This window comes from Centroberyx gerrardi, chromosome 2, assembly GCF_048128805.1.
Source record: "Centroberyx gerrardi isolate f3 chromosome 2, fCenGer3.hap1.cur.20231027, whole genome shotgun sequence".
NCBI lineage: Eukaryota > Metazoa > Chordata > Actinopteri > Beryciformes > Berycidae > Centroberyx > Centroberyx gerrardi.
This window is the reverse complement of record NC_135998.1, coordinates 32726834-32871012: the sequence shown is the minus strand read 5'-3', so window position 1 is coordinate 32871012 and position 144179 is coordinate 32726834. Positions and strand designations below refer to the sequence as shown.

The following is a 144179-nucleotide window of genomic DNA, read 5'->3' as shown; positions in this document are numbered from 1 at the left end:
AAATAAAAGAGGGGGGAAATCTAATCTTTGAAATTCAAATGATTGCCAAAACAAATATAGGTTTGCTAAAACAGAATAAAACAAAATGTGTTTGAATAAAACTTGTTTTTTTGCCCGTTTTGGCAAAACAGCAAACATTTGATAACATGATTAAACATTTAGAAAAAAGGAGGGAAAATTGTTGATGAAATGGAGCTTACTGTACAACAGTACCAGACAACAGAGGGGTGATAATGAGGAATATGGGCAGTTCAAAAGTGTCTACAGCTGTCCACAAGCCTCCATTGGAACACATTCCTAATATCACTCTCTGTTAAATTAATTCTATCATATGATGATTTAAAAGCCATGGCAATATGTTGTAAACTTATTTGAGGAGATATGCAGGCTCCTCTCTTGCTAGTTTTCGGACTTCTAGATCCAATGTCTTCTAGTTGATCAGTCTCCATATCGGCGGACCTTGATACCTCGCAGAGGTTAGCTTAGTGGTCTCCATTGCTGATGGCATCAGCCTCAGGACCGGTGGTGGTTGCAGGGATGCGAGGCATCTTTTTGGCCGGGCTGGGGATGTGCTGGAGAAGAAGACATACCAGAAACATCATAAATATCAGCCATCACTGTTACATATAGCTTCAATAATGTCAGAATTATAAACATTTACGTAAAGAATTCAGACTGTATGGCAAATAAACTATTTTTTTCAACTTGGTGCTAACCACCATTGTGTGCCCAGTATTTATTGTGCTACAGTACATAAGTTACAGTCAGTGTGACACAATGGCAATAGTTCATATGGTACCTGTGTAAATTAGGTAAATCTGTACACTGCCCATTTTATGTGCTTGGATAAAGCTAATCACAGTGATGTGGACAGTTACATGCTGACCATGGTAATTGAACGTAAATGAATCAGTTTTATCAACAGATTAGTGACCTTATGGATTTAGGGTAAATGGATTTATGGAGAGATGCAAACATGTTCTGGCACTGCCAGTAACATGTAGCTCTGATGTTACTGTTTTTGTGGGTTTTACTTAATATGTAAAATAGATGTGTTGAAGGTACATTGTGACAGATTAAACATGGGCAATTTGTAAACATTGTTTTTAAGGAATACCAAAAATGCAAAGGATTGCATCGTAAGGTTCTTATAATGCATTCCTTAAAAACAAACAGGGTGGACAGAAGGTTGGGCTAGGAAGGTGGTGATCTCCTCAGACAGGTCATTCCACAGTCTAGGAACTCTGACTGAACAAGCACAGATCCAGACCCACAGCACAGGTGTTCAATTCAAGTCTATGCACTGAAGAATTGCGACACGGTTATCGGTTAAATAACTCCAATGACTTTACTTAAATACCACAAGGCAATAACGATATCTACCGTTTAAGACTGTAGGGCGGCAGAAGACGTGTTATCAGGTTACTGTTTACAAGTCCTGTTACTAACACAGGCGAGTTTGGAGCAAATTGTGGAATGTTAAGTTTCACTTCCGCTTTCACACCTGGAGACTGGAGTACAATGCTGCTGGTCTGTGCATCTCCAAATGACAAACATGAGGTGATATGACACTAGGCGGATTAGAGATCGATTTAGATTAATTTCTCTACATTGACCAACTTTTTATTTTGTGCCAGTGTATGGGAAACACTGCATGTCTCAGTCAAAGACGCCCTCTAGAGGCCATCTCACGAATCGACATCTCACTAAGCGACAGCTGACTGACTTGAATTTGCCTCGTGATGCCCTCGGCTGCGTCGTGGGAAAAAGCCCCGTCACCTTTTTCAGTCATTGCTCCTAGACTGTGGATCGAGCACACCTGAATGCTATTGACTTCTGTCCATATCTGCAGTTGTACCAGTACAGTATCTTAATATCAATCTGGACTATTTGATCTTAAGTTTGTTTATTTATATAGCCCTTTATCACAAGCCTGTCTCAAAAGGACTGTACAGAGAATGAGTCTAACTAGATCTAACTGATCAACAATCAACTATAGAACAGAATGATATAAGACAAAGATCAGGAACAGCAAGACACACAAAAACAGATTATAGCAAGACACAACAGTGACAGTTTTGTCCTAGATTAGCTGTAGAGTACACTCACTTATTATTGGTAATACCAGTCAATTATGATTAATTGTCATTCTCATCAAAAAACCGAGCCATAATCTAAAAGTTGCAAGTGAACTGAAAGTCACAAAACAGCGTAGATAATCAGATTAAGAAGAAGTTTGCAGGTTTGCAACAACTGCAATAATTATCAGCGAACAAGGAATAAGCCTAGTCCTAGACTAAAGACAAAATTCAAAGTAGATATCCATTGAAAAAATCCTTAGTCTGGGACTAGGCTTAATCCCTGTCCGCAAAACCAGCCCAAAGTGTGCCGATATGATAGCACGCATTTTGGTGACCTGTAGCACAGAGGTAAAACGTCATTGCCATATGCCTGTGTAGGTGTTCCTTTAATGTGCATTAGATATAATGGTCAAGGTAGCAGACATCGTGCCACCAGTTGATTATCCTGTACCTCAGTGGCAGTGTTGGAATTAATGAGTCTGGCCTCCGATGGCAGGTCATCATCCTTGGATCGCCGGGCGTACTCCCTACGGTGTTTGTCATCCACCCGGGTCAGGTACCATGTCCCTGGGAATAAATCTCCTACTGAGCCCTGGGGGACGTAGCTGGCTGGAGGGATAGACAAATGACGAAACACAATATCTAAATCACACTGATGGATAAGGTCAGGATTGAGATATGCATAACCCCAAAATACCAAATAATGTGCCATTTTGTGAGATATAACTGAAAATGTGTGCCAAAAAAAAAAATCTAAAAGTGATAGTAGGGCCATACCTAAGTGGTGAGTCTCTTCCCTCAGCTTCATGTTCTCAGCGAAGATGGCAGGAGAAACCTTCCTCCTGGAGTCTAGTCTCGCCTTCAGGTCACTCAGGCTGGACACCAGTTTGTCCAGTTCAGCGCCTGGAGCAAACAATCAACAAAACACATGGCGGGAAGATAACAGTGATCTTATTACTTGTCACAACAGTTTTGTTATAATTATGCATTCTGACTAGGGATGGCAATGGTTAACCGTTAATCGGTTAACCACCGAGAATATTTTTGACCTTACGCATGTCGGTCTATAGGTTAATTTGCATACACCAGTGTTGCCAACTTGGCGACTTTGTCGCTAGACTTAGCGACTTTTCAGACCCCCCTGGCGACTTTATTTCTCAAAAGCGACTAGCAACAAATCTGGCGACTTTTCTGACCATGGGAAGCAATGTTAAAGTGTTGAATCCCAAAGCATTTGGCAATAAATTGGTTCGGCTGATGCCGGTTTTCTCTACTTGCTTGTCTAATCCAGAGAGGTCTGACGATCACAGCGCTTCCCACACACAGCGTAGCTCCCTCCCTCCGCTGAGAGCAGGGACTGTAGGATAGGGTCCACTTGTAATTGCTACTGGCATACGCCGAAATTGGCCCGGGTAGGCGGAGTCAGCACTTAATATTAAAATGGGCTACGCCGCGGCGTGCATAACAAGTGCAGATATTTATATGCAAATTACAGCAAATGGACAGCGCTTCGAAATGCGGCGCCAAAGCTCATCTATCTACTAAAGCAAGGAATCTCTGTCTGTGAGTCTGTCTGTGAGTGAGTGTGTGAGTGTGTGTGTCACATATCTCGAGAACCGTTCGTCCGATCTACTTCACACTTGGCGGGTGTATTGCTGGGGACCAAGGACGTGCAGTGTCGGATTTGGTGCAATTTGGACACGCGACACGTTCATTATTAATAAACTTTGAATAAACAAGCGAACAGCGCTCTGTGCAGCAGCGGGGCGAACGGGCACTGCACTAGTTGAGTCAATGGAGCGCCGGACTAAAAGGAAAGTGCCACTTTCTTTTATTTCACGTCATTTTGCGTTTTTTCTTAAAAATTAACCGGTTAGTTACTGGTTAATGGGTGTCGGCCTATCGAAAGCAAAATTAACCGAAACTGACATCCCCAATTCTGACTTTCACACTGATATTTTAGCATCCCCATAGTACTAAACTGAACCATGTGTGGTTGACTCACCAGGTGTATGGTCCTGTGTTACTCTGAGGGAGTAGAGTGTAGCAGCGAATCCTGAGCCATAAGAGAATACTCCAATCCTCTGACCTGCTAGCTGCTGAGGTGTATGTCTGCAGGATAGGGACAACAAATATTCACTGTATAAATATTCCCCTATCATGCACTCTGGGGACAAGCAAGGCTTCAAGGCAAAATTGATATCACACAAATCTCGAATATCCTCAAATCTACACTATATCATTTAGAATCTGAAAATGGCAAAGCTTAAAATTGGGCCCCATATTGTAGTGGACTGAGAATACTGGCTACCAGTGAGTGTGTGATACATCATTTACTCTGATTCCTGTCTCCTAAGACCCTGAGAACCAATAAGATACTGGCAGATGGACTTCACAGCATAAAAAAAAAACTTTCTGACGTACTGAGCGATGACAGAGGCCAAGCAGCCATAGACGGAGGGGGTGTACATGTTTCCATTCTGGTTGGAGACCAGCAGGGAGGGCTTGGTCTTCTTCTCGAACAGATCTGCACTGGCCTTCATGAAGGCCTTCTCCACATCCCGGTCAAAGTAAGTCTCCTCTGGCTTTACCTCTCTGCCATACAGCCACATGAAAAACATGATTAGCATGTGAATTATGACAATGTCAAAAACAAGTACGTTTATTGGTGCCAACTGAAAATAACTAGTGAGCCTTTGCTTGACATATTCAAAAGAGTACAGCAAGTTTTTGGTAGATTGTCCCGTTGGTCAACTTATCTATTAAGTGATGAGAACACAGACACCTCCCTGGTAGATTGCTAAACGATTGCCAAAGTTCACTCGATGGACTTTAAATGCTCTCATAATGACCTCCTTCCGCTTCTGCAATTGATAGTGGAAGAGCTGTTGCCCAGCTGAAACAGCGACAGCTGATGCAGGATCACATCATCGTGTCTCTGGGTGGAATCCCGAATGGATCAATAGGAAAGCCGCAGGCACGTCATACCATAGGAATATAGTGGATTTCAAGCGGTACACTCCAAATGATGCACCCCTAATGCTAGCAAAGGTGCGTGCGGCAGTTTCGGAGCACCAGAGGGCGGACATTTTAAATCGGCAGCTCAGGCATGGCACCGAAATGAGGCACCGAAATCTGCATTGCTATTCAGTCCAGTAGGTACCGCTTGTATGGGAACCGGTGCCACAGTGGTACCGGGTTTCAGTACCCAACCCTACACACTATGGAGGGTATCCCCTTTTTAGACATTTTTTCTTCATCTTTGTTTTCATTTGGTTGAGATTAGTAGGTGCGCTCGTTTTACTTCACCTTTGTGTCTCCGCCTACATAAACAAACACACATGGTGCTACAGGTAAAACGGTTTTCAACAATTCTGCGACTGAGGTCAAACTGCTGGATGTTCCCCTGTTTGGGAAGTGCCGGGGCCTGTACAGGATCTGTGTTCGTTTATTCTGACTTCATCATTGTTAATCAGGTGCCACAAGTCACCAGGTACCAACTAACAACTTTTCATCACTAAAAGGTCAGTCTTCTTATTGGATAATGCTAGTGGCCTTCCATCACTCAACATACTGTAGTGTATGCTAAAGTGTTAGCATGGAGCACAGGAGCCAACCATCTACTGGGGACACAGGGATGATTTTGCCATTTTTGTTCTCATCACTTAACTGATAAGTTGACCAATGGGACAATCTAACAAGAACACACTAAATTCCTTTAAATGCAAACCCAAGATTTAGTGCTGCTATCATTTATCAGAGATGTTTTTTTGTATTCATCTTTTTTGCATTTTGGTGCACGTGAGTGCTAGCTACTGTCCAGCATGCGGTGTATTTTAACTGTACCTGAAGGCATCGAGGCCAGTGAAGGGTCCGGTCTCGGTATTGGGGTTGGGCTGGCTGAGGAAGTCATTGAGCATCAGTCTAGCCAACGACTTCTGCACCAGCTTGCAGTATGGAGAGTGGAAGACTATGAAGCCAAAGTCCTCCAGGCTGAAACGCTTCTCCAAACCCTCTGTCAGAAGATCAAGAATGTTTAGAACAAATGAACACGGGAAAGACTGATGGTTTCCTATTTTTGCCAATGATTACTCACTTTTTTTTTTTAATTCATAAGGCAGATTATATCAAGCCTAGGCTATATGTTAAAGAAGTTAGTGTTTCCTACACATAGGCTCATCTGTGGTGCAGTACCACAATTTTGGCACGGCCGCCACAAAATAAAAAGTTGGTCAATGTATAGAAATTGATCTAAATCGATCTATACCGCTGCACCTAATATGTGCATCACGTCATGTTTGTCATTTGCTGATGCACAGACCAGTAGACCAGTTGCATTGTACTCAATCCAACGGAGCCTCCCATAGTGAAACGTTTCTACAATTCTACAATTGCTCCAAACTTGCATGTGTTAGCGGTATTTGTAAACAGTAACACTTCTTAATCTGAGATGTGTCAAACTGCTTAACACTTGTCTAGAGAGCTAACATGAGTGCAGAGCAAAGACTGGCATATTGCCCCTGTTTACCACTAGATTCCACTGGCCACACGGCTGTCATTGTAGTTAGGGACAAGTAATTAATCCTATTGAAATGAACGCCCCCCTCCCCCCGTCCGCCCGCCCGCCCTGCCAACAACCACCACGACAAGTAAATTGTCAACCTGTGGGAAACACTATAAGTGAATGTTGTATTGTTTATTACTGGTGTATAATGGGTCTTTAATACACTCACTTTCTCAGCTATTGTAGCTGTTGAACACATCAAGTTAAAGGCTCATTCCACTAAACCTATTTTAGGTGTGTCTTGTGTTAGGTCATGGTCACTGAACTGCAGTAAACTTCTTAGTAGAGCATGCCATATAAATCCTAGGGTAGGTAATGTCCTAAGCCCTCTTAACTACCTAGGGTTTTATCCCTCCAGCCCCTCCATTCCAGAGGCCTCTTCCTCTACATGATCAGTGATTCCGACATAAACATATGTATGGCTATCAGAAGAATCCACCAGTGATACAGTAAAGGCCCATTCACACCTAGAACAATAACTATAAAGGTAACTATAAAAAGATTTAGTAGGTTCTTAGTAAATAGAATGTCTGTGTTCACTATAACTATAATTATAAAAACATCCAAGACTATAACTATAGGTTCCATCTCAGAACGATTTTCTGGATGTATAAAACATTTTCAACGAATCAAAATAAAGTTCTACAAAGGAAGGGTGGGAGAATTCAGTAGCTCTCTGCAGTGATGGCGTTGCTTACTGAGGAACTGACTACAGAAGTCCAGAGGAACCCGGCACTATTTGACAAAGACCATCACCTCTAAAAATGTTGAAAAGAAACATACCGGTCGGGTACTACTCTGAACATTGACAGTGTCAGTCATGTCAGTGTAAATAATGTGACCCTAAATTGTAAAATAAGCTTACCCTGAGAGTAATTGGCATTGTCAAGTTACTGAAGTGGCAAACATCTGGTTAAAACGGAAGTCGAATCAATATCATTGCGGTAGGCAATCAAATTCCACATTCTAGCATTACAATGAATGGACTTAGAAAGATGTGCCTGGACATGTGAAATCCAAATACTACATCTGAATCCATGAAAATAACATGGAGAAAAAAAAAAATAGTAATAAAGAAAATGAAATCTGAGGAAAAATTTAATTTTATAGTATATACTTACCACAAACATCCTAAGAGCATGTGATGAACACTAAAAATAATTTTTGTTTGCATACCTTCATAGTTTTTAAATGGTACCATTCATATTATATGCAACAGTTTTCTCACCTCTTTGCCATTGTGCATGGATCTTGTTGCGATACACAGCATAGCAGCGGTCCAAGGCACTCAAGTAGCACTCAATAGACAGCTTGCCATCCACCACAGGGTACTCTGATACCATGTCTGGCTTGTAGAAGTCATAGGCATGCTGCATGTGGGTTCCCCGTAGTCCTGCACCAGACCAAGACCCACATAAAATATCAATTATCAACCACAAATTCACTGTGCACTGTGAGTCTAACTACATCTGGCTGGATCCAGCAACATCAGTTCCTTGTCCGGGGGTGTCCCTGGTTTTTAGAAAGGCTGAGTTAGATGTTAGATGGCTGAGTAATGTGATGTGTGTAAAGTGAAGTGAGGTTTTAGGTTTGTCAGTTTGAGTTGGCCCCGCTGTCTCCGTTTGTAGTTTATGTGAGGGCACTCTACCAGGTTGTACATTGCACCCTTTGTCATCTTCTAAAACCACTTCAACGTCCAAACCCCCATTAGAATCCGTCAGATCAGGATTTACCTTTCCATAGTTAGTGCCCACAATTATTTATCCCCCCCACTAAATGTTTTATCACCCTTGCTACAATATTCTTCTGACGGTATGTTAGTAAGCATCAAAAAAAAAAAAAAAACTGACAATGACCTATAATTACATCAGTCAAATAATAGTAGTCTTGTTAATAAAACAGCTCTTGGACATAGGTCCCCGTCAGTCAAATCAAGCATTTCCAGTTAAAGAAGTTTTCTGTTGACTGACCTCGGTCGAAGGCCAATGGAGCATTAGGGCCAACCAGCATGGCCACTGCACCAGCACCCCCTGTAGGCCGGGCACTTCCTGTGGCATAGACAGCGATATCTCCTGCTACCACTAAAGCATAACGACCTGAAGAGAGAACAAATAAGAAGACAAACAGAAAGAAAGACATTCTTTAGTAGAAAATATCTCACTTTTACTTTGGCATCATCAGCACAGTGTAATTCAAACCAAAACTGGATTGCACTCCAAAAAAAAAAAAAAAAAAAAAAAAAACACCTTTTCCCTGTACGAGTACACTTACACTTAGTTTAATGATGATGAAATGTTGTGAGATCATCAATATACAATACATATCAATGTGTTCACTCACCATCCCAGGAGCTGGACTCCACCCAGTTGACAGCATTGAAGAGTGCTGCTGTACCGCCATAACAGGCATTGGTGGTGTCGATGCCCTCCACATCTGTGTTGCCGGAGTCCTCAAACAGCTGCATAATGACCGTCTTGACAGACTTGGACTTGTCGATGATGGTCTCAGTCCCGACTTCTAGCCGGCCCACGCTGTCATAGGACAGGCAGTTCCTCTCCATCAGCCTCTGGACCACCGTCAGGCACAGCGAGTTGATATCCTCACGGTCCGAGCAGAAGCCCATACGAGCCTGGCCCAAGCCCACGGTGTATTTACCAGTCGACACACCGTCAAACTGCTCCAGCTCAGCCTGGTCCACATACTGGGAGGGAAAGTACACCTCCATGGCAATGATGCCCACGTCTTTAGGCCATTTTGCCATGCAGCTGGCTGGGACTGATCCAGGCATACTGTAAGAGCTGGGAAGGGTGATAGGAAAGCATTGTAATGATTTGGTGTACATTAGGTATATTAGTCTAGGACTACCTCAGTTTGAATGTCCACAGAATACAGACAGTAGGCTGGAATGCTTCTTAGCTTCTAATGTTACAGACTGCAGTGATGGGTGTGCGTTAAATAACAAAGGTTGTAGTAATCCTGTGGGAAAAAAAGAGATCCAAGACACTCCAAAAAAAACAGTTAAAAGCCTTCTGGATCTATCTATTCAATTACTGAGACAATACAACAGCACCCATCAGGGCTGCCTACTCTGACTGACAAAATGACCTCTCAGACACCTACCAACTGTAACGTTAATGAGATTATTATTAAGTAGGTTCGAGTGCATCCAGCTAACGCTAGACAGAGACTAGGAGCCAACTCGCCCTTTCACCCAGTTAACAGGCCAACATAGAGCACCTCTATAATAAGCAACACGGGTCAATACGCCAGTTGATCATGTCAGGAGTCAGGACACCAAACAGAGATAAACACTATCAGCTTGTTTTCAGTAAACATGATGATGATGAGATAAAAGTTGATAATCTTCTCTTAATCTTCCTGATCTTTCATCAGCCTAGCTACTACCCATTGTAGTGTTCAATATCCAAGAAATAAGTCGTTTTGTTAATCCACTGTTAAGACTATCGTCAACTTCACAACTAGCTAGCTGGCAAACTGACTGACATCATGATACTAGCAGGTTCAGGCTAGCGATAGCTAAATGACAAACGTTAATTAAAAAGTGAGTAAAACGCTGTTATCTGTTACCTTCCTACTACTAGCTAACGTTGTTGGCTTTGACAGTTTGTAACGTTGCATGGTTTAAATTACCTCGGTCAACCAACTTAACGATAGCAAAATTGAATAGCTAACGTTAGCAATATAACGTTACCGTTACAGTAACCCTAAATTCGTAACCTACAACTTCTGCCTTACATTATCGCCAAAAATGACAAACAAGCAATTGTATGTGTAACCCCACCTTACAATCAGAAATGTGTTGATAATATGACAGCTTGTGTGCTAGAGTTGCTAACACTGTCTGCTTCACTGGATTGTAAGGACGGCTGCTAAAACTGGCCCCTTAGTAAAATGTGGTCTCTCAGTAAAACTTCCCAGTTGTATTACATTTGTACAACAAAACACATTACATACATTAACATTTTCAGAACTAACACGAATTTGTGTGTCCTCAGAATTTATTTTGGTGATTGATAAACTTTAAGGAAAAGGGTTAATTAAAAAAAAAAAAATACTCTACAGTGTCCAAGCATCTTTACAATGTGTGTAACGTTACCCTACAGCATGCTATTATGTCGTGCCAAAGGTGTGTGAGAGAGACAGAGCACGCTTCGTTGTGGCTACACATTTTGAAACCTCACAATGAACTTTGAATCAATGCGTTTAAATGATCACTAAATTCTTATATTAGCTGACAGGTTTCATTCAAGGTTGTTTGTTAGTGACCGGTGTTACACCGTATTTGGTGAGCCATCAGATTCTGTGACCTGCCCTGATATTCTTACTCTAACCCCAACCATCTCACTCCTCATGCCTAAACCTAAGAAACCTAACCAACACTGCAGGTCACAGAATCTGATGGGTCACCAAATACGGTAGGACACCGGTCCTACGATTCTACCCGGACCAAATAGCTGACGGACTTGTTTCCGTCCCAACGTAACAACAAAATCAATTTTACTCGCCTACTATTTATTTATAGCCACTTACCTACATTTGGCAGATAACGAAGGTTTATAGTTTCTTATTAAATGTAAATAACGACAAACATATAAAGTCCGACTCAGTGGCTGTGGCCGGAATGGATCACTATCTGCGTTTTAGGGCACTAATACGTACGTCAGACATTTTTTGTTAGTGTCCGAATCGCAAAATGATATTGTGGAATGATTTTGAGGGCAGGAAAAAAAAACGGTTAACTGGCGTGTATTCTAGAATCTTTATTGAGGATGAGAGCGGGGCAATTTAAAAATGACAGAAAATGCTTAGATGATGCCTCTTGCTATTTAGGCTACATGAATATTGCTATCTTCATCTTGTCATGTTAGTTGAAACATTTGTTTATGCGACTGGTGAATGCAGACGCAGGTTGATGATGAATTATTAGTGTCCGAATTCACTCATTAATCATGCGTGATTTACCGCTAATTAGTGCACTAATAGAGCAGCATTATATAGGACAATACAAATGAGGGAATAGTGATCCATTCCGGCCACAGCCAGTGTTTCACTCCGGAAAGTTCAGAGCTGAACATTTATGGCAGGCTACTGTCCCATCTTAACATCCTACAAAAGATACCCCAGATAAACAAGCTTTTTCTGAGTAGCTAATACACCTATTGTCCATTTGAAAATGAAAAATTAAGTATCAAACACGCAAGAGCGAGATAAAGTGTGTCTGTCTTATTATATGCCTTCCTATAAAATAAGTAGGCTAAATGTGAAGCAAATCTACTAACCTTGAAAAATAGTTACAGTGACTTCACGGCTCCGCTGTTACTTTTCTCCAGTTAAGTCCTTCAGTTAATGCTGATCTAGCAGCAGTGTCTTATATGTGTTGAATGACAGTACAGGCACAGCGGACTACACCCCGTTCTCCAGCAGCCGGCTTCCTAGCCAATCACAGCTCACAGCCACACTTCTCAATTTACGGCGCTACCAAGCCTTGCAAGCTTCTGGCCAATCACACATCAGAAAACATAGACCACAGACGGAGCAGTCTGAGCGGCCCAATGGTAAGAGAGTGACGGTGTCTGGTGAGAGAGAACGGACCAATTACATTGTATATGTAATTCCTGGCGCGGTAGGCAGCACTGCGTGTCCGTGGACACCAGCGGACTCAATGGGTGCATGCCATTACATAAAGGGTAACGACTTCTCCTCATCTCCTCGCCTCGCGTCTCCTCCTCGACTCCTCAGTGAAAGATCACGGGGGAAACGCAAGGAGGAGAAGATGCGAGGAGGAAGCGAGGGAACCTGTCTTGTCAATTGGAACGTCTTTGCACGCGCCATATAAAAGTGACGTTTGAAGTCTGGCGTTTGAGGCTCCTCGTGCACAATCTCCTTCCCCTCCAAGAATGACAGCTGTATAAAATAGTCTGCGGCTCGTGTTTTGTCCACAGAGAAACGTTTCACAAAGTTAAGATTAATGTGTAATTCATATAAATTATGTCAACCCATAATGAGCCATGTTTGATGGAGGTAAAAAAAAAAAAAACCCACCTACAATAAATTTCTTAAGGTGGTGTGTTTGTGTATTGGCAAACTATTATCTTGAGACTATGACTTGGGACTTGACTTGTACTTTGATGACTTGAAAAGGTTTCTAAAGTCTTGACTTGTTTGTGTAAAAGCCTTAGATTGAAAGTGATGACATTTGTTCCAGAAGACGACTGAATTTAATTTCTGTTTTATGAATTTGTATGGAATGATTGAATTTATTTAAGTTGAAACTGAATATAGAAATCAAACTCATGATGCTCTTACCAAGTTTTTATCCTATTAAAACCATATTGCATTGAAAAGTCCTAGATATTTAGTTTTCTTTAAGATATTAAATTGATACTGGATTTGTTCTGACTTGACTTGCTATTCTAATGACATGGACTTGACTTGGACTTGACTTGGTAATCTACATTTAGACTTGGGACTTGACTTGAGACTTGAGCAAAGTTGACTTGGTCACACCTCTGCTAGCAATTAACCAAAGTTTTATTGTTTTTATTCCCCTAATATTGCCGTAGATCTAGCAGTAAGAACATAATGTGAGGCTGTTAACAGTTCCCACATGTTTTCACTGATGAAATTCCAAAACTTTTCCATGACTTCTCCATCTCCATCTCAATTTTCCTTGATCAAATTTTAATGAGACTGAATTAAAAAGTAACCATGAACTATACTAAGCATTAGCTTGTTTTCATTTTAAAGTCAAGGTTTATGATATTAAATTTTAACTGTCAACAAAATACAGTCAGCAACCAATAGTTTCTTCCAAGCCAGCCGCAGTTTGTTGTGACATTTGACAGTATTCAAGAAAAAACATTAACTTAAAAACTTACGAGGTCTATTTACAATATGTATTCTGTCATGAAAAGCTTTTGTTGTAGACATATTTTCTAACACTAGACTGACTTGGCTACTATATGGCGTTTGGTATTATTTTGTCTTTGTCGCTGAGGCTAACTTGACCGTTATTTTGCGTTACCGTTACAAGTAACTAATAAGAAACAACGCTTAGTTGCCTTGTAAACAATCTATGTATTTAAAATGTCAAGCAGAGTTCAGTACAACTGTATTTATTGGAAAATTACTCCTAATATTTGACGTTATCAATAAAGTAACACCTCAGCCTTTACCCAACATTACGTTCTCGAAACTATCGTTAGCTAGCTTGCGTTGCTAACCAATACAACCTTTTCCTAGCACTCTAAGTTAGCAAGTATACACAACATACAAAAGCTAGCATTAAATACCACTGCTCATACTACTACTACCTTTTAAAATGTAGCTATTAGCTATTCTTCAATGTATTGATTACTACGATAATGTTGGCTCACAAATAAATTGCTTAATTGCTTCATATGTCCCACAATGCAAGTTTACTACCTCGCTTCATCGATTCCGCCATTACGAGACTTTTTTCAGGAATGGTAGGGGGTGTGGGCCGCTTTTAAACAGCGAGGGAGGTGCCAAGCTTTAAAAAAAAATTATAAGCTACTGAATGTGTGGATCTCCATATAGCATATAGTTAGTTTCAGGATTGGTTATAAGGTCTGATATCACTTATGCAGGTTTAAACTACATCTAGCCAGCCTGTTCATAACTGCTTGCAGTGACTAGTTATATTACAGTTTTTCTCGATCGCTTACACACTGTAACTGAGCCTATTAACTAAACATCCCAAACCATGACGCCATCTACCAAAAGACAGACCCATTTCCCAAAACTATAAACACTATTCCCCTGTTTCCACACATGATTCAGATTTGTTGAACTTTTTGTGCAAAACTCTACACACAAATCCCTTCATATATCACTGGCTGTACCATGTGCTCATTTAGAAAGCACTGGCATTCAATATCATTAACTCAAGTCATCACAGCTCGAACCCAGTTAACACACAATTCCCCAGGTGCAAACTAAGAGTCAAAATTGTTCACACACCAATCAGAACCTCAGGATAGATAGATAAAAGGGCCATGGGTCAGTTCACTTGTTTTGGAACAATGGATCCACAAAGACCTGAAGGTAGAGGAAGAGGACACAGGAGAGGAGGGGGAAGAGGAAGAGCAAGGGCAAGGGCAAGGAGACAAATAGTTTCTGATGAGATTCGTGCAACTGTAGTTGACCATGTCCTTGTCCATGGGATGTCAATGAGGGAAGCTGGGCAAAGAGTGCAGCCGAATCTGAGCCGCTTCACAGTAGGCTCTATAATCCGGACCTTCAGAGAGGAAAATAGGTAATTTACATACTGCTCTCTACTGTAACTTTGGAGTGCTGTACTCTGCGCTGTTACAGCACATACATGTACTGTAGCTGTTTGCTCTATTGTACTGTATGCTGTCTGAAATGCATTGTATTACTGTACCATATCACCTACAGTTACAGTAATTTGGAGTTACTGTATGCTCCTATTTTGTAAAATGGATGGTTTACTTTATCCCATCAGCACTTCTATTTTTGCAGAACTGAGAGACGACCACCTAATGGAGGCAGAAGACGGCTATTTTCAGAAGAGCAAGAGATGGAAATCACCATTATGGTCATAGCCAACAATATAATTCGTTTGCGTGAGATACAAAGGAGAGTTATTGAGGATCAGGGAATATTCCAAGGCATTGATGCAGTCAGCATCTCAACAATTGACCGCGTTCTTCGATGGAACAGGTTGAGGATGAAACAGGCCTATCATGTTCCTTTCGAAAGGAACTCCGATAGAGTCAAAGACCAGCGCTTGGATATGTGCAAGTATGGTTTTTCATACTGTATCAAGTATTTGAATACAGTTATGTATTACAGCAGTATATACTGTAGTACAGGCTATATGATGGCCTACTTTTGTGTACTATAGCAATGTGTTTCAGAGTAGTCATTTACTGTACTGTGTTTCATCTCTTTTGTAGAGAATCTTTGATATTGATGCCAGAGACACTCCTCATGAACTCATCTTTGTTGATGAAGCAGGATTTAATCTTACCAAAAGGAGGAGAAGGGGGAGGACCATAATTGGCCACCGGGCCATTGTGAATGTCTCTGGCCAGCGAGGAGGGAATGTGATCATGTGTGCCGCCATCAGCCACTGAGGGGTCCTCCACCGCCATGCCACCCTTGGTCCATACAACACCATGCATCTGCTGGCTTTCCTCGATGGTCTGCGAGATCATGTATACCGACTAGACCAGAGGGAGCCAGCACAACCAGAGCAGCCATGCTATGTTGTCATTTGGGACAATGTCAGTTTCCACCGGGCTGCTCTAGTTCGTGACTGGTTCACGAACAACCCAAGATTCAGCAACATCTTTCTACCTGCATATTCTCCCTTCCTAAACCCCATAGAGGAGTTTTTTTCAGCATGGCGGTGGAAGGTCTATGACCGAGACCCCTACATCCGTGTTCACCTCCTCCAGGCCATGGAGGAGGCTTGTTTAGATATTACGGCATCAAAGGGTTTTTTCCCCCGCTGCCTGGCTAGGGCAAATATTGCCTGTGATGTTGATGAGAATCTCTGGCCTGACCCAGATCAGAGACAGGATGCTGAGGCAGAATACAGTAAATGTTTTTTTTTTGTTTTTTTTTCTTCATTGGTTTATATTGGTAAATGCATGGAAATAATTTTACTGTATTCTACGTTCTTTATCAGTTGCATATTTTTACAGTACATTTACTTTTTCACTCAATTTCAGTTTATTTTACTACAGTACATTAAGGAATTAAAAATTTTGAAAATGTATACGTGTGTTGTGTCTTTATATTGTGTTCATCACGTAAAGAGGTTGTTCTGGGGGAAAACCACAAGCGCCATTATTCATTGCAGTAACAGGTTTTTACGGTAGTGTTTTGAATTGATCTCACCAGTGTGTAAAGGCTGTTTTGTAGTGTATGTGTATTTGATGGCTTTTGTGTGATGTCTGAAGGCAAAGTTTGGTTTAGATGTAAGATTACATGGTTTTGAGTGGAGCGTTTGGTTTTGACATGGAAGTTTGTGAAGATGAGTGTGCAGTTATGTATTTGTGTTTAGAGTTTTGGGAAATGGAGCATAATTTCAAGAAATGTGTCTTAGCAATAAAAAAAAACTGTATTATTATTACCATTAGTAGTAGTATTATATTATAGGCATCACTAGGCTACCACAAAATGCCATGAGTACGACTAGATAATATACTTAAAAGGACAACTTTGTCAGCCAAAGTGTACTGAAATTGCTCAAGTCTACAGATGCATAATGCCATACATTCATTTTGCATACATGTTTTAATAATACCAAATTAAATCCTGATTCACCTCTGAGTTAACAAGAATGTGTATCTTGTTATGCGCCCTCCTCAGTGGAACTTGGACTGTGTGTTTGTTCTGTGCGTGTGTGTGTTTTCCCACCTCATTCTGCTAGGGTTAGCAACTTAACTTTTTTAGACCCGCGATAGCAGGGGCTCTATGGATCGCGTTATCGGTCGTTCCTCGGTCAGTGGGTCTGTTCACCACTTTATGGTCACATGGGTGAAAGTGTCGGGAGACTTGACTTTGATTCCCGGCAGTGACACTTCCACAAAATTCGACGTCACGGCCCTGATACCAGACACGCGCGACTCCTGTGTTTTGTGTCTGGTACTGTTTTAGTCGTGTTTTGCCATGCATACAAAAGCGTGAACTCAAGCACAAAAACAAGTAGAAATTGAAATACATCATTGATATGGGTGATTATGTCTAGTTTATACATTTTCCTATCAAACATTGAAATATGTAGGCTATATATGATCAACACAAAAGTCATTGAATACTTAATTAAACTTTTTCCAGAATGCAGCAGCAATAGTGCAACAGCTGCATAGCCAAGTATTCATAAAAGTGATTATTTTATTAAAGGAATCACTATTTCAATATTTTATAGTCTAATTAGCTCTTGTAGCCTACGGTAAATAAAAGTTAAAATAGTAAGAAAAATATCAGGTGACCATGGAGAGATGGGATCATTCTCAGCTATAGTCTGGACGATAGGCTTTGCCAGCCAAGTGAAGACACCAACAGACCGCATCAGAATTACAGCTGATGTCAGCTCAGTCCCACTTGCAGCCCTCACATTCGGTGAATTGTGTGTCATTGCAATGCATGCAGTAAGTCTTGACTCAGTAAACATAAAATCACATAATGATTTTCTTTTTTTTTTTTAAGGTAGAAAGTAGAAATATGTTGAAATTATAGAAGTGTGCAGTCCTAAAAATTGGACTTCTGATGGTGTGAGTGCAATACAGTGCAACAAGGAATCATGAGTAGTCAACTGTTTTAAAGATTTTATTGTAAGAAACACACTAATGAACACAGTATTTTAGAAAAATGTCCACAGTTCTCCTAATAGGCATATGGAAAATCGAAGAGCTCATTGTCCATAATGGATGCAGTTGTTTTGTCTCACCACTGCTCACTCCTAATTAAATAAGCTGTAAGCCTATAGAAATATATGGCACACTTTAATATTTTGCTTCTTCTGCGATATTTGAAATATATTCATTGCACACTTGTTATTGTAAACCTTTTCACACACACAATCACTAGCTCTATCTAAGTTGATTGCCATGTAGCCTACTTGTACAGCTTCATTATTCCATATGAAGAGTTAGGCAGAGTAGAACTTTTTTTTTTTACTTTTCCAAGTAAAACTGCTCCTAGAACTTGAGCTCCAGTCTACCGTCATCGCCCCTCCCTGTGCTGCTATTCCTGTTTGGATTTGACACATCTCCCTCTCTCTCTCTTGCTCTCTCTCTGTCTGTTTGGAAAGGATACAGCCAACTCTGATGCCTTTGACCTTCAGTTGTACACAGTGAATCTTTGCAGGCTACATTTGTACACAGTGAAACATTTGGAAAGAACAAAACCTTGTGCTGAACGTTAAGTTTTCGAGACAACAAACCTTTGGCAAGAAATTTGACACAACAAAACCATGTGCTGAACTTTTAGGTTTTGGAGAGAATAAACCTTTGGAAAGAAATTTAGAATATAGAATACAGAATATAGCTTTGTACAGAATTCTACAAAGAAACGTCTTTTCACAAAATACCTTACTTGTTATATTTATATACCTAATTCAGGACTTGGTACAGATATCAGAGAATACAGTTATTATTACTGCCAAAGCTGTTTGTGTATTGTGTATTAGCATCACATATTGGCTTGTTTAGTGACTCTGTATATGTATTATCTACAGCCATTTGCTTTAAGTAGATCCACGTCAATATAGTCTCTGAATAGAAATTGTTTGAAGACTTAGAGCAATCTGCTACATCTGCATTGTTTAAGACATAAATAGATTTGAAAACTAATTGTTGAGACTTGACGTGTTCCTCTGCTATATTAGAAAAGTTTGTGTTATTGATTGTAGCTTTTCATAAAATACATTTGATTAGACATATCACAATTTTGTTTAAAGTTGAAATACTGTAATAAGAGTACACACAGCAAGAAGGACTCATCTTAAGTGGCTTTATCCTTCAGCAGAACAACATACGTGGATCTGGTGAATGGTGAACAATTGGTAGAATACTGATTTTAAAGGTGCTCGTCTTTTGTTAGCCGTTTTCATACAGTAATTGAGTAATGCTAAATACTAAAACGTAAATTTTGACCTTAATTATTACCATTTAAATTGAACTGAGGGAACTGAATTGATGCAGCGCTCCTGGACCTGGAAGGACGCACAAACAACACCTGAATCAACAATGGCCCTGATCTACTTGGGGCCCTCACACACAGGCTACAGCGGTAGGTTATTTTAACTTTCGTTAAAGAATAGTTCACCCAAAAATGAAAATTCAGTCACTATCTCCTCACCCCCATGCCAGCTGAAACTCGGGTGAAGTTTGTTAGTCCATACAACAGTCCCTGAGCTCCACAGTGGAACGGCATAGAAGCTTTCTACAAAACAACTGAAGTTGCTGGGGACCGGACTTGACCTGACTTCACGGTTAAAAAAATAATGAAAAATAACCATAAAATGGCTCCATGCTGCTTGTCCAGCATAATCCAAGTCTCCTGAAGCCAACAGATCCCAAAGTGACTTGAAAAGACTGACATTTACACCATTATTTAGCTGACATCATCACTCTATCTATCTATATGTATATATATATATATATATATATATATATATATATATATATATATATATATATATATATGTATAGCAACATCAGCTTATGTAGAATTTTTTTTAGGCTCCCAGCCTCTGAACTTACTTCAAATACAGCGTCCTTGGCAGGAAGACAAGGTGAGGACGGTAACTGCTGCTTAACTACTGATTAAAAAACAAAACTGATTTAAAAAAATGACTAACACTAACCTACCTAACAGTTATAAAAATTACCAAATGCAAAACACTCTAAGGATATAACTAACACTGTAAGCTAACTTAAACTTAAGAAATAATGAAACGCTTAACACTGTTACGGCCTCCTAAACACTTAAGGCTCAACTGGAGACCGAAACATATAAAAGGACGCCACTACCGCTGAGTAACAGAAACCAGGTTTTATTTAGAAGAAAATAAACCATACTCAAAATGAAAAAGAGAAACAAACCAAAAGGGGTTGGAGATCCCAGCCAAACAGAACAAAAGATGGGGAAAATACTGGGCCAGCCACGCAATGGGCCATGCGAACCCAGCTCTTCCCCCTAAACTACCAAAGGAAAAGGTAAACTAAACTATACCAAAACAAAAACCCGATAACTGAACTACCGGTGATCTCCAGCCCAAACTAAAACAACAAACTAAAATAACAAAACTCAACACACCAAGAACATGCTGAGGAAAAACAATAGGGGGAAAAAAGAATCCCCCAAAACGGCTGTGCTGCAGGCTGTCGGGCGTCGGTCTGTGTCTCTCCCACTGCTCCTCAGGTCCCCTTTTAACTCTGATGGTTAATTGGCTTCAGGTGCTCCAGCTAGAGTAGAAAGCAGGTAGAGGAGAGCGAGAAAACACCAGAGAGAGAGACAAGGAGAGAATAAAACACACCCACAAGCAGTGTGCAATAATGCACATGCAGGGCCACACGTAACAAACACTATATGAACACTAATAACTACACTAATCAAAACTGAAGACAAAGTGTTCATGTTGGAGTGAGAGAAAAAAAGTGAATGAAAAATAGCCTAAATATGTTCACAGAAATTAGACACCACAATGATAAGCTATTTACGTATTTACAAGAACTATATTCAATCGGGCATTTATGGGAGGGAGACAAAAAGGGATACCAAAATTATTAACAAAGAAACTAGCCTACATATTTAAAGAAACATTAACATTTTAATATAACATAGATTATTTTTTGACATATAACTATATTATAACGTTTTTAACCAACATCAACACAACTTTTATATTTTTTCATTCATTGTTTCTTTTATTTATTTTTTGGGTGGAAAGGGGGAGTGAGACAGAGAGAGAAATTAAAGTGTCACCAATGGCAGTTATATAAGACTTGTTCAAATGAGTCAGTAATATAATAATAATAGTTGATTACATTTATATAGCGCTTTTCTAAGTACTCAAAGCGCTTCACATATCGGGGGGGGGGGGGTGTAGCACCCACCTGGGTGATGCACGGCAGCCAGTTTGCGCCAGAACGCTCACCACACATCAGCTATCTCAGTGGAGAGTAGAGGACTGAAAGAGCCAATTAGGTAACGAGGGATGATTAGGTGGCCATGATGGAAGGAAGGCCTGTTTTTTGGGGAATTTTGCCAGGGCACCGGGGTTACACCCCTACTCTTGCGATGAGTGCCGATGGGATCTTTATTGACCACAGAGTCAGGACCTCGGTTTAACGTCTCATCCGAAGGACGGTACTCACAGGACAGAGTCCCTGTCTCTGCCCTGGGGGCTTTGGGGATATTATTCATGAGACCAGAGGGAAGAGCACCTCCTACTGGTCCTCCAACACCACTTCCAGCACCAGGTGGTCTCCCATCCAAGGAGCTATGGTGCTGGCAATATCACAGCTGGCTTCTTTTTTGCCATATAACGTTTTAACCAAAACAACTTTTATTATTTGATATATATATATATATATATATATATATATATGTACACACGTACTGTATATAAGGTCCTGTATGGCAGGTTCAGCTACTGAGGGAACTGACTTAAAGGAGTAAGCAGCTGATGTGCCAAAAAGCTGCAAAACCTTATCAGACAGCTTGTGTTCATAGCAAGCCTCCCCAGACAGCCTCAGACCATATCGAACATACAGGAGAGTATCGGACATACAGTCCTTGCAGAGTTTAGGGTCTGCAAGGACATCTGTTTGTTTCAGTTTGTTCTGGCTGAATAATCTCTGTCAACTTCAGCATTTGAGTGTGGAAATGATAAAACGGACACAGCAGCCTCGGCAAGCTCCTGAAACGGGTCGATGTCAGCCGCATCCCTGAACCTCCATACCTCACTCTAGTAAATGCTTACCAACCACCTAGAAACACCCAAGCAACCACTTGAAATCACCTAGCAACCACCTAGGAACACCCTAGCAACAACTAGGCAATGCTTAGCAACCACCTACAAACACTCTAGCAACCACTTGTAATCGCTTAGCAACCACCAACTAACACCTTAGCAACCACTTGAAATCACTGAGCAACCACCTAGTAACACCCTAGAAATTATTAGTAATTGCTTGGCAACTACCTTGTAACACCTTAGCAACCACTCTTAATCATCTAGCCACCACATAATGACACCGTAGCAGCATCCATCAGCATTGCTGCTCAGCAATCACCCGCATTTCCTTCAGGAAATGCACCTTTCTAGTTCATATTGATTTAAAAAAGAAAATGTACATTTATACAGTTAACACACTTTATTGTGTAAAAACATTACTGGCAAAAGTTAAAATATAGATAACTTCCAAATATACAGAGACAAATTTACTGGAGATAAAGTGTGTAAGAACTTGGCTTTGCAAAGAATAAGAATGCTTAAGGCATTATAAAATGCTGTAGCTAGAGAATCAGGCTGTGGTTTTGTTTTAGTAAATATCTGCTAGTTAGCTGAAAACTGTATCATACACCTAACATGTAAATGAAGCAACATAGCTAAAGTTAACTAGGGCTGTGGCCGGAATGTATCACTGTCTGCGTTTTAGGGCACTAATACGTACGTCAGACATTTTTTGTTAGTGTCCGAATCGTAAAATGATATTGTGGAATGATTTTGAGGGCACTACATATTTCCCACAATGCACTGTAATATCTAGTGAACAAGCCTGGTCACTAAAATGGTGACAGTATACCAAAATGCATTGCGAGTCTGTCATCACCTGGCCGTTACCAAGCAACGAAGTTGTAACCCTTCCGTGGTTTTATAATGACAGCATCCTCTTCTTCACCAAACCTCGTTTACAAATGCAAGTAAATAAACTTTTTTTGGTACCCAAAAGATGTCAAGCTATTTTAAAGATGTTTTCTTTTAACTGCCAATTCATAACTAATTATAAGTGCACGTTTTGTTACGCTAATTTGAGCTCGTTAACGGTAACATTAACATTAAGGTCTGTTGTTCAGGAAGGTATTTATCTCTAGTTGCAAGTTATACGGTACACAGCTTATTGTAACGTGTTTTTTGTTAATGTCGGCTAGTGAGAAGTCCAAAACGTGAAGGAAACCACACACCTGGATTGGCGAAGTGCTGGCTGTGTAAAAATATACAGAAAAAAGTAGCCGCACACACCTCCGATGCATAGAATATTTATTCACCGACATATGGTCGGAAAACGCCTAGATGGGAATGTCGGTGAATATTTTTTTCTGTTTAATGTCAGCTACTGACACATATGTGGTTGGCTTTGAAGGAATATTGGTAACTTGTCAAATGTTAGTTGAAACATTTGTTTATGCGACTGGTGAATGCAGACGCAGGTTGATGATGAATGATGATGAATTAAGTGTCCGAATTCACTCATTAATCATGTGTGATTTACCGCTAATTAGTGCGCTAATAGAGCAGCACTATATAGGGAAATACAAATAAGGGAATAGCGATTCATTCCGGCCACAGCCTAGGTAAGTGGCACATAGCCACACATGGGTAAACTACAGCTTTAAAAAACAAGCCATCTAGCAAGCCAGGAGCAAAGCAAGCTAATATTAACGTGACATTGAGCTTGTTAGCTATATAATTAAATATTTGGGGTTCATACGTTAATGTGCCAATCTAGTTAGCTTTGCCAGAAAACAATTGCCTAAGTTTGCATGATTCAGTGGAATCACTGAACCTCCACCGAGCCTCCACCAAGAATGGCTCAGCTCTCACACACTGCAGTGCGCATTTGTGACATAGACTGTAAAAAAAAGATGGACGTAGTGAGTGTGACGTCACCCATAGGTTTCTGAAGGGCCGTTTTGAAGCCAAAAGATTGGGTTTACTTTCGCCACCATGTTGAAGTCGAGGGTCGTCTGCAGAGCCACTGCTCCGCCGGCTATTGGCCCATAATTGGCAACCTGTCAATCACTAGGAAAACAATTGTGTCGTTAACGTTATATCCCATTAAAGTCGAGATGAAATGAAAAATGCCTTTTTAACCCTTTTAGATCACATCCCCGGTCATATTGTGCAGCTATTTAACAATATACGCCAAAAAAAATACAAAAAATCAATTTCTTTGTATTCTTATATCAAAATTCAATCATGTTTTCTTCCTGTAAAACAAAATATGCCGTGTGCTTACGTAAGCATGCCCATAACCAATTTCAACCAATAATATCATGACATCCACCCATCAATCAATCTTCAACTTTTAGCGCACAGAGCTAAGATTCATTAGTTAGCTAGCTAGCAGCAGCACGGTACTTCGGTGTGTCTTCGGGTGTTATGACACGCCCACTTTTCAACGTTCCTCCCAACTCCCTCCCTCCCAACGTTACGTCCCGCCTGTCTTTCCTGTTTCACTCGGAAATACGTCACGATACGGAAGTTAGATACTCTCGAAATGCCGTTTCATCTCGACTTTAATGACACGATTTTTTTTTAAATTGGCATGAGAACACACATTACAAGAAGTGAAAATGCAAGGTATCCACTGTCATGGACATACAAGGAGCATTATCAAGTGGGCAGTTGGGAGTGGTTGGAGAAGGCGATTCTGGCCCAACATAAGGGCATAACCCTGGCATCACTATGGTACCATCCCAGACCACCTGTTGCCTTGGATAATATTATTATTAGATTGTCATGCTCCATTGCTAGAATTTTACATAAGAGGTTCAATATTATTAATGGGCTCTGTCTTCCATCTTGTCCCATTTGTCATAATCCAACTCTTACCGCTGGGAGAGGCACGCTCAGTAATAGACAATGGCAGCATCATAACATTAAGACAATCAGTCAAATTTTTGACGGTAAGATTTTACCTTATGAACTTCTTAAGGACAAATTTGGCCTAACAGATTCTTTCTTTCGAACATATGCACAACTGTCTGCCATCATTAGTAGAAACCACAAAGAGGGTGCTGTGCCTGCCTCTTGCCATGAGCAGGATCAGATCTTTTTTAATTCGACCTCGTCACGAGGCACTGTTTCTTGTATTTATAGATCTATGTTTCTGGATGCACACAAGGCTTATACTTCCATCCAGGTGGCTTGGGAACACGACCTTAATACATCACTTAAAGTCGAGATGAAACGGCATTTCGAGAGTATCTAACTTCCGTATCGTGACGTATTTCCGAGTGAAACAGGAAAGACAGGCGGGACATAACGTTGGGAGGAATTTGATTTGAACGTTGAAAAGTGGGCGTGTCATAACACCCGAAGACACACCGAAGTACCGTGCTGTTGCTAGCTAGCTAACTAATGAATCTTAGCTCTGTGCGCTAAAAGTTGAAGATTGATTGATGGGTGGATGTCATGATATTATTGGTTGAAATTAGTTACGGGCATGCTTACGTAAGCACACGGCATATTTTGTTTTACAGGAAGAGACATGATTGAATTTTGATATAAGAATACAAAGAAATTGATTTTTTGTAATTTTTTTGGCATATATTGTTAAATAGGTGCACAATATGACCGGGGATGTGATCTAAAAGGGTTAAAAAGGCATTTTTCATTTCATCTCGACTTTAACACTTCTCAGCGGACCTCTATATGGAGGTCAGGCTTTTGTTCATCCAAATGTATTCGATACAAGATCATTCAATATAAGATTTTATGTAGAGCATATATTACTCCTGTCAGACTAGCAAAGATGACTGAAGATGTTTCTGATTTGTGTTGGCATAATTGTGGAAGTCATGGTTCATTAATTCATTTGTTATGGGACTGCCCAGCTGTGAAATCTTTATGGTTAGAAGTGCATGCCATGATGTCAGAGATTATAGATGTTGATCTTCCCCTATGCCCTACTGTATGTATTTTGGGTAAAAAAGCTGACAATATAGATAGCCCCATGATTATGCGCCTATGGGCACTAGGTGGCCTCTCAGTCAAGAGATTGATCCTTCTCAACTGGAAGGTACAAAAGCCAGCATGCTTCTTAAGGGACTGGATTATCTGGACTTGTTAAACATGGAGAGAGCAGCCTGCTTACTGAGTGGTTACTGGGACATTGTAAGGAGAACCTTGAGCTGAGTCTATTTAATACCTCACTTGGTTCATTTGGGCCTATTGGGTTGCATGCACGTATGTATGTGCATGAATGTGTAGGTGTATGTGCATATACATATGTCTGTGTATGTGTGCATATACAGTATGTGGCTGTCATATTATATACACACACATGCCTCTGATCTGGTGACAAGGACAGAAAATATGTCATGTAACCCCGCACACCCCCCACACTGCTTTGTGTATACGTATTTGAGTTAATGTTGTGTTGTACGCTTTTCCATCCTATTTGTTTTGTTTTTATTTTTCTCTTCTTTTTTCATTTTACTTCTTGCCTTGTTTAAAATGCTAAAATATAAATAACAATTCTAACTATATATATATATATTTAAAAAAAAGAAGACGTGAAATTAGCTACTGAGACCATAACCTCTTAAAAAAAATGATTGACTTTATATTTTGAGTGAGAAGTTTAGTTGTGGTCCCATTGAGTTGCATGGAGTTGGGCCAGGTTTGGAGTCTTTTTGGAGCCGGTCTGTATGGACGTTAGAGGAATAGCCGTCTGCCGCTACTTCCTTATTGGCTTCAAAATTCACCTGTGGTTTTGGCTGCTTGGTTCATGAGCAGCTGCTACAATATCATGTCATGTGACAAGGGAGCACCTGTCCTGTTGTTGTTCCCCAATCACCTGACATTTTAGTTTTATAATATTGCCAATTTAATATGGTCCAATAACAATAATCAGAATTATAACAATTATAGCAGCAGCGACAACAACAATACTAATAATTATAATAATTATTATTATTTATTTGGTCCAGAAGGGCACTTAAGGTAAAGAACATGGTAGAGTTTTTCTTTTTTGTCGGAGAGTATGTTTATTTAATTTTGCAAATTTATGTAATCTGTTAGAACTATTTGGAGACTAAACATCAGTTATTGTTTCATGTACCATGTTGGCTTAGCTTTGGTGTTATCCTAGGTCAAATATATAGATCATATATAGATTAGGTACATTTTCTGAAGACAGAAGTGTAGACTAGACATTACAAGCAACACATACCAAATTTATATTTGAAACATTTGTTTGGGTCGGCCGTTAAATGTAGTATAAAATATTGATTAACCAGTAAAATAGACGCAATGTTTAATTTTATGTATTTGTAACATATAATGTAATAAATTGTATTACATCACGTCAGCATTTGCTTGGATGATCAATTGATGAATTAATAAGTATATGCCAGAAAGATATACGTTTTCATATGTGCTTTTCCTACTTCTTATATGATGTGTTTTAAGATGTGCAAACCTTAGATCTGGGCCCAATGAGCTATCAGTATTTTTTCATCTTACCCTTGTAGCCCATGATGTATCAGTATAATATTGAAGTATTTGTGAATATCTGCTGTAGGCAATATTGCCATTGTCCTTTGCCCAGCAATGTTGCCTATGTATATGTACCTTAGTGGCTGAGCACATAAAATATCATAAATATCCTTGCAAATAGTTGTTAAATTAATCCTTTTTTTGATGGTTGGGCACAAAAGTTTTGAACCACATTTTTTTTTCTTTACCCTATGCTTATCTTTTCATAATGGATCTCTAGCTGTAAAATATTGACATCAAGTTATTCATACAAAGAGAAATTCAACCGTGAAATTGAAAGCATGACAACACCTCTTGCCGCCTTTAGTCTTTTATTTGTCTTAAACAAAGAGCTTCCACTGTTGATTTTGCATAAGTACATGGGTAATAAAGTGAAAAATAATCAACTGCAAATACCTTCCTTAAAACTTTTAAAGGAACCAAAATTGTAATCATCATTAGCACAACTGCATTTGGAGAAATCACACCAGCAATCAATCACCCTCTGGAATTAATACAGATATCTATCTATCAACTATCAATCAATCAAAGACAAATGGATGTTTCAGACTCAGACAAGTATGAGTATTTTCAACCTCATTGTAAAACATACATACATATCTTGCAATCATTCAATTTAATTATTTCAATGTATTTTATTCTATATTAAGGCCATTATTCAAAATCCAAAGGACGTCACCACAACAGCTCCCAAAAGTACATTCATTTTCAACTTCAAAACAATGTAACACAAATCCTATTTTTATTGGTGTAGTGGTATAAAATCTGTTGTATTATTGGTAAATGATTTATATTACTAATCTATACTAACTTGAACTAATAAAACTTTTATTCAATTCAGAATGTTGAGGTATCATATTGTTATTATTTTTTTAAACAAAGCTAAATAGCAGCCCCTTTCCAAGTTTGAGTAGGCTATATACTTATTGCCTCATAATTGACTTCTGACAAAAAATTTGCTTTTCCACTGAACCAGCAAACACATGTAGATATTCTGTCGCTCAAGTTAATACATTAACAATAACAACTGCTATTGTAGAATGGTCTGCAATTGTGCATCTGGGAGCTTTGGGCACTTTAAGCTTTTTTGTTTGGTCGTCGTCTCTGTTTGGTCTTGCTCTCTGTTGTTCACCAGGCTCTCTTTATAGATTGTTGAGCTCCAGGAGGGTTTGGTCCAACACTTGGTGCATGTCTAGGTTTTCTTCTTTAGCTTGGGCCAGTTTCTCTGGTGGACGGGACAAAGCAAACAGTTGAGCACTCAAATATATCAACAGCCTATTACCTGGAACTAATAATACTGAAAATGAATGCAATGTGTTTTTCTACACATTACTATATCCAGTGTTTTTGAGCACTTTATGAGTGTAAAATGTTGCAGGACGGCATTTCAAACCTGCATGAGCACTAAATTAAATGACTGCGGTGAGTGTCCATCCATTCTAGTGATTGGTGATCTGCCATGGTGATAGGAGATTCCCTGTGCATAGACTGTCAGCGGAGGTTTTACATTTCAGGATGGAGCTCTTACACAGGACAGCTGTTGTACCATGAAGTGTCTCTGGATGTTACACTGAAACTGAAACTGTGTGACAACAAAGGCAGTGCCTGGAGGCCTATGCCAATGGTCAGCCAATGGTCTAGATGTAGATATCAGCTGCACAGAATTCAGCAACCTAGTTAGGCATGAATGTGAGTTGATATCTGCCCCTATTCAGTAAAACTATTACAAAATGTAACATAATACCAAAAGCCTCCGTGTTGAGTGGTAGTCACATTTGTGAATGTCATTCTCCACTAACTTATCAAATAAATAAAAAAAAAAAAACTTAACCCCTTTTCATCAACTCATCATCAAGGGCAATGAAAATGTATAGACTGCATTTACATGCACACTAATATTCCCTTAATATTTGGGATATTCAAGTATTCAGTTTATGAGCTGGTGCATATTAACATCATATTCTGTCATGGGTCATGCTACAGCCCATTGAGCCACCTTCAAAATCAATCATTGTGCTTTATTACATTTTTCTATCAATATTGTGGTTTAATAGATGCGCACTGTGTCTTGAGGCTCAGTATGGCATGTAGTTAGGAAGTTGATGCTGATTGCTGGCATGTGTTACACGGCATACTGGCTAAGCAAACAAAGGTCAAATTGTAGTGGTAACTAAACTAAAAATTGTTTATGTGCAGGATTTTGAGTTCTAGGGGTCACATTTTTCTAAAGGCTGGAACAGATGAATTTGAATCTTAAATAATACTAAAAAAAAAAGAAGAAATGGGGTTAAACCAAAGATTTCCAATAAATCCATAACTGAGTCTGGTTCAGTAGTCTGCTCTGAGATATCAGAGTCCGAAATATAGAATTCCAGAAATTAGATGACTTGGGACACAACCAAAACCTGTGTCCTGGCGAGGCAGGAGACATTTTGCATCTGTCACATAACGGGTCAGTGAAAGTTTAGAGAGTCTGACTTTAGAAAAATGTAGTCAATGCAACACCTTAAACTGTATCAAACTGTGCCTGGCACAAATAGATGTGCATCCATCCATTGCTCCTCAGTTATGTCAACCCCCCAAATCCTCCTCCCAGGCTAACATAACATATTCCATAGAAACATCTGTTAATGTACATAAGTAATCATAAAAATAAGACACTGCCCCTCTGGTTGGAAGACTAAGAGAGCATGGATTCCATGCTGTTGTGGAACTGTAGGAGGTAAATACAAGCCACTATACACCGGGCTGTAGCTGTACTTTTTGGACTAAAATGTGGAATTGGGCAGCTGTGGAAATAAGAGGGATTCAAACTGCAGTGACTCCGGCGGGGGGCATGTCTTGTGCGAACAACAGAAACTGCTACCTTTACCGGAAAAATTCAAATTTTACGGGTTTCATGTGTGAAAGGGGCTATGTAGTTACAAATTTGCGAGACTGTGGCAGATTAAATTTAGTACATAACATTTCAAAGGAAGGAAAGATTCCATCAATATATAAAGCTTTCATTTGGTTTAACCCCATGAGAGCCAACTTAATCCAGGGATAAGGGGCATTTAACCCTGGGTTAAGTGTAAAAACGTGCAGTTTGAAAGGCTCTAGAGATGCAACACAAATATTGCATTACAAATATAATTTTTTTTTTTTAACAAGATAAGCAATCTCCACAATACTGTGGCTGTACTCCATGTGTGCCATCTTAAATTCAAAAAGAACTCTATACTAGTAATAATACATAGTAATAATAACAATAACTAAAAAAAAGCAATAATAATAAAATAATAAAATTAAATAACATATATAATTAATAATAATAATAATAGTTTCAGTTTTCAAGCTCAAATTTCATAATTTTCCATGCCCCAATGCCCCAATTAACATTGAATGCTCATTCAAATCAAGCAAGTAGAGTGCAATAATATTCAGCTGCAATATATATACACGTTTTCACAAATCTGAACCAAATGTCATATAGGCAGACTATGAGTAAGAGTGGCAAGATTCACAAAGTTGACAGTTCAGTCTGTTTTCTGTACAGCAGGGAAAAATAGTTCCTTGGTAATAGCTGCCTACTGCTTGCATTTATTCCTGACAAAATCCCCATTTGTTTCCCATTGAAAAATACAAAATGCATTACCTTGGAATAATTAAATGCATGATGTTTACTAGGACAGTAGTGTTTGGATAGAAAACAATTAACAACAGTTGAATTTTTTTTTACCATCTATAAGGGGATTGTTTTGTGTGAAAATTTTGTATGAAAAATGTTTCATTTAATGTACTGTTTCATTTAGTGTACTTTCCATCATTATTCCAAAGAGGATAAAGTCCACACCAGGATTTAATACAGATATCAGTATCTTACTTCCTGTTTGCACCTGTGACCCAATAGTTAATGTCACTTAATGTGTAAATATGGAGGGTATTTAGTGACCACCCTTTCAATATGTGATGTGTGAATACTTCCAACTGACAGCAGTCTCTGCAAGAGGAATAAAAAGTTGGTTCTGAGTCCGCAGGAACAAGAGCATAAATCCACTTCCATTGTATGGTGTGGAAAGGTGGGAGCAAGCCAGCGTAAAGATGCAGGGAGAGAGAGAAAAGGGAAATGGGGTAGGGTTAGAGCAATGAAGGTCACGGTGCAATGGCAGACTACAGAAACAGAATATATAGACATTCAGAATAAGGAGAATAAGATAATCATTAGATAGACCAGTGGTACAAAAGAGACTGATTGACTTTAACCCTTTTTGTTCAGACAATTACGTAGCAATAAACAGCAATTTGAAATTATTGGTGTGAACATATTAAGTAATATATTGAGGATCTTGAAAAATATCTTTGTAGGTTAATCATTTAACAATAACACTGTCAAAAGAGGCTTGGCAGAAGCATTATCAAACTAGTGGCCATGTTGGGAGACCATTATGTAATTCCAGCACAACTGCCTAGTCTGAAGTAAGAGTCAACAAGAAATTTTCGTCAACTTTAGAGAGAGAAATGTCTTAATGATTGCTAGCGTACACAAAATCATCTACTGCTTTCATTGTGTAGCAATACAAAAGAAACATCACAGATTTGTTTAGACAGCTGTGGATTTACCTAGTGTTACCTAGCCTAGCTACCAGGACTGGTAGCTAAATCTAAGGCATTAGCATGACTATAACATTACTTCCCTACTGACTACAATTGCTATTTTTTCTTAATACTAATCAGATAACACTTTCTTATTTTAAAGAATGTGAAGGCAAACTGAAACTGGTGTTATAAGATCACTGTAATTGACTTTTAGGCTGCGTTCACACGTAGCGTTTTTTTCCCCAACTGCCAGCACCATTTTTTCTTGAAAGCAACGGGAAGCGGCCGCAAGGTGCACAAAAGGCAGCCGCTCCCCAAAAAGTGATCCGAGCGCTTTCAGAAGATGAAAAATGTTCCAACTTTTCAGAAAAGCGGCGGGTGACGTGAACCACTTTTTTCTCAGCCAACCAATCGCGATGAAGGAGAGGCTGGCCGTTCCCCATAACAACAACCGAGATGGAGAAAGTCAAAGTGCCGGTGGAGAAATTGGTTGTTGTGATAAGTGAAGTTCCGTTACCACAGCACCAATCATAAAGGCAGTATGGGATCATACTGGACTTGTATTGGGAATATCTGGTAAGCCTTTGCTTGTTGCTCAATGCTGTACTGTCTGATAGAAGTGCTAACCAGCTGGTTAGCTAGCTAGCCAGCTACTCAGCTAACGTCAGATGATGTTATTGTGATCCGCTTTTTATTTCTCCTCACAAAAAGCGCTCCAGCCACACAAAAAAAACACTATGTGTGAACACAGCCTTACAGAGTAAAGTTTGTCACGTGTTCATAGGTTCACTAGCGGGCCTCTATAACAAGCCGGTGCTGGTTTTCCACTAACTTTTATAAAATTTTCCACTGTCAAATAATGAAGATGGTATCGTGGTTATGCTGAAACTGCGATATTGAGAAGGTAGACACACAAAGAAGAAAAAACAGGCAAGACGTGACTGAAAGGAGCCAGAAATGCCAAGAAAGAGTTTCATAGATTTATTACAGAAGGGAAGAAGGGAAAGATCTGAGGAGAAGTTTTACATCAATATGTAAATACAGAAGACATTGACTGAGGCTACGAAGATCTCAGTAGAAGAAACAATGTCGGCACCTGACACAGATAAAGGTGAGTAGGACAATGTTCCTGAGGGGTGGGGGGAATCCAGCTCTAACTTATAATATATTATAAATTATATATATTATATTATAATTCTACACTGTCCTATGCAAACGGGTACCACTGTGGAATGGAACAAAACGACAAAACGAAAGCAGAGAAGTAGTTCAGAAAAGGAGGAGGAGGAGGAGCAGAATGGAAGCGAGGGAGCGTCTAGAGTGTGGTCATGTCGTTGAGGGCCAGGTCCAGCTCCTCGCTGAGAGCCTTGCCCTTCAGCTTCTGAGCATACACTTCGTCTGGAGGGGGGGGGGGGGGGGGGGGGGCGGACAGGTGGACAGACGGAAAGACGGAAAGACAAGGGATGTGCCAGACAGACACAGGGAATGGAAATGGAACATGGGCGATGGGACAAAAAAAAAAAGCAAAGTACAACAAAAGAAAAGTGAAAATGAGATATACACTGATGTAATACGATATAAACGTCCGGCTGAATCACCAAAACACAGTGATGTCATCAGAGTCAGGCGGTTACCACAGCACACCAACCACAAGTAACAGCTTCAGTAAGCATCTTTCAGCAAAGAGGTAATTCAGCCATGACCCCTACAGAATGGGCGCAAATACACTAGGGGTGAAACGGTTCCGGAAAGAAAAATAGTGCCGTATGTTTCTAATTCCTTTTTTTATAGCTGGATGACTGCAGTGAATCTACACAGATATACTTTGTAGTGACACTAGCCTACAACGCAGGGGTATTTGATGTTATAATTAAGTGGCGTATTTACTTTTGAAAGAAGTCGGTTGATTTACTTATACTGGACTTGAATTTTTAGTGAAAGATTTTGAAATAAATATATTGAGTAAATTGGATATATACACGGAACCGAACCAAAACCGCGATCCCAAAACCGAAACCGTGAGTTTTCTGAACCGTTACACCCCTAAAATGCACTCCAAGTTATCAGGTCATGCAGCCTTTGTCCCCACATATTCCACTTCAAACTCCTAAGTGCAACACGTCAGGAAAAATAGCTTCAGTTTCATGCCATGCCTAGTATTAGTCTAGCAAACACCACAATCCATCTATCTGTCTGAGCAAAATGTTTTATAGAGATTTTCATACCAGCTATCTCAATGACCTACATTCTACCAAAGTATAAATCTACTTAATATAGAAGGCTTTCAGGTGACGTAACACCCTCTGGCAGCAATGTTGGAGGTCCGACAATATCTGTGAACAGCTTGTTTTTCTGTTTTTCTACCTGAACAAACTGTTAGCTAGCTAACTAGCCAGCAGGATAATTTAGCAAAGCAACCAATGTTAATTTTAACATGTAACTACTAGTCATTAACACTAGCTTCTACTAGATACGGTAGCTAGTGCAACGTGATTATGTGAGCTAGATGTGTTAACAAGACAGCGGTACTGGTGAAATGATCAGATCCCTGTCAAAAACAGCACAGAAATTAACCATGTCTATTCAATTTTGACTGCATAACTAGTCAGGCAACACGCGCTGTAATAACTGATCAGGGTTGGACCAGCAGAGCAGCAATTACAGATGATAAGTTCCCTCCAAAAGCCAATCTTCACTTCAATGTCAACAATGGAACTAGGATTATAGCGAAGGTGTTTATTAATGTCATCTTTTTCATGCAAGAATAGAAAGCAGATGTGTTATTAAGAGAACATCTACTGGTGTCAGTATGAGATGAAGTCTAGATGAATAGATGGCCGAGAAACAACAGTTAGGTGTTAAATACCTTCCAAATCGTCAATGGTCTTCTCCAGCTTGGCCACAGACCTCTCTGCGAACTCAGCACGGGTCTCAGCCTGGGAAAACACACCTCAGTACATGAGGCACACGTGTGGAAAAATGCAGTCTGCCACAAAGTAGTCATTTGCTCTATTACATTTGGTTAATATTGGGTAAGACAAGTGGAGAAAGCCTGAGAAAGACTATTGCAAAGTGTAATTGCATAAAAAAAACAATAAACAATTTCTATGATGGACTAAAGAGTATAGAAAGTAATTCAGGAGACCTCACCTCTTTAAGTTTGTCAGTAAGAACTTTAATTTCCTCTTCATATTTGTCCTCCTTTTGTGAGTACTGCAATCAAAATATGGACGGTATTAACAAGCAATTAAAGTAATTACTGTTTGATTGTATTAATTTGATGCATTAATTGAATAGCAGTTTGGGAAACTATAAATAGGGTAATTTTGCATAATTGGGATTGAAACACAAAATTAAACAACTCAAGGGAATCTGAAACTTGTCATAATATCATAATACCGTTAATATCATCATAATGTACAATCATATGAAGAAACCTTCCATCTTGAGAAATGCAAAGAACTTTAGTGACGCAAAGCAAAGCCTTCCCTCCCTTCAGGACTGTTCTGGTAGTAAGACCTGTTACACTAGGCCAGGGGAATTGCCACATTCATATAATGACTTTTGCTTTTGAAAATAGTCACTACAGTACATCTCATACAACCAGGGTGCATAAGATATACGTGGTCTGGTTGGCCAATCCTGAGGCTGAACAGACAAGGCCTGCTCTACGGCTCCTACTGTACCTTGTCAGACTGGGCCTCCAGAGACTTCAAGTTGTTGGTGACATTTTTCAACTCTTCCTCAAGGTCACCTGATTTACTGAGCGACGGCAGAAAGAAGAAAAGCAAGAGAAGAAAAAAAGGAGCAATTTGAGAGAGAGGACAGCAGAGGAGAGCGATCCCCGACTGGTGCTTAAAGGAAAGGATGCAGGCGGAAGGGTAAACGGATAATAGCCCAAATAAAATAGGATCCTTGATAGTCTTTGACTGAAAGCAAAAGTCGTATCAAGGATCCCAAACACACAGGGTAACCATTGCTTGAAGCACATGGTCCATGTCGCAGAGTGAAAGTGCAGGTCGTAAAGGAAAATTGAGGGAGGAGTGAAGAGGCTACAGGCCAGAGGATGGAAAGGCAGCAGGTCAGCTCATCAACAAGGTTTAGAACTGGACCCTGGTGCGGTCCGAAAGTACCTCATCCTCTCCGGACATCATGGACTTCAAATTCTGGTCCATAAGTCTAAGCTCCTCCTCCAGCTCCCTGACGCGACTGGGTTAGTCCACAGGCGGGAGGGCGGGGGTGAGGGGGGGGGGGACGGGGAGGTGGAGGCGGCGGTGTTGGTGTATTCAGGCATGCATTGCATAAAACACAAAAAAGGGAGAGAACACAAAACACACACACATCCAGGTGTCTCTTTGTGGTTAGTGTATCCGATGTCGATGTGTGTCACACATGGGTTTTCCGCACATGGGGCTGTAACAGAAGTGAGTTGAGCAGCAGGTGGGAAACACACAGGACAGAGAGGATACCTTTGATCCTCTTGCTAGTTACTGCTGTCGTGTGTTACGACCTGATGAGACTACGTTGGACTAGTCTCATTATTTATAGTCGGGGAAGGAATCCGTATACCTGCTGCTCCACAGCTCATTCCAGTTACTGAACTTACCATGCGCAATTTTATAATGTCATGTTGTTTCCATGCAACATTTACAACACCCATTATCCTCTACATTAACAAAACTTACTGGACTATTTTGCCTTATTATTGTGAATTATTAAATGCACAGACAACAACTGCATGTGTTATGATCACTGATGTACCGTTACAAACATATAGTACTACTATGAAATATAAAAATGATTTACAGTGGGTTTTATGTAGGCTTGGGCGATATCCAAAATGTAATATTGCGATACTGTTTTTTTTTCGGGGGTTTTTTCGTTTTTTTTTGTTCAGTTACATCAAATTTCTAGGCTATAATAATAATAATTGTTATTAACAGCCTAGAAATGTTATCTTACTATTCAAGCATTGGAGGAAACAATGGCCATTTGATCAAATTTGCTCATTCCTGCTATTTCCAGAAAAACGGGCTGATTGTGGAAAAGGGAACCCACTTAAATTAAAAAGACACATTTTTCACTTCAAGTATGATTATTTAAAATTTTACTATCCTACCACTAGTAGATTATAGATTTAAGTTTAAAAGCTTGTACAATTGTGATCTAAGCAACACATTGTGCCATGGCCGGGAGGGGTGGGGAACTTTTTTTTTTCCCTTTTCGGTGGGGGGTATCGTGGTAAATATCGCGACTTGGTCACAAAATATCACGATATTCAATAACATCGAATATCAGCCCAAGCTTAATTATGATCGCTGATGCACCATTACAAACAGTGAAATATAAAAATAATGCACAGCGGGTTTTATGTGGGTGTAAGTTAGCATGGCACAGGGGTTAACTTACGCCTCGGCCACCTCGGCACGCTCCTCTGAACGCTCCAGATCGCCCTCCAGGATCACCAGCTTACGGGCGACCTGCACACACACAACACACACTTAATCTGGAGGGCGGACTAAAAGAAGTCACAGGACCTACAGGATCCAGTCGATGTAACGTCTAGCATAGAGACAGACGCACCTCTTCATATTTGCGGTCAGCCTCCTCCGCGATGTGTTTGGCCTCCTTCAGCTGCATCTCCTGGATCTCCATCTTCTCCTCGTCTTTTGTGGCTCTGTTCTCTATGACCTTCATTCCTCTAGTTGACAGGGGGAACAGACAGCAATAAGCGGTCGCTTACAAACTAAATGGGCATCTGTGAAAATATATACTAGCTCTGGAGGCATGTAACTGCACCTCAAACCCTCAAACCTCCTGACTCATGCAGTACATTCAATAGTCCAGTAGAGGGCATATATGTTCCCTCATTCTCTTTTACAGTGGCAGAAATGTTGTTCATTTATAGCTTACTGAAATACTGTGCAATAATATTCTGCAGTAATAATATCAAAATGTTTGTAGATTGTTGCAGCAATGGGTTTTAGACTGGACCCACATTAGTTCTTATTGATGTGAATAAAGCTATTAAATGATGTGAACTTGTGGACTATATGTGATTCAAAGTGCGATCATGAAAATGAAATTTAGATGATTGATCAGATTCCACAATCAGTACACACATAGTGTAAAAAGCATTGACTGTAGGTATGCTTAGTACAATTATACTTATATATACTATACACTTTATATATAATATATACTGTAATTTCCATTCGATTAACCAATTAATCATTTAGTCTATGAAAAGTAATGACAAACGTCATGACAAATGCCCATCACAAGGTATCAGAGCCCAAAGTGATGCTTTAAAATTGCTTACTTAAGTCTCAGTAGCAGTCAAAGCATTCATTTTATAGTGATATGAAATGGAGAAAAGCAAGCAAATTTTAGCATTTGTGAAGCTGTAACCAACAAATTGATAAATGACTAAAACGATTAATCAATTATCAAAATTATAATCGATCCATTTTCGGATTAACTGATTCTTCGACTCATGTTTTCAGCACTAGTAACAAGGATATGCTGCTGCTTGGCTTGACTGAGAACACGGCTGGAAGTATTTTGTCTGTTCACTGCTATTGTTTTGTTCTCAACATATGAACCAATCAGCATAGAGCAGAAAGTGATGCTTTTTCCTCCATAATCTGATTTGTAATAAATGATATGATAATGAGAAATGTTTGAATATTCATTTTGACCAGACACTGAATAGTCAACCATGTGAAAGATAGAAGAGCATTTGAGGAAACGACTGATTCCCCTGCTTGATTCCAGGTAAATGGAGGTGAAGAGTCTACGCTCCTCACCTCTCGCTCTCGTCTGCGGCTTTCTCCGCCTCCTCCAGCTTTTGCAGAGCGGTGGCCAGTCTCTCCTGAGCTCGGTCCAACTCCTCCTCCACCAGCTGGATGCGCCTGTTTAGAGAAGCCACCTCCGCCTCAGCCTGCAAGGACACAGACAGACGTTTATGCATGTTGTGCCTCAGCTTGAACTATGAAACTCAAATAAGATTCCCTTTGTTCTTAAAGGTCCCACATTCTTCACTTTCCAGTGTTTTATTTTGTGTCTTGAGGTCCATTCAAAGCTGTTTGTGTGGTGTCATGTACCAAAAACACTCTCAATCCATTTTTACACGTTCATTTTCCAGCATCTCTCTGAGCCTTACCAAGAACAGGCTGTTTCTGTTGCCGTGTCTTTAAGGCTCATTAATATTAACGACCCCTCTGTTCTGATTGGCTAACCGTTCCAAGAGTGAAACATGAGACACCGCAGCCCGGCAGCTACAGGTAGGGAAAATTCTCTGGTAATAAACGATGACAACCGCTCAACTGCTTTGAAAAAAACACTTTGTTAGTCTATTATTTCTTACAGAAATGATAATGAGCGAACCTTTGTGACGCCACAAAGTTACGGAAGTCCAAACGGCTCGTTTAGAGGCTCGCTTTTCTAATATGGATTGTGTGGATTTAGTTGGCGACCGTGCGTTTTGATACTTTCACCATGTTTAGATAGACCATCCAACTCCTTTATCATCACAGAGGCAAGGGGAGTCCTGTTTTACACCATATGGGACCTTTAAGAAACATGCCTATGAAAAAACAACGTGGGATTCATGAAACACGCGCAGACTCTCGGTTGTTTGAGCACCCTTGGTGTATCCGATGATGAACACCACTTTTTGCACACACGTTTTCAAATGGAAAACGCTACTGGATAGGTGGAGAATGGCAAAGAGATGGATCCAAGAAGAGAAACTCAAACTCTGAAATTGAAATAGAAGTGTTGGAGCGAGAGAAAAAGAAAACTTTTTTAAAAGTGTGAGCGGTGGGGTGACAGCAACCGAGAAAAAAATCGCATGGCAAGAAATAACTGATGCTGCAACATCAGAAACACACACCTTGGATGAAATTAAAAAGAAACTTAAGTTTGACTTAAAGTTAGAATCCAATATAAAGTTGAGCTAGCGTGGCAGCGGTCAAAAAACCTTAAAAGCAATTCCCCCTTATAAATCCCAATAATCGTGAAATGGTACGGACATGCAGGAGCCTCATATTTCGCCCCCCCCCGCCCCTTAACTCCCACAATTAACTATAAGTGGTTAATGAAACACCCTTCATTAATATTGATGTGCACGCGTATGTGCTTGGCATTCCTTTCTTTGTGTAAGAAAATGGCAAAGCTGGAGTAAGACGGAAAAGAGAAAGAGACACTGGAGCTCTCTCCTCTTCACTGACGTTTCACCTCGATACCGGGGGAAACCCTACTTAGTGGCATTGTGCTAGAAAAGAGGGAGACACCGACATGGCATTAGAGGAAGATGAGACGGCTGCAGCTGCCATTATTTATAACCTTGTGACATCCAGTCCAATTGCTTAACACCTTGGATTTGTTGCAATTATTTGGGACAAATTGGGGTTCTGCTAAATGACTGTAACGCACTTACTTGAGACTAATTCACACCATATAAGCCTATAATGAAATGTAGGCCTATATGCTTTTTGGACAATTGATAGGCTTTCAAACTGAAGCCACAAAGACACTATAGTTGTAGACATTTTTATGACAGAGAATATTATTATTAGAGGGCTTTCTAAGTTGATATGGAGTAGGCCTGGAAATGAACAGGCATTTTTGCTTTATTTCACTATTTTTGGCATTGAATTCCTCATGTGGACTCTATGTCTGATTTTACATGTCATAGCTGAAGTGTTAAAAATAGCTCTATAGCACTATTGAATGTTTATGGTGTGTTATTGTTCACGATTTAAATAGGGAAATGCGTTTGGAGATGGTGCTTTGATGCGCACAGGCTATTGCTCTTATGATTGAATATAATATACAATATATAATATACAACATAATATAATTCAATCTGACAGAAGTGACGTATGGAGATTAAATGAAAGATGTTTGCTAAAAATCCTTATTCTCTTAATTAGCTTGTGGTGTTATGGTTGTTACATTTTTCTATTGTTTTAAAAAAAGACATTAAAAGATGCTTTGCTTGCTGACCATTTTGTTTTATGAATCATGTATCATGTAACAAACTAAAATTGAATAAGTCTCCAGGTAAAGATGGCCTTAGTAGTGAATTTTATAAACTATTTCAAGAAGATATGACTGGTTTTCTTTTACATGTGTTCAGAGAAGCGATAGATTTTGTAACACCTACACCTTCTATGACACAAGGCCGTATTACATTAATATTAAAACCAAATAAAGATCACATGCTAATAGAAAATTGGAGACCAGTTACTTATGATTAATGACGGAAAACTAGTGAACTACCACTTCCTGTGAATTTTTTCAAAGTAAAAGCCGCATTGACGACCATAGTGCTGTCATGTTTACATCTATCGCTCTGTATTGAATTCAGTGATTCCACTTAGAGTATTGTACGATGCTCGCTGTTCTGTATACCGCTATATTTAATTATTATTTGTCATTTTTCATAAAAAGACACATTTGACGCACTTATATGAAAGGTAAAATTCCTTATTTCCGGTCTTCTTCTGTGTACGCGTGCTAACTTGACGCAGTGCTGAGTACAGTATGCGAGTGAGTATAGTGTTTAATATCGTGTTACCCTCTCTCTGGCCTGTGTCTCCGTGTCCGCCTCCCTCTGCAGCAGCTCGGCGCGGTCCTCCGCCTCGTACGCCGCTTGCTGCAGCGTCTGAATTTTCCTTCTCACCGCTTCTATGGATGTTACCGCCGCCATGTTGCCAGAGACTCAACAGGTTCTCCTTCTCCGAGACGCGGCCACCGCGTTTCCAGAGCAACGGGGTCAAGCCCGTCAGAATCAAAACACTTCCGGTCTGAACTTCCGAAATAAAACATACAGCGCAACAATAGGGGGGTCGTTCCATTTGGTAACGATGTCTCCTCCTCGACTCCTCGGTGAAAGGCCACGGAGGAAACGAGGAGGAGAAACCGCTCTTATCTTTAAATTTTGTTTTGTGTTTTCTCAATCATGGTGTGCATAAAACACTGCTGTTATGGGGCATGTAATAGTGACAGTGGCTCTATGGACCAACAGTATGGCGGGTGTTCGCTTTAGAAATTTGCTGAAACCCAGGATGGAGCTGGACAAGTGTGTACAATGGATACATCATCATACACATGAGGAATTCAATGCCGGAAGCGACTTAGATGGCAAAGTAGTGAAATAAAGCAAAAATGCCTTTACACTCAGTTAATTTCCAGGCCTACTCCACATCAAATAATAATATCCTGTGTCATAAAAACATCTACAACCACAGTGGCTTTAGATAAAGCTGCTCGTTTGTCCACTATCTACATTTCATTATAGGCTTATATGGTGTGAATTTGTCTCAATTAAGTGCATTACAGTCTTTTAGCAGAACCCCAATTTGTCCCAAATAATTGCGACAAATTCATTCATTCTATTGGCTGGTCTCTGTGCCCTGTGATGTCACCCTCTATAGAGTACAACAGGTGGTGACATCACCTGGCTTTGGGCCTTTGGGTTTGGGGTTTAGTTGCTCTTTAAAGAGTAACTAAACCGAAAACCCAAATTTGTGGTGAAGCCTGACATCTAATGGTGAATGGTGCTATTGGCTGATCTTTGGTGCCAGGTGATGTCACCACCTGTTGTACTCTATAGAAGGTGACATCACCTGGCACCAAAGACCAGCCAATAGCAGATTGCCAGTGCAGTACCCTACTTTTCACCATTAGATGTCAGGCTTCACCACAAATTTGGGTTTGGGGTTTAGTTACTCTTTAAATTCTGTGTCAACCTCTACCTTCAGTAGTCTGACACATGTACTCAGTGGATGGGTATTAATCAAAATCCAAAATTTGGTCGAAATTACTTCAGGTGGGCGTGGCCAATGACATTTTAGCTTACAACTTGGCTCGTGATTGGAGGATTGCTATGAAACTTGCTTGGTAAATCTATTTGGAACATCTCTACCAAGTTTCGTTATTATATAATCATTGATATCAATGAGCCGTATCCACTTCCTTGTATACGTAGGCATTATCTAGGCCTACTTCTTCTTTCAACTTTACAAGTGCTAACTATGAGATAAGTGTTTCTTTTCTTCTTCATCTTCCTCTTCTTCAAAAAGACATCTTCAGTCATATCAACGTGTTGTGCTTGAAACCTTACAATCGCTGCTTGCGGCTATATGTATTATCATTATTATAAATATCATGATCTACACTTGCTGGTGCTCATCACTCAAACAAGCATTATTTTACTATTGCCAGCAAGTATTTTCTTTAACAGGAATAAATGCTCCTTTTTCTGTCTGGGTAGGCATACGGGTCTCCATGATGTGGCTTTTGGGTTGGTGCACTTGTACTGTGCTACAGCCTCCATCAGGCTGTTTGAGCTAGTAGCCTTCATGTGTTTTACTAATTATATATGGTAAAACGTTCTGAACAAAGCCTGATTTGACTCAGTGTGGTGTATCAGTTCTGTTTATATCAAATACTCCATGCCTTTAATTGATAAGCGGCCATTTGAAGACTTAGTTGATTTGGGCTTGGAAGTTTTGTAAAATTCATATAATAATGTTTTTAGCCTTCGACTAGATTTGGGGTATAACTCTGAGAATATCACAGTTTTGGAGGTCTGATGTGAGGTCTAGACTCTAAACTGGAACTATAATTTTGGAATTATGCACAAGCTTGTGAGTTGTGGTGACCAATTGCATAATATGCTTATGTTAAAGCTACTTAATTGCTCAAAACATGTTGTCCTTTATTTGTATCTGACTTATCCAGTTGCTTCTTTTTCATATATCCTGTTGCATGTATAAATCAGTGAACAAAGCACAACTTTATTTCCCATGGTGGAGATATTTATCTGGGAGCTGAATAACACCTAACAGAGGTCTCTGTGAAGAGAACTGGAAAGCATGACTATAAACAAGCGAATGCATTCCTTCAATTCTTTTCCCTCTTTGGTAACATCTTAGTAACATTACACACAGGAAGAGGAAAATAAAGTGAGTCCTCACTCTGTCCTGAGTCAGTCTAGCCAGAAATATTTTGTACAAGACGTTTATTTTAGACTGTTGACTGTTTCATAATGAATAAGACTATCCAAACGGCTTAAATCAAAGCTAAACTAGTTATTACAGTGCAAATGAAAAAAATATTTAGATTATAATTTTAAAGCAATATTCCACTTAGTTTTAACATGGGGGTTATTTGGCACTTGACCGTCATGAAAACCAGAATATAAAGTATTCACCAAGATCGGATGCAGCTGGACGAGTCTGTAGTGTTTGTAGCATATGAACGAGGCCAGAAAACAGCCGTAACATGTTTGTGACCAGATTCAACAACATATCCCGCTTTTAAGACAATAACGCAGTAATTGGTCTGTTGTCATTTTGCATTTCTATTCTTGGTTTACACTAAATTTAGTATTTAAAAATAAAAGTAGATCCGGTCTCCTAAACAGGAACTATCTCTCCTAAATGGTATCCCCCCGCTATGTTCTCGTCTATCAATAAAAATGCTATTTGGCAAAATTCTAAAACGTTGGACCAAAAGTCAATTGAAAATCACAGCAGCAGGATCTGTCGTTGAATCTGTTCACCAACGTGTTAAATGTCAGTTTTCAGTCTATTTTCTCGGCCTCATTCAAATGAATGGGAAGTAAAAATCTGAACGCTGCAAACTCGTCCAGCTGCATCCGATCTTGGTGATTAGTTTATATTCTGGTTTTCATGGCGGTCAAGTGCCGAATAACCCCCATGTTAAAACTAAGTGGAATATTGCTTTAAATGGAGTCTACGCCAAAGTCTGATTAAATAAAGCTTTTGAATTCGTAAACCTTTCCTGATTGAAAAGCATTTAAACATGACACTGTGCTGTAAATGGTGCTCGACCGAGCCCAGGAATGTGCCAAACGAGGAAACCAAAGCTGTCCAACCAAGAATCTGTCCGGATCCATTAGAATATATGGCATTTGCTTGGAGGTGCTGACAAGCTTTATGATATGTTTGTAGAATCTGATACTGTACATGTCAGATTTAATATGGCCTCTGCTGCAGCTGTCAGTGCTAGGATCGCCGCTCAGCACCATTTCTCCACTGGGACTGATGGCGGCCGTTTGGAGGAGGGGAGGCTTGGCTTAAAATGGATATGACAATTTCATATTTGTCAGATCTTAGAGGAAAACTCCCTACAACCGGTTTGAAGCGGGAGGGTAGAGGGTGAAGTGTGACAGCAACAAAGTGTGCAGTGCATATTTAAACCACAGGAGGACACTGCGAAACCAAACCCCAAAATGTTTAGAAGTGATTTATTCATGGGTTGATTCACAGAGACACTAGAAATTAAGGGATTTCTTTTGCCTTTTGCGCATGGTTTACAGGGTTATTAATGAGTTATAAATGGAAAGTTCCTGCCTCCCTGAATTTTACATTAAATTACAAAGTAAGCAGTCAAACATTAAGGGGTGTTTAAGGAGGTTTTAATGGGGTCTCCTCCATTAATAACTCCCTTAACTCATTTTAAGGGGATTTTGCATTAATTAAGGCATGTCAGTGTATGGTTATTTTAAGGGATTACTGGTTCGTAGAGTATAGCAGACCTAGGACTGACAGTACCAGTTTGTAAAAATGTAATTAATGGTCTAAAGCGGTGATGAATTGATGTAGACATATGGTCAAACAGCATTGGTATTGATTTCAAAAAGGCCTGAAAGAATATATAATTATTTATATAGAGTGTAAAGACCATACATCCACAATTTCGACGCACCATACTATCAATGTTGTTTAGTCGCCTACTTTTGGTCTACTTAGGGGTCCTTGAGGGGATTCCAGGGGGTCCCCAGCAAATTGATCAATTGGTAAACTTCAACATTACTTCATTTACAAGAAGTTAATTAGAAAATGTAGAAAAATGACTATTTTGATCATAGTTTCACTGTTATCTCTCTTCCTACAATACAGATAGTCATGGAATTCTGGACAAAATCATATCTGACAATAAAAATATTCTCAGATTTGGGTCAGAGAGACAAAATCTCATCAAATGGGGGTCTGTGGATAAAGGGTCCTTCATATGAAAAATGTTGAGAATCGTGGATTTAGACAATGTGGTGTGACGTTTGTGGTGGAGGAATATGAATTCAAGCACATCCACTCCACAACACATATCATATGGTTGTTCCCATGTTTGTGAAACTCCCATCACTCACGTCTGCTGCCTTCTTCTCCGCCTGCTCCAGCTTCTCCTGGGCATCCTTCAGCGACTCCGAGTATTTGTCCAACTCGTCCTCCACGCCCTTCAGCTTCTTCTGCAGGCCCAGCAGCTCCTCTTCCAGCTTTCACATAAATATACAATACAAAATACACACAGACAAGAAAGACGAAGCATGCTGTCAGACGATTGTACAGCTTGTCGGCCACACAACGAACCATGGTCACAGATCATAGATCACTACAAAGTCAGACCTAGTTGCGTAACTGAAGAGGATCTTTCGGAGGGTGTAAAGGAAACACTGAACATCTTTCAGCAGAAGAATCGCTTGAAGACTTTTTTTGAATATAATTTCCTTTTCTCTACAAAAAGTGTCCAGAGTCTAGAGGGGATGCTGTTAAAGAATTTCACTTCATAACTCTGTCCATTTGTGATCCAATGACTCATTTTGAAAGATTGTCATCATTAGCCTTCAAGGCCTATAAAAAGCCAACGGTGAATGACAGTGATGTGGCCCGAACACAATGTCCCTACCCTACGACAAATGTCCTTTCTATATTACATCTAACGGACTCTACCGGTCTGCAGCTATGTAAGGCTTCTGGGTCACAAATAGCCTTGGACAGTTCTGATCCCGGAGCTGGCATTGTGGCAACCCCCAACCCACCCTGAACCCTCTCTCTCTCTCTCTCTCTCTGTGGAACAACAATTCAAAGAAGGTGAGGGTCTTTAACGGGAACACTAAAATAGACATGCCACCATTTGAGGCGCCTGGGCCGAGAGAAATGATTGTGCTGGAATTGTCGTAGCGATGAGGTGGGATCTTCCGGGAACAAAGACTGGGGTAGGCAGTTGGACTATTCATAGGTCGCAACCTGACCGTGTCAATTAAACGACGGAGCTGGGCAGGGTGTAAAAATAGTCGTCCATAGGCGTACATCTCTTTGGTCTTCAGAAACAAAAGCTTAAATGATTCCATTCCCCAACTTGGAAACTGAGGTTTCCTGTGGTTTCGCAAACACACAGCAGGGATCGGCGAATGGTGACAGGCCGAGGGAGTTTCTGATTTCCATACCTCTGGGAACTTTTGTTACTTAGGGGGCTTAAGCGGAGAGAGGACTCATGTAACATCACTAGCGGTGACTAAAAGCTAATAATAACTATGATGTGTGCAGAGTAAATCCACAGTCTGCTGTATATATGATATATGAATGGGACACCGAATTTTTTGAGATTTTTGGAACATGAAAGAGATTATTCCGTTATACAGTATGTTAAGATTGTACCTCACTCGTCCATCTGTTGGAGCTTGACTTTAGCCATGATTCAATACATCTCCTGACTAGTGAAAGGCTGAAGGAGCAGTACTTTGCAGCCTTCCGTAGTAAACACATTCACTCAAGGATGCCATTCGATTTTTTTTCCCATGGGTGAGGATAGGGAGTCCCCAGTCAGTGCCCATGGAAGGACATATGAGGAGACGATGAGGTTGATAAAGAGGGTGACCAAGAAGGACACCGTGCCAAGATGGCTTTCGGATTCTGAGGATGAAATTAAGATCAAAGCGAGCCAGCGATGTGACTCCCTCACCAGCACTTTTAGATCCTTGGGTGAAAATAAGCAGAGGGAGAACCACCTTGGGAGATTAATAAAAAGTCAAATAAAAAACTTCACACTGGGCCTCATAAGCATGTATTCCATTAGAAATCCGTAGAACACCTGAACCCGATGTCCATCACTGGTCCTCTCAAGAAATTCTCAAATCCATAACCAATGGCAAAATATGCCTGTATATTGAATCTATTACCAAAAAATACTATGTGGTCCCAATTTAATCTGTTGTCCTCCTTATAGAATGTTTGTCCCTTATGATCACTTCTAATATTAGGCAACAGAATTGTCAGTGACTGTGGTCTACTTACAGAATCCCACACAAAATATTGATATTGTATTTATTTCAGGTGACAAAATGATTAAGCTGCTTTCCTTTTAAGAAAAGGCGAAGTGCGGTGTAGTCCTATACTCTGACAGTTGTCCCATACCTGTTTACATTTGTCCTCTGCCCCCTTTTTGTCCCCCTCAGCCTGCTCTGCCCGGTCAATAGCATTCTCCTTATCCAGCTTCAGCATCTGCATTTTCTTCTTGATGGCCTCCATGTTTCCTTTGGATGCTTGTTCTCAGCGCAAGAAGGAGAAGGGCAGTGAGTGCTCTCGGCAGATGTAACGATCTCTGCACAGACAGAAGCGGACAGGAGCGCACAGGAGAGCTTGACTGAGCGGCAGGGAGAGAGCTCAAGGATGGAACTCACGAGCCCCAGAGTTTTTTTTTGACGTCACGCGGATCCGTGGGGGATGTTGCCTATGTTTGGTCAGGTGGAGTTTATTTTCTAATCTTTGAGGTGTGGCGTTTCTCTCCTAAATATATCTGAATATATCATGTGATACAATGAAAAGATCGTCAATGTTTTATCACGTTTACAGGTGTGTTTACATGTGTCCATTTACCACATGGACAAAAGTCACCACTAGCTTTAAAGTTGATTTCTACAACTAGATAAGTACACCTAGCCCCGATATGCGCCGTTCTCTCTTGGATAGTGAGACCGTGAAGCCAAACTCCATTTAAAAATGTGGGAGTTTAACCCTGCGTTGCTGTTTGGCAAACATTACGCACGCTATAAAATAAGACTCGGGTCTATTCTGAATCGTCAGGAAGCATTCATCAATTCGGCATACATCCAATATACCATGTAACATTTATTTAAATAATTTTCAACTTTTGCAATCGGTTTGCTTGCTATTTCCACGTGTGCGTTTGCCGTCAAGCAAGGCAACATGACACCAGATTTTTGAATGCATTTGGTGCAACATTGTTTCCATTCAAGAGAGAACGACAGATACTGGCGCCGAACTAGGCTACAAACTTATGGGTTCATTTTTGTAAGACAGTGCGCCTTGTAGTTGCCAGTAGAGTTACCATAGAAAGGAGAAGCCAACTAGTTCTGAGGTATAATATGACTTCAAATGAACTAGCCTATAGGCGTACGGTTACATTTGACTGAGATATTCGGATTAAATTTGATTTTTTTGCCAAAAAGTATTCCTAGCATAATTAGTTAGGCTATACTTTACTGAGAACATGAAATTAGACTTTTGCATTGGAGACAGTGCATATTAAGCATCAATAGGCTACAAAAAATTATCTATTAATGAATAAATCCAGTTGTAATTTCTATTACTATAGTAGCCTACAGTGTGACAGGCTATGCATTAGGAAGTAGCAAACGTTTGGCTATGGAGTTAATGCTCAGTTCAGAAGTGTAGTTACTGAGTGGGGATAAAATGTGTAGTGAAGATTTGATTAATTTATGTGCTTTCTCATTTATCTGTTCATGATTATACACACAGAAATTATATTCTTTTAAAGCTTAACCTTAAACTTACCCTTGTCTCATCAATCGGTTGAGGAATAGGGAAAATCAAATTGTTAGAAATTGGATGAGGCAGCGTTGTCAAGGAAAACCAGCTTTATTGACCATAAATCTCTTTTACAGTGCCCATGAGGTGGTACTACCATAGCAATAAATTTAAACCATATTGAAGTCAAAATGTGACAAAATAATAAAAAAAGGAAACATATCTTGAAACTTTGTGTGATTACACAAACTCAGTCACTTTTATATTAGGAGTACTGGTTCAGCTCTGCCATTTCTTGTTAAGATAAGAAAAGAAAAAGAACGTGTATAAAAGTGGATTTATATGAAGTTCTGTTACACTAAACAAATGATTAAGTGCACTTAAAATGGGTAAATGTTAACAGTTACGTACACTTGGAAAATACATTACATAGGCACTTTTTATGCATTGATATGTTGAAAAAACAGGCTTAAAATGAGGCCTCTGACATAATACGATTGTACTGGGACAACAGGAATTACCCAAGAAATAGAGATCTATTGCTTCAGAAAAAACATTGGATACTGCCAATGACTAGAAAGCATATTACAGTCTATATCTTTAAGAACTTAACCAATAAACAGCCCCCCAAAAAAGCTATTCATGATTCAAATTGCAACGTCCTGAAGTAAAAAAAATATATGGCTTGATGATCTTTATAGAAATAAGATAATTAATCCAATCTAGTCCTAAATAACTGCTTAAGTCTAAATGTTGACACAAACATAGAGCTTTTATTAATATAGAAATTTCATCAAAGATACCATTTTAACTCATTTCATAGCTCAATCTATAAAAAAAATGATATGTTTTCCCCCTCAGATTTGTTGTGTTGCAAAGGAAATCATCGCAACTCTGGTCCAAATTGCAACGCAATGCAGTTCAATGTCCTTAGTTCAGATAAAAACACAATCTTGACAAACATAACTGATATAACAGTCACACACTTACTCTCTGTTCGCCCATAAACATTTCCAAAAGTTCTCGTGCTCACAAAAAAAAAAAAAAAAAAAAAAAAAAAGTATCTATATGTATAATGGTAGAGGCACGCATCATTTATTGATGGACTTCACCAGTGAGTCAATATGGTCTTTGATTGATAAATCTTGTGAATTAAGCAAGTAACACAGTGTGTACACAGTGAAGACATGCAATCCAGATAAAAAAAGGGCTAAAGGACCCAGACATTATATTAAAATATATATGATCAAAAGCACAGTTACCTTAAAGACTTGCATAATTGCTTTGCATTATCAAAATGAATGATCAGTGGCACTATTATGCTCATGAATGTATGAAAATGAAACAAGCAAAACACATTAAAAATAAACATCCTGATACATCTTTTCAATCTTATACCCCCGATAATTTCTTTTAGTCGATTTGCCCAATGTTAGTCCTATACGAAAGCATCGTTCCTTAAAGATTCCCCCCTCCTTTCTAGCTAGGGTAAGGCCCTGAGCGTCTGATTTGTCACCGCTGTGTTAGAGAAATGCTTATGTAGGCGCGTCATCTCACTGCTCCTGCCCGTCCTCCCGCAGCTCGGAAGGCAGGAACTTGTACTGCTGCTGCCTGATCATGGCCAGCTTCTTCCTGGCCTCGTCCAGTTCCCTTTCTTTCCGGAGCATCTCCTCCTGCGCGGCGATGATCTGCGAAACGCAAACGGAGCGGGGTCAGTGCGCTGAGGAAACATCTGAACTTGAAATACAGATCCAGACGGCGGCGCACGGGCTTTGACGGGAAGTACAACAGACACTTCCGGTCCAAAGCCGCCCATGCTGCTTTTCGCGACTCCTACTCACCTGAGCGATACCGCCAACCATCTTACTCTTGACCACCACGGCCTGGTCGTCTTGAGCGTCGAAGGCCGCTTTCTGCGCCGCCTTCACCAGGTTATCGGAGGCTCTCTTGACGGCGTTTCCTGCGGCCTGTGGAATGGTAGAATCGACCGTGATTCAAGATGACAAATTCACGTCCTCAGACGCTAAACAAGTGCTTGTATGGACTATCCTAGGAGATTAGGGGAAGGCAAGTTAAAGTTATGAAAAGCAAATCCTCTGTCCACTTAGTAGATACCTAACATTTCTAATAGCTTGGACCATGATTTTGGCTTTCAGGGAACTTGGACTCAGACCCATGCAGAGTTCTAGAACCAGACTTATCAACCCTACTGATCATGAACAGCAACTCCTGGAAAGGGAATGTTAGCCCCCACCAGTGCTCAGGCAGAGAACCATAACAGTGTGTGTTTTTTTTTTTTTTGCTCAGCAGCTGGGAATAGCTTTAAAAGGCAACGAGGAGCTGCTTGCTGTGCTTCGTTCGAAGCAAAACATTTGTCTCATTTGGCAGCGCCTTTCAAACAAAGAGTAGTCCTTTTTTTTTCCTTTTGAGGCTCTACGGGAAGAAATCAGACACTGTGCTGGCAAGGGCAAAGCTAGGCAGCCACCACTGAATCTGCCTCTACTGATATATCTCTGGTTGGAATGTTACTGTTAGTCTGGCCCTGACATAAAACAAAACGCTATCCAGCCCCCCCCTCAGGAGGTGCAACAGCTGCTCGCTAATGCAAGACACCAAATTGGTACTATGACGATCTTTATGCCGGGAGTCACTACTAGGAGGGCAAGTTTCTCACACTGCTGATGAGATCTTTTTGCTTGGTGGGAGCTTCCTCCAACCTCCCCTGACCTGTCTTACTACACCCTCACTGGCTGCTTTTGCTCCCGTTCAGAGAAGTGGTGGATTTGTCATTTGGGATTCAGTTAATGCCATGTTAAACCAGATATCAAACAGTTAAGACCAGCAATTTAAATGGATCCATAGGCCCACTACTAACCAAGTGCTCAGGTGGGCTGAATTACAACAACTCACCAGTTTCTATACAGTCCAGTACAAAGAAATCTTTACAATAGTTATTTGATTTCACAATACTTTGTACTAATAAAAGGACTTATGTTGAACTAGGGGTGGAACAGTGCGATGGTATTTCTGAATTAGGGGTTAGAGTGTGGTGCAAAAGAAGTTATGTCATGCAAAAGACTTTGCTTAGCCTATAAATAGAATTATAATTCAACTTTATACAATTCACTTGCTAGCTAATTAGCTAAAACACAGTGTTACTACAATAGCTAGTCAAGTGCAATGGACCACATGATTCAGAGGATTTAATCATCATTCAAGGACTTCAAGAACTTCACCAGTGAGTCAATATGGTCTTTGATTATTCCATTATTGGTTGATGCATTGACTGATATGTCACTCACAAATGCGTCATATACATATTATATGTCATAACACCTTTCTCCAAGCTGTTTGAAAAGTGAATAAACTAAATCAGGATAGTACACACATTTATTAAAATGAGTGATACTTTTCTCTGCTGCATTGAAAACGTACTGAACCATGATCCCAAAGCCAAAGTAGGTAGCGAACTGTTCCACAACTAGTACAGAGGATACTGTCCTGAAGTAAGAGCCTAATGGCACTCAGAGGATGGGGATCAATGGTTGGCCCTCTCATTTGTGAAGTATGTGAGGGATGTGCAGTATACGCCATTGCTGTCACACAACCACCTGCTCCTCCTCCTCCAAACGGCCACATTTCCCCAGGTATTCACACATCAAACAAAGAATGAGGGGGAATCTGAATGGACGTTAATTACTCAGCACATTGAGTAATTACACAGCCTGGTAAAAGGGACAGTGCCAGAGACTGAAGAGTGCAATTTCTTGTAGTAGTAATCATAGAACAAGGCTAATGTTTCCAGTGATGGATGCAACATTTCCAAGCTAAGTTGTTTCCAGAGATACTGTAGACACAAATATATGGGAATTAACCAAGTGGCAGCTGCAAGCCCAGAACAGGAGGAGATAAGTCACTGCTGATTGGATCACAGAATATGAGATGGCCTGGTCTGGTTGGTGTGCAAACAGCTAGCATACACACAGCCTTAAATATATTATTTCTGGGTGTGGGGTGGGAAGGGACACGTTTTTATGTCATGTCTGTAGGGACTAACCACATTAGATACATACTGTGGAAAGAATAAAGATCAAAATTACTCTAATGGGTTATTTGGTAGACTTATTCCAAGAAGGAATCGGTCTTTTCAGTGCAATTCGTTAAGAATAAGAGCCTCCTCCACCTTCAGTTAGTTGGCTGAGGTTTGACTCCACACTAAGTTGGCTTCTAATGTAGTATACAGTGAAAACCAACCAAAGACTACCACAGAATTAGAAACTTTCACACTTAAAAAAATGCCTTAAATCTGGACGTCAAACTACATGATCTAAATGAGTTCTCAAGCTAGTGCCCCAACTCCAAGGGCTGCTTTCTCTGTAAAAACTAGAATTGCAGCCATAGATGAAGGGCTGCTCTAACCTGTGTTAAATATAGACCAGCCTAATCCTGATGTGGCAGCTGTACAGATATGGGGACTCACCTAGAAACTGAGACTCCCAACCTATTTATGGACCCCGGCTTACTGCCTGCCCTCCAGTACGCATAATTGTTCAGGAGGCATGAGACAAAGACTTGTGCTTCTCTGTTGTGGGATATGTTTAAACCAAGGGCCATAGCGACTGCACACTAGAATGACTGAGAACGTAGCATCAACCAAAACGTGGTTCCCACATAGACAAAGTTTAAACTCTCATCTTGGGCGTGACTCAGTATCGTCGTTTCAGCAAATAGTAGGGGGTGACAACAGTCGGGTTTGGACTGTTTTTGGATTTTGTTTTAATTTTTTAAACAGCTTTTAGGTAGGCTACTAGATTTTGGATCAGACAGCTAAAATGTAAAATAAGTAAATAAGGGCAACCCTCCGGATGTCATTTCTGTGTTTTGCAGACACTGAGAAAGAAGTTAAATAATGTGTCAGAGGCGGTTGCTGAATAAGCAAATTGCCAAGGGCCACATGAATATGATATCTCCACAATTGGGCCATCATAAAAGGTACTCTACCACCATTTCAGCTCTGGCCACTAGGGGGCGCAGTGCATCCCCTGCTCCCCCCCAAAACTTTGCCAGTGGGTTCCCACAACAGGCATATCACTAAGAGAGATTAGGTCCCAACTGCCCCAACCCTTCCTCTCTTAGTTCACACCTAGCATGTTTGGAGTGGTTGATTTTAACTCCTTTAATCCCGGTACAATTTGAACTCAGGCGGCAACCAATAACTGCACTGAGACGCTGAGAATGTGGGTCTCAGTCCTCTTCCAAGAGAATTGCAGTGCGGTTTGTTAGAAGTGAGAAAGCAATCCAAACTACAGGAAACGGCCCCAAAATGCAAAATGCTGATGGCCAGCAGTTCCTCATGCTTGGAAAGACTAGCATAACAAAATGAACTGAGGGCAAGCCACAGTCTGGACTATTTCTTCATGTGTTATTAACTGGTGTGAACACCAGAGAAGGTAAATTACAGCAAAGAGCACAGACAGAAGTTCATCATGCTAAGCTGAAGTTACAAGGACAGGAATCAGTATCCGATTGTTTGCAAAAGAGTTACTTATATGTCTCCTTAGATAATGAATTTAGCAGCATACCAAACAAGGTGTTCTGTCATGCTACAGTAATGGCATATGCAACACAAACAAAAGTAGGAGTGAGTGTGTAAAGCAGCATGGAGCACTGACCTGTAGCCTCTTCATGGTTTGGGAGTCCTGGTCAGCCTTGACCTTGCAGGCCACCAGGAGCTGAGCGGTGGAAGCCGCCACCTGCTTGGCTGAGGATATCAGCTTCTCCTCACTGGCGTGACCCTGTACCGCAGAGTTGGCCGCCTCGCACAAGTTGTTAGTTGCCGCTGCGACCATTCGGGCCTGGGAATCGAAGGAGACAGATCGTGAGCGAATGTTTCATCGCCAATTTGGAAGATGTAATAATAAAGCTTCCGGGAGGACACTTACAGCCGAAATGAGCCCCTGAGACCATTGTCCGTCATCTACTGCATTGGCTGGTATAGCGCCAACCTGTTGGGCAGATTAAGAATCAGAATGGCTTTATCATCATCAAAGTAACAGCAAGATTACATATATATATAATATATATATATATATAATATAATATATATAATATATATATATTATATAATATTTACAGATGGACGTTAAGAAAATGAATCAAAAACAACCACACACAACCAATGAATCCACATTTTTCAGGGATTACAGGAGGAATTTTTTCATCACTATTCTGTCACTTCATTTTGACTACCTTAGTTACTCTTAGTCCACAAATGACATAAATACTTACCTTGATGGAAAGACAAAGGCTTTGGAAAGAAATTCATACATAGGATCAACTTCACTGTTTATATTTGTCTAAAAAACAAATTTCAAGCATTTAAGCATAAGCCTTTAGATCAAAATGGCTTTAAGATAGTGAAAAACATAGTGCATTCAATCAGGTGTCCCCAAACTGCAAGTTGTTCTAGAGGGTCAGTACCTAGTACCTTACTGGTAGTGTCTAGTTTGAATGCTCCCAGAAGCACCCTGAATCTGAGGCAATCAGATTTCACCAAAGTGTACTTATGCGACCAGTACGGTTCACACGTACCTTCCCTTGAGCAACCAATTCCCTCTGAGCTGCTGAGGCTGCTTTGACCAAAGCGCTGGTGGCGGCTGCGATGGACTTGGCTGCCTCCAGAATCTGCTCCTCAAAGTTCAGGCTCTCGTCCGCTTCCTGTTTACAAGGACAAGCAAGCAAACGTTCTAGCCCGTAAACACGATGTATTCACCTTACAGGGGCATGATGATGATCTGTGGATGATTTGTACATGCAAAACTGCACATACTTGCAAATGTTAAGAGGGCTTGTTCGGATCTAGATTTAGTGTTCTTCTGACTGATTTAAATGGATATCAGCATATTTTATGTGCATGCGGTACGAACCAGTAATCCCTTAAAATAACATACATTTTCATTAATTTACATTAATTCGCGCAAAAATACCCTTAAAATGAATTAAGGGAGTTATTAATGGAGGAGATCCCATCAAAACGTCCTTAAACACCCCCTTAATCTTGACTTCTTCTTACTTTATAATTTAATGAAAAATTAAGGGAGACAAGAACTTTTCCATTAATTTCCACTTAATAACCCTGTAAACCATGCACAAAAGGCATGAAAAATCCCTTAATTACTAGTAATTACAAACCCATGATACTAACCTTACTTTTTTAAAGCTGTTATTTTTAATGGATAATGAATGTTTATGTAATGTAGAAATTAAAGACATTTCAGGGATAAAATTCCTCCTCACCCCATGTTATCCATGGGGTGAGGAGTTGATAATATGTTGACACTGAGGCTGAGGTAACAGGTTAAGTGTGTATGGTAGGGAGTTCTGATGCTGGTGGAAAAAGCCCTTTCACCTTGGGTTTGGTCCTCGGTCTCAGCTGCTCCAGTTTCTTGGCGGCTGCTTCAATGGCCGCCGCCGCTCCCAGCAGCTCGTTCTCCGCAATGACGGTGGGATCCTCGGGGTCCACCCATTCTGTACCTGCAACACAAAAACACAACAGTGACATAACATAAAATAACCATAAAACCACAAAATAAACTAGGTGAACAAAACTGGTTGAATCTTCCACTAAGAATACCTACTATATTTGAAGGGGCACATTTACACGGTTCCTTAGGTTTTGCATTACCTGAATATGTAAACATAGTTGAGGTGGATAGTAGGTAATGATATGTGCAGATTTGAAATATTAATACTGGCAATATAACTCCCATCTTGTGGGGAGTGGCTTTTAACACTTCCTGCAAGCCACATCAATCACATACTCTTTCATCTCTCTCTCCCTTTTGCATCATCTGTTAAATCAGGACATGGACATGGCAACAGGGATTCAGCTGCAGCTCATGTCTCTTAAATAAGACTTGAGGAAGATTACTCTTTTTGGGTGGATGATGTGTTCATGGTATTGCCTTGAGCACAATGCAGGTTGAACTTGACATTTATGAGATGGATCCCCGAAGATAGCCGTGTGAAACAGTAGAACCCTAAGGCAGCAGCTGAGAGCCAGTACTGAAAACAAGGCTGCCATTAGAAAGAAACACGAGGCCATCTTCTCCTTTCTAATTCTCAGCTCCACAGATATTCCCAGCAGCTGAAATTATTGGCCAGTATTGGCTTTTTTTGCCAGTATGTCATTATTAGAAATTATGATTGACCTTCACTTTTATTTTTCCCTGTCAAAAATAAATGTCTCAGAATATAACCATTCTGACAAAATGTGGCAAAACTAATTTTGAATAGGTACTAAAACTGTACTTTCAGCTATACACTGCTTACAACTATTCAGCCATGTCATTAAGACAAATGAATAATGACATTGGCACCATTCTGAGTGTAAATAAAGACATGAACTACCCCCCAGAGAGGCGGGGAGGACCACAAGTTGGGCACGTGGTTCTGTCGTTGAAGAGGTCAAAGGTCAAAGTACCTTTCATGGCCTCGGCAGCCTGGATGAGCTCAGTGACGGAGCCGGCCACACGCTTGGAGTAGTTGGCCAACTGCTGCTTCAGGTCATGGGTGGGCTTCTGGATGATCTGTTGGTGGAGGCAAAACAAAGTGTCATACATCTTGCCTCAGATTTATTCAAATTGGCCTTCTGAGCCACTGTACTGCACTGCATCAATGACGCTTAATATATTACCCTGTGTTACTCAAATCTCAGACTTGCTCAAGAGTGCCTGTCCTCTTAAAATGCCTTCACATGCTAAGCTAGACGACACCTATCTTTCATCAGCTGTGAACACTGATCACTTTGCCAACTAATAGATACCTTTACAGAAGAATATATTAACTTGTATAATTTCAGGCTCTCACATCAAAGGTACAATTTTTGGACAAAATGAGACAGTACATTCATACCAATAATATGCCCAACAATGTGTAGTCATTACAAGCTTGAAATCTTTGCATCCAACCAATGAGGACATTCTCTGTAAAAAATAATGGTAATTTATGTTTGAATTGTTGGTGCCCATATACTGTATGTGTTTGGGTTTGGGTTTCAGCTGCAGCTCTAGTTTACGTCAGTGTCCTCAGAGTGTCCTGTCCCGCTGGCCATATCCAGGTTGGAGCAGTGCAGGACAGGTGCAGGGCATTAACAGGGCTCAGTCAATGCCCAGCTCAAGTTCATTCAGATGTGTTGCCGTGAAAAGACGGGGGGGGCATGAATGCAGCTGCACAGGAATGCATGCAATGGGCCAAACTAATGCTACGGCCAAACGCAAATACATACTGTGCATGCGAATGCTCACAGACAGACCACATGTACAGACACATTGACACAGACACACGTTAAGACGACACATTCACACATGCTGTGACCAACCCATTACCTGAACTCCCCACGAATCACCTCCATTGCTAAAACAGTATTGGGCACAGGGAAATAGGACATATGGCATGTTCGGTGTCACACGACAAGATACATGAAACTCCATGCGACAACTCCAGATAAAGTTAGTTGACCTGTGATATGAGGTTTTGAGAAGACTTAGTGTGCCATGTACTAATCTGATGGCAAGACATGCAACAAAAATGTAACTAACTGTGTGTTCACATTGTGAGCAACACAATAAACAAGTCACTGGAAGTCCAATCATTTCCTATTGAACTGAGCGACCAGGGAAACTCGGCCGATGTGTGGACAGGTCACCAAGCTTGTCAGCTGAGAACAGTTGGCCATGGCTGAACTTGTTATGGTCACGGCCCATCAACAGCCAACCAGATTTCTGCGCCTCTTTGTTTCTCTACCAATCTGATTTAGGGAAGAACAAGAATAACCGTCTCAAAAACGATGCTTGGAGAATAGTTTCATCCATCATCAGGTTGATGGTAAGCTCTGAAGTCAAGTATTTTAGTAGTTTTTATTTTCGATTAATGCTACCTAATTAGCGCTTGCTAGCTAACTATGTTAACTCATCAAACCAATGTAATGTTATGAAAGGCAAAAAAAACATGATTCGTCTGCTCAAAACTTTGTAGCTGCATACGACTACATAGATGTAATTTGAGCCTCTGGCACCGCCCACAATCGGTCGGAATAGAGTGACCAAGTTGCTCACAGTGTGAACACACAGTCTTTCTAATGTGAACATATACTATGTTGACTGATTCAGCTCTATCAAGCTGCATCTTGACGTGGCCAGTAAAGTTAGATTCCCTCAATGTAAATGTAAACCAATGTAAACTAAGGTGCGGACCACCAGAGGTTATGTTAACATTTTCTTCCATGCTGTGAGCTGAGCTGGTCTGGGATCTGCTAATATGCTGCTGACGCTGTATTCTGTAGGCTTGCTGGGGTGTAAAGTATGTCCTGGGGCATTCAACAAATGCAGCTCCACACTTGTGCAGGTCAATCATGTGGCCTACTCACCGGCTAGCACAGTCACCAGTGAGCCACAACAGTGAAGGAATATTGACAGAGCATTGGGAAGAGGAAAGAAAATGGTGGATCAAACACATGACTGCCTTTACATTTGACATGCAAAGGTATTTGCCTTTGTAACCATGCAGCCATCGCTCTGTGAGATATTGCTTTGGTGATATTAGTGGAAGTTTGTACTTTATCTGAGACAAAACCGTTATTCGCAACTATAAAGGAAATGACAGCCACAGTATACTTGCTGTGTAAACTAATTTTAGCAGGTTTGTACGGACAAAAGGCATCATATGTGAGAAGTGGCTCGATGATAGGAGACATGGTTGGACTGCAAGGGCCCTGAGGTTTCTGATGAAGTCTCTGCTGACAGCGTTTATGGTGTTGGTTGAAACTGAGCTTGCAGTCCAATGTGATGCCAAAGTACCTTAAAGCCTCAACCTGTTCTTCTTCATCTGCATTTATGGCGGCTGGGCAGTGTGTACTGTCTGTGGATGAGTTAATGAGTTCTTTAGTTTTTTGGGACATTGAGATGTTTGTATTGCACAGAGCGGTGAAGTGGGTGATGGACATCTGTTATTTTGTCAGGGAGTTGTCACTGAGGAGTGTCATCAGAGAACTTCAGATATGTGGTGATAGGAGTTGGGCTGTGACTGCCATTGGTGTAGAGCGTACAGGAAGGGGCTCAGGACACGGCCTTGGCGGACACCCGTATTAGTAATGATGATGGGAGATGAACTGTTGCCTACCCTTCCTCTTGTTACACAATTTAGAGTCCACTTTGGACACAAAAAACCACTACCTTCAAGCCCTATTCTAGCTAACCCCTACTTTCCTCCCTCTCTCATGGATTCAGCGTTTAAGTTGTGGACTAGTAGAGGACTTAAATGTGTAAGGGATCTTTTCAAAGATGATTCTTTTGTCTCCTTTGAATATTTAAGGACCCAACATAATATTCCAAATTGTCATTTTTTTTAGGTACTTACAAATTTGCAATTTCATCAAGAAATACTTCTCGCCTTCCCTAACACCTATAGAGACAAATTGGATTGATGATTGCATCAACCGAGACCCACTATCAAAAGGCTGTGTCATTCATATATGACACCATTCAAAGCATATCCTCCCCCTCCCTTCAACATATAAAGGAAAAATGGGAAGAAGATCTGAACTTGCAGATACCAGATGTGACATGGCAATGGGCAATGTCACATCTGGTAGGAGTGAACTCATCCTCTATTTGTATTAGACATGGTTTGATTCAGTTTAAAGTATTTCATAGACTCCATCTCTGCCGGAGTAGACTCGCTAAGCTCTATCCAGATGTGGATCCAACCTGCCAAAGATGTCACCAGACTGAGGCCACCCTCTGTCATATGTTTTGGTCATGTTCAAAGCTGAGCTCCTTCTGGTTGTCCATCTTTGATGCCATTTCTTATGTTTGTAACAAAGGGATTAGCCCTAACCCTATAATGGCAATATTCTGTACCACACCCGAGGAGATCACACTTTCAGCAAATCAGGCAGATACAGTTGCGTTTACCACCCTCCTAGCCAGACGATTGATCCTTGCCAATTGGAAGGCAGCTAAAGCTCCAACACACAAACGATGGATGGAGGAAGTAATGGCTCACCTGAAGTTAGAAAAATTGAGGTATTCCCCCTAAATTTTTTTTACAATGTTTGGCAGCCATTCATGAATTATTTCGATAAGGAATTTCCTGTCCAAGCACAAGATAACCCCTAACCCCCCCACCCCTAACTCTCACTCCCATCCCATGTTATTATGTTCAGTTACAGTACTGGTTGCTGGTCTGACTGTCCTGTCCTGTTTTGTTTTGTGTTTTTTTTGTAATGAAGTTGATACTATTAAAATACTATTCAAAATGCAATAAAAATATTTGAAAATTAAAGTTTGACATTGTTGTTAGTATACCGCTGCCCTAAGTGACATATGACCACCAGCCAGCCACCTAATTCAACTCTTAAGTGGTCCATGTCTGAGGAGATCAATGGTGGATTCCCTATACACTGGTCAACAGAGAAACCCAATCCCAATAAAGATGTTACCCAATACCACCCGTCCCTCCCCTCCCATTAATCAGACCACTTTGTGATACTGCACCCCTGTTAAATAAGAAAGACAAGTGTGGAAATTTCATGTGATCTGTGACCCTGTGGTGTTTTAGCACAGCATTTCCCTGAGATCACTTGTCAATCAGTGTGTCCAGTACTGTGACGTCTTTTTCCTTGGATTTTCTGTTGATGCAGTTTGACTTTCTGTAGGTGGCGCTCTTTTCTTTGTCTGTTCAGCCATGCTGGCTATCACTGCTCATGCTAATTACCCAGTTCTTCTTATTCCAAATGAACAGGAAACATAAAATTTGTCACTTCCTCTGTGCCGGAGGGGAGCTTTCATGACTATTGCGAAATGGACATTTATTTCGATGACGATGACGTGGATTATTACTTGTCAAGATAGAGTACATTTTCCTCTTCCTTTTAATAACACAAACTTACTAATCTTACTTTTTCTTAAAAAATGATGAAGTGCACACACGTAAGTGGTTAAGGCAGCTATCTGTTTTCATTGGCAGGGCATAAAGCTTAAAATAACACAGGGGCTCGAGGCCAGGTTGTTAAGGCAGTATTTCACTCCTGGCTGTCTTCCAAATGAAGTGACATGGGGGAAGGGGTGAAGGACAGGAAGCTTGTTGGTCTTCAGATGCCCTCCGTGTAACTGGATCTTTTCACAGGTCACACTGGTCACCAGTACAGGTCTTGGAAACCCACTGCCACGGTCCATTGGATTGTTCGGGTCAACCATAACACAGCTGATGTTTACACGGTCACTTAGTTGTCATGACCTTTTCTTGGCTGAGCTAGTGGTTGAGGTATGGCTGGTATCATGGAGGGTTGCAGAATTCTTAACAGATTTCTACTTCTCTTTAGTTGTGTATCATAATATGCTTTTTGGGGAAGGATATAATAGGAAGAATGGGTAGCGCTGTAAGGAGGTGAATGCATGTGTGAGAGTGTGTGTGTGCCTCTTACCACCAACACATGCTCCAGTAGTCCTAGGTATCCAGCAGCACATTCATTGCCATAACGTAGTGCCCTCATCTGGACCTCCTTGCTGACCTCTGGGTGATAGGCAGCTTGCTGAAGGGACAACAAGGAAAGATATCAACCTATGAACTTAATATGGAAAAAGTAAGCATCCAAAATGACTATTTGGTACCATACTGAATAATTAAAGCTTTGTCAGGCAACCTTGCACATCAATGGCTCCAAATGGCAGCAAGACATGTGACCTCCGAACGCGAAAACCAAGCGTCAGTTTGCAGTACTGCAGTTTTGCAGATGTATTTGCAGATGTATTGCACCATACTGACTTTCTAAAATGTCTTTGTTACACATAAACTCCCAGAGCAGTGATCTTTTCTTTTGAAATCCCTCGATACCCGTGTGGAGAGAGGAAAATGATTTGCGTTTTGCTATTGTTGACCATTACAGCCAAAGCAAATGCATGCGCATCACACACTTTAAGGCAGGGGATACAAACTTTGGCACAACACCCTGGTCTATGTTTGGAGCCACCAATGTAGTCCTGCCCAACTTGTGAACCGGATGAGGATGGTTCTCCTGTGAGTGTCAGGTATGGTCATTCAGCTCATAGTGTTAACTGGAGATTCAGTCCGGTAGGATAAATGAGTAGATAGGAAATCTGGCACCACCTCCCTGCCATGAGGGTTAGGGTTAACCTCATTTTATTAATTTAAGGAGAAGGCCATTTGAATGCCTTTCTGTCCTGTACCTTGCAGGAGTGCAACATGTCAGCGATGGCCCTTCTGCTGAGATTGGCGGTGGCGATGACATCCTCCTGGCGACAAGAGTTCCCAGCGGCCACTGCCTTGGCGGTTGCCTGTGTGATGCCTTTAGTCATGCGGATGAACTCCTCCGGTGTGGCTGTCTTTGGTGGTGGGTCGGCGCTTCTGAACACCTGAGTGGAGAAACCAGGATGATATTCATGAAATACTTCCAATCAACTGTCGAGTGCATTTTCTGCTAATATATCGCAAAGAATAACATGCAAATTAGGTGTGTTTCCATCAGCTGGGAATTCAATAAATTGGCTTCCTGAATGTCAAAACACATCCACCAGAAAAATGGAAAGAGTCTTTCTAGATTTCATCAGTAGAACAGCAGTTGGTAATGTTCTTTAGTGCCAGCTAATGTTGCCCGCATTTCATGCTTTCATGTGATGACAAAAACGAAGAAATGGACTTGGCAATATTCTAATGTACCAACTAATGGTCATACAACCACAGTGGAGACGTCATATTTCTGGAGGCTGTGGTGGACAGACATTTTACAGACAACAGTTCAGCCACTTTTGACCTATAGATATATGATATTGAGGAAATTTTATTGAATTCTGCCATTTTCATTCAGTGTTTCTAATTCCACATAAAAATAAGTGAATGGAAACCCAGCTACTGACACAATAAATAAAATAGACTAACATTCAGTTCTATTTCTAATGCCACTCATTCCATTCTCTTACTCTCCATGCCTTCTAATTAAAAGACTATATTAATCAAACTAACAAGCATCCTTGAATGTGGTTACTCACAGTCAGCTCCTGTTTGATGTGTTCAATAGTGGCCTCCAAAGCCCTGGTGCCTTTGGTGGCTTCATCCTCCACTGCCTTCACCGTCTTCAGCAGCGAGGTCACGTTGGTGACCATCACCTACAGCAACCAGGACATACATTATGGCACTGGATTACATTGATGGCATGCCAAAACTGTTCAATAATGCATTTTGCAGTGATAAAGGAGGGTATATTTTATGTATGCTAACTGCCACTCTTCACTTTGACATACATTTTACCCACCAAACTGCATTTATTTTGATACATTCTCAATTTTTAGGCTGGATGGCTACAAATTGAGAATGTATCAAAAAGGCTAATATTAAGCACAATATCAAAATAATGAATTAAAACATGTAGGAAATATTTCTATGGAGGTTAGCTAACATATTCACTAATTACAAGCCACCTATTATTGCTATCGGTTAGCTAGAAGGCTAACTAGTCACGACAGAATAACAAACAAAAGGTAAAGCACCCAGATATGCTATCGCTAGCTAGCTTCCAGGCTAACAAAGCATATTATGCTTCAGGTAAGCTGAAATACTACCTTTAAAATAAAAAAATTCATCTTTAGCGAATTAGTATTTTGTATCATATCTTAGTATGTATCTTACTTTAGCAGAGTTCTTCAGTTGAAGCATGGTGGGGTCGTCGTGAGGTTTGCCCGCCGCTGCCTTGGTGGCGCTGATAAGGTCACCCAGGGCCTTGGCCACATCTTTGACTGCGTTGATCAGGACCACCTGCAGGGGGCAGCACAGATTGTTTTGTATTATATTCGATGCCTTTGCTGAGGGAGTATGCATCAAGACACATGTATTTTTCTCCATCTTATATTAGCATGTACAATAAACGGTGGCACGATTACATATAGATTGATGCAGAGAACATGTATTCCAACAGTATGGAGCAGATCAGACTGGAAAGATACCAGATGATTGGACAAATCGGAAATTCAACCAGTTAACCAAGCACAAAATAAGTAAGCAAATATCAATCCTTATGTAGATGTATACGCGTGGAAGTATAGTACTTAGTCATCCTGAATATATTACATTGCACTAATATTTCTAATAACCAATATTTATATATAATATGAAGATATAGCATATAGCAGCCAAACAGGAAGGACTGTGGTGAGATCTTATAGTAGGGGCATTTTCTGCACTTTCTGCCTACATTTCGGTCATTTGACAGAAGTTAGGAGGAAATAAACTGAACCCAAGTCAGTCTGCTCTGGTGCCTCCACTCACATGTCTGGCCCAATAGATTTGCTATGGTGCCAACACTGATCTCAAAAGATAAGACCATTTCTGAGAAAAGTTCTAACACTTTTTGCAGTTGGTTATAATGACCAGTTCTTAAGTATAAGGCCGGACCAGAAATCCTATTTTTTTATTCAAGCTGGCTTGACACTGGTCCGTTCCTGGCAGTGGTAGTGCATTGTGTTTTGGATTTTTTATATTTTAGGGTTTGTGAGCACATTTGGTCGACGACCTGATGAGGTAAGCACTTGAATATGTGAGCGACGCTGTCTTTGTTTTCTGTTTCTTCAATAGATAGGCATAATCACAGGTCAAAAATGATGGGGTCACGTTCCAAATCCCAATTTAACCCCTGGAGACATCTACACGAAAGGCTAATTAGCTCATGTGTTAGGAAATGGAGACCCACCATGTCTTGGCAGTGTAGCTTTGTATGGGAAAGTGATTTTAGAACTGTCTACAGTATATCTAATCTGACAGAGGAGTTTAAATGTGCCAAAGTAAGATTCAAAATGACATTGACAGAGTTGAAAGATCTAACAGTTAGCAGTGTCACACCTACTGTGCCAGCGGGCCGAAAATGGAAACCAAGAGAAGCGGTTCAGCTGGCCCAGTCAGTGCTTAGGCATAGGGATATTTTAGGGTAGGTGCAGCAATGGGCGGGGAGGACTAAGGCTAGTCTTAGGACAACCTTTATGGAGTAAAGGAACGAAAAGATGGTTGTGGAGCAAGAGGCTGATACTGTCTTGCTGTCTTAAATAAATCTTTGTGTCCCGACCTGAACCCTTTATTTGCTGCTTGAGGTTACATTTTTCACTTGTTTTCTTGACAGGCAGTTCCTCTCCTATCCCTACCTGGGTCTCGGGGTCCTCGGCACCCAGGCTGGCGGCTCCCAGTTTCACGACATCAGCCAGTTTGGTGATGGTGCAGACCGAGGACTGGGCGGCCTGGGCTAACTTCTCCTGGCTGGCTCCGGCGCCAGACACCAACAGCTTCGTGTCCTCCACCAGCGCCTTGGCTGTTTTCAGAATGTTCTCTCTGGATGAATTGAGGTCATAAAGTCACCAACATGGACCGTAGATATTGTATATTCCAAGGAGAAGGAAAGGAAATGGTTTCCCCTCGTTTTGACATCGCACAAATATTTAAAATAGAATGAGAAATTGATACACCAATATATTCTGCATTTGGGGTTTCCCGATTTCTGCAAATGTCAATGCTTTGACATTATTTTGCAGCTATTAAACAAAAGCAGATTTTATTGCATTTATTCCCACTCATGCGTTCAAATAAACATGTTATTTTTTCACTTATTAGCTTATTGTTGTTTATTTACTTACCAAAGTTGCCACACATCATGTTGTACATATAGCGATTAAGTCTCTAATAAGAATACATAATGATTTACATCTTATGCAATTGAAAAGATTGTCAGCTGCACATGTATATAATCCCCATTTGCTATATTTATATTCTATTTTTGTTTATTTTTGATTTTTCTTTGTTGTATCTGTTACATTTCCTGCTGCAATGACCCAATTTCTCCACAGGGATCATTTAAGTTGAATCTAATCTAATTGTATCTTACTTATCTTACAGTATGTCTTACAAGTTGGCGATAACATGGTCACATGGGGAGTCCCTGTAGTGTTTAGTACCTGTGGTCGGCGAAGGTCTCTGCATTCTCCCTGTTGAGAGTACCAGCAGTGGCGAACATGATAGTGGTGTCGAGGTCAGCGATGATGCCGGACACGGCGCTGGCCGCTGTGATGCAAGCCTGGGTGCCCCGGTTACCTGCCTGGAGGGACGCCAATACATGGGACACCTGCAAGAGGAAGAATCGAATATGACTGGAACTGATATTGTAGTGTTTCGAGCTCAACACGCCAATTTGACTGAAGATGACTTTTTAAAGAATAAGAAGAAAAGATACACTCATCTCATAGTTAGCACTTAAAAGGTTGAAAGAAGATTCTGCTGCATGTAGGCTAATGCTTACGTATACAATGGAAGTGGATACGGCTCATTGATATCAATGTATTGTATAACTCAGACAGTATGAAAGTTGTTATTGTGAGATTGAGTTGATCAGTGTGCCATAACAAGTATTTAGAAAGTTGAATGGAGTTTCTACTGTTTTCATTGGCTGACTTATAAATCCAATGGAAGTCTATGAGAGACTTGGTTATTATCGCAGCCATTTCGGCCTTACTTTCACTGATTGGGACGAAACTTGGTAGGGATGTTCCAAATAGAATTCCTGAGGAGCCCAGCAAGTTTCGTAGCAATCGTCCAATCACAAGCCAAGTTATAACCTAAAATGTAATAGGCCACGCCCACCCGGAAGTAATTTGGTCCAAATTTGGGATTTTCATGAGTACAGGTATGTGTATCAAATTTCATGAGATTTGACATACATGGGATTCACCTGCTCTTGGTGTCAAAACGTTGATGAGTCGAGCCGCGGACAGCAACCGACAGCAAAATTATATAGATATATATCAAGAGTTTGTGTGCAAAAACATATAACTCCATTTGTATTCATTTCTATAAATCATGTTTTTTTTCCAGGTAATATCAATCAGTTTTGTTGCTGTATCCTATTACTATTTGCCGCTTCAACAACCCAATTTGCCCCACATGGATCATTAAAGTTTCATCTAATCTAATTTTATCTTGGTCAACTAGACCATGTGATTCTGTTTGGGAAGATCAACAACACAACAAATATACAAAACATACAAATGTCCATACACTTTTCAGATTTTCAGGCCCGCTTCATTCCTAATATAAAAAAGCAGCACTTTGCTACAGTAGGACTTGGAAGTAAAGCGGCTAGTTTTTGTGTGACCTTCTCGGAGACTTTGCGGGCGCTTTCGATCAGCTCCTTCTTGGTGAAAGAGTCGTTGGGGCTGCACTGCAGAGCTCCAGCTTTGGTGACCAGGCTGGTACAGGTGAATCCCAGCTCGCCCACCTGCTTCTTGATGTGGGAACCAATCTGGACACAAACACAGGAAGAGGGAGTTAGATCAATACGGAAGAGGACTAGGGCCACGTGAAAAGTTTATTTGAGTTCTGAGATTTAAGTCAGAATTCTGAGATTAAATATTCTCATAATTCTGACTTTAAACCTCAGAATTCTGACTTTAAACCTCAGAATTCTGACTTTAAACATGAGCAACAAAGGAAATTGGTGGAATGGTCCATGTACAGTCAACTCAAGAATTATTGGCACCCTTCACGAACATGAGCATAAATGATTGTATAAAATAAACAATACACATATTGATTCAAATTTTCTGCTCAAGCATTTGGGGGAACTACTTACTTTTACTAATTCTTATAAAAAACAGTCTCCGGACTTGAACCCTACTGAAAACCTGTGGTCTGAATTGAAGAGGGCAAACCTAAGAATATCAAGGATCTTGACATTTTTTGCATGGAGGAGCGGTCCAAGATCCCTCCCAAAAATGTTCTCCAACCTTGTCAGACATTACAGGAAGAGGCTCAGTGCCAATAAATTTAATTTTTTACAGCCATTTTTGCTCATTTTCATAAAGGGTGCCAATAATTCTGGAGTCGACTGTCTAATGCCAAGATGATGAGGTGAGGTCAGTCCCATTTACTTCATCGTTCTCTGCGGTGATGGCGGCATATTTGGCCTCAGTGGCCAGCTCTCCAAACTCATTAGTCAGCTCGTTGGCCAATCCTCCCAGATCATCAGGGTTGGTGTTGGACTTGGTCACCTGAGGACAGAGGAATCACCAGATTAGTCGATTTCCAATAGCCACTAAGTGCATCCATCAAGGTAGGGTAGTAACACATATGCCCACACACACTACACCTTACCATCTCCTGCACGGTGATGGCGATGGCCTTCGCCGTCTTCACCATGGTGGTCTGGTAGTCGACGAAGGTGCCGTCGGGTTCGCCTGCAGGCGCGTCCTCCATTTTGTTGATGGCCTGGTTGATGGAGTCCACCATGCCGCCCACGGCACCCGCCGCGCTGGCCGTCTCGGCCAGGGTGGCACCCAAGTCGTCGACCGCTTCCTTCATCATCTGCACCGACTCCTCCAAGGCCTCCTGGGTATGGGCCGCCTGGGGCAAGAACGATTAGATACATTTTATTAAAAGCTGATATAGTCATTGTGCACACAAATAACAGGATTACAGAGGACAACGATAAATACAAAGACCATTGACCAAGACAATTGGGCCCAAGAAGCAATCACTATGTTGGATTGAGGATCTGCCTGAGGATCTTTCAAACCACTTCTTAAAGCTATTTTCTATAGACTTGCTTTTATGTGAGGAGTATTTATTATTGTTTTTGACCTCCCTTTTATGATTCTTGCCTTACGTTTATATTTCTTACCTTGCTTTTATTGCTTTTGCTGTGGATTTTGTTTTGCTTTTTCCTTTGCAAAGAAATTTGTAGCTGTGTTTTGAAAGCTGCTGTATAAATAAAGATTATGATTATATTATTATTATTATTATTAATAAACCGTTCTGAGGATCCAGCTGGCCACTGAAGCTGCTTCTACAGTCAGCAAATGTACAATTCTGTGGATCATTGGTTCTCAACGTGGGGTCCGGGGACCACCGGGGGTCCTTGAGGAAATTGCTGAATTGTTAAACTTCAGCATTATTTTATTTACAAGAAGTTAACACAATTAGAAATGTAGAAGAGTGACTGTTTTGATCATAGTTTCACTGTTATCTCTCTACCTACAATACAGATAGTCATGGAATTCTGGACAAAATGATATCTAACAATAAAGATCTCATCAAATGGGGGTCCGTGGCTCTACTGTGTACTAAACTAGGGGTCCTTGATATGAAAAAGGTTGAGAATCACCGCTGTAGATGACCATCATATCGCAGTATAGACTGCATCTTCCTCCTAGTTCTCTGCTCTGTTATGGCCTCCGAGACAAAGACTCAAAATAGAGAGAGGTTTCATCTGGCCAGGTTTCATGACAACCGCCTCTAACAGACTCGCATTACATCACATTTATATATGCGTGCGATACCTTGGGATTTCCTCCGGCCTCCTTGGCGGTGTAGAGCATCTGCAGAGCCGACTCCGCCAGGGTTTTGGTCTGGTCCAAGACAGCCATCTGCTGCTGGCTGCTGACGATCTTAGACGCTGTACCAATGGCTGCCATGATCAGGGGCTCAAAGTAGCTCACCATCTGAGAGACCTGAACGAGTAGGCGGGAAAGAAAGGCCAGGAGAATATGAGTTATAAGGTATGGAGAGTTTGACACCAATACCAAGTGATAAGCACGATAATTGTGTTGTGTGTTTTTGAAAAAATACTGTTCCTTTACAGCTGCATGTCTGTAAACAGGATAAAGCTCTATAGTGTAGCTAGTTGAAAGACTGAAAGGACTTTTTTGGTTTGGGAATAGGCTTAAAGCAATATTCCACTTAGTTTTGACATGGGGGTTATTCGGCACTTGACCACCATGAAAACCAGAATATAAACTAATCACAAGATTGGATGCAGCTGGGACGAGTTTGTAGTGTTTGTAGTGTTTGAATGAGGCCACAAAAATAGCCTGAAAACTTATATCCCCAACATATCCCGCTTTTAAGACAATAAAAAAGTAATTAATCTGCCCTCATTTCGCATTTCTATCCTTGGTTTATACTAGAATTAGTATTTCCCAAACTATCTCTCCTAAATGGCATCCCTCCGCTATGTTCTCTTCTATCAATAAAAATGCTATTTGGCAAAATGATGTTCTAAAATTATGTTCAGTCTATTTTCGTGGCCTCATTCAAATGAATGGGAAGTATAAAATCGGAATGCTACAAGCTCATCCAGCTGCATCTGATCTTGGCGAGTAGTTTATATTCTGGTTTTCATGGCGGTCGAGTGCCGAATAACCCCCATGTTAAAACTAAGTTAAGTATTACTTTAACCTATGTCCATGTAGCACTATTCTTCTTTCAGTTGGACCACAAGCATGTAAGCAGTCGCATCTCATCAGCTCTGTAGCGTTGTGTCCTGTGTTTTACCTTGTGGCCGAGCTGGGAGGCCTCGGACCGGGCGGCGATGGCCACAGGCTCGATCAAGTTGCTGATCTCATGGACCGAGGCACCCATCTGTTCGTGGAGAGCCTGCAACACACATTCACACACACACAAACACAGACAAAATGGGTTTATGAATATACTGCCGCTCTATGGCTGCTAATACATGCTGTAGATATTAGGAACAGTGCAATCTGAATTGCAATGTTCCTATGGGAGTGAATACACAGCAACCCAGATCCCTCATCGATAAAGTACACACACCTACACACACACACACACACACACCACTATGAAACCAAACCCCTTAATTTTATCCCTGAAATGCCCTTAATTTCTCATTCCATAAACATTAATTATCCATTAAAAATAACAGCTTTAATAAAGTAAGGTTAGTATCATGGGATTTTAAGGGATTTATTCATGGGTTGATTCACAGAGACACTAGTAATTACGTTTTTTTTTTATGCCTTTTGTGCAGGTTTACAGGGTTATTAATGAGTTATTAATGGAAAGTTCCTGTCTCCATGAATTTTACATGAATGATTAATTAATGAATTAAAAAGTAAGCAGTCAAACATTAAGGGGTGTTTAAGGAGGTTTTGATGGGGTCTCCTCCATTAATAACTCCCTTAGTTCATTTTAAGGGGATTTTGCATGAATTAAGGGGTGAATTAATGTAAATGTAAGGGTATTTTAAGGGATTACTGGTTCGTAGAGCACACACACACACACACACACACACACACACACACACACACACAAGAGTGACATTTGTCTACCATTTGTTCTATTCTTGTTCTTGTTTCTATTCTTATGAAAAATTCCAATTGTTTTGACAATATTGTTCATACAGCACTCATGCCACAAATGCAGGTACATTAGAGAGAGAGAGTGACAGAGTGTGTGTGTGTGTGTGTGTGTGTGTGTGTGTGTGTGTGTGTGTGTACCTCCTGGGAGATGTCCTCTCGGGGTGTGAGCTGCTGGCTGATGGCAGCCAGGGAGGCTTGGTCGACCTCGCGGATGCAGCCGTTCAGCACCTCGATCGCTTCGTCACACTCTCTTTGACCGGGAGCCTTTTCTCTGCACACACACACACACAGATGACGGGAGAGAATCTTAGAGATATTTTCTAGCAAAGAAAACCAACCAATCAATATAACACCAAACCCCTTAATTTTATCTCTGAAATGTCTTTAACTTCTCCATTACATAAGCAATTATCCATTAAAAATAACATAGCTTTAAAAATGTAAGGTTAGTGTCATGGGTTTATAAGGGATTTATTCATGGGTTGATTCACAGAGACACTAGTAATTACGATATTTTTCATGCCTTTTGTGCATGGTTTACATGGCTATTAAGTGGAAATTAATGGAAAAGTTCCTGTCTCCCTGAATTTTTCATTAAAATAGAAAGTAAGGAGTCAAGGGGGGTGTTCTCCTCCATTAATAACTCCCTTAATTAATTTTAAGGGGATTTTGCATGAATTAAGGGCTGAATTAATGTAAATTAATGAAAATGTAAGGTTATTTTAAGGAATTATATAGAATAGATATTATGCTTCATCATCTCCATGTTTGGTTTTATTTCCAACCAAAAAGCAAATGAGTCGGCTGTCCAACTACACAAATCAGACGTATAAATCAAATCAAAAGTACATCCGACATGAATGCAATATTTGCACTTAGGCTTGCTAAGTTAGCATCATATTTTAAATCACTTCTTAAAATGCACTTTCATAGCCTTGTGTTGATGTAACTGTTTATGATCTTGCTCACTATTAATCGTGTGGTGTTTTGTATGTTTTTTTAAAATCTGATTTAATTTATGTACACTGCCCGTCAAATGTTTGGGGACACCACATTTTTCTTTATTTTTATTTTTCCACATTTTAGAATAATAGTAAAGACATCAAAACTATGAAATAACACAAATGGAATTATGCAGTGACCAAAATAGTGTTAAACAAATCAAAACTATTTTATATTTTAGATTCTTTAAAGTAGCCGCCCTTTGCCTTGATGGAAAGGCAAAAGGCTTTGGAAAGAAATTCATACATAGGATCAACTTCACTATTTATATTTGTCTAAGAAACACATTTCAAGCATTTAAGCAGAAGCCTTTAGATCAAAATGGCTTTAAGAGAATGAAAAACATTCAATCAGGTGTGTCCAAACTTTTGACAGGCAGTGTATATATTTACTCTTCTTTTTAAGTATTTTCTCTTGCTTGTGCTTACCTTTATCCCCTCATTATGTATTTTACTAGTCTTGTTTTTATGTCTTCCTGTAAAGCACTACGATATATGTGCTATATAAACATTATTACTGTTGTTGTTGTTTTTGTTATTATTATTATACCTCATGTTGGTGATCAGTTTCTTGATGGAGTCGGATACAGTCCTGGAGTGTCCGGCCAGCACCGACCACTTGGGGGGGTCTTTAGGGTTGACAGCCAGGGAGCGGGCGGTCTGGATCAGGCCGGTCGAGCTCTCCAGCATTGTCCTTGCCGCTGCCACAATGGGCTCCATGGCTGCATGACCCTGCGGGAGAGGTGTGTGTGTGTGTGTGTGTGTGTGTGTGTGTGTGGGGGGGGGGGGGGGGGGAGGGGGGGAGGGGGGCGGGATCAACGGATATCATGGTGAAAATGATCAACTGTAGCAAGAAATACTGAATTGCTTAATGTATCAGTTCTCAAAGTCCTTTAGGGTGTTTCCCCCGGCAAAATACGCAATAGTTTAATTTCTGTGGTCTCATGTGGGATTACTTGGGGGGGTCTGGGACATGATAATGTTTGAGAAGATGGAATTATTCATTGAATGTGGCACTGTATTACAGAACTTATATTATTGTCCTGCCAAAATATTGCAATATATGATATTATCGTGGGGGGGGGGGGGGGGGGGGGGGGTTTCGTCCAAATTACATCAAATTTAATAATTATTATTATTAACAGCCTAGAAATTATTATATTATGGGATATTCAATATTGCCGGAAATGTTCACAAAATCGCAATATTCCATAATATTGAATATCGGTCCAAGCCTAATCAGCTTCAAAGAAATGTGAATGATAAGTGAATGATGAGTCTTTTGGAAGCTCTTTTAAATTGCACAGAATACAGCCAAAAAAATGCAAAATGTGAGAATGCAGTTATGAATTGATTCGAGGTTATGATGTGCAGATGAGTGTTTGGAGAGGAGGGGGTGCCGCTGTGACCGGCGGCGTACCTCAGGGCTGATTTGGGCAGGGACGCTGGCGAACTCCGGGTTGGAGGCGAAGGCCGTCAGGTTGTCCACAGCCTCTATCAAAGGCCCGGTGGCGGCCTTACACTTCTCTCTGTTCTCCTGGTTAAACGCTCCGTCCAAAGCCTGCGCAGGAGTAACGCCATTTTGATCATGACTCCACTGACACGTCTTTGGCACTAGACAGACCTCATCGTGAATTTTAAGTAAAAATACAAATCAAGGATGCGAGGCAGAGGTGTGACCAAGTCAACTTTGCTCGAGTCCCAAGTCAGTCTCAAGTCTTGAGGCACAAGTCTCAAGTCAAGTCCCAAGTCTAAATGTAGATTTCCAAGTCAAGTCCAAGTCGAGTCCATGTCATTAATGTCAAGTCGCAAGTCTAAATGTAGAACAGCAAGTCAAGTCAGAACAAATCAAGAGTCCAGTATCAATTTAATATCTTAAAGAAAACTAAATATCTAGGATTTTTCAATGCAATATGGTTTTAATATGATAAAAACTTGGTAAGAGCATCATGAGTTTGATTTCTATAATCAGTTTCAACTTCAATAAATTCAATCATTCCATACAAATTCAGAAAACAGAATTTAAATTCAGTTGTCTGCTGGAACAAATCTCATCACTTTCAATCTAAGTCATTTACACAAACACAAGATCTCAAGTCAAGACTTTAGAAACCTTTTCAAGTCATCAAAGTACAAGTCAGAGTCAAGTCCCAAGTCACCAGAACCCAAGTCAAGTCAAGTCAAATAAAAACCCTGTCTGAGGGCTTCCCGCTGTGCAGTGGGGATATGAGGCGGACTCCAGCCACCCACCTTTATGGATTTCACCAGGTTCGCCGTGCTGTTGGCCACCTCTTTGGCCGACTGGACGAACTGCCTTTTGGCAACGGGGTTGGGTGTTTTGGAGGAGGCCAAGCGGCAGGCGTTACACAGCGCAGAGGTGTGCTTGGCAACAATGGTAGCTGCGGAGAGCACCTGGGGGAAGAAATGAGTGGAGTGAAGTGAGGGAAGTGGATAAAGGAAATGGTAGGAAATTACTTTTCCTTACCATCCCATGGACATATACACTGCCCCGTTTCCTAGCAAATCCCATTTAGAATCACTGTTAGTGTTCCTAATCCATCTGTTCATACTGTCCAATCTTGCTTTTCAGTTTGTTTGTTGTTTACGAAATATTTCCAAGATCAAGTCTTGTTTTCTATCCTCTGCTGACCTTGAGAAAGTTGTCCTTGACTCTATCACTTTGCGTTTAGATTATTGTAATTCCCTCTATTCCTGCTTGAGTCAGGAATCCCTCTCCCAGCTACAACTAGTGCAAAATGCAGTGACAAGGCCCTTAACCAGATCAAGAAGACGGGATCATATAATTCCTATTATAGCAGTTCTTCACTGGTTACCTGTTTGTTAATAGATTTGAAGATTTTACTGGTAAATTTTAAGGTATATCAGGGTCTGGCACACAGCTATATATCAGACTTTTTAACCCCTTATTAGTTGGAGCACTTCTCAAAGCACATTTGTACAGGAAAACATGTTTATAATGTACTTTTATGTCCCATTTTATCCCCGTTTGAAATCCAGTCTCCTATTTTATTTTTTCTTTACTCTCTATTTGTCTTTTTATCTACTCTTGCTTTGTCCTGATTTAAGTACTCTTTTATTAGATTTATAAATATTATTTGTTTTAGAAAGCACTTTGCAACGCTTGTTTAGAAAAGTGCAATATAAAGGTTATTATTATTATTATTATTTTTATTTTTAATATATATTTGTTATTATTATTAAAGGTTCAAGGATTCAAAAGCAATGACACTCATTAACCATGATGGACTAGATTGATTATGGCAATAATCAGTCTGATTGTACATATTGGTGTGATAATAATAATAATAATGATAATAATAATAATAATAATAATTTTATTAATGTAGCACTTTTCAAAACAAGGTTACAAAGTGCTTAACAAAACAAGATAAAAACACCAACAGAGTTCAAAAATTGTCATAAAACATAAGAATAAAAGCAAAACGGAGAAAAAGGTATTCAACTAGAAGAATAAGACAAGGATAAAAGATAAAATAAAATAATAAAAACAAGACATAAAAAAAGTATGTTTTAAAGGATAAGGCTGCTTTTTTTTTAATGCATTGCTTACCGTCAACAAATTCTATGAAAATACCAAAATCAACCCAGAAGTCATTGGCTCCAATTGTAAGCTAAAAACCTTGAAATACAGCTCACAAAGACGTAGTTTCAATTTTAAAAATCGCTAACTGTTACCATGAAAAGTCAGGCTGTTGTAGTTTTTACCAAATCAAATTCAAATGGGAACAAATTCTTCATTACGCCGGGGACTATTTTCGGTGCTATGGAACTACTTTCCTGAGATCGCAAAGTGTTTACAGCCGGCTTATTAAGTTGTTTGAGGAAAAAGTCGGCCGGCCCGGTGCATCGTGATGATGAAATATGTTGCCCAGAGCAACGGCATGGCTCTGTGACGGGTTTTTAATAGTTTTTTTAATACAATGGAGTTCTATGGCTGCTGGGACATGGCTTTATTGGGCACCGGCTACATGGACGAGACTTGTTGGCAAGACAAAATCATTGCTGATTTTGTTATTTTCATAGGATTTGTTGATGGTAAGAAATGCATTAAAAAACACCAGCCTTATCCTTTAAGGAGAGACTTAAAAGATGATACTGACACCACTGACTGATAGCTACCTGGGACTGGGTGCAGGCTGGGTCCACCAGGTTCTGGCAGGCCATCTGAATGGACTGGTTGGCCCTGGCAAACTGGGCGGGGTCCACTAGGCCGTTCTGACCTGCTGAGCTGTTGGGGTCTGATACTCCCACCAAGTAGGCAGCCTGCCAACATGGACAGATCACTGATCAGTTTACAACAACAATCACCACAGGATATTTCATGAATAATAATGAAAAAAAAACAAACGTTTATATATAACCATTATAGCCTAGAAATTTGATGTAATTTGGAGGAAATTAAATAGATTACCCCCCCAAAGAAAAACACAACCCCCCCGATAATATTGTATATCGCCATATTTTGGCGGGACAGTAGTGCAATATAAAATTTGGGATATCGCACAAGCCTATCACAGACATGTTAGAGAGTCATTTGCAGGATGAAACTAGAGCTACTAGAGAAACTAGAGCCCAAAAATGTATAAATGTATATTATGGTATAATTTGAGGCATAGACGGTAACAGTATGTATCACTGTATATTCACATTTTCTTAAAATTTCAATAAAAATGCTTCTGAAGGGATAAAAGACTGGTGTGGCAACTGTAGAGCAGCCATTAGGTTTACTGTATTCTAACTGTACTACCAGGACATATTTCTCATAGTACTGAGGTATTAGAAAAAAAAAATATATATATATATATATATAAATTAAACTTTTTTTTTTCTAACCATCTCTGAAAAATGCAACTCTCATACTTTATCAAAAAAATACAATAAAATCAAGATGCACAAAGTGAAAATAAAACTGACTTCAAGTACAATAAGACAAGAGTTTTTTTTTCCCCAGACAATATGGTCTCATTGCTTTTTGCTTTTCTCATTGCTGGCTATAAGAAAATAGTGCCAGAGAAAGTTATGCATTAGTGGCTACATGGGCACAGCAATAGATGGTGACAGATGGTGTTACGATGGGCCAAATACAGTTTTAGAGAATGAATGTTGTGCTGAATGTGGTGCAGAAATGTTTGTGTTCTGTGGTGGAACAAGACACATACATTACTACACCAAACCCCTTAATTTTATCCCTGAATTGTCCTTCATTTCTCCATTACATAAACATGAATTATCCATTAAAAATAACATAGCTTTAAAAAAAGTAATGTTAGTATCATGGGTTTATAAGGGATTTATTCATGGGTTGATTCATTGAAACACTAGTAATTAAGGAATTTTTCATGCGTTTTGTGCATGGTTTACAGGTTTATTAAGTGGAAATTCATGGAAAAGTTCCTGTCTCCCTGAATTTTTCATTAAATTAGAAAGTAAGGAGTCAAGATTAAGGGGGTGTTTAAGGAGGTTTCAATGGGGTCTCCTCCATGAATTACTCCCTTAATTCATTTTAAGGGGATTTTGCATGAATTAAGGGGCGCATTAATGAAAATGTAAGGTTATTCTAAGGGATTACTGGTTCATAGAGAGTTGCGTGTTCAGCAAAATACTGAACTGAACTGCTCTGCGAAGCATGACTCAGTGAGTCTCTGAAGGCGTTACGTAAAATAATCGCAGAGCATGAGGTTAGCTTGTGTTGCTCTCAGGTTTCTGCAGTGGCCTTAAAAAATGTGGATGTGTGAACGACGGATATGCATGTAAAGCATTTCCATATCCATATGATATCCAGTGTGTTGCTTCCCAACTCAAACTCCTCCCTCTGCATATGTGATTCACATTGGTAGCTCAAGATATTAATCACCAGTGTCTGAAGCCTGGCATTGACTGGATTACACCAGCATGTTCAAGCGTGAATCTTGCTTGCATGCTATGTGTGTCAATGCTTTGGTTTCTCTTTCAGACTAGAGAGTCTGATATTATAATAATGATAGTACAATAATGTTATTTTACCTGTGCAGCTGCTTCAGTGAGGCCGCACAAGGCTTTGGAGCCGCCGCTGACCGAATCCCCAAACTCTGGCAGGTTGGAGTTCTTGGCATTGTGGGAAATGCCGGCCATGGACTCACCAAGGACCTGTCAACAGGAACATGAAAGATTTGGGAAGAAGACGTGATTTAGTTGCACTGCAAAAAATGACCAGTGATTTTAAGCTTATTTTATGATGTTTTTAGTCAAATTATCTCACTGCACTGGCTGATAATCTTGCTGGTTTCAATACACTTCACTTGATACATGCCAAAATGGCTTCTTTCAAGAAATCATCATAAACCAATGAAGAAAATATTGAAACGAGGAACTTTCTCCAAGACAATTTCATTTCCACCAAGTAAATGTCCTGAAACAAGTTACATTCTCCTGAAAAAAGTCACATTTGTTGAAACCGGTAAAATTATGTGCCGATGATTTTTTTGAAAAAATAAAATAAAATAAAAAAATAAGCTTGATAAGTCTGGATACAAGATAAAATAACTGTTTGTCAGTTTTTGCAGTGTATAAAAATATCTTCATTGCATTTGCAAAGACAATGACACAACACAGGAATGAGTACAAAGCATGACCATAAAAGACAAAACAACAAAAAATGAATAAATAGAACGACTGAGGTAGCCGTGTCGTGTCCGTATATAATAACATAATGTACATTTTCTAATTTTTGTGGTTTTGATGGTCTTATAAGGTTTCCACTACACTTAAGGATTAAAAATTAAGCTTAAGTAGCATCCACTCCACAGAGAGAAAGTGAATGGAAGGATTCAAATATAGACCCAGTAAAGAAATGAGAGGAGGGAGAGAGAAATGAAGGACAGAAAGATGTTTTTTCCCACCTTGGAGTTCTCCATGACGCTGTCGATGCAGTCGAAGTAAGAGAGGTCGTTGACGGCTTCAGTCGGGTTCTCCAACATCCCCCTCACCGACTGCACAGAGACGGGACACATGCCACAACACATGAGCTACAGCTACAACACATAGCACATTCTGTTATGTCAATGTGAGTTCGTTTTTCAATGTGAAAATGTATTTCTTCACATAAGAATTACATTTCTTAATGAGAGAATACATTTTCGCCACATAAGAATGACGTTTTTTCAATGTGAGAATTCACTTTTCCGTGTAAGAATTCATTTTTTCAGGTTGAGACTTCAGGTTGAGAAAGGTTGAGAGATCTTTGGAATTTTACACAGATGAGCCTGTGTTTGGGAAAGTCGCGCATGTGTGTTTTGACAGTGGGGATTTAGTCAGTCAGTCAGTCAGTCAGTCAGTCAGTCAGTCAGTCAGTCAGTTAGGGAAAAATACTATTTTTGGCCGGCCCCGCTTGGCGAGCCAGCAAAAAGTTTAACAGGAAAATGATGTTCAGAACCACTAAATTCAATGTAAATATGACATCTGAGTAACAGATGATAAGAAATGTTGAGTATATTTTTGCTGATGTGGCAATTTATCCCGAATGAAGCAAAGTGGGTGAATACTTACGCAAAATAGATTTCTCTGTTATTTTAATTTCACAACCTACGATAAATTAGAAGAACCAGTTTAATAATTACTATGTTTGGATGAAACCTGTGCAATCTCGCTTTGTGGAACAGCTCTCTGGTCAAGAGAGTTACCCAACACAAAAAAACAGGACAGACTACAAGGGCAAGGAGAAGAGGAACAAAAAAAGTAGAGGAGAGGATTGATGGACGGATGGTGGTAGCTACCTCCAGCTCTCTGAGAGCGTTGTCGCACTCCTTCTGGCCAGGAGCCTGCTGAGTGCACATGGTGATGAGCTGGTTGATGCTGTCTGTAACTGCCCTGTGGGGGGGGGGGGGGTTTAAAAGAGGAGCAAGCAAAACAATTTATAAACCGATTAATTAAAATGCTTTTAAATGGGCCATTTAATAAAACTATTTATAAAACAATTAAAGCTCTATGTGATAACTTGGCACGTCTGTTCAGAATTCGCATCTGCACTCGATTTTACTGCCGTTGCACTTTTAATAACGTCAAACAACAAACAAGCGTGTGCTTATTTGATATGTAAACACTCAAGACACTGTAGGGTGCTTGGGATAAAACTATTTGTACACAAACACTCACAATACTCTAAAATGCTTGGGATGAAATGCTGTGTCTGCGGCTGTAGAATACTACTCACAAAAGCTAATAGGCTAATATATAGCTACGATACTAACGCGGCAGTTAGCATTAGTGTTAGCGTCTGCTAACATAGTACCCGAATGTTACGTAAAACACACCGGCAGGAAAACAGTAGTCTCTAATTTCTAGCTGTTAGAAGAGGGAGCGGATTGTGCCGCAGAAGAATCATCCCAGGTAAATTAACCATAAACTATGCTGAGCCCTGCAAACAGCTGCCAGGACTTCCATATTTTCAATGATGGCTGGATGTGTCTCTTACCGAGCGGCAGCTGCCAGCTGGTTCTTCAGGTTGGGAGAGTTGGGGTCGGTGGAGAGGGCTTTGGCGGCCAGCAGCAGCTTGCTAGAAGACATGGAGATGGTCTTCAGGTTGGACACAACCTGGGTCTGGTCCTCTTTAGTCTGAAGGCGAGAAGGAAGAAGGTTAATTAAGTTCACTTCATGAGTACGGGGGTGTGCATCTTACTGTATTGCAATAACTACATACTGTATGTAGTTAAAATAAAATAATTTGACAATGAAATGAGAATGAGAATGCTCACCTGGGATGTGCCAGCCATGTCGACGCCGGCCCCGAGGAAGCTGCTGAAATCCTGCCCAAACTTGCTGGTGGCCCTGGCCAGGTCCTGGGTGGTCCCCCTGGACGACTGGACCAGCTCGTTGGCCGACTGGTTCAGACCGGCCGCTGCCTCGTTCAGCTGGGCCTGAACCTCCTGGAAACTCATTCCGCTGGACGGGAACTGCGGAGGACAGGGGCGAGAAATGAGAGGGGTTACGAAAACCATTTTGAAAGTCCAGTTCTGTGTCTTTGGATCATGCCAGCAATCACTTTGTAAGAGCGAGGCGTTCTGCCTTTAACTGCACATTTGATATAAAGAGGGATTGTATACTAACAGAATCAGCCAGTAGCGTCTTGCTGGCTTCGCCCACGGTGCGAATGGCGTTGTCCACATCCCTCTGGCCTGGAAGGCAGTTCACAGACCGGTTCAGGGCCTGAGACACTGCCTTAGCCACCTACACACACACACAGAATTATAACTATGAGTACACACAAAGTTTCGTACCCTTCAACATCATACATTTCGTACTTTCTACTCTCATATTCGTACGCATTACATTCTCTTCAATGATTACTGGTCACTGAGATGCTTGCATTATTACTGCTATTATTGAATCTGCTCTGTCTTAATTAGTCTGTCCTCTGTCCTCTGTCTCTCTGACCTGGGCCAGCCTCTGCTGACTCTCCGGGTCTCCCGGCTTGGAGATGGCCCTCTTGGTCTCTTCGATCAGGTTGGCCGACTTGTCCATGACGTCCGCGGCGCAGTCCAGCATGGCGTTGCGGGCAGGCGGGTCGGCCGTGGTGGCGGCGACTCCTCGAGCAGATGAGGCCAGGGAGCGCAGGGCCTGGGCAACATCTCTGGCTGCCATGCCTGGGACACAACAGGAGAGACCGGGTGTCGGAGAGAGCAGGTCCAAACAAGGTCCAAACAAGCTGAAAAGTCCTAAGTCCTAGGTCCAAGGTCCTAAGCTGAAACACGTACAGTAGGTGGTGTTTGTAAAATATATTTACCCTCCAAATAAAGGTATTTGATACCTTTATTTGATATAAAGGTAGTTGAAACCTGGATTTATATACTTTCGTGATGCTACAAGTATTTTTCAATTGTTACGTTTTCTATGTACTTCCTTCCAACCCATGATCTGCCTGTGAAGTTGGTTTGAAATCCTTATGCATTCTAAAATGTCTGGCAAGGGAGAGGGCAAGAAAAAAGACAATGAAGGCACCCAAGAAACCAAAGACCAATGATGAGGACTTGGCCTTTAAGACCCTTGATTAACTTACACCTACATTCTTTTCAATAATTCCATCATACTTTGGTGTAGAGACTTACTTTAAAATCCGTCCTGTCGCAAATCTCTGCGGCTATCCAGCAAGCCCTCACGCGCATTTATGTTTATGAGTCTTTGGAATACATCGGTAAACTTCAATGTTTTTTGAAACACTTACCCTTCGCTGACTAAGAAAATCAGTCCTCAAACGTTTTTTAGCTGGCTACTGCAAAACTTATTGATAACACAGAGAGGTGAAATGGTCAATCAAAACATTTATTTGCCAAAAATTTGGTGTATCCCCATAAACGACAAGCAACATATTCAGATGCAGATTGTAACTTCCACTCCTAATAGTTGCCTCCTTTAAAATTGACAGTAAATCCCTCATCTCTCTTGTTGAGAATGTATTTTTGACAAGTATGTTACTATCCGAGTTGCCTGCCACCTCTTTGGTTTGCATTATCTTCCTGGTTAGATCTGCATATGAAAGTTTATTTTCATCTATGTGGTTGCTATTGGTTGACTGGAAGCACAATGCATTTCCACTTTGTTGTGGCCAAATTTGACTCTCTGGAAGTGGTTCGGGTGATCGGATCTTAATCTTAATGTGTCTATAGTGCATTTACACCTGGATTTGATGCGTTTTTGTTATTACAATCTGATCACCCAGGATCCAGGTTAATGCCAGATGCAAAGAGTCGGTCATTTTAAAAGAGAATGAATGAATGAATGAGTAAACATTTTGGATATGCTTTCCAGAGATGTTTTCTACTGCTTTTGTTCTAAGTGCGTTTATGTGAAAGGTACCTGTGTAGTTTTCGTTGCCCTGGGTGGCCTCGCTCAGAAGCTGGGCGATGGCCGAGCTCACAGCCTTGGTGCTGGTCCCCAGATCCTGGGAGCACTTCTCCAACTGAACAACACAAAATAGTGAGACTAAACTGCTAAGAAAACATAGCATCCCTTGTAGCTCTTGTTCTATTATTTTCTTTCTTTTCTTAGCACTTGTTACATGATGGTTCTATAAGCACTAAAGCCCCGACTCAGCACTCATCATTTTGGTTACTTGTAATGTTGGTGATCTACGATTTGAAGCTTACTGTCCTCAGCGGAAGTCATTGGCACAGCTGGTGAAAAAAAATGTAGGGAAGAAAGTGTGTGTGTGTGTGTGTGTGTGTGCGTGTGTGTATGTGTGTGTGTGTGTGTGTGTGAAGCCACTCACCGTCTCTCCCGGCAGGGGTTTGAGTTTCCCTGCCTCGGCGGAGGCCTTCGCCTCCTGCATGTCCTTCTCCAGACCCCTCACCATCGAGAGAGCATTATCTATCTCCAGTGGACCACATGCTTCCTGAGCCTACACACACGCGCACACACACACACACACACACACGCACACACACACACACACACACACACACACAGACAGTCAGACAGTCTTTTTATGTGCACTTATGTTCCTATATGCACTGTATTGTATCTCTAAGTGAGCTATGCACCAGCGAAAGACAAATTTCCATTATTGCCTGCACCAATGGACAATAAAGTTTTCTTGAATCTTGAATCTCCTCTTGAAGAATGACTGTTTGATCATAGTTTCTCTGTTATCTCTCTACCTACAATACAGATAGTCATGGAATTCTGGGCAAAATCATATCTAACAATAAAAATATTCTCAGATTTGGGTCAGAGAGAGTGTACTAAATTAGGGGTCCTTGATATGAGAGGTTGAGAATCACTGGTATAGACCACTTACTGGTGCACACTCAATACAATGTCAACACAATAGTTATGACTTCAGATCTTCAGATTACTTGTGGCTGATCAGTCATTGTCACAGCACAAACATGAGTTCAGTAACTAGTAGATTTCAGGAATTAGAAATAAAGTAGTAAAGTACTAGTAAAAACTTTCAGCAGTAGTTTTCAAGCTAAGTTAGACCTGTTCTGGAGCTGTGAAATTACCAAAAATATCAGTCAATTGATAACACAGTGTATCATGTAAACGGGCAGTACCTTCTGTGAAGCGGTGCGCAGCTCAGCCAGGGCGCTGGCCAGGTTCTTGGCACACTGGCTGAGCTGCATGGCCGAGGCCTGGTCGCCGATGGTGGGCACCGTGGCCTTGGCGGCGGTCACCATCTTGGCACCGGGCTGGCAAAGGAGAAGGAGATAGAAGCTAGTATCAAAAATAGCTTAGCTTTCATTTCAAAGATAGGACGACACACACACACACATCACATGAGTGCATTTTAAGAAAAGAGATGAGAGAAAGAGCCCTTTATCACCGTCAAGTCTCAAAGGGATTTACATGGCATCATATACATGTGATATACCATACTACATCATTCATATACATACTACATATACTTATATACACACACATCATATATATCTTATACTACATCACATACATATTTCATCATTTACTACATCATATACATACTGTACATCATATACTATGTCATATACATACATCATATACCATACTATACACAAACACACTCATGCCTATGAGCATGTCTTTGGACACACTCTTATCCTAATTTCCATTTCATGTATTTCATGTGTTCATGTGTTCATGTATATGTATTTTATGTTTTTGTGTATGGTCTATCGTCCTAAGAGTTGCACTGAGTTCCTATCAACTTTGAAATTATTATTATTATAAATTATTATTAAATTATTGAATCTTGAATCTTGTACTGGACAGCTCCCAGTGTGGAACTCAGTGTAGGACTGGGAAAAACACACGGAGCTCAGTTGATATTCCCCTGGATAAATAAAGGCTAAAATAAAAATAAGATTTAAGTGTATATATTATTTAGTGGATGAAGTGATTGTGGTATGGTGGATTTTCATGTCTGACCTGCAGGAAGTTCTGGCTGGCACCGATGAGGGCGAGCTGGGCGCTGGGGCTGTCGGGCTGGGACTGGCTGCCTCTGACACCCTGGACCAGCTGGGGGATCTGCTCAGCCACCACCTGACACACACACACACACACAAACACACACACACACACAGGACATTACATAACATTTTTATAAACTTGATAGCATAAATTTACTTTAATAACTTAATTGTATTGTACCGTTTGTTTTGTGTTTGATATCTTTGTGATTTTACACTGTCATAGCCCTTTACATGACCTTTACCTTTATCTTACCTTTAATACCTTAATGACTGCCATCGGACCCCCACCCTACACCGACGATTGATTTATTGTTTGCCCGTAAAGCATTTTATTTGCTTTTAATGTACAAGAAGAAAAACTGTCGCGCCTTCGTCTTTAAACCAAGGTGCATGAACTGGAAATAACTAGAAAAAGAATAAATTCAGCTGCTCTTGGAGGCCGATGGATGCTCTTCAAGAAAAACCAATAAAAAAAACAATAAAAACCAACGCATTTCAGCAACATGCCTTCATCAGGGTTACATGAAACAAGAACAATGGAGCTTAAATACCTATATCTAGAATGGCACACATTTTTTTGTTTTAACAGGTTAGGTTATGGTTGTTTTAACTTGGAAATATTTCCCACAGGACATGGTAAGTTATCGGTTATAGGCATGACGTTACTGTGAAACTACTGGGGAAGGTTTGCTTTAGTATACGGTGCTCACCTGGTGAAGTTACATGGTAGCTGCAGTGAAATAACTGAAAATGATTTGACGTTTTGAAAAAGAGCCACATGGATTCTTCTCATAAAACTCATTAATGTCATGTAGGGACTGGATAGGTAGGCTACTGTAAGGACTGGATAGATACTGTGAAACTACTGGGATTGGTCACACATGGATTCTTCTCATAAAACTCTTTAATCTGCTGTAAGGACTGGGTAGGTACTGTAAGGACTGAGTAGTTACTGTGAAACTACTGGGAATGGTTTGCTTTAGTATACGGTGCTCACCTGGTGAAGTTACATGGTAGCTGCAGTGAAATAACTGAAAATTATTTGACGTTTGACAAAGAGCCACATGGATTCTTCTCGTAAAACTCATTAATGTCCTGTAAGGACTGGGTAGGTACTGATAACTACATGATACCTTCTGTTAGGCATAGCGATAACTCTGAATTCCTCTGAGGTTCTTCACTGGGAAATTATCCAAATGTCCTGTAAGGACCGAGAAGCAACTGATAGTTATAGGGTCAGTACTGATAATGATAAAAGAAACTGAATTATACCTCCTGGGAGATGTAACTGTAACTACTGTCTAACTCTGACTAATGCGTACTAACCACCAGGTAACTTCTGCAAGTTCTATTTCTTCTAGTTCTTGCAATATCTGGCAGCTACCCTGTTCTTTCAGCACCGTATGCTAAAGTCCTACCAAAGTTTCATCTAATCTCATCTTATCTTAAAACCAGTGATTGCAGATAGAATGCAGCGTAACAGGATGCTTATAGCACATGTGAGACTGTAAAACAGAGAAAAAGAGAGACAGTCAAAGGGAGAAATGACATATGGTTGAAAAAGCAACCCAACCATCTGAACTGTCCAGTGAGGTGAAGAAACCAAAAAAAGCACGCGAGGTGTGTTTTACCTTGCAGCTCTGGACGAGCTGCTGCTGGGCGGCCAAGTTCTTATTGGACGAGGCGGCGTGCTGGGCGGCGGCGATGGTCTGAGTGGCGGCCGCTGCAGCCTGTTTTGCCGCATTCTGCCAGGAAACAAGAAGTGGCAAATAGAGATGTCTGAGACAGCTGAGAGTCTTTGCAATCTTTGAAGTATTTTGCGAATAAAGTAAAACTCAACAAAGCATTTATGATTTTCAGCTTCTGAACTGGCGAGTGTGGATCTTTGATGGACAGTTTAAACTCTGACTCTTTCAAATCTTTATGGAATGTAGGAAGGGGGGCGCCTTCCTACATTCCATAAAGATTTGAAACCTAACTTGATATTAAAGCATGGAGCAGTGTACATGTCAAGGCAAGCCCGACAAGTCGGCTGTGGGTGGTCGGTTGAGAAAAGTTGGCCACAGCTGAACGTTTAATGGTAATCTGTCTTCAACAGCCAATCAGATTTCCCCCCTTCCTTGTTTCCCTACCAGTGCGATTCCTTTTATGAACAATAGTTCCACCTGGCAAGCGGATGAGAGGTTGATTCCAGCCATTCAAAGCTTCCCAGTTCCCTAAAACTTTAATCTGAAAGACTACTGGAATAATACTTGAAGAACGGTTGCATCGATCGTTGGGGCTGATGACAAGCTCTGAAGTTGTTTTATGGAGTTTTTCCTGTTTTTCTGTCGCTTCTCGCCTCCATCTCCTTTCCTTTTCTGTCGCTTCTCGCCCTCCATCTCCTTTCCTTTTCTGTCGCTTCTCGCCTCTAGCTCCTTTCCTTTTCTGTCGCTTCTCGCCTCCATCTCCTTTCCTTTTCTGTCACTTCTCGCCCTCCATCTCCTTTCCTTTTCTGTCGCTTCTCGCCTCTATCTCCTTTCCTTTTCTGTCGCTTCTCGCCTCCATCTCCTTTCCTTTTTTGTCGCTTCTCGCCTCTATCTCCTTTCCTTTTCTGTCGCCTCTCGCCTCTATCTCCTTTCCTTTTCTGTCGCTTCTCGCCTCTCGCTCCTTTCCTTTTTTGTCGCTTCTCGCCTCTATCTCCTTTCCTTTTCTGTCGCCTCTCGCCTCTAGCTCCTTTCCTTTTCTGTCACTTCTCGCCTCTCGCTCCTTTCCTTTTCTGTCGCTTCTCGCCTCTATCTCCTTTCCTTTTCTGTCGCTTCTCGCCTCCATCTCCTTTCCTTTTCTGTCGCTTCTCGCCTCTATCTCCTTTCCTTTTCTGTCGCTTCTCGCCCTCCATCTCCTTTCCTTTTGTCGCTTCTCGCCCTCCATCTCCTTTTCTGTCGCTTCTCGCCCTCCATCTCCTTTCCTTTTCTGTCGCTTCTCGCCTCTATCTCCTTTCCTTTTCTGTCGCTTCTCGCCCTCCATCTCCTTTCCTTTTCTGTCGCTTCTCGCCTCTCGCTCCTTTCCTTTTCTGTCGCTTCTCGCCCTCCATCTCCTTTCCTTTTCTGTCGCTTCTCGCCTCTATCTCCTTTCCTTTTCTGTCGCTTCTCGCCCTCCATCTCCTTTCCTTTTCTGTCGCTTCTCGCCTCTAGCTCCTTTCCTTTTCTGTCGCTTCTCGCCCTCCATCTCCTTTCCTTTTCTGTCGCTTCTCGCCTCTCGCTCCTTTCCTTTTCTGTCGCTTCTCGCCCTCCATCTCCTTTCCTTTTCTGTCGCTTCTCGCCTCCATCTCCTTTCCTTTTCTGTCGCTTCTTGCCTCTATCTCCTTTCCTTTTCTGTCGCTTCTCGCCTCCATCTCCTTTCCTTTTCTGTCACTTCTCGCCCTCCATCTCCTTTCCTTTTCTGTCGCTTCTCGCCTCTATCTCCTTTCCTTTTCTGTCGCTTCTCGCCCTCCATCTCCTTTCCTTTTCTGTCGCTTCTCGCCTCTATCTCCTTTCCTTTTCTGTCGCTTCTCGCCTCTATCTCCTTTCCTTTTCTGTCGCTTCTCGCCTCCATCTCCTTTCCTTTTCTGTCGCTTCTCGCCTCCATCTCCTTTCCTTTTCTGTCGCCTCTCGCCTCCATCTCCTTTCCTTTTCTGTCGCTTCTCGCCTCTCGCTCCTTTCCTTTTCTGTCGCTTCTCGCCCTCCATCTCCTTTCCTTTTCTGTCGCTTCTCGCCCTCCATCTCCTTTCCTTTTCTGTCGCTTCTCGCCTCTATCTCCTTTCCTTTTCTGTCGCTTCTCGCCTCTATCTCCTTTCCTTTTCTGTCGCTTCTCGCCCTCCATCTCCTTTCCTTTTCTGTCGCTTCTCGCCTCTCGCTCCTTTCCTTTTCTGTCGCTTCTCGCCTCTATCTCCTTTCCTTTTCTGTCGCTTCTCGCCCTCCATCTCCTTTCCTTTTCTGTCGCTTCTCGCCTCTATCTCCTTTCCTTTTCTGTCGCTTCTCGCCTCCATCTCCTTTCCTTTTCTGTCGCTTCTCGCCCTCCATCTCCTTTCCTTTTCTGTCGCTTCTCGCCTCTATCTCCTTTCCTTTTCTGTCGCTTTTCGCCTCTATCTCCTTTCCTTTTCTGTCGCCTCTCGCTCCTTTCCTTTTCTGTCGCTTCTCGCCTCTCGCTCCTTTCCTTTTCTGTCGCTTCTCGCCCTCCATCTCCTTTCCTTTTCTGTCGCTTCTCGCCCTCCATCTCCTTTCCTTTTCTGTCGCTTCTCGCCCTCCATCTCCTTTCCTTTTACCTCCAGCTTGTTGACCAGCCGCTTCTTGATGGCGTTCTGCGCGGCGGCGTTGGTGGCCATGCGGAGGCCCTCGGCGGCCTCCCGCAACTTCTGCTGCTGCTCCTCGCTGTCAGGGTTTGCTGCTGCGCCCTAGGGTGACACACACACACACACACACACTTATTATCATACACTAAACCAATCAAGACTAAATTCATGCACTGCACACGCATACAAACACCTGTTCATACTGTAAACACACATACAATAGAAGAGAAACATAATGCAAACCTTAGCGGCCTCCACCATCTTGGCAGTGGCGTCGGCCAACAGCTTGGCAGCCGACAGCAGCTTGCGCGAGTTCTCCAGGTCTGACTCGCCCTCGGCGTCCATCTTGATGGCGTTGACCAGGTCGGAGGTGGCCTGGGCCAGGATGCGCGCCTGGCGCACCATCTCACCTGGCGGATGAGAGGAGAGAGAAAGGAAGAGAAGAAGAAGAACTGTTTAAAAGGAAAATTCCACCCGTGGATCCTCTTATGCGGTTATCATGAATTTGTGATGTTTTTTGGTGTACCCACTTTCTCTCAACCTGCCTCGTCTACTTCTACTTCAGTTAGTGATTTCCTACATTTCCCAGAATGCCTTTTTGTCAACGAGAAGGGGTGTGAGCTTGTTGCACTCAGCTGCGGGTTATACGTGTAGGTGGAGAGAGCGATAGTGATATGGATAACGGAGCTGAAGGTATCTTTGCCTCTTCTATGATGGAGTCAGGTGTCACCCTCTATAGAGTACAACAGGAGGTGACATCACCTGGCACCAAAGACCAGCCAATAGCAGATGGCCAGTTCAGTACCCTACTTTTCACCATTAGGCGTCAGACTTTACCAAATATTTGGATTTGGGGTTTAGTTACTCTTTAAGAGTGAAAGAAAATTACATATTTACAGATTATCAAGGGGAAGCATATGCAGTGAAAACCACAGACATAGAACTGAAACTGGGGCACGGCCAAATTTAGAAATAGAAAGAAAGAGCAGCAGCATGTGATGATCAACAGTATTGAAGGCACTTAAATCAAGAAAAAAGACAACAGACACTGAGCCCTGGTCAGTCTGTAACAACACAGAGAATATTTTTATCGTTAGATATGATTTTGTCCAGAATCCCATGACTATCTGTATTGTAGGTAGAGAGATAACAGAGAAACTATGATCAAAACAGTCACTCTTCTACATTCTCTAATTGTGTTAACCTCTTGTAAATTAAATAATGGTGAAGTTTAACAATTCATCAATTTGCTGGGGACCCCCTGGAACCCCCTCAAGGAGCCCTGGTGGTCCCCGGACCCCACGTTGAGAACTACACTGCCCCCCCACCGCTGACTCCCTTCCACCTACCAGCGTCTCCCATGGAGCTGAAGATGTTCTCGGTGACGTCCAGGATGCGGTCGGTGGCTTCTCCGTGGCGTCCGATGGGCTGGCCCCCGCTCGCGTACTGTTTGATGTGCTGGAGCAGCTCGTTGAGGGCCTGAGTGACGCCCGTGGCGGCCACGCCCACCTGCTTCAGGAGGCCCTCGTCGCTGGTGGCGCCCTGCGACGCCTCCACGCAGCCTTCCACGGACTTGGCCACCAGTTTCCCCGCTTCGATCAGCTGCTCCTGGCACACGGGGGAGCTGATGGTCGGGGCCACCACCTAGAGACGGAGGAGGATGAAGTGAATGTGGGAGCGTGGAAGAAAGAGAGATTATGCTGCATTCACATCGTATGGGAAAAACAGAGATATGAGCTTCCAACTAGAAAATGCTGGTCACCTCACTTGCGGTTTAGAAATGAACCCCAATTTATCCAAGTTCCTAAATTCTGACATCACCAACAACTGTATACCTATTGTCAAGTGTAGGGATATATTCTAATGATATTAAGTAATAATAATATGCCAAGTGACATCAACGGTGCCACAACACATAGTTCTTTTAAAAGTCGACTTAAAACATTTCTTTTTACTGCTGTTTTTAACTTAACACACTAATGTTGTTGTTTTTAGAGCAAATGTCTGCTGCTGTTTTACCTGAATTTATACACACTTTAAATTGTCTTTGTCCTCTGCATGTGTGCATGTGTGTGTATGTATGTTTTTTATGTATGATGATGTGTATGTTCTTATTTTATTTTATTATACATGTATTGCTCTTGGCCTTGTGAAACACATTGTGTTGCTTTTTGTATGAAATGTGCTATACAAATAAAATTTGACTTGACTTTGACTAATATTAAGTATTAAAAAGTCTTGGAATAGTATGAAAAGGTGTGAAAAGGCTGAGAATATCAAGAGACACCAAAGTCTACAGAAAATGCAATCATGTTGTTTGACAGGGAGCTTGGACACGTGAACATCAAGTCATTCAGATGGTAGTTCCCATAGGGTATGAATACAGCATTATGGCAGGAGATTGAGTTGCACTAGGGCTGCACAATTAATTGTAGATAATCATATATCGTGATTTTATGTTTGCACAATTAATAATCATGTAATTCGTCAATATTGAAGTGTTTCTTAGGTTTTCAGTTCCCTTGAAAGTCCTGGTGTGGCATCTCAAGCACAAAGTGGAAAAGAATGGATCAGCTCGATGTTAGAGTGGAAAATGCTGAGTCTTAACATGCAAATGTTGTTTTGGTTCCTAAAAATGGATCATCGTCTGTCATTTGGAGATACTTTCGTTTTAAACCAGATGATGAGAAACAAGTATTACATGTTCTAAAGTATTCAGTTCAATATAATAGACTTTATTTATCCACAAGGGGCAATTAGATTCTGTGCACTCATCAGACAAACGCAAAAATGCATCAAGGTTCTAGCTGCACCCCAAAGTAATAAAGAAGTAATTGTTTAATATTTGAATATTGTAACACAGCACCACAATAACAGTAAGACAGTAAGAGTGAAAACAAGCAAAAGTGCAATAAAATAATTTAGTTTCCTGAATCTGAGACAAATAATGTCATATTCCACGCTGTATAGGCATAACTGTATGACCGATAGGCGGGTAGATGTAAAATGTGCTGTCTTACCCTTGTGCATGCCACCAGCTGAGAGGTAGACAGAGCGCACTGAGTGGCTGCAGCGATGACCCGGTTCTGCTGGGCCGAGTCCTCGGTCTTCTGGGCCACGTTCTTGGCTTTCAGCACCAGAGCCGCTGCGGCGTTAGCCACGGCTTTAGCCAGCTGCATTAGCATGTCCTGCCGATGGCAAAAAACACACAATAATTAGCATTAAGTAGCACCGACTGCTAAATTATACATGGATGAGAATCCAAAGTGAAGGAGAAAAAATGTTACTGTTGATTATGTGTACTCCTGGAATGTCATCCGTCAAATTATTTAGATATATGAAATTAAAAATTAAGTGAGGAAAGTAAATCTAGTGCTACAGCAAAAGAGAGAAATTGAGAGAAAAGACATTTAGTACAAAGGTAAAGAGAGTGTCCCATTGATGCTTAAGGTAATGAAAATTGACTAGGGTGCTTTGTCCCTTTAAACAAGGGTTTTCTCTCCTGTGTGTGTGTGTCTATTGCATCACTTTCGCCATATGGGTAGAGCTGGAATTTCAATTTCATGTTAAAACTGCATTGTATATATGGTCCATTTATTATAGGCTACATATTAACATGGGGAAATTCAGAGGGTAACTCTTAGTTGAAGGAAGATGGATAGGCTCTCCAATAATTATTGAACCAAAACCCCATGAAATATAATAACACAAACTTTTTACCACATGGATGTACTTTTAAAACCTTGTTTGGACAGTCAAGGCCACATAACCAAGTGATGCTTGCCTTCTAACCAAGGGAATGAACCAGTAGGATTTTGCCATTTTAACTTTGCTTCAAACGTTCTGACCTATATAGATCAGAACTGAACTGTTAGAATGAAAAGTAACTTTGTCTGTACCTTTGAGCAATCAAATGAATTCCCTTTGCACATTTATAAGCAAATATTATTGGTTATTTGTAAAAAGCACCGGACTCAATGCATGTGAAATGATGAAAGAGTAAGGGAGAGTAATGCATGAGATATGACTCTAAACTGGAGTCATCTGACAGTAGTTTGGAATTAAGATAGATTGGATTACATATCACCATTAAGTTACTCACGCATACTAATTAAGGAGGATAAGAACGATTAGCATGATTGCCCATTGAGAGTGATTGGTTTGTCTTATGGACACATTTGTTACCAGCATTTGACTATTAGAGGAGACTCTCCGCCTTGCACCCATGAAAGATCCTTTACCTAGAAACTGTCCAATGTAGATGTAAAAAAAATGGGTTATATTATACAACTTTATTATACAACCAAAGCCACTGAGTGTATAATACAGTCACTTACAATCTTGGCAAATATAATAGACTTTTTAGATCACACATACACTGCAGTGGTTCCCATGAAGATGTCTATTCGTGGCGATCCACTACAATACTACATTGACACAACACCATACAGCACCATCTTCTCCACTGCTGACCATGTATACCCTATCCACCCTGGCCTGCCACCCTGCCAAAAACAACCTAAAAACATTTAGGTTGCGTCTGCACCGCACTGTACCGACTAACTCTTGGTGAAAGTTGAGGTCGACTTACCTGGAAGTGCGGATCCGTGTCCGTCTCTCCGATGTGAGACAGCAGCTCGCCGCTGGCCTGGCCAACGTTCCCCGCAGCCTGCAGCAGGTTCTGACGAGGCTGCAGCCAAACACACCAGTTAGACGACCGACCGAACGGATATTATTATTTCAAACTGAGACAAGAAACCTGTGGTAGCTGTCTTCAAAAACCCATAACGGTCGAACCCTACAACCTACCAATATTCCGACCGCACCTTAACCCAAACCCAGTAAAACACAAATAACATGGCAAACACGGACCTCGGTGTTGGCGGGCTGGGCGGTTTTCAGCATGTCGGAAACGGCGCAGGCCAGGTTCTTGGCGGCGCCCAGCAGCTGCTGCCCGTTCCCGCCTTCGTCGTCCATGAGGGCGGCCAGCAGTTTGACGCCCTTGGACATCTCCGTCAGGTTGGAGGAGATGGTGGTCACGGCGCAGCCCACCGCTGTGTAGTCGGTCTCTGCTGGGTCACCTGGGGACAGGGAGAGGTTTATTGGACCACAGACAACAGACGTCCTTAGTCTTCCTGTAGTGTACCATATCAGGGAATATGGCCTGTGAGTAGTCGCAGAAAACCAGGATACAAGTTAAAACTTTATTTCGATAGTCCACTGTTGCCTCTCTATAACCCGTCAGTTGACGAATCAACAGACTTTATCAACTGAAGCCATCTTTACACAGCTGTCCCGGGACAGCTCTTCTTCTTTATCCACCTTTTACCTGCTATGATCGTCTTCACATTGCAGGAGGGGGATCCACAGGAACCACTGGATCTTCCGGGAACAACAAAGTTGTTCTTGTGGATGATTATTGTGTGATATTGTTTTAAAACTGGGCCACCGTTAATATTTGCAGTTTTGCTGGCTGGACTGCTTGAATTGGAACAAAGCCTCCAATAAACTAGCTTTTATTTTTTGCAGTTCTCCCTCACTTCAAGAAGACTGCAGTTGACTGTTTGCCTGTGTAAAAACAGCTTGAGTAACTGTTGACTATAACCAAGTTTTATGTGATTAACTTAAACCTAACCCTAACCTTTACCGAGTTCTTTTATGTGCCTGAACTCAATCCTAATCTTAACCAAAGTTGTTGACAGTCTACCAACAGTCTGTTGAGACATATTTGAGACATAAATTGACATAAATTACAGATAGTTTGTTGAACATTCGTTGATAGTCAACTGATACACTGTTGAATATCTACTGATACATTGAGAGGCAACAGTGAACTATCAAAATAAAGTGATACCAATTAAAATTCTTGTTTCAATTTACTGTGAAAGTGTATTGCCAGGAGGATTCTTTATTTCCTCTATTTTGTAAGGAAGCGGATAATGAATTTCCCAATATAGGAATATGGCTAGGTGTGCCTGTGTTTGTACCTGCAGTGAGGTTAACCATAGAGGCGGTGCCCGCTGTGATGGCGTCCACCTGGGAGTGGATCTCGTGCTTGGACTCATCCATCTTGTTTTTGCGCCAGGCTTGGGAGGCCTTGGACAAAGGGAGAATAGATTTGTCCTCGGATTACGCAACTGAGATCCAGAAGGGACTCCTTGCACAGTACTAGTCTCAAAATCTCAAATATTAAAAAAAACCAGAAAGCTTTATCTCACAGCGTCTGTCCCGAGAGGCGGCAGGGTGTCGAACTCATCCAGAGAGGCCTGGGCAGCCTGGACGGCCTGCATGCTGGAGTTGATGGTTCCAGTCAGAGCCTGCTGGGCTGATGTCTGTGAACAGAACAGAAGTACCATTATTATCAAGGACTACTGTGTCCCACTGAGGAAAAGATCACTTTTTGAGAAAATTAACACAATTTCTATGTCAATTATATCAGAATATTTAAAATATTCTGGACTTAATATGTTTTATATCTTGTCTTTAGTTGTACCTAACAATTTCAAACTGTCTTCAAAGATGATTTTGCTGTCTCAAATATAGGTTGGGCCACGAGGGATGTGAGAAATAAATTTACTCACTATAAGATTATAAATAGGTACTACTTCACACCACTCAAGCTCTATAGAATGGGCCTGGTACAAGATAATAAATGCTGGAAATGTAAGAGGGAATTGGGCACATTTTTGCATGCCATGTGGGAGTGTCCTCTGGTACACTCTTTTTGGAAGGAGGTACTAGAAACACTCACAAAGTAGATAGGGCAACCCCTCCCAGAAACACCACGACTGTGTCTCCTAGGAGATAAATCAATCTTGCCACATGGAATCACCAAAGCAGAGTTTGGGCTAGCCTTAGCAGGCTTTATCACTGCAGCCAGGCTCATTTTACAGAACTGGAAGACTCCACGCCGTCTGGAGTGGACGGATTGGTTGAGGCTGATGACTGAAACTGCCTCTTTTGAGGATATGATTGCCAGAGTGAATGATCTCAAAGGGAAATCTAATGTGGCCTGGAATCACTTTCTCATATATATTAAGGATGTAACATCTTAGAGTGTGGAGTTTCTCGTGGGCTAAGGTGGGGACTTAGGCTACATATTCTATTATGTTGTATTAACGGAATACACCAAGTTTTTGTGAGTTTGAGGTAGGACTGCCACTCTTTATTTTATTTTATATTTTGTTTTATATTATTTATTTACTTTTTGTATTATTATTATTTTCATTTTATGTCAATTTATGTAAAACTTTAATAAAAACTTAAATGACAAAAAAAAAAAAAAGGATGATTTTGCTGCCAAGTCAAAAACAGTTTGGTAACAAGTATTTTTCAGCACGTTTGTTTTGTCTTACCAGTGGAGGCATGTGTCCTCGGTGCATCTGCCCACTGGTGATGTGCTGCTTGGCCTGAGGCATGCTGCCCATGTGGAAGTTCTCTGGCCCTCCGGCTCCTGAACGCATGATGGCCGGCAGGGCCACTGAGCCCGTCTCCGCCTTGCCCACCTTGTTGAACTGCTGCTGCAGCACGGTGGACCTGGGTGTATCAGCAATACAGAGAAATGCAAAGGGAGGAGAGGGGGGGGTAGAAGAACGCTAAATAAACTCCATAAACTTCACAACATCTTTGTTCAAATGTTATATATTTTGCTGAATATCTGGTTTGAATGTAGTCTACGGCCACAGGATCACTTGGGACTTTTAGTAATAATCCCTGACATTTTCATATAAATAAATACTATGTTTTACTACCATACTGATTCAGCCTATGGCCAGTTCATGAAAGCTTTTACATTTGCTTTTTAAACACTCGCTGACTGGCAGCTCTTTCCTGGGAAAAATCCTCTGAGGCACCGGAAGTGATGCGTTTTAAATTTCCATTTTGTTTGGAATAAACAGAAGAAGAACTGGATAGTTAGCATGAGCAGCGATAGACACCATGGCTGAACATACATATTTGTCCCCGCATTATACAACACATAGGTGGTATTGAATATGAACTTAGTATCTTAAAGCATTAAGGAGTTATAGGTGTTTCAAGAAAACCTGTTTTTCCTTATTTATATGCAAATTTATGCAGCAAGGCATTCCAAAATCTAATCAGTTCATTTACTCTATAGGGGGAACCTGTGTATGTATCGTTCTTGACATTAAACACTTAATGTCACACAGCTGAAAAGAGTTTAGGACCAAACCACATAACAATTCCAATCATTTTTGGCATATGTAACTTCGCATATGAAGTGAAAGAGATATTAGATGCTAAAATGCATATGGTATCACCATCCACAACATACATGGATTACAAGGAAGTGGACCTTTCCTACAGTCACACACACACACACACACACACAGCAAGGTAACACAGCACTTACTTCTTGGGTGACACAGAGTCTTCCAGCATGGTCGACTCTTCATCTCCCTCCAGGCCAAAGTGGTCTTTGCTCTTTTTCTGTGGAAAACACAGTATCGCTGTCACTGCTGCCCACTTCATTATACATAGCCTAAAAATATTTGACCATAAATACTACATAATCTTGGTCTGATATTTGTGAGGGCTGTTACCTTCTTTAGGATGATGTCGATGTAGCCGGCGATCAGCTGAGCTATCTGCTCTCCCTCAGTGGTCTGCACGGAGTAGTAGCCGTCTTGGTAGTCACCAAAGTCCTAGCAGCAGAAGAGGTATGAGATTTGGGAGATAAAAATAGTAAATTTTTTGAGTGATTGTCCCATTGGTCAATTTAGCCATTATTTAGCCAGTGATGAAAACATCAACACTGAAATCGTCCCCAGTAGACTTTTAGTTTAGGTCTCCGTTCACCAATCAATCCATGAAATCATGTCAATAGAAAAGCCACAGAACAAAGTCATGTCACAGCGTAAAATATCAAACCCAAGTATATCTATTGTACATTCAAAATAAATCCCAACATCTAGACTAAAGCTGTTGATGACATCACGCAAACAACAAAAATCCATTAGACCACAGGCAACCTGCTTAGGCCTATAAATGATTTTAGTCTCAGTTTTGATTGCAATTTGACTGTGTTTACCTCAAAAACTGCATGGTTTTGAATTATGAGTTGTTGTGTTAAGCGTTGGTATGTAAGTATTAGGTAGATGGCTACAGGTTAGGTAGATAAATATATAGTAAATTACAGTAGGTAGATGAAACCCTCTGTCTCAGAAGACTGGAGTATGAAGTTACTGTTTACAAACACAATAGAATTTTAGGTTACACTTTCTTTTTCATAACGAGATGTTCTGTTGGATTGACTGTAATACAACCGGAGGAAAGCTCCTTTCTCCTGCACTGACAGCAGTAAACTAAGTGTGGAGAGAAGTCTGACTGACCCCAACCCTAAAAGGTCGTCTTAGCCTAACCCTAGATACTAACCCTAACCCTCTAACCCTAAACCTAAACCCTAATCCCTAAACCCTAACCATCCTTAATAAAAACAAATGAACGTCAAAAAGGAGTTGGTATCTATCTTAAAAATGAATCTGGTAATATGTTTGCCATTAGATTTGTTGGTGTGTGTGACTTGCTGAAACAAACACACTAACAACGTTTTAATAAAACTTTCAGGGCACAGGTCTGCCTGCACCTACTAGCCACCTGACCCAACTGTACATCACAAGTTTCCTCAGTTTAGGTCGTATAGCCAATGCCAACCTGGTGTGATAATGTTCTGCAAAAAAATTAAACATGATCTGCTTTCAAAATTGCCATCCAAAGCTTCAGCGCTAAAAATTGTATGGTCTTGTATAATCAACAAAACTGATATGTACAACCTCAAAAATGAGCCTTTCCTCATCCATCTCTCCTTGCATGTACACAATACAGAAAGCACCGGGCCAATTTTCTACCGAGAGTCACATTCTGGAGGCGGTTGCACCCGTGAGATGCGGCTGAAGAGAGACAAGGGGGCGACCACATCCTTGTTGCTGATGTGAGCTGTCAAGTGTGGAACCTTCACTGAAACTAGCGACTGCTATTTACTTTCTTCTGCTGTTCTGCTGTTCACAACGTTGCAGGGTAGGAACGGTGTTGCAACTTGCAAGCGTTTCTCACCTTTGACATGACGCATCTTTATATTTCAAGTTTCAGTGCAGACAGAAGAATCCAGTTGGGACAAAGTAGCTAAGGCTGAGAAGATAAAGACATGTGACGCTGAATTCTAAAATGTTCCCCCTAAATAGAAAAAGGCCAGGAGTGCGGGACCAACCAGGGTGAAGCTCTTGGGCGAGGCGGCCCAGCGTTTGATGTTGGTCAGGTTCCACTCCTGGATCACCTCCTTGGTCTTCTCGTCCACCCTCATCACGCTCTCCTTGGTGATCCCCAGCAGACGGGGCACTAGCTTGTTCTTGCCCTTCATCTTCTCCTGCAGGACGTTGGATAAGTGAAGGGTTAGAATGTCCTTACTGATCTAGTTAGGCTCATTCTGTGAATTCTTGGAGACATGCATGTGATAAAGGGCTATATAAATAAACAAACTTGAACTTGAATCTGAAGATCTGGCATTTTTGAAAGCATGATATTTTTTTTTAACAATCTTTTCTAGGATAGAGAATGGAAGTTAATTTTAAGGCCACTGGGGGGCGCCAAAAGATTGACTTTACATGTTCTGTGAGCCCAGGACAAAGATGGCAGACATCGCCCTTGTATCAACCACTAGATTGTTTTTGGAATAAACATATGCAACAAATCTGTCTGAAGTCTAAACACCTACTTGTTTTGTGACTTAAGAAAAGATTGCCATAATATGGTATCATTAACTTAATGATATATTTTGGGAATCTTTTCTTTAAGACAGGGGTTAATAATTAGTCTAAATCACAGGGGAACACCAATTCACCAAAAAGGGAAAAGGTAAATGGTTCAGGTTTGAAATTGGCAATTATCATGCAAATTGCCTGAAATTGTATAAACTACTGTTAAACCCTGGGGATGAATGACAAGCACACATAAGTAAGTTTGAAATGCTTTGCAGTATCATTTTCACTTGGAAAACATGCATCTTGTGAGTTTTGCTCCATCAGAATCTGAGACAGACCGACATTATAAATGGATAAATGTTACCAAAATAATATAAATGGCCAAATGTAGCCGAAACAATAATACCATAAACGATTCATTCAACTATCACACTAAAATTATCATTATTTTACTACCCGAGAAACTGCAAAGCTCACATGTAAGGACTTTTTTAGGATTAATCCCAAATCACAAATGAAGATGTTGTCAGATGCCAGAAGAAACCATGCTGAATAATGATGACAGTGACAACGACAAGTAAGGTGTTTTGTTTGTACACAACACAATTCTGTCATCACCTGCGCTTCTAATAAGAATCTTTCCTCAAAACAGGCATACAAATAACCATGTGCAATCATTACCTTTACAAGGAAGAATGACACCCCATAGGTTTTGAGGGACCTGGCGAGCTTAACGTAGCTGACTTTGGCCTCGATCTCTGTCATGTTCTGGTAGTTTTTGTGTGCCTGCAGAGAGAAGAAGAAGAAGAACAAATGCATTTCAGGCATACAAAATAACATCAGACAGATTGTATTAAATCAATGCAGCCCTAAAGCAGCAGAAAGACAAACAAATGCTAATTCAAAGGCAATTATACCACAAATGTCCACACAAGCTTGGGCGATATCCAAAATTTTATATCGCAATACTGTCCCGCCAAAATATCGTGATATACGATATTATCATGGGGGGCGGGGTTGTTGGTTTTATTTTTTCCAGGTTTTTTTGGGGGGTATTTTATTTTATTTCTTCCACATCAAATTTCTAGGCTATAGTAATAATAATTATTATTATTATTATTCATTGGCAATTCGGTGTAGTTTGCTCATTCCAGCTATTTCCAGGCTTCACCACAGATTTGGGTTTGGGGTTCAGTTACTCTTTAAATTTAATTGAAATTTTGTTTATAATTACACTGTATGTGTACCAACTTATTTGACCCGCACCTGCCCACTCTCAATATTATCTTGAGGTGACCCTAACCCGCCCCACCTGTGGATAAACCCGCGAGTGTCGGATTGATAATCCTCAATCCTGACAACCCCAGTAATATCAACAACCTGAAAGCCAACCTGTCAGATATCCAAGTCCTGAATTTCCCATAATTTCCTTCAGTTGAACGAAAATAAATTAGAGATCGTTCTGCCAGAGGAGCTCAGGTTAGTGGAATCAGTGTCTTCTTTTAAATCACTTCTAATGTATTTTTATAGAGAAGCCTCTTTATAATGGTTCTATTGTTAATGTTCTGCGTCTTTACTATGCTATGTTTTTGTTTTTGTTATTTTCTTGCCGGCTTTTCCTCTTTTGTAAAGCACATTGCAACATTGTTTTTGATAAGTGCTATGTAAATAACATTTATTATTATTATGATGTAACCTTGCCTGGCATTTTCAGTTAGTTTTCACTGAGTTGTTAGTTATTAAGCACTTTTTATGATGTTTGCAAAGTGCTACATAAATTGAAAAAAATATTGTTATTATTATTATATCTGCCTATACATTGCCCAGTGTACAATTCTTACCTGGAAGATCCTTTTCTCTCCTTTGTGCTTGATGTACTCTTTGGGAAGGAACTCTTTCAAACTAAGGAGGAAAAGTTTTGGTTAAATGGAAATTAAAAAATTATACCACAAGACCCTCGGGCCCATTTTAGGGAGCGAGCACAAACACAACTTTAAAAATAACTTAAGGAATCGACATTGCGGAAAAAGCAGATGAAGTCATGATCCGAATATGAAATGCGGCGCTCACTCTAGGAATCCAGGTTTGTGTTTCGCCTCGTTGTGGTCGCCAAACTGGATCTGACACTGATAGCCAGCGAAGTCACAGGCCTTGTCGAAGGAGACCGGGTGAGAGCCGTTCAGAATGTCATCACGGGCCTGTACACACACACACCAGAGAGATTTGTTTTTATAACATTGTACATATGACTATATTGACTTTCCTTCAATTCAGAGAAAACAGAAGTTGGCCATCTCACTCATAATATTAAGTCTGTATCCACATTTCTTTTTCGTCAGTCCAGTCTCTGCTCTAAAGTCCAGGCTCTGCTCTAAAGTCCAGTCTCTGCTCTAAAGTCCAGGCTCTGCTCTAAAGTCCAGGCTCTGGTCTAAAGTCCAGGCTCTGCTCTAAAGTCCAGGCTCTGATCTAAAGTCCAGGCTCTGATCTGATCTAAAGTCCAGGCTCTGGTCTAAAGTCCAGGCTCTGGTCTAAAGTCCAGGCTCTGATCTAATCACTCTACTCACTTGTATTTGCGTTTTATTTAATTTATTTATTTTAATTTAAACTTGTTTTATTTTACATTTTATCTGATAAACTTGGTGTGGCTATGGTTTTATGTTTTATCTTCACTTTGCTTTTATCACCTTTTGTTTTGATTTGTTTGTGTGATGCACTTTTGCTTCAAAAACATTTGTTTCAAAAATGTTGTTGTTGCTGTTGTCGTCTTTGTTGTAAGTAATGTGATTATAACATAAGAATATAAAACCAACACTACCGCTGGTCCAACTTGCATCTTTTGATCAAACTACACAATTCATGGCATTTGTCTTATTCCATTTGTCTTACTTTCCAACTCTACCTCGACTAAATATCACCGAAGATACAGAATCTGTCAAACCACCATTTGATTTGATAGTTGCATCGAAATAAAACGCAATAAACCTGCGTTACATGGTGAAAAAATAAGACCGCTACATAAACCCAGATAGTTGCTGTCCACTACACCTCCTCCATACTTAGTTGTATCTCTATGCATCTATCTCAGCCTATGGTGCCTCCAAAGGAAAAAATACAAGCCAAGTCCATGTTTGTGGTTTGCGTACCTGGACGTAGAGCAGGTTGAGCTGGACCGGGTCTCTGGAGTCCACGTTCTGGTCAGAGTAAAAGAACTTCCTCCTCAGCAGCAACATCTCCGTCTCCTCCACCCCCTGTTCCCTTAATGTCCTGCCGTGGTCCAACCAGTTCACTGGAGGAAAAGGACACAACTTTAACAACATGAATTAACTGTGTCTTCATTCTGCAGCCACCAGTGATTCTCAACCCTTTTCCTATCAACGACCCCTAATTTAGTCCACATTAGAGCCACGGACCCCCATTTGATGAGATTTTGTCTCTCTGACCCAAATCTGAGAATAATTTTTATTGTTAGATATCATTTTGTCCAGAATTCCATGACTATCTGTGTTGTAGGTAGAGAGATAACATTGAAACTATGATTAAAACTTTTTAATCGTCTTTTCTTTTCATTCTCTAATCATGTTAACTTCTTGTAAATTAAATAATGGTGAAGTTTAACAATTCATCCATTTGCTGGGGACCCCCTGGAACCCCCACAAGGACCCCTGGTGGTCCCGGGACCCCACGTTGAGAACCACTGGTTTAGCATTTTTTTTTAACCTCACTCTTACTCTGTATTTTGAGTTTATCTCCAACCTTCTAGTTTTATGGTATCCAAACTAGTTCATTGTCAGTGTCTAAGACTCCTAAATAGACCAAAAATAAATAAATGAATAGGCCGTTCTCTGTCAGTGGCAATCATATCTATTGGCCTATGCCAAATAATGGTGGAAACTTTGAATTATGAATGCAATACTGTGGACATTATGTGTTTCCTCATAGAGGTAAAGGTCAAAGGAAGTGTGTGAGTGTTGAAAAGAGAGAGAGAGAGAGAGAGAGAGATAAAGAGACAGAGAGACACAAAGAGACAGAGACTCAAAGAGACAGAGAGAGAGAGAGAGAGAGAGAGAGAGAGAGAGAGATAAAGAGACAGAGAGACAAAGAGAGAGAGGGAGAGGGAGAGAAAGAGATAAAGAGACACAAAGAGACAGAGACACAAAGAGACAGAGAGAGAGATAAAGAGACAGAGAGAGAGAGAGAGAGAGAAAGAGACAGAGAGACAAAGAGAGAGAGGGAGAGGGAGAGAAAGAGATAAAGAGACAGAGAGACAAAGAGAGAGAGAGAGAGGGAGAGAAAGAGATAAGGAGACACAAAGAGACAGAGAGAGACAGAGACAGAGAGGGACAGAGAGAGAGAGAGAGAGAGAGAGAGAGAGAGAGATAAAGAGACAGAGAGAGACGGAGAGAGAGAGAGAGGAGAGATAAAGAGACAAAGAGAGAGAGGGAGAGGGAGAGAAAGAGATAAAGAGACACAAAGAGACAGAGAGAGACAGAGAGAGAGAGACGGAGAGAGAGAGAGAGAGAGAGAGAGATAAAGAGACAGAGAGACAAAGAGAGAGAGGGAGAGGGAGAGAAAGAGATAAAGAGACAGAGAGACAAAGAGAGAGAGGGAGAGGGAGAGAAAGAGATAAAGAGACACAAAGAGACAGAGAGAGACAGAGACAGAGAGGGACAGAGAGAGAGAGAGAGAGAGAGAGAGAGAGAGATAAAGAGACAGAGAGAGACGGAGAGAGAGAGAGAGGAGAGATAAAGAGACAAAGAGAGAGAGGGAGAGGGAGAGAAAGAGATAAAGAGACACAAAGAGACAGAGAGAGACAGAGAGAGAGAGACGGAGAGAGAGAGAGAGAGAGAGAGAGATAAAGAGACAGAGAGACAAAGAGAGAGAGGGAGAGGGAGAGAAAGAGATAAAGAGACACAAAGAGACAGAGAGAGACAGAGAGAGAGACAGAGAGAGAGAGAGAGAGAGAGAGAGACAGAGAGAGAGAGAGAGAGAGAGAGAGAGAGAGAGAGACTGTATGAGAGCCATACGCTCGTCGTCTGTGTGGAGCTTCTGCTTCAGCTTCTCCATCTTCTTGTCGTCTCGCAGCAGGGTCTTGTCTCTCTTCAGCGTGCCGGTGGTCTCCTCCTTCTTCTCCTCGCCGATGTCTCGCACCAACGAGTACTCGTCGTAGTTTGTGATGCCTGACCGAGAAATGGTTTCAGGTTGACATTTTACTACATCTCGCACGCAGTCGTAAAAGCAGTAAGTGATAAGAATTTGTTTTTCATAAAATTCAAAGCAGCATTTAGAAAGATTTATAAGCATATCAGTCAAGAGGAATTAACCTCATCAGTGGACACAGTGCATTGAGGTCCAAGCCTCCAGGTTTGACTTCATAACTCCTAGAGTGCAACTTGTTATGTCTAAAATTGGCACTTGCCAGTTGCGACCTGCTGGTATGATTTGCACGGTGGACGTTCCTAAAAACTGAATTACATCAATTAAAGCTACTACCAGTATAATTTGAAAGTATAGCTATGCAACAAAAAATATATTTTGTGCTGGCAAATGTTTTAGTTACAACTAGAATGAGGTAGCAGGTGCCGATATGAAAATTTCATAGTACGGTTATCTTGGCCAAAACGATATTATCTCGATAATGACTAAGAAGATGAAAACCTTAGAAGGAGGATTTGACAGGGATGATGACAGCCACAGCCAATGAGCTGTGTGTACGGCAAAGCTCCATATTGGTAGAAAACGCATGCGACATCATGGGAATACTATGAATACGGAGCCGAAATTGACATTATTCCCATCGTCTAAAGCTTATGCGAGCTTATGTGAGCGAGAGGTGAATCTCAACACCATCTGTTGCTTTGTTTTAGTCCCGCCATCCGTAAATTCTACCAACAACAAGCGACAACTATGCTATTCCAGTTGCAAAATGCCTCTTCATTCATCAAAATCATGAAAAAAAAATCTCACCGATATAGCTTAATATCGCACGACAAAATAAACATGGGAATTTTGATTTCATAAATTCCTTGTACTACACATTATCAATCAGGTACAAATTCTTAAAACTGTTTTGAATTGGTATCAGAAACATATTTAGGTCCTCATTTCATAAAACGATGCAGGTAGCAGCTAAACTTGAAGTGAATGAAGCATGAAGTATGAAGTAAGAGGTCATTACTGGCAATTGCAATGGGAGATATTTCCATAATATAGCATTATTTAGCAACTCAAATAATTACAAACTACATAAAAAATAAATGTATAGTATAGTAGTTGTAGTATAATGACTATTATACTACAAGTCATTTTACAACTGTAATTCTGTCAAGATAACTGCAGGAGTCAAGCATAAAGAAAGTCGTCAAGGTGAGCCAGCATGTTCAGGTGTGTGACGGAGCTGACCTATTCTAGCGCAGATGGTCATGAGCATGTCGCTGACAATCTTGGAGTCGTCCACCATGACGGTCTTCACTGTGCCGTCCAGCATGCGGATCTTGAGAGGCCTCTGCTTCTTCTTGTACTCCAGAGTGTCCTGATGGACGCAGGATGCATTTATACACCGTCAAGACATCCACAACTACTCCTGCTAAAGGCTAGAATTAAAGCACTAGCCTGGCAGTATACTCCATCAAGGTGAATAATCACCACAAGATGATTACTATTCATAAGAAACAAATTAGAACTACTCAAATAGCACTTTTCTACATCTTAGTGCTTTCCTGTACAACAGTTGCAAAAGCAATTAATAAATACATTACAGCAATAATAAAAAAAAAACAGCAATAATAAAAGATAAAAGGACGAATTAAAAATGGTGAGATCAAAGAGGGAAAATTACAAGGCATCACTCAAAATAACACTAAACACTTCAGGGCGCTGCATGTATCATTTTAACATCAGTAAGTTATTACCACATTAATTTTGACATGAAGCAACAGGGTTTATGGGAAATGTAGTCTTAACTTTTAGAAACACTAGCACTAACAATACCACTGGTCTCAACCATGGTCTCAGTTGTTTACTGTAATTATACCAAGGTAGCACTATTCATTCGACAGTGATATATTGATCATATAAATGATACATGTAGCACCTTTAATACATAACATAACAGTGAACTTCCGACATGGCGACTCAGAAATGTAGCGAGACACCAGACCGCGAAAAGCATTGCACGTGATTAATGAAATTTTAACATCAGTTGTAAAATTCACACATTCATATGATGATATGTGACGTGTGTTTGGTCATGCCATGGCTTGTTGGTTGACACAGGAAAACAAGGCATTACTGCAGTGGAGGCCAGATGACGCAACAGCATTTGCATTTCTACTAAGCTGGGAAAAACAGAACCATATTTTTTCGTATGTTGCTCAATGTTTAGATATGAATCAAAGTCGACCTCTAATTCTTCGATGCAGGCTTGAAGGAGCTTGATGGTCAAGAAACTGCTGAATTTGTTTAGAAATGTGTTCAAGGTCCATAACAAGGGCAAGTTTTTGTCCAAAATTTAGTTGAAGTAAGGTTTGGGACATCCAGTCCTTGACATCAGCCAACATTCATGTAATATAGCCAACTTGGGCGACATAGAAAATCATCTGAGAATTGAGAAGCAGTGAAAAGATACTATAGATACTATCATATGGCCATGGAGTAGAATATAAAAACATAACAAATGAAGTGTGCCTGCAGAGAAAATGATTACCTGTGGAGACTGAAAAGTATCTGTTTAACGGATTAACATTACTAGACTATGCAGTCATTTGTCAATCTATCAATTAATAATAGTTCTCCAAAAGCAACATACAAATACTTATATAATAAGTGCAATTGCAAAGAACTGATGGATAAAAGCAAGGTTTTTTTCACAAGAGGCTGAAAACCTGCCATTAAAATAATAATGAACACAGCTGGTAGAGAGAAAGATATTGACAAGAGATAATAATCTTTAGCGTCCATAATCTCTTTGAGAAAATCAGGGGAATTAAATTTACGTGACAGAAGGATGATACAGCATCCGTAAGGTCCAGCAGTAAAATCATCAGAAGTGGATCAATGATCTGATACCATCAACTTTCTACAGTAATGCTGATGAGCAGTAAGTTCAGAAAAATGAATTTTGATTGCAGGAAGAAAATAAGTTTTCCATCTACAAATAATACAGCTGAACATCTTTGCCAATTTTTTCTACATTATGATTTTGGCTTCCATGCAATAACGTTGCTATATTTAATGTTTTGTAATTTCATTCATTCATTCATTCATTCTCTCTACCTGCTAAATCCTTTTCAGTGCTATAATATATAGTGATGACTTATTCTTTTTTTTTTTCCCTCAAAGATGGCAGTAGTAAATAGATATATTGCGCACTAAAACATCAAAATCAATTATACTTTTGTGTAAAAAAGTGCATCATCATCATGCATCAAATACAAAGCCCTTTAAAAAGGACATCAACATCACTGTATGGTCTTTCCTCAAAAGCAAATTCAAATATTTGTCAGTGTATCAATAAAACATGATGGGTGAAAGTATTATGACATTATGGTATGGTATTCATTCATTTTCCACCCCAGCTTCCCAGTCTATTTATCAGATTTATTAGTAAATGTAAGTATGTAAGTATTTACAGTACACCAACCATTCAGTAGTGTTACAGTGTGTGTGTGTGTGTGTGTGTGTGTGTGTGTGTGTGTGTGTGTGTGTGTGTGTGTGTGTGTGTGTTGTGTGGGTGTGTGTGTATGTGAGTGACTCACCCCATTCCTCAACATGTAGTAGTCCAGGGCCTTGCCTGCCTCCAGCCAAATGCCTTTTTTGGGGTCTTCATCAGACAGGAACAGGCCGTAGTCATTGGCTGCAAAAGGCACCAGAATGACCTTATATTACCTTTGCTGCTAATTACTAAGTGTGTGTGTGTGTGTGTGTGTGCTATCTGTCCAGGTTGACCAGATCAGTGGGTCTGTGCTTGGATCGATGTCTACACAGTAATAGCAGCATATGGAGCGCTATGGAATAAGCCGAGCCTACTGGCATCTGAAGCTGTAACCCTAAATCAAGCGACGTTAATACAGATTTGAAAATGTGATTCCTTTGTCTCTTTAGGAAATTATGGAAGCCCATTCCCGCCACTCAATAAAATAAAAAACGACTCAACTGTGAGTTTTTTTCTCACAATTCTGACTTTATATCTTGGAATTATGAATAATGTTAGAATTCCGAGATATAAGCTCAGAATCTGAGAAATAAGTCAGAATTGTGAGGGAAAAAAGTCAGAATTCTGAGATATAAAGTCATAATTGGGAGATATAAAGTCAGAATTCTGAGATATAAAGTCAGAATTGGGAGATATAAAGTCAGAATTGGGAGATATAAAGTCAGAATTGGGAGATATAAAGTCAGAATTCTGAGATATAAAGTCAGAATTGGGAGATATAAAGTCAGAATTCTGAGAAAAAAACTGGGAATGGGCTTCCATAGAAAATAGCTTGGTAAACTTCAAAGTTTAGAATTTGGTCATCTAAGATAAGCAGAACAGTAGAAACAAGCAACAGAATTTGGGTGAGATGTTGATATCGGCTTCTCGCTCTCTGTCTCTTAAAGTTATTCACAGGTTGGGACACGTATGGAAGAGAGTTGCTGTCCCACTTGCACATAGTAGAAATAGCTTTTCGACAGGCATGTGACAGGTCAGCAACTCTTTTCCTGACCCTGTAATCAACAACACAAGTTCTTATTCTAATTCTAATTCTAATTCTTCTTTGCCTTATTCCCTTCCCATCCCCTCCTGAATTCTGGATCAAATTCAGAACCCAGGTCGCAGGTTGCTAAGGCGCAGCCCCCATCCCTCCAGACCATGGTGCAACTCTACACTCAGCCGGTCCACTCGGACTCTTCTCCCACCTGGCTTCCCATTTGTGGAAAGACCTGAGAAATACTTTGTTAGGTTGCATTGAGTTACATTATGATGTGTTCAAGCTCTATTCAGTAAAAATGAGCATTGGGCGAAGGTAAATTATAACGTTATCATGATGTGTTCAAATTTAATCTTGTAAAATTTAGTTTTTGGCGAGAAACTTGAATAAATACAGTTGTTTGAAGGAGAAATTTGTTGATGTTTTCACAGCAATATAAAAAAATAGATATTAAAGAGGGAATTATGACCTGTTTAACTTCCTAACACTAGTTCTAAGCAGCTTATAATACATAATTAAAACTACCAATGCCAAGAATTTTTTTTAATCAAAGCAAATATTTAAATAAAAACATAATCATTTATTTCCTAATCACTTTTTTTTTTAAATATATTGTATTACTGACTATTTTCTGAATGCTTTGTCTCTTTCTAATATGCATGCCAATAGAGGGAGACTCACGCTGGCCAAGCTGTGCCTCAGGGACTCTTTCCCTGATGATGCGACAGGCGTCGTACACCATGGTGGAGGGCTCAAACTGCATGGTCTTCACTACGTTCCCCACGCCGATCTTTAATGACAGGGCCACCATGATTGCCGCTCTTGCGCTTCCACTGAAGTTACACCTAGATAACACACAAGAGGAGGGCGGTTAGACAGCACCAAACAGATTCCCTGTGATGGAAGATAAAAACATGTTTTAGGTAATTCAATCCTGAGCTATTTGAGAAATAACAGCATTGTGTGATCAGCATCCAAACAATATTTGGGTCCAAGCACCAAAAATAAAACAAAACTATGGGTACAGGAAGTCACTTTGCATGTCGTCCCAGAAAACATAGGAGTTATTTTGGGAATTGGCTGAACTGTGACTTTAAGATGAAGCTGAGGAAGTTAAATCGAGGGTAGCAGACAACAGTAACGGTTTCATTTTCTTACTGCTACTACAGTTGGCAGAAATGCAAGCTTAAAATGGAAGGACTTACATAGCAAGAATAAATTAATCTGTGCCTGGAATGATTCCTATGCAAAATTAACTACTTTCCATGCCCAAGCAGCTTATTTAGACCTGTCTGAGTAAATGTTTTAGCAGTCCTAAGGGTTAGACTTGGTGGTTGTCAAGTGACTCGTGAATATGACTGTGGAGTAGACATGTGGATTCTGCCATACAGCCATATGATTTCTGAGTGAGCTATGGAGATAATTATTTAAAGCGTAGATCAGGGATAAGCGACCATTCGTCATGGAGGGAAGAGTGTATGCAGGTTTTCATTCCAACCAAACACTACAGCAGGTGATTTCACTGATCAGCACGTATTCACCCATAGAGGAGGAACTAATCGGTGAAATCACCTGGTGTAGCCTTTGGTTGTAATGAAAACCTGCAGACTCTTGATGTTAACATGGGTGTTTGATTGCATACAAGAATATATAGTTGTATAGAGTATGTGGCTAGTTACAGTTGATTGAGAAGCATTTGGACTAGCTCACAATGCACTGAGCTAAAGGAAAAATGCAAGGTATTACAAGTTACTTATACGTTTTTGAGGATGACATAAGGAGACACAGAAAATGTCAAATGATATAGATTTAAGCATTCACTGAACATATCCAAATGTTAGGTTGACACAAACAAAACTACTGCATTTTGTTAAAATCTCAACATAGCTTGGTTGATCTACTTAAAATGATGCTTCTTACCAAAGAAGATTTACAAGTGGACTAATTACTATATCATGATTTTACAGTCAGCTGGGCTTTTAGTGCAAAGTAAAAAGAATGGATCATGGATCACCATTTACTTGGTGTGAATAAAAGCCATTATTTTAGTTTTATCAGCATTCAAATCCAACTTAAGTTGCAATATATATAGTTGTGATTGTACAATGTCGAAAGCAGATTGTAAATACTGAAAAGCTTTACATACACTTAAAGAAAACACAGGTTAACCCACACACTGAGTTTGACACAAGAGGTAATTCATAAACCAAACTAATACTTACCAGCCTTTGTTTTAAGATATTATGATCGACTGTGCCAAAAGCTTGCAAAAGATCAATAAGCAAAGCAACACAGTGTTTGTTACAGTCCAGAGCATCAATTATAGCATTCATGACTTTAAAGGCTGCAGTAACAGTACTGTGCTGTCTCCTAAAGCCTGATGGATGCTTTGATAAAATATCACTTTAACTCAAAAACTTGCTCGCTCACCTGTTTTTCAAGACCCTTGGCCAAAACAAACAATTTGGAAATGGTAATAGTTATTCAAGGCAGGAGGTTCACCACTCTTCAACAAAGGGAGGACATAGGCAGATTTCCAATTAGAATAAAGAGAGCATACTAGAATTTATTAGAAATAAAATCAGGAGCTACTTTTAAAAAAATAAGGCTCCAGATTGTCAGGTCCTGCTGGTTTTCTGGGATCAAGTTCAAGTAAATCCTCACCAACAGAGAAATGAGTAAAACAAAAAGTCTGACTGGAATCAACACAAGGCAAGGTTAGCACAGTACCAGAAGTAGTCAAGGGGTCAACAAGAGTACATGATTCAATCAGAGATCCAGATGACGGACAGTTGTGTACAACAGCAGCACAATGACAGCACAGAGAAAGGGAAGCAGCATGTCATGTATTGACATTAGAAGAGAGTCCATTTTGCCAACAAAGGCAACCCAAGGTCTGAAATTACCACCCAATGTTGTTAAAATTTGTCTTCGGTGAATAAATCAATCAAGGTCATCTTCCACTCTGGCCAGTAGCTTCTTGAGACAATAACATTTGAATGCCTTGGCATACAGTCTTTGGTCTAACCCTAACCCTAGCCACCTCGAAGAAAAAATGAAAAGACAGAGACAAGAACAAATCTAGATGCTGTGCAGTGCCATGGCACCTAGCTAGGTTAGCAGCATCAACTGTTTACATTCACAAATAGTCTCAAAACTGTAATTCTGCCTGCTGTTTTCAGAGTAGGGTATGGTGATTTATAGACAACAGCTGGCAACAGGCCAACAGGGTTTTATGACAATATATTTAGATGCATCCGTTTGTTTAGCAGCCTATAGAATGTGGAAGAAATTCACTTTTCCATTCTCCTGAGCCTAATCTACAGGATACTGACCCTCTCCTTGGGCATAAATTGGTACTAATCATACAGTGCATGGTAGAGTGGGCCCTGTTGTTGAGTTACATGGTGGGTCTATTATATTTTATATCTTGGAGAATAAGTGAAGATTGAAGCCTTTAGTTGAACATAGTTACTCTATAATGCATAACATTTTAGGATAAGAGAGAAGAAACAGGAACAGAGCTACATCTCTGTCTACATCTCAGTGATTAGATGGATGTCCAGAGCATGAGCGAAGTTCAAAATGATCACTCTGTTCAACTGCTCGGACAATTTTGTGATGGAAGAGAACAGTCTAGTGCGGACCCCCTACTGCACCTCTCGTCCTTCTTAGGTGCGGTCAAGTTCACGGCAAGTCACCTCAATACCAAACGGGCGCAAAAAAACACAGTGTGCCCAGCGAAAATGCCGCTTCGCTGGCGCAAAGCCACCCGCCATCACAAAAATAGAGCCCAAAATGTCAGCAAACAACTTAACCTGATTAAATGAATGAGACTGCATTATGTAAGACACAAATACCCACTGTTTTACATGATACAATTTGACTTGATCATTGGCCACTAATTTCATTACAGATAAATAATGGTGTTGGGATGCATAATTTGTTAAATTGAACATGATCATGATTTCCTGCATAGTTATTCTTCTACATATTTTAAACATCTATATACCCAAACAAACCTGTGTAAACAATATTCCAATACTGCAACATACTGTACTAACCCATCTGGACAAACACAGAACAAATTCTGTGAAAATCTCTCTCGAACACACTGGCTCACTGTTTTGTGATCCATGTGACTTGCCCCAAGATCAAAGAGATCTGAGCCATTCAGGAATTAAGTGTCATTGGCAAAATGGACTGATAACAAGAACACAAAGTGTCACATGTGGTTGTTTTAATGATGGTTAATAAACAATGGATGGGTTGGGTTTCCTGCTGGTGTGTTACTCCCATTACTAAAAACACAGATGCTGAGGAGATGAAGTTCCAACTCAAGTAAGACTGATTTCTTGACAGGGACCTTCAAATAACAAACAACACAAACAAGTATTAATTACAATGTCACATGACGGGATTTTCACAATGTGAAGCTCAGCTCAGGTTGTTTATCAAGACAGTTCTCTATTTTGTAGAGATGAAACCATTTCTGCTGTTAAAAAAAAAGCGCTTTTCTGAGAGGAAAAGAAAACTTTCACGAAACTTACCGAAAGAAACAACGATTCACAAGATATTGTCAATTCATTTTGCCTATATTCCAGGAAATAATTTGAGAAGTGTCTTTGGGTTTAAACGCAATCTTAATTACCAGAGGTAAATCTCATTTGGATGTGCTGCCTTTCTCTCTGACTTCCCCTCTGGCTGGGACAGAAATGATGTGGAAGTTGCAGTCCTGGTATAAATAGAGTGGCCAACACTCTGGCTCTGTGTGGGCCTGGAAAAGGATCCACTTCTTGGGTCAGCAACATAAACCCTCCAAAAGAATGTGGCTTTTCCTCTCATGAAAACTCCCGCTTAAAATAGATGAAAAAAAACACTACCAAGCAGCCTAGAGGTTTATCACTCTGGGGTCTAGAGTAGTGTCTGTTTCTTGAGGCATTCATATTTGTCAATATGAATGACAGTCCATTGTTATTGCAGGTTGTTTCACTGGTGTAGATGGACAAGAGGATTGGAGATAGGACACAACCTTGGGGGACCACTGTGTTTAAAACCATTTAAAACCATTCTGTCCTTTTGAAGACTTTAATCCATACAGTCAGTGTTGTGCTGACTTGTAAACCTTGGAGGTTCAGCAGTATGTTAGTGTGTACTGATGCACATGAAGTGATGCATTTTACGTTTCTGGTTTGTCTGGAATAAACAGAAGAAGACCTGGCTGAACAGACAAAGAAAAGAGCGCCACCTTCAGGTACTCAAACTTCAACAGAAAATCCACAGAAAAGACGTCACAATATGGGCCACACTGTTTGATTAACAAGTGATCTCTTTTTGTGGTCCCTTCTTTGCCACCCAATAGACCCAATAGCCTAGTTATGAGTTCAAATCTAATCAAAATCCAAAATTTGGTCTAAATTACTTTGGCCTTTGACATTTTAGCTTATAACTTGCATGGCTTGTGATTGGACGATTGCTACGGAACTTGCTGGGCTCCAAATGTCAGTGATAATAACCAAGTCAGCCAATGAAAACATTGTCTTATTTGGCCTCCATCCATGCCGCTTATATCAAACCAGAGTGTTGCTGCGTTCATAGCAGGTGAGCATATGATATGTTATGCAATGTTATGATATCGGTGTGAGTTGAACAAATACGTTTTAAAGTGAGTTATTTGTCCCAAAGCAATTTCAACATCACGGATCTTGTTTGTGTCAACCTAACATTGCAATATGTTCAGTGAAAGCTTAAATCTATATAATTTTTGGCGTCTCCTTGCATCATCCTCATAACACCTTACATTTTCCCTTTTGCTCAGTGCATTGAACAACTCCAAATGAAGCATTTGAAGCATAATCAACAGCAGATTTTAACTGGACAGAAGGTGAGAGGGCGATGTACCTGAATGAAGTGGTATCTTAGTGGGAGTTTTCTTCCCAGTGGAATGATGAATTTTGGGTTTCTTCTCCCTGGTTGTAGAAAAAGAGAAAACGTTAGAATAATCACCTTTATTCAGCCGGCAGTCTTCACAGATCTCAAATTTACCAGAACCCAACTCCGACATCTTTATGATCCAACAGCAGATGATGTTGGACAAGTCATATTAAATCAGCGAGACTATGGATGCTGTGGAGAAATCGTAAATCTAAGCTGTACTTCACTAAGCCCTAAAATAAAAGCATAACCAACAGCAGTCAACTGATTTTATTTATTGAAGATCCACTAGAACATACACAGATAAGACAAGCTCCTAAAACTGAAAATACTCTAGTAATGATTTTGTTACAGTACATAGTCCCTATACAGAATATTCAATCATTCACTTTAAACACTCATTTCCAATACTTTCCAATGTCATTAAAAATTAGACTTAGAAAGCTTTTCATATATTCCATAAGTCCACTCGCCAAACCCTGCTTTTACTTAGGTTTCTATTACTTTTTTTTTTTACTATTTACTTACTTCCAATACCTACTACACTTAACATTCTATTCTTTATGCTATTATTGGACTGATAATGTTTTTAGTGATGGTTTACTTTGCTTAGATATAGTCCATGTTCACTGTCAGTAGATTTAAAAGATGTGGAAGATGCCAAAGATGCACTGGTCTTTGTGGAGTGCTGTATTTTACTTGAGAGAATCTGGATTTTTCTTCATTCCCACATTCACAGCAGGCACATACAGCAATGCTGACAAACTTAAACAAATGCAACCTAAAGGTACACAAGCTTCTGTTCTCTCTCAGTTCCTCTCTTTTTCTGTCTTTTGCACTTTCTGAAGAATGCAAAACCAAGTTTAAACTCCTTTCGGGGTCTCTGGGTTTCATATGCAGAGCTCTTGGCTTGACTACGGCTGCTGATACAGAAAACTGCTACTCGTCCATTAATTATTTTGGTTTGTGGATATCACTCGACCTATCATAGATGAAATAACATCTCAATTCAGGGCACATCCTCTTCCTGACCTGTGAGCTATTTTAGTTTGGGAGTCGAGGCAATTCAAGTGTCATGAGCTTCATTTCCAGACAAAACTGCAGCTCTGTCTGCCGTGGAATGACACAGTTGCTGCGAGCTCCCAGTCAGACCCAGCGTGTCGTGATGTCATTTCCTGTTTTAAAAAGCCTTCCACTGCCATAAAAGGGAATTGTAGCTATCTGTAGGCTCGCTGCTATGCTCCAGCTGGGAGCAGTGTATCCTGTGCAATTTGAAGTCTGTAGTGAGGGTAGGGGTGGTTTGTTTAGCTCCAAGAAACATGAGAAACAACAAATCTAAAGCACATTCATGTATATAAGCTTGGGATTGTGCTTATTATATATCAGAGAAAAATCCTATAAGAAGTTTAAGAGCTTTTAAGCACACAAGGCCAGAAAGATGGACGTTGCACTTAATCCACACACAATACCTATCTGACAATCAATGACAAAAATGACAGTCGACCTTCCAGTTTGTCTGATATCAAGTCAAAACGAGAAAGTGAATCCATTTTCAAAATACAAAGCCTGGAGATCCACAACCAGTCAATGTGGTTTCATAAAAATCTTGAGTTTAGACTTCCCGCTATACAACAAAGGCAACTGATGTGTGCAACAGATAGCTGGTGTTAGCCCATCATGTCAAAGTTCATAAATTATAGCGGGGATGCCTCCCCCCCCTCCCCATCCTGACTGAGAAGAGGAAGTACCCAGCCAGAGCAGCAATTACTGCAGTTACTGAGAAATGAGGAAGAGTGCGCTCAAAATCTGCAAACAGCTGCCACAGTGAATCAGTTTGGCAGGAAAAGAGAAGCACCAGGGATCCAAGGACCCAAAACATTGAATGAAACATTGATTGGATGGCGTTTGGTATGTTTGTAGATATGTAGTATACAGCAGCGTTTCTGGGGTTGAGATTATTTCGGGACTGATATATCAGTCTAACCCGTCACATGTGGATTAAATGCTTTCACAGGGGAAAGTTTTCACCAGACTACGTGAACTGACCTACAGTACGCTGACCCACTGACTGAAGCCAAGCGGGTTGCCAGTGTGTCTAGCAGGCATATTTTACCACTGAACATGCTAAACTTGTCCTTTCAAGTCCGGAACATAAACATGTTCAAGGTTGCAAAATTTATGAGGAAGCTGGAGTTGAACATGAGCATCCAAACAAGATAGCTACTCAACTATTTGAACCCTATTTGCCAACTTCCTAAATGTGACTAAACTGTATATGCCTACCGGTCAGCTGACCACTCGAGCCCTGCTTGACGATAAACAATAAAAATCCCTTGCTCTCTGTTGCCTAAGCAACCCTTGACCTTGTTGATCCACTTAAAACGGAACAGCAAAATGCTAAAAAATATTATTCAGACCATCTCTGATTGCCAAAATCATCACTCATAGTCATGGGATCTAATCCTTCTCGTGCACTTTAGACCTAATCTCCTAGTCCCTGTCTTCAACCCATCTATCCTCACTGTTGAAAATGGTGAATTTTGTTTTTGTTTTTTCCCCCTCTCTATTACTGTCTTCCATAGCTTCTAATCAGTACAACCAGTCAGGTTCCAATAGAGAACCATGTGCAAACTGTACAGAAAGACACCTATTTCTTGAAGTTTATTTCTATACTACTTTTAATGTTATTTACCAAAAACACAGAGGATAAAAAACTCCAAATCCTACCCTTTGACAGGTAGTAACTCAACTGTTTCAAAACTCAGCTACCCGGTTGTTCACCCACTCCCGCTCTAGAGACACCCATCCTTCAACACCTTCACTGGCTCACAATACAGCAACAGAATCCACTTCGAGATCCTCCTCACCACGTACAAAGCTCTCAATAATCTTGCCCCCACATACCTGACAAACCTTCTCCATCTCCGCACCTCCATCCGCCACCTCAGACCAGCTGATGCCAACCTCCTGACCCCCATGACCAGGACCAAACACTGTACCTTTGCCATCGCTGCCTCACCCTTTTCAAAACTGCCTACAATATCTGACTCCCACTGCCTCTGCAGAAATTAGTAATATCATATTGCAGGTGAGTTAATTTCAAAAATAAGTCTAAATCCTCTAAATATTGTTTGTTTACTTACACTTATATATCACTTATTCCACCATTGTGGGTCGTGCACAGGAAATAACCACTGATCACAATGAATTCTGGGTAAGATACGCTCCTGGAGTCTATATCGTTGTTGACTCCCTCGGCCCTCGGCTGATCTCAGAAAGCTCACTTGAGTTATCAGAGTAATGGAACAGCACTTAAGATGGCAGCAGGGATTCCCCCAAGGGGAAGTGCTGAGGGGAAGTCAACAAGGGCAGGTTGAAACGACTAATGAAATGCACCGCTAGTCTTGACCCCTTGTCCCCTACAAAATACAGGTCCATCTCCAAACTCCCTCTTTTATCCAACGTTTTACATAAAGTTGCCTAAACTCCTTTATAAGTCAAGATAATCACGCTTCTTGTTGTAGACCGATAACATTTTATTAAATCTCTTGAGAAACCGGGTTGATCTCAGGGATAAAGCTCTTCACTGGTTCAACTCCTATCCTTATTCTCTGTTAACATCATTTTCACTGTCATATTGACAATACACAATTTTATCTGTCTATGAAACCGAACAACACTAACAGTCTGGCCACTCATAAAATGCCTTGCAGATATTAAGTATTGGATGTCACAACTACGTGAAACCAAACTACAAATAGCCCTTTTCGTTTTACCCAACTCCATTAAATTGATTCACCATGAATGAAGTACTCTGTCTGCCAATGCAAAGCCAATAGCAAGAAACTTAGGTTAACTTAATTTTTTTTAAGCTAATTTGAGCTTTGGTGAGAAACCTAAAAGGTTGTTCAATCTTGTTTCTTTGAACTGAAGAATTTTATCCTTTAGTTATGTGGAGAAAGTCATCCATGCTTTTATCTCCTAGACTACTTTAACTCTGTATTCCTGCCTCAGTCTCTCTCTTGTCTCCAACATGTACAAAATGCAACAGCCATGATTCTTACTTGTAAGGTAAGGTAAACTTCATTATCCCAATAGGGAAATTTGGGCAGTCAAGGTACAATACATCGACAAACAGCAAGCTAAAACAGTAAAGTAATTGGTCTAGATGTGTGTGTGTGGGTCTGTTTGTGTGTATTTGTTGCATGCATGATTGCCTAGTAAATTTTTCTTTACATTGGCTGCATTGGCTATCAGTCCAAAGTCCAAAAGTTTTCATATGCTGCAACCTAGTCCTACGAATTTCGTTCAAATGTCACAAAAATTGCTGCACAATGACAGAATTGACAGAATTTTGAATTCTTGGGTCATGAATACATCGTAGTCAATGGAAAATAGAGCATATTTACACATCCAGTTTTCAATCTTCATGAAAACGAAATTACATAAAAATACAATTTACATAATATCTATATTATTATATTATAGCGGAGCCTGATTTCAGAATTTTATCTCAAAATGTGAATTTTTGACAGCTTTATGATTTTTTTTTCCTTATATGAGCTGTACACACATGAACTCAAAGTACAAACTTGAACTAACCTATCGATCTTCTTCCCCTTTTAAAAAAAAACAAAACCCAAAAACAAACAAACAAACAAACAAACTGATTCAACGAATGCTACTTATTCCTATTAAAAGACTTAGCTGTTGAAGACTGTGATACACAGTTGGTTTCAGTACTGTTGACAAAATGCACTTATTGTAAGTCCCTTTGCACAAAAGCGTCTGCTAAATGACATAATGTAATGTAATGTACAAACAAACCACATATGATGCCACTGCTTGGTTAGCTCAACACGCTCATGACCTGCAGTTGGATACAAACATTGTGAGTTCAAGTCCTGGGTGGCGTTTCAGAAATGTGACGTTAATGCAAGAGCTTATGCTGGCTTTATCATGTAAACAAGGTTACATTAATGCAACTGCCTACGTTGCCTTAAGTATGCGCAAAGCTGGCGGCAAAGACACAAAGTCTTCTTTTTCTATTGCCAGAATTCTTGATTTGAAGAAAGAAAGTCAATTTGATAAAAGTCCTCAATGCGATCGATAGGGCCCTTTGCTGCACGTCATCCCCTCTCTCTGACCTGTCTCTCTCTACTGTGACTGTGCAATAAAGCATAAATGTCAAAAAATAACCTTTTAAGAAAAAAAAAACAATGTACATGTGTGCAATGTACTCTGCTTGATGCGCTACGTGCTTGGCCCCCTGCTCGCAGCTTTAATTGTATTTGTTCATCAGCCAAATTATTTGTATTGTGATAAATCCGGAAATGGAGCTTAAATCAGAAGTAGGTATGGTTTAGACTTAAACTTTTAAATAAGTTTTGTAACCCTTGTAATCATTGCCATTGTTGACATATTAAAGCATTAAACTTGTGGTTTTACAGTGATACCAATAATAATGAAGTATAAAAACACCAACCTAGATGTTATGTATACATAAACATAGGCTTTTCTAAGCGCAGCCCTAAACTACTATAGCCATAAACGATTTGAAACAGGAAAGAAAATCTCCACGCTTAATTTACTGTATGCTTGTATCACCTTCATTATGAACACTGAGAGAGACTAAACAGTCAATTATAAACACCTTCATTATGAACTACCTCTCTCTGTCTCTGTGCTTTATTGGCATGACAAAATTCACCCATTTGTATTGCCAAAGCATATTACATGTGCAACAATATGAACAATGTGAATGATGTGAAACAAGTAAAATAAAAAAATATTACACTATTACAATACTTGTGGCATGTCAGAATATATTTAGCTGCTGTGTTGCAGCTTGTCTTCTCCTCTCCCAGAAGTTAGGGTATAGCTAGTTAGGCTTCTGAAATTTAGGTGGAACTGTTAAATTTTTGGGTAATAGTAATTTCTAATTTGGTTATATTTAGGACAGGTGATGATGAAGTGCAGCTCTGTCTCCACCACTCCCATGTCGCAGTGTGAGCACAGCCTCTCCTCTTTTGGTAGCCATGTTTTTCTGTGGTGGCCTTTTTCAACAGCCAGGCTGTGCTCATTGAGTCTGTACTTGGTCAAGGTGGTTCTCAGTCTTTTTAGGGCCAGATAGCATTACATTTTATTTTGGTTTTTAGATTGCGTGTCCCAATAAGTAATGTAATTTTGTTTTTGTTGAGTTATAATTTGGTGGATTCTGATGTTCTGGTCCTGAGGCTGTAAAGTGTTAGTGTTAGTGTGTGTTAGTGAGCTGATCGTCAGGACCAGCTGAATGAGGGGATTGTTTTTGCTCAACTCTCGGTACTGCAGGGCTTTGTAATGGAAAAGGGTCACAGTCAAAGATATTGAATATCGGCATAAAATATCGGCTATTGGCAGCTTGAATCGAAAAATATAGGCATCAGTCTTCAAAAACCCATATCAGTCAAATCCTAGTGTTAATCCACTCCCAGGACTTCAATTGTAAAGTGACAGCAGTGTTGTCAAATGACATCCTCAACCCAGACCTCCTCTCTATCTCCAGCACTCAGCTACATCTGTTCATGACCAGTTCGACCTCTATCTAATGTCCTTCATCCTATCTGGCCACTGTGCTGTAGAGTTAACTGTCCATCAACAACCAAATGAGTATTAATACAACTTATCTCATTGTGCCAGAGCAGCAAAGGGTATTTTCACAACTGTGCACCAGGGTTGATAAGTGCACCACGGGGTAAATCTAATTCAATTTCTCTGTACACATCACCGAATCCCTGAAGCTTTCTGCTGTTAATGGTATATGTCAAAACACAACTGGTTCAGTACACCACTCTTTTACTCCATTTTACTACCACAGATGAAGTGTTAGATGAATGTTGACCTACTAAGTATTGACTAATAATCTGTTTCATGTAAGACATCTTCTAGGTGAGATTGGGAAGTTCAGGTGTTGCATATTTCCATTGATAAGCAGTCTGTTATCGTTTGGGCAGAAATCCATAGTGTTTGGTGAAATAGAACCGCAGTGTGTGATGTTAGTTTTTTTACGATCGCTAGCAAGCGTTTTTCAATACTTATAATACTTTTTCTAAACTCTTCACACACCAACTCACCTACAACACACAGTTGGCAAAACAGTTCATTTTATTCTCAAAATCGCATATTGTAAACTAAACACCAACACTAATTTTCAAAATGCAAGAATACTTTGTCAAAATACACTAACTCTACCAAAACACTGCAAACATGTCTCAAAATCAAATAATTCTTTCAAAACACTAGCACATGTTTTCTTCCAACAGGAACATTTAGTCAATCACAGCACAATGACATACAAAATACTAACAGCAGATGGTATTACAGAAAATGCATTACTTTACATATGTCAGTTCTACCCTTATACAATAGACAGTATATTGATAGTCAATTGTTTTTCGCACTGCAGTTTCTTCTGAAGTCACTCTACATTTATCTTTTGTTGAGTGTAGTAAATATACGCATTTTTTTCTTCTTTTTTGCAAACATTCTCACCGAGCAATGTCCAGACATATCTGATTGAAAAGCCTAGTGTATACAAAAGACAGCCTCTGAGCATACAAATCACTCGATGCTGTAAATTACGTAGTATGTGGGCATGTGCAACAAATTAGACATTACATCTCTGGTGAGTTTTGTGTGTTAAGAGCAGAGGTCTTACCCGGCCAGCGTCAAAGTGTGAGGCAACCAGGGGGTTAACTATGAAGCTAGCTAACTGAGTTAGCTGGATTGCTACTTCAACAGCACCCAGCTGCAGACCCGGAGAAGCCCCTGGCTAGGCTAGGCGAAGTTAGGGATAGGGGTAATTGTGCTATGCCAAGGGGCTTCTCCGGGGCTGCAGCTGGACCACACTGTAACTGCTGATTTCGGGGGTTGCTTTTATTTTTTCCAGTCTAAGGTGCAACTGCGACTAGCAACTAGCAACTGCGAGGCATGATGTTAAAATATATGGCCACTAAAATCTTTGCTATCACTTCTGGGAACTCAGATTACTAACTAACGTGAACTGAGTGGCTACCGGTAGCCTTTCTGCCTCTGAGATGCGCCCACACTTTATGTGACGTTGCTCGGAAACTCATCTATATCTCTGAATTAGATTGGCATAATGTAATGAAATTTGATATACTGCAAAATCGGATTAATTGGCCTATGACAATAAGGCTTGTAACTCAAAGAGAATCGCTATGAAACTTGGTAATCATGGTTGAACTTCCATTTGGGAGCCAATATTGTAAACAAGAATTTGTTCTTAATTGGATATTAGGTAAATAGAAGTATTGAAAGCCTCACTGGCAAACTTTGCAACAAAGAAATAAAATGACTAATTGTGGCGCACATTTATTGGTATTCAAGACCTTAGAGGAATATAAATGTGAAATCTAGCCACAAACTACCTTTTGCTGTCACTTTCCCTGCAACTTGTCCTGTCATGTCCTTGTCCTGTGCCATGTATTTTCACCATCACAGACGGCACGCAGTCTCTGCGACGCGCAGAATAGAACTGGCTGAAAACTCCACTTGTGTGAGTGGCATTTCATGAAATTGTGGAATCCCATAGGAGTGGTGGTAAAAACCTTGTAGCGGAAACACTGTCCGCCAAACCCTACTCTCTTCCACACACCCTCACAGTTGAGGCCTGGCCTGCCCACATCCTTTAAATAAAGTGTTGGTGTATTTAGCAGGGCAACATGAGCCAGAGACAGTATGGCTGCTCTGCTGCCTCCGGCTCCATAGAGGAATTCAACCCTGCATTCTTCTGGAATACCAATACCAGAATATAGAGACAGACAGACAGACAGAGAGATAGAGGGAGAGAGGAGAGGTAGACAAGCTTTATTCGGCCTTATATCGCTGGCAGAAAGCAGAGGAACTTCATTCATTGAATCCCAGAGGAACACAAGAATGTGAGGAGGGAGAAATTTGAAAACAATTCAGTGGCATGTTAAGGGGGAAGACAGCAGGCTAATCTACAATTTGAGTCTCTTTCAAGCTAACACAAAGGATGTCAGCCAAAGGGAAGGGTTTCTTTAGAGTAAAAATCCACATGCAGTGTTTAAACACTAAGGAAGGCTTTGCTGAGAAACAGATTGACTTTCGTGAGGGTTTCATATGCTTTCCACTGTCCTACACACATTTTTTTCAACCGAGCGCATTCTTTACCCTTCGCCCACATATTACCAGCTTTTTTGGATCACAGTTCCATCCAGATATGGAAATGCTACTGTTGATGCACTCCAAGTCTGTTTTGGCTTACAACTATGGATTGCCAGTGACCTTATATCAGACACATCCAGCTTGGACAAAAGTAAGCGAAAGAACTTCCTCATTCAGTGCAGTTGTTAAGTGAGACTGCCAAGGGTTGGGTTCATAGTGTTTCAGAAAAGCCATGGTCATCTTAGGAAACACCGTCCCCTCTCCACAGGCCCTTCAGAAGGGTCATTTTTTCTTTTGTTGACTGAATGAAAGTGGAATCTCAGCTGTTAATCCAATTTTACTATGAAACGATGACATTCTTTAACGTTTTGCACCCTAAAATAAACACAGTACGAAACTAACTGCAGTCACATTTTTGGCCTGCTTGTGACCAGATGAGTAGCAGTACATTAAAGAGCTCAAAATCAGAGGAAAGCCCATTTGTCACTATTAGAAAACACACCCATCCTTTTTGAAAGGAAAATGAAATGCCTGCTTTCTACTGCTATCTAGACCAGAACACTTTCCTCTATGAATGGATAAACTAGGAATGCTCCTGAAATTCAACACAAGTCATAGAAAATGCTGCAAGCACAGCTAAAACCCTGCAACAGCATATGCATGAAAATAAACATAAGGCTACTTTGGGATGATAGCAAGGTATTGGAAAAAGAGAGGTAAATTCCTTCGTCCAACATAATGAAGGGGCAGGGCCGTGATTAGGATTGCATAACATCAGGCTCTTAGCCCAGAGGCAGGGACATAACTCTTCTAGGGGGTTCTGAAGGCATCCTCCCCCGGGGGATTTATTTTTTTCATTTTCAGTTGCTAACTACATCAATCTGGTGCAATTTGAGAGACTTCATCGCCTAATAATTTTCTATGGAAAAGCAGAAATCTCAATAAAGTATATGGTTCAAAGCAACAACTTGGAAGTGTTCACATGTTCAAACTCGCTTGAAACTGTCAAACACTGTAATTGAAGTTTTCTGTCAACGTTGGTAGCGCCTGGTCAGCGTTTTCTCTCTTAACACACATAGTAATGAAACAGTAGTTCATGTTTCACAGCAAACAATCCAGCAAGTCGTTGTGTCCTGCCATGGCATTTGAAGAGTTGTGATCACAAATGACTTTCTTTGTTTTATTTGAAATTATTAAGTCATTTCCTACACTTGACTACAAGTATTTCCTTGTTGGTGGAGTAGTATTTACCATCTGAAAGCTGAGGTGAACAGTATTTTCTAAAAGTATTTACCAGCTCAATACTGAGGTGAATGGTATTTTCTAGTTGGATGCTCATATCTATCATCTTTCTCATAGGACATGAAGTGGATCCATTTGAGTTTGACTGAAGTGAAAAAGAGTTAACAGATGACACAGACAGACATGTAGTAGCATAAAGTTACCAGAGTTTAAAATTCGAATTGTAACTAGCATGCAGGTTTAATGGAGAATTTACTGATGTGTAAAACCTAGTCTAGCTGGTTAACTGAAGGCACCACAGAAATAGAAATTTTAATAACAATGGCCTTGTTCACGTTTTTTTTTTTTTACAAACATGATACCTACTTTTAGTAAAAGCTATTCTGGTGGCAGACTGAATGTGTATGATGTGATGTTTGAATGGTTCGGGGCTAGGAAGGCCAACAGGCAGGGGAGGCTGTTGCCAAATGGGTGTGACATGCAACCTGGTAAACACTTAGGCTAGGTGTTAGTCTGGACTGTCACAGTATGAAGACTGCAACTGTATGGGGAGGTGCTGGGTGAGTGCTGGGAAGGTATTGAGGAAGGAAATGCTGAAGACTGCTGCTATAGTCAACACACTCGGCAGGGAAGTTACCACTGCTGAGAGGTAGTCTGGCGCATGAATATTTCAGTTGCTGCAATTTATTCAACCAGAAGAAAATAAAGCCACTTGTGCTCTCATTTCATACTAACTTTGTGCATTTAATCAGTGGCAAGGCAAATAATCAAGCTGTCTTGTATTTTTTTCCAAATTGAAATATGATCCTAAGATGAGTAAAATGGGTCTAAAGCAAACAAATTTTGTGAATTAAAATCATAGACAGGCCATATTTGAAATGTTATTTTCATTAGATGCAGGATTTCCCACACCACTTTACAGTCAATGTGGCCTGAAAATAATTCCACTAATTCCTGTATTTATTTTCATTGAGACCAAATTAATGTTGAGCAGACTGTCCCACTAGCATGTCTGCATCCAAAAGCACCATTGCAAGCTAATGAAGGGCATAGCTCATAGTAATGTACTGCAACTAACATAGTGGACAACTGAGGAATAAACATGGCTGAATGAATAAAAGTATTCTTTGCTTGCTCTATAGAGCAGACACTGGTGCTGAAACGGAGGACACATGACTTTTGAAGGCCTGGCTCTCTATGAAAAGGATAATGTTAAATCAAAACAGTCACACCTATTACCGTCATAACAGCAACTCAAAATCAATAAAATTGCATCTGCAGATAAGATAAGATAAGATGCATTTTATTGATCCCCTAGGGGAAATTCAGGAAATCTATTAGCATCATTAAGGAAAGTTGAGGTCACACTAGATGATTTGAATGCCGATTCTAAGCCCAATTTGAATCTGCGCTAGGTAGGGTACGGGGATGGAGACTGCAGACTGGTTGGCCAAGTCTGCTCGGCTCGTGTAGTGTGACTCACCCAGACTGAAATCTGAATGATACTGACAACAGCCAATAGGAGTTTAGACACAGGGGGAAGGAGAAGAAGATGAACGGGAAGAGAAGTTAACAACAATAATGCCCGTTCATGCAATATTCCCAACTCCACTTGCTCCTCTCTTGATAAACTGCTATACAATTTCATTTGGAGGAAAATCTCAGAAAAATATTATAACATGGCAGCGTGCCTGGATCAGTCCATATAAATATGCAATTACAAATTAGAAGTTTTCGCATCAACGTTGTTCTTGTTATGGTGTCACTTCAAAATACATTTGTAATGTAAACGTAGACTGTAGCTTCTATACCATGGATCAAGAAACAATGTAACATCTATTCTGTAATTATATTTACAGTGAACTATTCTGGACAAATGGGTAAATGTTTTTGAATGACGTAATTGGGTAGTGTGATCTCTTGTCTTCATGTATGAAGCCCATCTTTGTCCCGTCGGCTAGTGTGAACAGCCTCCCAACCAGACATTTAGTCTGAACTGCCCCAATCAGGCAAGACTTGAACAGTCCATACAGTTTTTTGTAGCCCATTTACTCACTGCACGTATACTTTACATTACTGACGAACCATTTTCCAAAGCATACCATCCTTTTTTAGATTTTTTAATGCATTTTTCACCCCATCCCCCCCCACACACACACCTAAGGACGGCAATAAGCCTGTCAAACAACCATAAAACACAAATACTCATCCATGTTTCTGGTAATCCTTGCGGTGCCAGAATACCTGGGATGAGACACATCGGAATGTGCCCAAAATCAAAAGAAATCTTTGATACAGATTCGTGGAACCTTGGGTAGAAGATTGTGTCCGACTCAACGTGATTATTTGACAGAATATTGCAATTGCAATTTAAACTGCGAATCATATCATCACAAATTTTCTTAGAACGTGATTTTGTGGAAAAAATAGATGTCAGTGTGCAGGATTTACTGAGTTTGAGTATGATGAAAGGTTTTCACCAATATTGTACTTGATTCATGGACCAAAGATTACCTGGAGTACTGAAACACCTGGTTCAGAAATCCATTTTTGACACCCTTCTCTCTTAAGGAATAAATTGCAGAGTTTCATATTGCGATTTAATTTTTTTTTTTTCAATTAATTGTTCAGCTCTACTCTAATGTATATCTCTTATTATGTAACTGTGATGTTTAATACAATAGTTATTCATATTATGATATTTCTTCACCTTTCCACAGGGCAGGTAGTCATGTTTGATACCAAAATGGTATTAGTGTGTCAGTGTTTCAACAGTCAACTATATTGTGTAGATCTTGGGGCCAAAATGTATGTTTTATGCATATGTAATGAGCCATTTCCCACCGTAACTCTAGACAGTACAAACCCACACATACACACCCGCTAGATCACAACAAAACCATATGTAACCTTGTCCAAATGGGACTTCATGCACTACGTGGTCCCGACATGTGTGCTAAAGGAGTCTAACAACAACTTTGTTCCAAAGTTTGTCTCCAAAGACGGACTCATCAATACAAGCCAACTAGAGAACCTGTTTCATCTTGAAACGAGAGAGAGCCTTGCTACCATAGATCTACCTCTTGTATATATATACGATATTCATTGATCTTTACCTGATTATTACCTCCGCCAAGGAGGTTATGTTTTCGGTGCCGTTTGTTTGTTTGTTCGTCTGTTAGCAGGATTACGGAAAATCTACTGGCCTGATTTTCATGAAACTTTGTGGAAGGGTGTAGCATGGGCCAAGGAAGAACCCATTACATTTTGGAGCGGATCCGGATCCGACTCACGAACAAGCAATAATAGCACGAACCTTGGCGGAGGTCTGCGCTCTCCGAGTGCCCTTCTAGTTGAGTGTGCTTTAGTTTAGTAATAAATATATTATTTCACATAGTCATCTCCATTGTGTGGGTTTAAATTCAAACAAGCTCAGAAATCAGATGAGACCCCAACACCAGCCTTAGACCCTCAATGCATACAACTCCCAAGAAAAAAAACATCACTGAAGCTCATTGAACTCTAAATTGTATATCAGATATCAGACACCATCAATAGCTACTCACACTACAACCTCTTCTGCTACCATGTAGGAAATCTTTCCAACTTGGAAATCCCGAATGGTATGTATGGTATGCTTTGGAAAATGGTCGGTAGTAATGTAAAGTATGCATGCAGTGTAGTAAGTAGTAAGTAAACTTTATTTATATAGCACCTTTCAAGACATTACAGTCACAAAGTGCTTCACATTAAGAAGCAAATATGGACACAGGATACATTATAGACATTCAATGGAGGACACAGTGACAACCAAATAAATAAATAAATACTTAGTGAAAATATAAAGCATTAAAATAAGAAAAATCTTGACAGAAAGGGTGGGCCTTTAGTAATTTCTTAAAACAAGGGACAGAGTTTGCCAACATTTGCAGGGAGGCTATTCCAGAGTGTTGGTGCCAAAACTGCAAAGGCAGACCTTTAGTTTTTAGGTTGGACCTTAGAATAGCCAACTACTACTACTCAGAAGACCCGAGGAGTGCTGTGAGGACTCAACAACTCAGTAATATTGGCTGGAGCCTGCATGCAAACCCTTGTACAGTATGTGATGAGAGGGATTTTGAAATCAATTGCATACTTGACTGGCAGCCAATGAAGAGAGGCCAGTATTGGGCTGATGTGGGGCCTACGGCTAGTGTTTGTCAAAAGCCTGGCAGCAGCATTCTGCACCACCTGAAGCCGGGACATCGCTGACTGGCTGAGGCAGGTAGGCGACGCATTACAATAGTCATGACGTGATGACATAAAAGCATGAATGACTCCAAATTATGGAACGACACAACTGATTTAATTTTGGCAATGTTTCTCAATTGGAAGTAGCAAGACTGAGCTAACTTCTTAATATGTTGCACAAAATTCATTTAAAGGTCAAAAATAATTCCTAGATTTTTAAACAGGGATTTAATTTTGGCTAGGGGACTGCCAATAACAAGGATTTCTGGAGGAAATTTTGTGCCATTCAACTTGCAGTAGCAGATAAAATGCAAAAAGGCCAATCTGCTGAGCTTGAATGATATGTATAGCTGTGTATTGTCGGCATAACAGTGACAAAACATGCAATTAAAATGACGAATTATGTGGCCCAGGGGAAGCATGTACAATGAAAACAGAATGGGTCTGAGAATAGAACCATGAGGAACTCCGCATCTCAGTGGGGCGGGTGATGAGACATAAACACAGATGGTTACAGAGAATACTCTATCAGACAGATATGATGCAAACCAATCAAGGGCAGCTCCAGAGATCACAACCAACCGATTAACCCTATCAAGAAGGATGCACTAAGGTCAAGTCATAACAAAAGAGAGCACTCTGCACCATCACAACACATTAAAATGTTATTTGTGACCCTGAGGAGAGCTGTTTCAGTACAAAGCCAGACTGAAAATGATCAAAGGTATTATTGTTTTTTACCGCGTTCAGGAGCTGATTGGAAACAAACATGAATACTCGTCAGAAAACACTTTTTTTCAGACAAAGCATACTAAGGAACCGCCTCAGAGAAATCCCATGAGAGTGTTGACTGTGGGTCAGAGGAATAACAGGAGGATATTAGATTTGCTGTGGATGCAGACATCAGCTGTAATGCTGATGCGGTCTGTTGGCGTCTTTGCTTGGCTGGCGAAACCTATAGTCCAGACAATAGCTGTGGTCTCAATGGTCACCTTCTGAAAAATGTCATTAACAATCACGGGGCAAAGCTACGACGCTTCTACTGACTGGCCCAGCTGAGAGCCGAGCTTGTCGAAAACCGACCGCCGGCCGGGCTCGTTTCTCGGTGCAAATCGTACTCCTCCACCCCTCCACTGAAAACCCCTCCCCTCGACGCCAAAAGAGTGACAAGAAAACATTAGTCATTGAAAAAAAACTTTGAACGAAAAAAAAAAGATTGTAAGTGCATGGCCAAAAAAACTATCAGGTGTGTTACATTCAGCTAGTTTTTATTTTTTGATGCCAATGTTTTATTTTTCAATACATTTACCAAGATTTTTGCAATAATTGCAATAAATACCATTTTCAATGAAGGTGTTTTTTTTTTCTTCTTTTTTTTCAATTCCAAATACAATGTCAAATACTAAAGTCTGAGCTGAGTATTGGCTCCTTACCGCTCCAGTAATATACCAAACTTTAACCAAATTTTACGTGAAATTGTCAGTTCCACATAACTTAAAAAAGACTGTGTATTGAAATGCGTTTAAAACTAATTTAGTTGTCATATAGCATGTCTCTGTGCTTGCATTAATAGTAGGCTGCTGTAAGTTAAGATGAGACTGAAAAATAATCTTAAATCACATAGTTGTTGGCAATCTCTCCATATTATGAGCAACAGTATTTCAACTTCCATGGCAGAACTCAATTTGGCAGGTTATAGGGTCCACCCCTGGCACAGTTCCCACAGTAAGCAATAAGCCAGCTAGCCTGAAATGCTACACATATCTGTTGCTGTGTACTAAATGTCCCCCCTCCTATTCCCCCTACCAGACACTGCAGGAGAAATTTGAAGTATACACCTTGGCTAAGAGACTATGTGTAAACCTCAGCCAACATAAGTACATAGGCGTTTCCATTCATTGGCTCTGGTACTGCTAGACCACTCACCGTGCCAAAAATCAAAATCACTGACTTCTTGTGAAATGCATCTTGATTCCACATCACCAAGTCGTCACTAACACATCACCAACATCTCGGTTGTCAGCAAAAAAGACAAGCTTACTACTCAACTTGGGCTTTAAAGTTCAACAACTGTTGTGACATAGTTTAAATAGCTGCTATCATCTCCGGAGAGTCGTTATTATCTCAATGATATCGGTCTGACTGAACTCCCCAGGCGTTTCACATCGCCTCGGGAATCCGACTAAGTCTAAAACAAATGATTTCTTGTGCCGGAGGAATAGCAGCACGTTGTCTTGACCAAATATGGCTGGTTGAAAACACTACAGCTGAGCGGCCTCTCCTGCACACTGGAATGAAAAGCAGATCTCCTAAACTGGAGTGAGGGTGGGCCATAACACATAATGTGCTGACACAAATCCAATAGTGGCTATTTCTTCTCTATAGCCCAGATCTGTTGGCTATCATTCCGTGCTGGTGGATCAGCAATCTTGTTACAATAAAATGTTGAGGCCTTCAAAGTGACACAGGAATTAAACTTCCCATTACTAACTTCAGAAGTCCAGCTGAATGACTTGCTCATCACAAGCTACACTATGACTTACACCCCCAGATGATGATAAACTTAATATAGACAAGCTTAGAAAGGTTCAGGAAATGTTTTATTAAGATGTGATGGTAAATGCGCAAATTTCACTCCTCTGACACTGCAAGTTAACACCCTTTTTGATTTAAAAAAAAAAAAAAAAGCCTTTCAATCCAAATGTTGGTTTCTTTGGGTAAATAAGCCACTTGTGCCAGGTCAAATATTTTAGCTAAAGTTGAAATTAAGAAGATATCCAGCTAAAAAAAGACATGTGTTCCTTCATCCTTTTAAGCAGCTAGTGATGTGGTACAAATTTCTTATTGTGGTATGCCTTGAAGTGATATCATAAATGCCTGTTACAGTAAGTGTGATTTAATGTTTGGCTCTGACCTGCTAATTTTCACTCTCTGAAGCTGGTTGAGTTGTTACTGTCACAAGGTTTAAAGTATCTCTGGCCTATCTGAGTGTGAATTTAGCCTAAGTATGAAACTAGCAAGCTTCCTTAAATATATTTTTCAGCACTTACACATATTCAGGTTAAGCCTTTTAGCTTAAATTGGGCTTTCCTTAATGAGTAAATCTATATGTTAGCGTGGAAGGAATCCCACCCTAAATATAATATTTACAGGAAAACCCATGTTACACAGTAACAGACAGGAGGGATGGGATGATATGCTTATCTCATGATACGATACGCGATATGGGGTTCACGATTCCATACAACCACGATACGATGTAATAAATAAAAGTTCAATGACAACAAGGTACAACAATGTAAAAATGTCATTACAAAGTGCAAACAATATAATTTGGATGGAGAGTTTGTGATGGGCAATCCATCTCACTTGTGATTACTATAGCAGATAAAATGAAGCTAATATTATGGTCAATTTTTCTGCCCTACGATACATACTGTCACTTTTTTGTGACCTGAAAACGGCTCTAAATCATACAAAACAATATGCGACTGATGGTGAAACCAACAACCTAAACCAATGAAACCATGGCAAGAATTCCCTTTGATGATGGTATGGCATGTTATCAAACCATCCTAGAGGGTCCTAACCGTGAAGCTTGAAAAAGTGAAGCTAAAAAGCTTTAAAAACTCCTGAAATTCCTGGATTTAGCACTCATTGCTTGAGGTTCCAGTGTTTCCCCTAGATTTTTTGTCAGTGGGAGTGGTAACACGGTCATCGTGGAGTTTGCCCGACAAATCAGACCTATGGAATTCTACACAAGCTACGCCTCCCATATGGTCTGACCATGGAAGTATTATAATATCTATTATCTATATGTCTGACATCTATGCATTGGGTAATTACAAAACACATCTCCCAAATATGAATGCGAACATGGATACAACTGCAACAAAGTTACTGTTTTAGTTACGAGGCCTACATGAATACATCCATTTTTTTAAATAAACAGGACTAAGAGTCTAACAGCCCTGCGACATTGAATTTTGTGGAAGTGTTACTGCCAGGAATCGAACACGGGTCTCCCAATTTCGAGTCTGCAATCTAACCCCCTATGGCACACTTTCACCCACGTGACCAAAAGTGGCGAACGGAGCCACCGACCAACCGAGCAATCCATAGAGCCCATGCTGCCACTGGCCTAAAAATGCAAATCCAGCTCACCTTGCCCATTAGTTGGGTAAATAACCCAAACACTTTTGCCAAATTCAATGGGTAGCAAAACGAAAACATTCTCACCCCTTGATAAACCAATCAAAACCTGCTTTTGTTGCTCCTTGAGGGTATGGGGAAAGTCCAAGCCATACAGATTTATAGCCATTCTTGTAAGGAAAAGCTGTACTGGTCAATGTTTACACCTCTTCATCATGTACAATACTAGGGCTGGGTATCGGTACTCGATACCTTTAAGGTATCGGCCGAAATAACCCAGTACCAAGTAGTATCGAAACTTCTCCAGTCAAACGATACCTGCATTCGATACTTTTTGTACACAGATCTAGAAAAAAATGACTATTTGTATGGTTTTGCTCACAGCCAATCACCACAAGTGTTCTTCGATTTAATGCGACGTGTGATTGGCCCACTACCACAGCAGCTACAACCCATACAGTCTGTGGTGAAGTCGAGCGCGGTGTATGTGACGGAGTTGGCAGTTCAGCGTGCCGAGATGTCACCAAAACATTAAAAAAAAAAGGTATCGAATGAAGTACTCTATTGGTATCGGTATCACTTTAAGGGTACTGGTATTGGTACTGGTATCGTAATTTTTTAAACGATACCCAGCCCTAAACAATACCTGCCTAAAATCACCTGTGTTACCAAAGCAACAAGCTGTGAGTAAGCGCAGTACTAGCTAAGAAAACTTAGCTAGTACAGACAGATGCAGAATATCGGCTTATAATCAGACAATGCGTAGATCACACACATTCACAAACATGGCTGCCGTACTTCCGCAGCAATGTTAAAAAGCCACCCATAACTCTGTCTGTGATGACTGACTTGTGTTTCAACATAGTGTATAACACAATACAGGTGTTGTCACTGACATATCTTTCTGTTTCTGTTGTCAGACGACTGCGCAAATAACTGTGATTGAGGGTCACAAAATGCTAATTGGCTAACCAAGGCTAGACTAAATCACTTTTTTATAGTTGCCCAGTCGCAATTGACATTTTATTATGTCAAATAATCGCAATTAGATTTTTTGTCATTATCGTTGACAAAAAAGTGGCATTGGCGGGGTGGGCCGCCCCTCCAAGGCAATGTGGGAAGGGGAAACACTGGGTGTAATGACAGACAATATGACAGAATTGAGCCTCCAGGTCCATTTGTCTGGGAACAAAAAAATAAAACATTGTTGAGCTCAATGTGATTATCTACCAATACAAAAAACTGTCCATAAACACTATTCAGTCACAAACTGCCTGCCAAGTGAGAGCTGTTAGTAAAATTGAAAATGGCCAGACACTTTTCATGACCAAGGTTCAAGGTTGTGAGATGTTGTTGGTGCACTTCCTGTTAACACTGCTTTCACTACTTAGTTATGCTTCCTGTTCCGTTGAGGTTTGTGACGATATCACTTAAATATATAAGCCCAAATCCACCAATTAGCCCAGATCATATAGAATATTGCACAAAATCAGGTCATGAATTCTTCATAAGCACTATTATGTTCAGTATGTTGAGAAGTCTTTGTGCAATTCAGCTATTTACTGTAAGCTCTGCCAGTCTAAGCAAACTGAGAGCTATGAGAATCAAACAGCAGCACCTACATTGCACATTCACATTGTGGTTATTTCTGTGACTCTATTACCCAGAGTGGCTTTCAATTAGGCCAGCAGTAGAATAAGCTTCAATTCCTTGATCAGCAACATTACAAGCAACTAATAATGAGGTCAAAGGTCGCTTCTGGTACTCAGTGGACAAAGGCAGCCTTCATTCCCCACAATCCACTACAATGCCACACAGTGAGACCCTTCAATGGCACAATGTGGCATCAGATATCTGCAAGTGTCTGGCATGCTTATGTTATTCACTGACAAAATGAATATAAGCTACAATCAAGCCTACTATAGTACATCAACCACAACTGATGTTGGCTCATGTTTGTCTTGATGCATTGTTCTGACTCTGTATACCAGCAAATCAAACCATATTATATGATTAGAATAATCATTTAACAGTAAATGCCGGTGTCATTTAGAGTTACAGCACATTTACTACTGTCTATGTCTAGTTTACATTTCCCCTAGACATTTTGCAAACATATGACATATGCAATTAGATTTTTTTTAATATTTACTTGTTTGTCACTCGTTTTTAAAATACAAACTTTACAGTGTAAATCCTAGCTTGAAATGAACTGCTGTCCCGGCTTACAAGGACGGCCTAAATAAGGGCATGGATGTGACAATAAAGTTTGTAAGGCGACATGTTTTTGAGGGATTATTTCCTGGCAGAGACTTCCGTTTCTTCCTGTGGGTGTCAGGTGATTGACAGGCAGCAGAGCGTAATGAAACGTGCACACTGATATGAAAACGCTCAACTCGGGCACAATGAAATAAGGATACAACAGAAACTTTACCAAAGCCAATGGAGGCTTAGTGTCTGTGGAAGTTGTTTTTCATACTGTACCAGAATGAGACCGCAGCAAAATCCAATCCAATCCAGCTATGAGCGTGTTCACGTGAAAGAGGCGGGGTTGTAACAAATAGCCAATCACATGCAACATGGATAGATCCAGAGCATTGTAATATAAGATGAATTATTATTGAACTATTGATTCCCATGGGGAGATTAGGTAAATGCAGCAGCAAAAGTAATATGATTCAGCGGGGAAAAGGAAATATGATATAAGCACACAACTAGAATACAAAAAGAAGCAATAAAAATGGCAGAACATAATAAAATAATCAAAGAATAAAACCAATAGACTATAAATAACTCATCAATCACTGCATGTCATTAAGACACAATGTTCATTCTTCTCATTGATACAACATTGTGTCATCACATTGAGGCTGTGAAAAGCTTTCATATTCCCAAAGTCGGCCTCATGTTGCCTGGGGCTGTGCTGATGGAATATGAGTGCAGTCTATTGCATTAATCACCCTCGGGCATCCTATGAAACAATTGCAGCACAGTTCATATGCAACAGTAGGCCTAAATTGCATTCACTATTGATAACTATGGTTAACTAATGTGAGCTACCTGTTATTTGTTAGAAGCCCTGTCTTATTCCCAGAGTGGGTCAATGGCCTGGAAATGCTACAAACATATATTCTATCTGATATAGCTTACTAAATATTATATCTCTGATATAATAAATCATCACGGAAAGCAAAGTGGTTCTACTGGTCTCTAAACACCGTTGCCCTGTGAATAGCCCTTCTTACTATCTGTGAAATTCAACAGTTTCCCCCTGTAGGCTACAGTTCTGTTTATGTCACTTTCATCTGAATGAAATGTTTCTGTTCATATCGGGATCCTGTAGGAATGGTGACTTGATTTTTCCAGACAGCTGATTGGTAAGGAGCCACCTTTGTGAGACCAAAAAGACAGGGTTAAGCCCAAAGTTAGCTCGCTAACCCACAAAGCTCGCTTCGTGAGACAGGCCCCAGGTGAAAACTAGTTCAGTGCTAGTTTCAAGCTCGCCACCTGTTTTGTCTGTGAAGCTGACCAACAGCTTAAAATATCAAACCTGAGTATATCAATTGTACATTAAAAATTTCCAATAATCTAGACTAAGCTGTTGATGACGTCACACAAACAACAAAAATCAAGAACACCCAAGGCAATCTGCTTAGGCCTATAAATGATTTTAGTCTCAGAGGGGGTTTTAAAGGATAAGGCTGGTGTTTTTTAATGCATTGCTTACCGTCAACAAATTCTATGAAAATAACAAAATCAGCAATGATTTTGTTTTGCCAACAAGTCTCGTCCATGTAGCCGGTGCCCAATGAAGCCATGTCCCAGCAGCCATAGAACTCCATTGTATTAAAATAACTATTAAAAACACGTCACAGAGCCATGCCGTTGCTCTGGGCAACATATTTCATCATCGCAATGCACCGGGCCGGCCGACTTTTTCCTCAAACAACTTAATAAGCCGGCCGTAAACACTTTGCGATCTCAGGAAAGTAGTTCCGTAGCACCGAAAATAGTCCCCGGCGTAATGAAGAATTTGTTCCCATTTGAATTTGATTTGGTAAAAACTACAACAGCCTGACTTTTCATGGTAACAGTTAGCGACTTTTAAAATTGAAACTATGTCTTTGTGAGCTGTATTTCAAGGTTTTTAGCTTCCAATTGGAGCCAATGACTTCCGGTTTGAAGGCTAAAAACGGTACGTGGGAAGTCAGAAAGTAACGGGAGTAGAGCAAACGCATTGTTGATTTTGTTATTTTCATAGGATTTGCTGACGGTAAGCAATGTATTAAAAAACACCAGCCTTATCCTTTAAACTTGAATTGCATAACATCCACATGAGAGTGGGTGGGTGGGGGGAGTTTGTAATGACTAAACAAAAAGCTGCAGACAACACACCTTAACTGTTTTAATTTTAATTTAATTTTTTAAATTTTGAATTATTTAAATTTTATTTAATTTCAATATATCACAGCCTGTTGTAGATTATGGATTAATTATGTGTCCTTACTGACAGTGAGAGCAGTGTGTCCACTGGAATCCAATGATGAACAGGGGCAATATGCAAGTCTTTGCACTGCACTCATGTTAACTTTTTATCTGAGTGTCGGGCAGTTTTACACATCTCCCATAACTAAAAAGTGTTAAGTTACTGTTTAAATACTGCTGAAAACAGGTTAACAACAACTTCAAGAAAAAAGCCCCACCAATGGAACCCCTGATAATTAACAACACAACTGTCTGCACAGTAGAGTCATTTAAATTTCTTGACTACTCATCACTTCAACAGCTTCTTTCCTAAAGCAGTCAACCTGGTCAATCAAAAGGACTGCACACATCCAAACCCCCCTTTTCAACGACACAAGCACTACTCACACTGTATGCGCCTAGCACTTTATGTGGTATGTGGATTGCTGGCTTGTGCTTGCGTGGTATGATTCTGTGTGTTGCGCATTATTAGTTGTTGTCTCTGCTTTTGCTGTTGTCGTTATTGTTGTCGTTGCTGTTAATGCAACACCATGACTTTGCAAACAACTGTTGCACGACAATAAAAGTTTCTGATTCTGAGCAAATTGTAGAATTTTTGGTTTCACTTTATTAAGTACAGTGTACCAGAAACTTTAGTTACACTAAGCTGTGAAGATACCATATACTATTTTAGCAGTCAGCAGATGACATGCGTCAAATGCTACTCGGCAAGCAGCATAGTGTTAAGCTGACTCATTGAAATCCACAGCTACATCAGAAAATACACATCCACCCAAAAATGGAAAGCTTTGCTTAATGTTGGGCAAACCGCTGTTCGGCGTTATCAGCTTATGCTGATCATATTTCATGCTGTTTGAGGACGAAAACAAAGAAATGCACTTGGTGAAATTGTAATGCATCAACTAATGGTCATACAACCATAATGGAGACTTATGCTACTCTACACCCTGTAGACAGGTGGGTTTGGAAGAATACAGGCAGCAGTGTATTTCAACACTTACTTCAGCCTATTATGCAATAAACACAGATGTGGACATGAGTGACTGAGTGCACACACCTAGGCCTGCACAAACACATAGCCCTACACTCCATGCTTGTTTGCCACAATACTGAATAAGTCCTTAGTTTCAGGTAAGTGATATGCAATTGCTTCCTGCTTTTGTCTGAAATTACGGTGTCTTGATTGCTGCTGATATTATGAGGTGAAATGATGTTGTATCTCTTTGTATTCTTTCTTCAGCCGTAAAGCTCTCTCTCGTTTCCAGTTGAATTTAGATTTGGTTTTTGGGACTTTTCTGTCAGTGTAAGTCTGGGTGGGGCTATTGGCTTACCTCCACTGAGTAGTAGTTTTCTTATAGACTTGATATACTTTGCTTAATTATGTCATTTACAATATCTTATTTGATATGTTTAAGTTGAAGTGAAGACCTTCATTTAGGCATTTAGTTGCCATCATTATTCAGTACAATAACCTTCAATTCCTTCATCACCAACATTACAAGCAACCAATAGTAAGGAGGTCATGGGTCAGAGGTCACAGCACCCAGACAATAGATGGAACAAATATTCCCTAGAATTATCATGGATGATAGAGAGGTGTTTGGAGATAAATGTATAAGAGCTAGGTACAGAGATGAAGGGAATTTTTTTTTTTATTCACCAACATGTGTACCATTCTAATGCATATCATGTGCCAACATGTAACATGCCTGCAGCACTGTGTAAAAATTGCTGACTAGGCCTCACAGAATCCTTCCATACCGAGTGCACTGTGGTTTCTGGCATGTATTCAAATGCAACCCTGTCCTTTAACTTAAAACTGTCTTTAAGTCCCCAAGCAAGTCACCTCTCTCTGTCACACACCACATTCCAATGGTGTGAGAATTCATACCCAGAGGCTATATTTTATTGCTTGTCTGAAGGCTGCGCAACACACACAACACTTTAGTTTGTTGAAGCAATACAACAGAAAAGTTATATGAGGTCATTGGTCAACCAGTCTGTGTAGCCTACACAATGAGGGTTATGATGCCAAACTCTATAAAACAATCCAATGTTAAAGACTTCGGTTATGCAAGCATGCAGCGGCCTGTATCTATTAGCCAAATATGCTTATTAAAATCTCGGTACACGGCAAATTTTTCAAGTAATCGTAACTGGAGACCTTAGCACAGAAAAAACACGGGACTAGTTGGGCAGGCAATGTTTGAATGGAGATTAGCTTTAGCCAACCCACAAAGAATTCAACAGAACAGTTTTAAAGTTACTACGGAAGTGTGGCAGCGGTTTCAAGTGAACTATTTAATTACAATAGGCCTACGTAACGTTAACGGAGACTTCACAACGTCTCAAGGAAAAATACACTTCCCCTTGCCATATCTAAATGATAGACGCCCAGAAGTAAGGGATAATTTAACATAACATTGCAGATATAGGCATACAGTAGTACGCACGTACGTAAACCAGCAGAGAAGTTAGTTTCTATATGGGGTTTATGTTAAAAAGGCAGCACAGTTTTTTTTATATACTATATTAGTATGTTTATCTGCATAGGCTATAGTGGTTATGGCTCATACATTAGTATGTTAGTTTAGTTTTAGTTAGTTTTCTGGTTTCCACACCAAGTCTCTGCTGACGTCATGGAGTTCTAGAACGGTGGAAACTGTTAAAAGTAGAAACACTTTGTCTGACCTGAGCGCGTGGGTCCACTTGGGCCGACAGCCTCTCCGAGTCTAAAAACCAAAAATGTTGAAGATATTTCCTTTTCTTCCGTTACAAACCAGGTTTTTAAACAAGGGAAAACACCAGTTAGTTATTTTTTTCTCGGCTCCCTCCCTATCCGTTTTCAGAGGCGGTAGTTAAACTCCACCCTCCGTCGCCGTGGGGCGGTGTCGCACTTGCGTGGAGTTAGTGTTGAGTCAACATCTTCCTACTACGCCAGCATCCGTGACAACTCAGCCCCAACATACAGCGGTCACTTCATTGTAATCAACTGACCACACCTAATATAGACATTTGACAGAACTGTCCAATATATGAACAGAAAAGCTTTCTTCTGTGTTGGCAAAGCTCTTGAAAGTAAAACACAAGCATGCCAGGAAATAATTTAATTATTTCGTCAACTTATTGCTCAAATATACTTAATTTTCTAATGTGGCTTGTCAATTGTGCAAAACCGTCGAGTCCATCGGGGTCTTCTAA

At 40.4% G+C, this 144179-nt stretch overlaps 3 protein-coding genes and 1 long non-coding RNA gene across 8 annotated transcripts in view; 1 reads left to right on the top strand and 3 right to left on the bottom strand.

Annotated features, from left to right (window-relative positions):
- hmgcs1 (3-hydroxy-3-methylglutaryl-CoA synthase 1 (soluble)) overlaps positions 1–12038 on the bottom strand; it is a 13995-nt gene extending 1957 nt beyond the window's left edge. Inside the window, exons 1-10 of one of the 2 annotated variants that reach the window (XM_071906012.2) lie at positions 11946–12038; positions 8986–9443; positions 8616–8741; positions 7874–8038; positions 5928–6096; positions 4506–4676; positions 4087–4193; positions 2859–2984; positions 2533–2690; positions 1–572 (exon numbers count right to left, since the gene is read on the bottom strand). The exon at positions 1–572 is cut by the window's left edge and continues 1957 nt beyond it. In XM_071906012.2, the coding sequence (XP_071762113.2) occupies positions 483–572; positions 2533–2690; positions 2859–2984; positions 4087–4193; positions 4506–4676; positions 5928–6096; positions 7874–8038; positions 8616–8741; positions 8986–9433 (1560 nt within the window). In that variant the 5' untranslated portion in view covers positions 9434–9443; positions 11946–12038 and the 3' untranslated portion in view covers positions 1–482. Of the gene's footprint in view, positions 573–2532; positions 2691–2858; positions 2985–4086; positions 4194–4505; positions 4677–5927; positions 6097–7873; positions 8039–8615; positions 8742–8985; positions 9444–10447; positions 10568–11945 lie in introns of those variants that run through there. The other variant, XM_071906013.2, reaches the window with a different exon arrangement.
- A 15944-nt stretch (positions 12039–27982) lies between these two features.
- On the bottom strand, positions 27983–48713 carry tpm2 (tropomyosin 2 (beta)). Of its 4 annotated transcripts, none has more exons than XM_071926131.2 (9): positions 48490–48713; positions 46446–46571; positions 39067–39200; positions 37841–37958; positions 37667–37737; positions 36391–36466; positions 35408–35470; positions 35124–35193; positions 27983–28904 (listed from the first exon to the last, which is right to left on the bottom strand). In XM_071926131.2, exons 1-9 carry the CDS (start codon positions 48601–48603, stop codon positions 28822–28824), a joined length of 855 nt encoding a protein of 284 aa, XP_071782232.1. In that variant the 5' UTR covers positions 48604–48713; the 3' UTR covers positions 27983–28821. The 4 variants fall into 4 exon arrangements, with proteins under 4 accessions (XP_071782232.1, XP_071782230.1, XP_071782231.1 ...); XM_071926129.2 differs by lacking the exon at positions 36391–36466 and adding an exon at positions 35944–36019; XM_071926130.2 differs by lacking the exon at positions 27983–28904 and adding an exon at positions 33230–33655.
- Positions 48714–49955: 1242 nt separating this feature from the next.
- On the bottom strand, positions 49956–143807 carry tln1 (talin 1). The gene is made up of 57 exons (XM_071926126.2): positions 143670–143807; positions 117648–117715; positions 112428–112591; positions 110811–110908; positions 108457–108586; positions 107082–107234; positions 105201–105343; positions 104128–104255; positions 103899–103959; positions 102739–102843; positions 101568–101723; positions 99904–100005; positions 99714–99790; positions 98695–98875; positions 97558–97671; positions 97327–97435; positions 96212–96420; positions 95931–96029; positions 94360–94527; positions 92689–92983; positions 91583–91749; positions 91313–91441; positions 88662–88775; positions 86987–87100; positions 86137–86271; positions 85350–85478; positions 84938–85040; positions 83519–83727; positions 83192–83311; positions 82840–83037; positions 82560–82699; positions 81862–81955; positions 80989–81078; positions 80114–80236; positions 78230–78373; positions 76319–76480; positions 75489–75629; positions 74619–74800; positions 73206–73338; positions 72241–72342; positions 71247–71417; positions 70063–70311; positions 69840–69959; positions 69065–69211; positions 67872–68038; positions 67068–67251; positions 65566–65691; positions 64929–65045; positions 64110–64295; positions 63347–63454; positions 58346–58451; positions 57272–57396; positions 56455–56580; positions 55806–55868; positions 55536–55718; positions 51705–51830; positions 49956–51551 (listed from the first exon to the last, which is right to left on the bottom strand). The coding sequence occupies exons 3-57, from the start codon at positions 112555–112557 to the stop codon at positions 51417–51419; spliced, it is 7626 nt and encodes a 2541-aa protein (XP_071782227.1). The 5' UTR covers positions 112558–112591; positions 117648–117715; positions 143670–143807; the 3' UTR covers positions 49956–51416.
- LOC144541759 (uncharacterized) lies at positions 66321–67945 on the top strand. The gene is made up of 3 exons (XR_013506848.1): positions 66321–66453; positions 67046–67265; positions 67813–67945. It is a non-coding gene; the product is annotated as an uncharacterized LOC144541759 (long non-coding RNA).
- Positions 143808–144179: the final 372 nt, after the last annotated feature.

What these genes read in the sequence shown, in the direction of transcription:
- tpm2 (XM_071926131.2), bottom strand. Translation starts at nt 48,603, where the DNA reads ATGGAGGCCATCAAGAAGAAAATGCAGATGCTGAAGCTGGATAAGGAG. An exon ending in TGATGTCCGGAGAGGATGAG is followed by an intron (nt 35,471 to 36,390) that starts GTACTTTCGGAC and finishes TTTTGATTGCAG; the next exon opens with TACTCACAAAAGGAGGACAA. An exon ending in GACCATTGACGATTTGGAAG is followed by an intron (nt 28,905 to 35,123) that starts GTATTTAACACC and finishes CCCGTCCACCAG; the next exon opens with AGAAACTGGCCCAAGCTAAA.
- tln1 (XM_071926126.2), bottom strand. Translation starts at nt 112,557, where the DNA reads ATGGTGGCCCTGTCATTAAAGATCGGCGTGGGGAACGTAGTGAAGACC. An exon ending in ACATGGCTGGCACATCCCAG is followed by an intron (nt 82,700 to 82,839) that starts GTGAGCATTCTC and finishes TCTCGCCTTCAG; the next exon opens with ACTAAAGAGGACCAGACCCA. An exon ending in CTGCCCAAATCAGCCCTGAG is followed by an intron (nt 74,801 to 75,488) that starts GTACGCCGCCGG and finishes CCTCTCCCGCAG; the next exon opens with GGTCATGCAGCCATGGAGCC.